Raw genomic sequence first — 144,179 nt, forward strand, 5'->3', positions numbered from 1 at the left:
TCTAACTTGAGAAATATGTATCCAAATGAAGCATTTGTTAGCTCCAATACAAGCTTTTGATGTCTAGCATTATCAAGCCCAATTGTTTGTTTGTCGTTAGAATGATGCTACTAATTTTTGTAGCAATTTTTCCAAATATGTCCCTATTTGGACTATGCCCTGTTGCAAATGTTTTTGGTACTTCTTATCCAATTTGAGCTAATATCCAATACCAAGTCACTTCAATGAGTAGGAGGGAGTTGTAGAATGTTAAAGTAGGTAGAAACATCCCCTATTGTCCATAAGAATGCCAATGAACATTTATGTTGTGTCAACCCCACTGCATTACATATGCCCATTCATTTATGTGCCATGATACATACATTTGCACTAGTATCCAAAGTCATATACGTGGCTCAACATTCCATAAGCATACATGTGACCAATATGCTATAGCCAAGATTATACATTGCCTTCCATCTGCATTGTCAAGTACCCATGTAACATTTTCTTCAAGAAACATGTGCATTACTTATTCAAGTCATCCGAGTCATAAACCAAGTCAATAGATCATATTTTCATGATCCCCAATCATATTCCAAGCCATATATGATTCCCATAACCTAAACCTGCTTTGATGACAAGTTTCACACAAGATTATTTCCAATCTATCATGAGATGCAATGGATAGGAATTGGAAAGCTTTACATGAAGTGCATTGTTGAAAAGGGTGAATAATATGAAAGAGGAATGGGATAGGGCAATACTCGCAGCAGTAACTCACTGCTCATTACTCATTCCTTGCCATTCTTTCTATATTTTTTAGCTCTGGGAACATAGCAATGCCAAAATCCAAGGTTAGGCAAGTAAGAATGAAGCATTGCAATGGATTTAGATGATTAGAATTGAAAGATAATACTCAATTGAAACAGGGGAAGCTCCAGGTATTAAAGATAGGCTTCAAGATCAGTGAATTAGGATTGAAATACACTCTTCCTTCTCCATTTCATCATGATAGTATGGCTCAGCAAAAGGTAATCAATAGGAGACCAAGAATGATCAAGAAGTACCTTGAATGGTTGATGAAGAGGAGAAGAGCATTGGTGGATGCTTCAAACCTTTCACATAGACTTGTGGAATGTGTCTTCAGTTTGCAGAGGTCCAAGAATCTTAAAATTTAGCTCTCCAATGATAATGTCCAACTTCTTGATCAAGATTCTTGTGCTCCCATGAACCATTGGATTCAAGAATTGATGAAGAAGGCTTCAATAGGGATGCCACTTGAGTTGAGGATGTTGTTTAGCCTTAAAAATGTGAAATAGTCTCCAAGAAGTGTTCAAATTTTGTAGAAGAGTCCAATAATTGCTCTTCTTCAAGTGGCAATGGCTGCCCCTTCCATAATGCCTTCAAGAATCCACTCTTGTTGGTGAGTAGGCTCAGTCAATGTTGTTGGACTTCAAAGTGTCAACTTCTTCATCTAGAAGTGTGATTCAAGTGATTGGAAGATATGCCACTATAGTAGAAGTTGCAATTCCTACAACTGGCATAGTCTCTCAACTGGTCTTCTCTCAGTCTTTGGAGTGCTAAATGGAAGGCTTGCCAATGTGACATCTTCAGGGGTGCTCTCTCAAATGGTTTATACCCTTAATGTTGATGTAGCAAGAGAGGACCTTGAAAAAAATGCTTAATAAATTGGATTCTCCAATCCTTCTGAAGATTTTGGAGTGCATTAAGGAGCTTTTAACAGAACCATATACATTGGAACACCTTCTGCCGAGCAGATGTGATGAAGCACCTAGTTCCATTCCTAGAGTGGCGTGAAGGACCTATTGTATCACAAATGCAAAATGAAGTTCTGATCGCACTTTACAATATTTGTAAAATTAATAAAAGGCACCAAGGGAGGGTTGCTGAAAGTGGAATCATTCCACATCTAATGCACTTCATCAAAACTAGGTCTCCCTTGAAGCAGTTTGCTCTTCCTTTACTCTATGACATGGCACATGCTTCTCTTTACACAAGGGAGCAACTTCGAGCGAATAAAGGAAGAGAGGTTTACCTCATTTTGCTAGATGATGAAGCAGTATTCTTAGCTTTGGACAATGAACAAAAGAAGGGAGAACAGGTGCAGTTCATGCTGCTATCTTGAACGTGATGAAGAGAGTAATATGAAGGCTAATAGAGCCAAATCACTATTCTATAGATTGCTCAAGAGGTCAAGAAGCAAGTTACGAACTCCATTGTGGTTGGAAGAGTCATAGTTGGAAGATTTTGGCAAGAGATTGGCTATGGAGTATGAAGTGAGCTTAAGACAGGAGAGAGAAAGACCGAGTCTAGAAGCAAACCCTTCCTTCTCAAAAGTAACCATGGTTTAAGTGTCCTACAGCCATGTTTGACCCTCTTTTGGTCCATATGCTTTCAAAATGGAGTAAAATTTGATGATGACCTATCAAAGTAGTTATGAAACTCCATCTTGCCCCCATATCTCTGTCAAGAAGCACGAAAATAACCACAGTTTGAAGTAGTATAACCTGTGTAGTCACTGTCAAGAAGAAACCAAACCATATATTATTGTGTCTTCAACTCTAGTTACACAAAAATGATGCATGTAACTAGATCTTCCATGAAAATGATCTCCCCATCCAGATCATAATCATGAAAATGATGGAATTAAAGCCTGTCTCTTGGATCAAAGCAAGGCTCTGATACCAATGTAATATACTAGTTCTCACACCAAGTCAAATAACTGGAAATTTATGAAATACACCATACTTGCAAAGAAATACAAGAAATACACCATGTTTGCAAGGAAGCCATAGCCAAGGTAGCTAGGCATGAAATAGTATTGCCATGGAAGATTGAGAATCATAGATGTAAGCTGCAACATGAATACTCACCTCATGTCAAGGTGGGACATGGTATGCACCCCATATCTTGGTGGCTAAGAGCATGCACCCTCTTAGTTGGTGGGAGGAAGAAACCTCAAAGCACGTATTGCTTGAAATGGAAAAAAGATCAAAGATGATTTACATTGGCACCCTCTTGCCTTTTATACTCCAGTCCAAACTAGGCTAATTTCCTAATTAAAGCAACATGAAAATTGCTTTATTACAATCATCCCACCTCAAATATGGGGCAGATTCCAATCGGTAGCAGATCTTTGCTTATGCCAAGTTATACAGACTGGTTGTGATGGAATGGGGCAAGGCTCATCCCCAAAAGAATAGATCAAAAAGAAAGAAAACCTGTAGAAGGGGATGGCACCCTATCTAAACCCTCATAGGTGTTGGCCAAGGCTTCCCATGGTGGCAATGAGGGTTGCATGCCCTCCACCTAGAGAGGCAAAAAAGGTCACCTAGAGAGGCAAAAAAGGTCACAACTTCTAGACACGTGGTGAGGGGAGGACCTGAGGAGCTCAACCTGTCAAACCCAAACTTTTCTTCCTTCCCTTGACTATCATTACTTGTGTGTGTTGGTATTATTTATACACAGTCACAAAACTCATTATTTATTATGTACAACTTATGCATCCATGTCACTTCGTGAGGATAAAAACCATTTGTAAAACTCAAGATTGTACTAGAGTGTGGCACATGCATCCAATACTCGTGATAGCTAACTCAATAACAACATATATTTTGCAACATTGAGTAGCATGGTACATTGTCCGAGTTTACTTGCAACATGTAGCTCCTCCTCAATGAGAATCTTATCAACCAGAGAGTTTTCTTTGCTAGTTCCAGCTAAGTCCATACCTCGAATGGTAGTCAGTACTCAAAAGGAAGTTGGCAGCACATAGGTTGGGTCTCTTTGAGACCGCCATTTGGCCAATCACTCCTCTAAGACTATCATAAGCTGGGCTCCAAGTTTGGCCATTGTAGCATGGATTTCAAACCAACATTTTTCAAACTGACTTTAACCTTCTAATTTTCGCTTTAGTTGCTCTATCTCTAAGAGATTTGGTTGGCAAAGCACATCATTGAATGTCACAATTAAGAATAGGTCATCGGCTTCCTCGTCAGAGATGTTGCATACACTTATGTATGAGCTTGTCATAGTGCTCATCAAGATATTCTTGCTCTTCCCAAGATAGAGGATATGGCAAGTATTCCTCAAGCTTCTCCCTAGGTAATTTGCCCATGTCTACAAGGACATAAACACGTGCGAATATTTTGAGTTTAGTATCCAACTCGATCAAGCACTCTGTGACACTTCTATGTTCTATGAAGGCTTGCTCGATTGCTACCTCATGCAAGGTTCTGGGGCTTTCCCTAAGCTTTAGCATAGCCGGGGGCTCAAGCTTGGATGAGCAAGATTGGTCAATGCTAGGATTGCTTATGTCCTCGGGGTTTTCAAGTTTCTCATGAGGCTTTGTTGCTATTGCGTCATGGTTCTCTTCGGATATGTGACTAGTATATTTTGTCACCCTATTGTGACAGTGTTGTATCCACTCTTGATTGGTCAATGCAAGTTCTATTTTTGGTGGATTGAGTGTTGCAAGCAATCGTTGATGCTAATGGTTGCTTTGACTTATCAGAACACATGGATGCATCTGAGGTTTCACTGTTGTTAGGAGAGATGGCAATGGATTCATTGGTGGATGGAATCGATGTTTTATTCCTCGGCTCTTTAGTGCTCTTGGTCTCGATCCTCTTGGCATCTACCGCCACTTGCAACTATCATTGTTTTCGTTTTTTTCTCATCTTTTTCTTGGGCAATTGAGGGGTATCCTTTAAATACTTAGGACAATGAACTAGGTTAGTCGTTTATGTGCTTCGATTGGCCTCAACATTCTCTTTTTCTGGTGTGTCCTCATGGGACATAGCCACGGCCTACTGGACATCCTCGCTAGGTTGTGAGAGTAAAGCTGTCTCTCTTTTTGGAGAGTCTAGCTCTTCAGCTAATTCTCTTGCATTTAGCCCCTCATCCAACTGCACTGGTGTTTGCTCCTGGTCAGGTGTTTACTTTAGACTCTTGTCCTTACCCATTGGAATATGCCTCCATTGCTTCTTATTAGAGTGAGTGTTGTGTTAAGAGTTGTTTTCCTCTTGCTCGGGGGGTTCGGGTGAACCTAGCGTAGAACCAGGAGACGGTTTAGGGTCCCTACCATATAGGCTTGGACAAAATCAACTGAAGAAGTCACAATTATATTGATGGGAAGCATAGAGATCTTGGATTGCAGGATCTTGAGTGAGGCAGAAGACATGTGCGTTAACATCAAGAACCATGCTCCCTACTTCTAGCCTACTAGCCATGTGTAGATCTTCTTCTAGAAGTAGTTTATCATACAAGGGATGTTTTGAGACAGTTGGCAGAAAGCTGGACCTCATGGACCATTGCCAACACTCTTAATTAGGTTGGGGCAATATACGTGGGATCATGTATTGATGTCCAAAGGGCTTTCCTTTACTCTGAGAGTGTCATTATTCGGTGGCCGATTTTGACTGCCAAACTTTGATTGGAGTACCATTTCTGTACAAAGTTGCCTTGTCCTTTCCCTTTTCATTTGATTGCTTCAAGCTCTTCCTTGTTTGTCACACGTTGAGCAGTATAGAGTGAGGGTATCAAGAGCAATTCTCTAGCCGTGGCCTTTGGGATGCCCTCTATGACTTCCTCAGCAAAACAGCTACATAGCAGGAGCAAACATGTTGTTGCTCGGCCCAAGTCAGAGGTTTGGCTATGAGCTTTGTGTGCTCTGGTGTTGGCCTTCCAATGTCTCCATGGAGTACGCACGTGTGATGGCTGTCAACTTGTGATCAAGCTTCATCAAGCACTTCATCACTGGTTCATTATTCTCCTTGGCCAAATCTTCAAGAGATTTCTCCTAAATACTAGGCTTTAGGTGCTTCGGTAGTGTTGGAGGTGTCAAGGATGTTGGTTGCGACACCTCTTCCACATCTGAATTTCTAAGGACACATTCCGCAAGAGGCATCGTCACGGCCAAAGGCTGTGACTACTGTGATTCCTAATTAGAAGGAGTAGCCGCTAGTTTAGTGGACTAGCTAATATTGGTAGACGTCGGTGTCAAGTCCTTAGGCAGATCAAAAATGGTCATGTCTTTTGTTTCCATTTGAGCATTCACTTGTGCAAATCGAGCATCAGTTGAGCTAGCCACGGTGGATTGCACAAGCATATCCCTAGGTCCAGAATTAGGGGTGCTGTCATGTCCCACACCTTGGACATTTGGAAGCTCAGATGGAGATAGAGATTGGGACTGAGCAATTGCACTTGACGACTACTCCTATGCTTCTTGTATCCATCTAGGGAAACAAGGTGTAGGAGATTTGGAACACCTAGGTGGACTTGCCACTGGCTGGAAGATTTGCTCATGGCTGCTAGACGATTCTAGCATTTGCTTTGTTGAGCAATCAACCTTATCATGAGCAGCACTGTGCATGTGGTTCTCCTTATCCTCTTGGGGAGTCAAAGGCTCCTTGGGCACTAGTGGTCTTTGTGCACACTCGACGGTTATACCCCACATCCGCTTGTTAGAAATGCTAGGCCAAGGATCTACCTTTCAAATAGTCATGTTTGGGTTCTTGCCTCGAGACTTGGTTTTTCATTTAGATTTCCTCCTACGCTTCTTCACTTTTGATAAGGTCTAGTCTTCAGCCTGATAGAGGTGGTTTAGCAGGGGATTTTGGTACCCAAATCCATTTGTTACCTGCATAATACCCTTGAGCAAGTAGTAACACTTTGGATATCCATCGCAACGTTGTGCTGGCTCTCCGTCGATACCTTCATTTATAAGGTTTGAGCTTCTTTTGTGGTCTTCTACGATATTTGTAAGTCCAAAGCCTATCCTTGGCATTGTCTCGTGACCTTGTTTCAAGCATGGCCTTGCTCATTAGTTCTCTCTGTTCAACATGCGCTTGTATCAACTCTTTCAACAAGTCCTTGCTCTCGTTACTAGGCTTCCATGGTGTGTCAGAATGTTCCTTGTCTTTCCCTCGAGGTTTGATGAGGTCACCCTTGCTAAAGGTTCTGATTATCCTCACACCTAGTTGTGTCAAGTATATCCTCTGCTGCACATAATCAGCCTCACACTTCATCGTCTTTTTGAAGGGTCTTCCTAGGAGGGTTTCCTTTCCACAATTTGCATTATTTGGAGGAACATGAATAGGATAGGAAAGCTTTTAGTTTCAATAGCTACAAGGATTTTACACTTCCCTATAAGTGCTTGTGGGTGTCCCCCGTAAGGACTAAGAGTTGCATTAGTTGGTGTGAACTCTAGTTGGCCTAGTAGGGTCCACGCAAGATATTAAAATCTACTCCTTCATCGATGAGAGCATCAACACTATGCTTTCTTTTTTAGGCAAGTTTGACCCTAAGATAAGCAAGCAATACTACGTCTTCATCTTCCGGGTCTTGGCTCGTAAATTCAAGCCTTCTGATACATGCCTTTGAGTTCCCAATTGCACAACCAAATATGGATTCTCTATTGATGTCTTGGGTCGTCTGTGCAGTGTCATTCAAGATGCATCTATCATCAGGACTCATGTCTAGTCATTCTCACAGTTGTAGCTTGATGTTGTTCCATTCCGCTTTTAACTAGATGCAGTCTGAATGCAACATATACATGTTTTTGTGGTATGGCCTTTTTTCCCTTGTTGGCTAAATTGGCCCATTGAGATTCTAGGGTCTCTGTTTGTCTTTGTTCGGATATGGGTTTTTGGTTGTTGTTTTGCAAGTGAGAATCTATGCTTGTGCAGAGCCCTAACTACACTAGGATCTAATTTGGAGGACCTGTCATGGCGCATGTTTTCTCTCCAACCTACTTGGGGGAGGTGCAGAGGGGGCAGAGTCCCCCTCTGCGGGGGTCCGAGGGGAGGTAGTCCCCCCCGGCCCGTAGGGCTATTACGCTAAACATTATGCACGGTTTGAAGGACCATTTGTAGCCAAGTTTTAAACTACTTGCTCTAGATTTCAACTTAGTGATAGATCTATGATGTGTCTTCGGCTCTATATGGTCTCTGAATCTGCACTTTCTTGTTCTGGTATGTTGGTCTGATTCCTAGAATAAGACTTCTGGGTGGTCCGAATCTCAAAGCCAGATGGTCCGACTGGGCTGGTCCGATTCCGAAGGGTGGTCCAATTGGAAGTTGGGTCACGATCCTATGGTTGTTCCGACTATAGAGTGATCCAATCATTGTGTGCATCCGATTGGACAAATGGGGTATCCGACTGGATGGTTGGGTATCCAATTGGACAGTTGGTCTGATTATCGTGCGTCTGATTCTGGGAATCGGACATCCGATTTGACAAGTATCCAATTCTGGAATGGTCCGATTTTGAAAATTGGAACGGGTATGTCCGATCGGATAAGGCTATTGGTCCTAGTGTCGCGATTGGATGGGTCGCATGTGATCGGACGGGTTCTATGTCCAATTATGGGTTGTTTGATTTTCAAAATCAAATAGGGTGTCCGATCAGACCAAGTAGGGTTGTTCGAGTAGTTTGACTCTAGGAGTCAGACAGGTCGCCCAATCCGATTCTGCGAATCAGACACTTTGGGGGGCATCCGATTCTGCTAGCTCTGCTAAAAGGAGTATCGATCAATTATTTGCCCAAAGAATCTAGGATAGATGTCGCTAGTGGCTAGAGAACTTCCAGGAATCAAAGAGGGGTGTGGGCCAAGGGCATTCCATACCTGAAGCTCATTAGAAGTCCTGATACACTCCGATCAAAATAATGTAGGCCTAGACCTACAAGCTCTCTCTCTCTCTCTCTCTCTCTCTCTCTCTCTCTCTCTCTCTAGCTCTCCTTAACCTTTCAAATGCAAACTGAGGTCTTCCTTGCCACTCCTGGCCTCTTATTACCCTGCTCAGGTCTACACTCACCTTAGTCTTGCTCCTCTTACTAGCATTAGTTTCCAAAATTTCATTTTTTGCCCTTCTTTTCCATATTTCAACCTGTTATACAGCAACAGAAACCATGTTGTGTGCTCACACTGTTTTGCTCCTACCTTACCTAAATGTAAACAAAAATCATAAAGAAGACACTCCAACCTACTTTTCCAAATCCAAAAAACCAAAAACCTACTTGCTAAGGAGATCAAATACCTCTTCAAACTCCCTTGCTTCCTACCTATCTACCTCAAGCACCAGTTTGGGGAAAACCCTACTTCAATGCTCGATTTGAAGCGCGCAAGCGCTCAAGGCTTGAATCCATGGTCCCGACACTAACCAAAATGTAGAGATGATCAACCACCAAGACCCACTGACCACTTATTTTTTCAAGTGTTCCAAGCAGAGCAGTAATGGCTACCTTTCACATAGCCGATGTGCTATCTATCTCCCAGTGTAGTGAGCTTACCTCCACACCCGATTGAGTTGCCTCCTCTCCTAAGCACTCCGGTAGCTCCATGATCCAAGTGCAAGCTTCAAGCAAGCTCCATGCTCCAAGCTCCATCGCCACGAGCAAGACAAGACAAGATAAGAGAAGAGGAGAAGATAAAGAGCTTCTCCACCACGGTCCCTCACCCTCACACTCTCACACTCCCTCTCTCAAGCACAAGCTCAAGCAAGCAAGAACAAGAACAAGAACAAGAAAAAGAGAGCTACTTTGGCCACACACAAGAATGAGCTTCTCATTCACTTTTCAACTTTATATACAAAACCCTAAATCCCTTTTGGGCGGTCATTCCCTTATCCCCTTTTTTGCATGGTTGGCTAGGCCCTTTTTCCCATTGTCCTCCTATCTTCCTAGCTTCCTTCCTACCACCCGTCTACCTTTACAAATTGCATGGGTGAGAGTCCGACCCTCTTAAAATAATTCATGGTGCGCCTTGTGCTCTTTTGCAAAAGTATTGACTTGTGCTTCTTCTTGTGCGCCTTTTTAGGACTATTTTGCACTTCTTGTGTCTCCAGATTCTTCTTTGGCGCACCTTCGCCTTCCATTTCACTTTGGCCTCAGCCTTGTCTTCTACTTTAGATTTTCCAGAGTTTCCACCTTGTTCATTTGAGGGTTAACACGACACTAAGTACCAAGCCATCTTGGGTGCCTTTTTCTTTGCTCCATTTGGTCGAGATAGTCATAGTCTTCTAAGCTTATTTTTGCTATCATGTCAGATCGTGATGGCCCCAATATTTGTATCTAGTCGGCAAGTATTGATGAATGCCCAACAAGAAATATCAATACATTTTCCATGCATCTCTCTTGCAGATAGCTTCAAACCAACTACTCCACTGTTCTCTTTATTGAGGTACTATGCTAAATGACCTTGTCAATATTGTATATGAGTTTGAACCTTAGGTTTGTAGAAAACCAAAGTTGTGATGTCCCTATTACACAAATTTTTACTAATGAAAAGAGGTGAAAGTTCTAAATAATTGAATTATAGTGTAAGAGACACCAAACAAGTGTTTAATATTTGTACATTTTCACATTGTTTAACATGAGCTATGGTAGAATTGAATCTACAAATTTAAAATATGAAAAGTTCAAAATTTTAAAACAATATGTTTAACATCAAAATCAAGTGAAACCGCCTGCATACATGCATTTGTCTCAAAAATTCAATCACTCTACAATTTTAATCACCTTAATCTGATATTGAGAGTGCATTAGACTAAAGCCACAAGAAACAAATGAGAATATATTTTTCATGAAATATAATATTGGGTGGAATAGGATTAAAAAAGTGGGACAATACAAATTCAATTTCTCTTTTGGAGAAATAAAAAGGGGTGAATAAGCCATGGAGAGTGCATGACTAACTCTCTTTTAGAGAAATAAAGGAGTGAAAAAGCCATGGAGAGTGCATGACTAACAAAGCAAAAAACAAGTTAGCTTTTCCTTTTTGGAAGAAAGAGTATAAAAAAGGAAAGAAAGCATGTCATGCTCCCCCCCCCCAAATTAACTTCCCTCTTTGGAAAAAATCCCCCCACACACCCATCCTTCAAATCAAGACATCCATGTAGCCATACAATCTCAAGCCAAAGAGAAACTCAATGGTGCACTCTAATCCACGCCTCATGACAATTCTTGGAGTCAACATCCTTTGGCATCAAAAAAATTTGTGCCCAATTTTTTGTTAATTCTATTCTCCTCTCCCACAAACATTTATTATCACTTCTATTTTAAATTTTTAACACCAAAACTCTTCTACCCACTTACTATAAGCCTTGTTTTTGCTAAGAGGGCAACTAGAGGACAAAGAAAACCAAACAATGTAAAATTGAGCAATAAAAACTTGAGCTATTAGATCCCTACTTTTCCCTAGAACATTCATGTGTGCTTATTAGATTTGAAAGAGGTACAAATCTTATCATCGATCTCATCGTTTTTGGTCAAACAAATACTTTCATCAAGGGAGCCATTGAGGCTTAGTTTAGATGTTGTTGTAGTCCGATTTTGAAGTGTTTAGACAGCCAATAGCAGTTCAATTCAAGAAAATTCAAGTGGTATCGAATCGAATTGCTTAGGAAGAGGTTTTCATTCATGTGTTTGATGTATGCTTGCGGCCCCAAGGGCAACTTGTTTTCAAGAAGCAAGGGGTTAGGTTATATGATAAGCAATGTGCTTGCTTGCTGGATTAAATAGGGACCTACTTGAGCTCAACACCTACTTGTGTCTAACAACTACAAAGAGAGAAGAGAAAGAGATGATTTGGTTGGCTTACTAACTAGCCCTTCGTGCCTCAAATCCAAGCGTGTGATATTAAAGTATGTTCTCTTAGATCAACTACAAAAATCCATGCTATGGACCCACATTGATTTTTATCGTTTAAAAATGGTCATGGGTTGCACAATTAGCGAATAATCATTTTCTTTAAACCCTTAATCTTTAACTCTAAGACTTAAAGACCTTAGATATTTAACTCTCACATTGTGGAAATTTCAAACTAGTTTGGCTTATCTCTATTCACATTGGAACTCTGAAGCTAAACATTTGGAGCCTTGTTCATACTTGGACTCTAAGAACTAATGTAATTAGTTTTCACTCTTGATGCATTAGGATTGGTTCAATTTGAAGTACTTGTTGTTAAAAGTTGTATCCACATTCGAGTCACTAAAGCCCGTTATTATGTAAGCCACTTACCATTAACTATTTTTACACTTTGAAGACCTAAACTAGTTATTTTCTAAGCATTATAGTTATTTATTGTTCACACTTCAGTATAGATATTTATTATTCACATTTTTGTTGCTTTGGAAGACACAAAAGACTCTCTTTATGCATTGCAAGGGGTGTTTTGTGCTTGGAAAATTACCAAATTAGCATGGAGTACTAATGAGTTATTGGACACTATTTTGGCATCAAATACTATTTTGGCATTGCATTAGCCATTTTTTGGCCATTGCAATGGGACTCAAGTTACAACTATGTTTGTCTTCTCATGCTTCTTGCTTATGCAATTGATACTATCTTGGTTGCTTGTTGGTTTGCACATATATAATGGTTATGGATTTTTCTTTTGCTTCAAACAATGCACTTGTTAATATTGAGAAGTTGGATGGCACGAACTCCTCACAATGGACCGGATGGATATACAATATCTCGGTGCAAAGAAGCAAGTTAAGCCCAAAGGTGTAAAGCTCGAAGGCCTGGACAAACATGCACAAGATGACATGGATGAGCTTGCATGCTCTACCATCATGTTCAATCTCTCAAACTCAATTTACTTTAATGTAAAGGATATAGATGGTGGCATATATGAAGTGTTGCATCATAGGTTTACTAGTTAAGATGAGTTCAACATTATCTTTAGCCAATGATCTACTCGAAAAATTGATTTTGAGGATTCAATCAAGGATTTTTTTTTGCTTATGACCTTGCCTTAAGTTGGGATAGTTTTAGGATTGCAAGTAGTAGCTTAGCACCTACTGGTGGACTCACTAGTACTAACATGGAAACTAGCTTGATTGCAAAAGAGGTGCATAAAGAATGATGCACCTAATAAGGGCTCCAATGTGCTTACAGTAGAGGAAGGTCAAATGCAACAAGGAAATCGTGTGATAGAGGAAACTCAAGAAGCAAGTCTCACACAATGAAAGTTGTGAATGCTTTTATCGCAACAAGAAAATTTACATTAAAAATGGCTACTTTAAGTAAAAGAGCAAGAAAAAATACAAGCAAAGAGTAATGAAGATATCAAAAAGAAGAAAAAAAACAAAGGCAAAGATAGAGGAAATAAACACCCTATGCACCAACAGTGACAACGGTGATGTATTGTATGTCTCTAATTTTGGTGATGTATTCCTTGTTACTACGGATGACAATATGTTAGACTTGATTTAGGGATATCATTTCATATTGCTCCTCTTAAGGTTGGTTTGCCACTTAGGATGCAAGAAGAAAAGTATGTGTCCATCTAGACAATGCCTTTGCATGTAGCATTGTTGTTGGAGTGGAAGATGTACATTTATCGATTACTAATGGTTCATTATTTATGCTTAAGAGTATACATTGTGTAGTAGATCTAAAGAAAATCTAAATTGGCACTAGATAACTTGATGATTGTGATTACTTATTATATTTGATAGTCACTCTTCAAAGATATAAAAATGATAACTTATTACCAATAGAGGGCTAAAGTCTAGTAGTTTCTACTCTTTGCATGTGTCTAGTGTGAAGGATCACATTGTAGACATGATTTTATAGCCATTTGTCTCTTTGGCATTGTTATTAGGGTCATAGGTTAGTGACTAGAATTAAAGTTTTTTGTCACTTGTAGTATCTTCTTTCTTTCAATATTTATGGTTTTAAGATGTGTGAGCATTGTATGTATAAAAAGCAAACTAAAAAGTCACACAAAAGTCATTGTACGAAGAAATTCAAACTATTAGAATTAGTATATAGTGATTGGTGTGGACCTATTGGAATTAATATAGAGTGATTTGTGTGCATAATAAAATCCAAAATAAAGGAATTAGTGCATAGTGATTTGTAAGGATATGTGCTTACAATTATATTGGAAGGAGTATCTTATTGTGTTACATTAATCCATGATGTTACTAGGAAGATATAGGCTTATCCTATTCACAAGAAAAGTAATACATTTTATGCTTTTCAAAAGTTCTTGGCTTATGCCAAAAATCAATTAGGTAAGAAGCTTAGATGCTTGAGGACTAGTAATGGTGGTGAGTATATCTCTCATGTATTCTAGAACTTTTGTGAGATGCATGGTAACAAAAGGGAGTAAATTGATCCTAAAATGATGGCTCAAAATGAAATAGCAAAAAGTGAATAAGACCATGCAAGAGAGAGTTTGGGCTATGTTATGACGTGCTAGTCCCACTGGGTTTTGGATTGAGGTTGTTAAGACAACTATTCACTTTATTAATAGATCTCCTAGCAAGCCATTGGATGGCAAGATTGCAAGAAAAAAATCATTAGGGCAATAGGTTCAAACATTTACTAGCAATATAAGAAACCCACATCGTTTCAATGGACCACCAATCCTTTCCAAGTGTGCTGCCCTACCAGATTGCTTGTGTGTATTTTATGAGTTTGTCCTACCTAAGGATGTAACTTATTTGGTGTATGCCATGAGACTCCTTGACACATCAATGAGCTAACATTGGGACTTGTCTAGAAACTTGTTTCTTCACCTCTTCAACTCCAACCAAGTGTTTCCAATCTTTTGGTGCTCTTTTTGAGTCATCTAAATACTCCAAGATTGGATATCCATGATGAAATTAGTTCAATGCCTTAGAATGGAATTTTTGCTCCTTGCCTACTTATGAAATGTGTTCAACATGTATGTCCTTTTAGAGACATTATATGCTAATGACACTCATCCAATGCTATTTATTCAGATAACTGTTGTTTTGGAAGGGTATACATGTATATAGCTCGTGAGAGGGTAAGTCTAATGGATTGCACATTTGCATTAATGTTTTCGTGGTATACAAACACTGGTTAAATTACAATTACAGAACCTCTGCAGTTATGAGCCTGAGATATTAAAATTGTTACCAGTTCGTGTTTGTGATCAGCATTCGAATTTTGCACTAGAAGAAACTTCCACTTCTCTAATTGTGACAAATTTTGTATACCTATTTGCTGGAAACCGTTTGCCAAGCCATATCCAAACTAACTTGCAAAATGCTAGTCAAAGAAGCTATTGAGTTAAAGATCCTAGATTAAGTATTAGAGGTTTTAATCATCAGAACACTTACATTGTTCCCCATTTTGAGAAATTGAGTAGTCATGAGAGATAATTGACTCCTAGAACCAAACTCAAATGATTTTTTGGAAAAGTTAACGTAGGAGTACCATTAGGTTACATTGTTAGGTGGATTAAAGAGTGTAAGCATCTTTGAAAATCAAACTCTTGAGTAGGTACAATTCTTAAGGTTGATTAAGTAAGCATCTGCCAAAATAACAAAGCCTCATGAGAGGCTAGTCCAAATACAGTTTGAACACATAGAAACATATTCAATTTCTGACATTTGCAGACTTTTGAGTTTAGAAGAGATGCATGCAAGAACCCATCCCATCAGTTAATAGGGGATTTATTATTAGAGACCTACCATGGAATTTTCACATTCGTAGACGTAGGGAGGCAGGGCCAGGGATGTGAAATTTGTAGCATCAATAAGATCACAAAACACCACATATCAATTAGGTCAAAGTACAATATTTTATGAAGTAAAGTTGAAGAGCTTTTATGAACTCTTCAAATACAAGAAACCAATAGAATGCTCCTTGAGTTGACAACCAACTCCCTACATTATTACGATCTGCTCTTCTAAGGCATGCTACTTGGCGACAATAGCCTGTACCATGCTCATCTGAGTAAAGAATTTGTACTACCTAGCTCGCAGTAGTATACCTTGCAGCAGGCTGGCCCACTGCTTTGATCACCAGGGCCAAGCACTGTAACTGATTGGAGTTACAGGAAAACTTTCGGCCCATCTACTGTTACACAAGTTGCAAAAATACATGTATATACAAAATAAGCAATAGGCTGCAAACTTGACCACCTCAGTTCTCTGGAGACAAGATTGCAGCAGACTCTGCATCTTTTGATGTTCTCAAAGTACTATGTAGCCCCAAGTGTGATCCTCACAAATAAGCCCATAATGGCTGCATATCAGTGTATTAATGCACCAGCTTCAAAAACTCAACTGGCACATGCCATTGCAGATTCCAGAAAGCTTCATTAAAATTCTTGCTCAGAAGAGCATAATTTGCACATTTGCTTCGGACCTGCCTTTCAAAACTTTGATTGGTCTAAGCAGCTAGTGTTGCTTGTTTCTGATTCCTTCAGGAATCAATCTCATCAGCTTCATGACGAGCACATAGCAACCAGCTGGCATGGGTACAACAGATGAGATCTGTACAGAATTTCACTCCTTCACAATTTCCATATCATGATAATCAGAATGGTTCGCACCTGGGAAAGTAAGGCTAGCCTCAACTATGGTCACAGGACCAGCCAACTCTGTATCACTCTCACTGAAGCTATCTGAACTGTCAGAAACCCACCAGCTAGAGGGGTACCGTTGCTGCAATAAGTGCTTTAGAGTCTTGGAATCCACTACTTCATCTCTTATGTCAACAACTGGCAGATTCCATGTGCCATGTGCCTTGGACTCTTTGGGCACCAACCTTTCCAAAAGCTTTACAACCTCACCACCTTTTCTTTTGTCAGTACTCATGACTGCCAAGCACTCAGCAGCCCGTTGCTGCAAAGTTGTGTCCGTACTATTGAGAATTAAGGTGGCCAGCTTTGAGACAATGCCAAGCTTCAGAGAAACCTCCACAGCTGTGCTGCTGAGACGGGCCAGGCGCAGTATCAGCATTAAGCTGCAAAGTCGAGGATCAGTCCCTGCAAAACTGGCTACTGACACTGGAACATTTAGGTCTAGTAAAGATGACAATGTCTGCAGCAAATCTTCAGAACTCATGCAATCTGCAATATCTGAATGAGTTGCGATACAATGAAACAAAAGAATTGCAACTTGTGTTAGACCACGTCGTGCTCTGCTGCTCCCCCCACTGATAAAATCAAAAACAGGGAAAAATATATCAAAGTTTGAAGTCCGTTGAAGTAGCAAAGGACGTAGCTTGAAAAGCAGAAGTAAAGACAATAGCAGCCTTCTACGATTGTCAAAGTCAAAGTCCTCAGCACTCAATCTGCCTGTTCGTGCTCCAACAACTACTGCCTTGCGAACCTCCCTCAGAAACCGCTCCTCCAGCTGGATGCCAAAGTCAAATTCTGGGTTTCTCAGAAATTGATCTATAAAGAAACCTCCAAGGTATAGCTCTTGAGCATAGTCAACATCTTCAGCATCCTTGTAAAGCGGCTTGACATCATTATCCACCACTGTAGCCAATGTCCAGCGTAGAAAGACCGGCTGACCTCCTTTAATCACCCATGATGGAACGATGGACAATCCTTCATTTCTGAATTTATCATGCAGCTCAATCATTTCCTCTTCAATCCTTGTGGTCAAACGTAATCGGCTTCCTTCATCCCACACAAGACGCGGTGACCACTGGTGTCCTCCATATAAATCACAAGCTTTAGAGGGTTCGCGTGCAAGCAGAGTCAAAAAGTCCACTGGAAAGAGAAGAAGCATTGTCTTCAAAACTAGGGGATCTGTCTTCTCTTCCAAACTTTGTTCGACTATATTTAAAAGCTCATACATGTCAGTTGCTTCCTGAATACCCTCCTCCACAGGACTAGTATGGCGACTATCCCTTGAAGTTGACCCTGTGCTCCAAAATGTAAGGTCCTTGACAAGTTTGGTTCTTCGGCTTATACCACTTCCAGCCAGTAATAGCTGACCCAGTATCTGTGCAGCCAATAGTTGAGCAGTCTGAGGTACCTTGTTTGCAATAGTAGCTTTCTCCCCAGGCAACTGGTTTTGCATGAGGCTTGGTGTATTTATTTTGGAAAAAAGAGCAAGGAGCGGAAGCAGCAAGCCACATGATGAAAACAAGGCAACTGGTTTTGCATGAGGCTTGGTGTATTTATTTTGGAAAAAAGAGCAAGGAGCGGAAGCAGCAAGCCACATGATGAAAACAAGTTTGTAGCTTTGACAGTCGCTGGGATACTTTCGCTCACAAGCAAAACAGCCTCTAAGGTAGACATCATTACCTGATTGTTTTGATCCCCTATATCTTGTGAAGCGGAATGCCATAATTGGAAAGTCAGAGAATTCATAAGCATTGAGCTAAAGAGTAGGTTTTGACCAGTTTGACATTCTGCAAGCGCCATGACAATTGCTGAGGCTTCTATCTGTACTTCTGGAATGCTGTACCCAGACAAAATGACATCTGACACTATAGAATGTCTAAATCGTTTGATGATATCTTCTCTGCCCTCCCTTGCAGCATGCCTGAGGCATTCCCGTAAGGCCGCTAATGTACAAAGACATCCTTCAACTTGTTTAGCAGAGGATCGAGCCTTCTTGACTGTACTTTCCACTACAAAGGAATCAGATACTGCTTCTTTTGCCTCCAGTATTTCATCCTCACCTTTCTCATCAAAAGCAAGGTCTACTGCTTGTTCTATTCCCTCAGTAGTTGGAAGATCTATTGTTTGTTCTATTCCCTCAGTACTTGGCACTAAGAGATTATCCTTGCGCTGCTCAAGAAAATCTTGCATGAAATCAATATATGAATGGCCAGGAGGAAGTTTGAAACCTTCCCATGAGCTACTGCTTAGTCCTCTTATAAACAGACCATCAGCAAGAACTTCCTCATGCAAGCATTCAAATTTGAAATGTTGAATCAATTCCAGATCATCACCAATGGACATATTTCCTGATGTTAGTGCATTGGTATGTTGATGCAGACGATCAGAAATCCACTGAAAAAGCTCTGTTCGCATGGCAGCTGTCCAAAGTCCTTCTGGGTGCATAACTTCTGAAGACGATGAAGTAATGAATTTTTCTGTGCCATCAGATTGCATCAAACATGACAAAAGGGGCCTTGGGATGAGCTTCTCCATGACTTCAGATGGTGATTGCTGCCCAGATACATCCTGGAAGCCCCTAACTTGCTGCAGCGTGCACACGAGAGTCCTCAGCACATCCACCGAAGAATATAGTAGTGCCGATATTGAATCATGCGCTTTCAAGGCTGAATCTGCAGCAGGAATGGCCAACAGAAGCAAAGCAAGGTACCATCCCTACACCACAATGCATACAAAGAACCCTCAAGTAAGAAACATCTACACCTAACATTTAGCAGTGATTCATCAGAAAACAACCTAGTTAATAGCAGTAGTGAAATACAACAAAATAATCCATAAATTAAGAACCTGCTTGAAGATCCGGTCACAATAGATCACATCTTCTGCATAGCATTTGAGGCAACTTAAGGCAGCAAAAGAAATTGGACTTGGCCCTCTTGGTGGTCTTGCCGTTGCATCTCCTGCAGCTGATATAAGAGCCCACCAGAACCCTTTCCTCCATCTAACATCATCTCGGGCAAGATCCTTCCCAGCTCTGAAATCATCACCATGTAAAACATTCACAAGTGTTCAACTTTAAAATGTTGTAATATATCAACAAGCTTGATAGTCTCGTGATGAAGGTTCTCCAACCAACCTTGATGATAGGATATTGACCAAAACTAGGAGTGCACCTCCAATAGCAGACTCAAAGCTAGTATTTTCATCCATTTCTGGAAACCCTCCATTGTCATCAAAATTTGTTGCTATGGAAAGGACACTCAATGCAAAGTTCAAGGAAGTCTGAGGTGCTTCCGAGTACCTACAGCATAGATTCAACATCCATCAGATAGATATCACAAACCAGCATAGTTAGATAAAACCAACCAAACAGATAGCAGATAAAAAGGATGAGAGGTGGTATGAAGAGTTGTTGACTTGAGATGCCCCTACATGGTGATGAACCTGCAGTAATGCCTGAGGATTGTGCTAGCTTGCAGCAAAATATCAATTTCAACAGATGGAGATTCTTCTTTCTGAGCCAGACAAGTTCGAAGAGCAGGAGTTGCCAAAGTGATAACCATAGACTCCACCTCACTTGCCAATATTAAGTCAGGAAAACGACGAACTAGATAGGCCTGTTAGATAAATCTGATGTACTTAGCAAATACAGATTTATTCAGTAACATCAAGAGACTATGAACAAGCTCACTTCACAATTCTGAAAGCTAAAGGCATCTCCCATAGCCAACCTGAGCCCTAAGAAGAAGATGAATATGTGAAATCTCTTTTCTCCAAAATGGACTTGATGCTGTTGGAGATCCTGAACTTGTAAGACCAGCTGTACACATCTTCAAGTCCTGTCAAATACAGACACACATCTTTTGATTTTGCATCTGTAGAATTATGTCAAATGTTGACCTCAAACACTCAAAGCAGAATTAGAGCAGGTGTGCACACATAATGCAACAAGGAACTAAAAAACAAAAAAACTGGGGGGGGTGTGTGCGCGCGCACGCACACGCAAAAGAAAAAAAAAGCACTGCTTATTATCCCTTCGATTAAGAAGTGTTTTGATCGCTTGTCAATACAGAAAGGAAATCCCAACAAAGGAGCGAGTACAAACCTGTGTAAGACTGTTCAAAAATGTCACCGGATCATTGATTTGGTAATTTGGGAAACGTTCAGTGTCAAGTAGGTTTTCCAAATAGAAAGGTGCTGAAAAGACTGATGCTGCATACCATAACCAGCATTACATGGGTAAGAGTTCATACAGGCTTTGTACAGAACGTGACTTTTTAAAAACCCTAGCATTAAACAAAACCCAAAAGCAAATTGTAACTCATAAAGCAACATAAGCCCTTATAACAATCACAAGCACTCATGTTGAGGAGAAATAGACTAGCGCTTATGAAACAGACCAAACTGTGAAGAACAGGTTCCTCAATTCTATGCATTAGTCATACACAACAGTATTCACTGTGTCATCTACACGTGTGCCTCACACCCTGGCTCTTTATACAGGGACGTAACAATTCCACGTATTTTTAAATCGTAGAAAACTGTCAATGCAACACCAGGAAAGCATAAGAAATTGACTCCTAGCCATAACTCACTCAACAGCAAAGCATAAAGACAACATAACTGCCATAGGCCTGACCAAGTCCTCAGGCAACTGATAGTACTTAGCAAGTTCTCTCCATATATAGACAGAAACCAATCCAATCTAGTATCACAACCCCTTATTTACATCTGGTTGACTCGGCCAAAAACTCGATAGTGACCCCTGCTATAGGATAATGAATACCCATGTGAAAACTATATATCTCTTTTTGATGTGAGAATGACAAATTTCTTTTGTTTGAACCACACGTCACCCAAATGTTTAGGGTGTACTTAGGAGGAATGTTAATTTGACATAAGATATGTAACCTGAGGGGTTGATGGTGACTTTTGAGATCTTGGTAGAAGTTGAAATGACGTTTTGATGTTAAGATATAGAGGGGTACTTGTGCTTGTGCACAATATGGATGTAGACGGGTGTTATTGGATGTAAGCGGATGTAAGAAACAGAACTGGGTTTTGGCAATGAAGTCGTCAGGCGGTTTGTCAATTTGTCTGATGGTATTTCATGCTCTAAAGCTTTAGCATGTTATGCTCACCATGTTCGGTTTATGAAGGATGTTTTCGCTATTGAGTACTCTGTGCAAATGTTGTTCATCTTTGTTTATTGAGAGAGAATGTGGAAGTCAGAGAGTTGTCAGAACAAGAGTCAGAATGGTTGTCATCTTGTAAATCTGCTTAGGACATACACTAGTTTACACCAAACTCTACTAAATGCTTTACCATGCATTACATGTAAGGATACTAGAGAAGTGACACTAGCAAAGTCTAGACTGCATTACAAATTGCAAGGTTCCTTTGTGACAATATCCATCAATACAATAGTGCACAAGAGAAATTATAATGTTCTGTTGTGATCACATAAATATAATGATAATGCACAAGACAAATCAAAATGTTTGTAGCATATCAATACATTGTGTGCAAGAAAGTAGAATTCTTTTGTGACCATCCTGATATTATGGTGGAACATTCCAAAAACAGGCATCACATAATAACGAGAGAGCACTGCAAATGAGGACGAGATATACACAGACCTGTAAGCTCAGGGTAATCTAAAGGAGCCTTTGGAACATGAATATACAGTGCAAGGGGGTCAGAGGCTCGAAACTTCACAAAAGAATCCAGTTCGGCCTTAAGATAATCCAGTAACCGCTCTCTCATTGAAGGATTCCAGATAACCTCAGGATTATCTACGTCAGAATTTAGCAGTGACAGGAAAGATTCTGCACCCTATTGTATGTAAGAAATGTCAGTAAATAACTTCTGTCTAAGATTTTGCAAGAACTTTCTTGGCAACCAAAACATAAAGATAGAATATGATATACCTCAGAAATAAGCTTCAAAATCAAACCCTCGGGCAAGAAAAGACGGAGAATGCTACTATGCCAAGGAAACTGTTCTTCAGCTTTAAGAAAGTCTGGCCCATTGAAAACTGAATCCGGATCCTGCAAAAAATCAAGAAAACAGTTGGTCACGATCGAGGAAGGGCAAAAAGCACGATTTGCAAGAACATTGAATAATCGCAGTACTATACTTGAAGCAAGTGACTTTGCCGTATGAATGTCACAATGTAAATTTTGTCTGTTTCTAGTAAGTCGCCAGCCAGTAGTTTCCAAAGCAGAATCTCAAAAGCCCCAAGCTTGTACAGATGATTCATAGCAATCTTATTCACTCTTACCACATATGACAATATGTCCAAAATTCTGAAAGTTACAGACAACAAAAAATGTTAGCTTTTTCTCATTAAAAAAGGTCCATCCTCCATTCCTCCCCTCCCATGAATATACAAATCCTATGCAGCCCAGATTCTGATATCAAAGAATAGCATTCAATGACCAAAACCAGAGCTAGCCAAATAACAGAAATGCAAGATACTAATTGCATGATTCTCACCACGACACATCTTCACCTGTCATTTTAGGGACATCGACATTGCCTGAATTCAATGCCTAAACAAATATTCTTAGGATATAACATCACCTGAAAATTGTGTGGGATATAGACATTGTCTCAATCTACAGCCTGTGACACCTATATCTAACCCTATATGAATGTTCTTTTTGAGACATAGACATTGCCTGCCAAGGGGATTCTGCAATCACCTACATAAAATAGAGACATGGATATAATCCAAATGTAATCTCTGCTGAAGTCTAGGGTTTCTAGGGACACAGATTAAGCCCTAACAAGTGTGCTATCTATGGCATGGTCCTTTTCCATTGCATAAGCCAAAGGTGGCTAAGACGCGTGAACGTTTTTCTGGTATAGATATAACAATCAAGTTCCACCACAGGAAGCAGTGACGTCATAACAAAACAATACAGAAGTTACAGTTGCATATTTTTTAAACGATGTTTAAAAAAGGAAGGGCTAAATGCACAATATTTCAAAACTGGAGTGCAAAATCTCAGCACCAGCAATAGGAGGGCGAAATGGACAATGTTTAAGAAGAAGAGTTCCTAATTCATTTCACTTTGGATGAATTTACACTCTCCAAAACTTCAAGCAATTTGTTTCAAAAAACTGACAAGGATGAAACACACTTAGTCAGGGAAAATCACTGAATAAACCTTAGAAATCTAGTTAAAACCTCCTAACTAGGCAATAGCTTTCCTATTAATCTGTTTCTCAAAACTGGCACCCTGCAAAGAAACACTTTTCCATGTGAATTTCATTCTCAACACTCCAGCTTCATTCATTTACCTTCTAAACACTGGACCCTTTGCCCACAGTAGGATCTGCACAAGATGGCAAAGAAGCTCCTCTTTTGAGAGGTGATTGCAGGCTGCAGATGGCGGAAACTCCTCAACACTGCTGTCAATCCCAGAGAACCTATCCAAGATTTGAAGCCATCAGCAATAAAATAAGAACCTCCTGTTTATAGCCTCCAATCCAGAGATAAAAGATTACCTACAATCCACTATTTGATGAACACAAGTAGAAATGATCACTCACACCTTCACTAGTGGATGTATACAATCCAAACAATGTGAACCATTTCTAGATCCAAAACTTGTCAAATGAAGAAAAAAATCATAGTGAATGTGTGCCAATCAGGCAGCAAAGTAGGGGTAAACCTTAAAACAGACTCCAGAAGGTCTAACGCCAAGCCAAGCTGCAGTTTATCGTGAACAGTATCATCTTGCCAATGAACACCTTCTTTGGCATCCAAGCTTCCATCCTGTACAGCTTTGTCCAATAGCTCATAAAATCTTCCAGAAGGGACTCGCACTGTCTTCACTTGCCCATTGGTGTGCTTGACCAGTACAGTTTCATGAGAGCGAGAAAACCTCTGGTCTTTCATATCCCATGCATCACATTCAAATGCATGCTTGTCTTTACAGCACTGCATTTCAACAAGAAGCTGATTACAGCACTGAAGATGTCAAAGTACCATGTTACTTTAAGGTAGCACTTCTTACCCTTCCTATAGACAATACTATAAGGGGAACTAGAACTGTTGCACCTCCAGCTCTCAAAAAGCAGAGCGCATTATCCTTCCCCCCAATCTCGACCGTGGCAAGTAAGAATACCACCAGCTTGAACACAAAAACTTGAAGTTCGGTCCCAATAACTTCCCGAAGCATCCCCACAATGATCTTTTGCATCATAAGTTCAAACAAATCTCAATGTCACTACTTATGAAAACAAGAATCATCAAAAGAGGAAGTTCTGATCATCTACTTAGAGGTTCAATACAGCATATCTAAAATAAGGAGCTTAAGACACAAAGAACAGACCTTGTGATCCTAGCACCAATAAGAAAATCAAAACATTGAAATAGAGCTAGTAAGTGCTTACTGTGGAGAAAGAAGCAAATGTTAAGAAAAGAATACCTCAATAACGTGTAGCTTTTCTAAGCAATACTGCACTTCTTTATGCCGCTCATATATCCAGACAAGTACATGGGCCGCCAAACGCAAATCAACCTCAGGTATATTGTTTGTTCCAATGAAGGGAGTAAAGACTAGCACCATAGATTGGAAAACAGCTTGGAATGTGGACAAGGGATCCCTTAACTGCACGTAGGAAAGTCTTATTAGCTGTTGTTCATTTTGAACAGCTTATATTTGAAGCTTCTACTCAAATCAAAGTGCCAAATAAACTTCTAGGAGGCCAAGGAAGAAAGTAAACTTCGTTGTAAGCAGTTACCTTCCAAAACTGTAGCTTTGGATCATTTGCTGCAGGATGCTTATCTACGAGCAGCTCAAGATGTATACCATCTATAACTGCATCAAGTAAAGTAGTACTTATCAGAGACAAGAAGATAAGGATGCATATTGAACCATATGCTGAGTCATAAGGTTATACCTGCTCCCTCACTTGCAGATGAATAAACAAGACATACTTCAGAGCTGTTAAATACAAGGTCTTTGTTATTGTCCGCAACAGCATAGAAGGCTTCCGCCTCATCTGTCAAAAACTAATTCAACCAAAAAATTAATGTAACTAAGTATTTCCAAGACTATTTCTCGTCTTTCCATGTCTGGAGTTGTAAAACGTCACAGTTAGTATACACGATCCTGTAACTAAACATTTATAGAAAAATTCAAAAAAGTAGCAAACAGTTTGCTCAAAGCTCTTACACAAGTGGAAATGCCTATCTGATATTTACAAACTAGAATGCTGAACTGCAGTATCCCTGTCATGCAGTATCACGTACACAAATGTTGCAATGTACTACTCTATTTTTTCAATCAATTTCACTTTCTACATAAAACTCCCTAGTCTGATGTAACTCCTCATGCTATAATATTACAATACCTGCAATTTGAGTGTTATTTCCAAAAAGCCATAATATAGACTATCAAATAGGTAGAGGAGGAAAAAGAAGAGTCATTTGTTTAAATAACAAACACACCTTCTTCAGCTCCATCCTTTTTGCATCATTCCAAACCAGAATTGGTGTCTCAAAGCTGTCCTTCCGTAGAATCTCCAAAATTTCGATCCAAATAGTGAATCGACTAGAGGATTTTTCCTGCAATTCACAATGTTATATAGGGGCACTTCCAATCCTCCAGAATTATGCACATATGCATTTTCTCCTCAGCATGTAGCTCACCTTTTCACGGGAGCTCACCTCAGCAACTCTTCTAGCATACAGATACAAGATACCCTGTAAAGCATCCATGAAATGTTAAGTCTCAGCTCCAAACTCATGGCTTTGACTTGTGTAGAAGGCATTGACATATGTTACGTAAGTTGTCTAATGATGTCATCTATGATGTAAACCTATTGATCTCACCTATGATATAATCCTTATTGAGGATATACCTTCTGTATCAGCCTATATACATCAGAATATTTGCATGAACAAAGTTGTCTTGTGTTCTTTCTCAATGATGGGTCTTATTAGGTGGCATCTGCCTTAGACCAAGAGGAAAGATCCATGAATGAATCAAATCCTGTGCCGCAAGCAATGATCATGCGCACACATACCTCTGGGAGTAAAGCTTTTAACAACTTCTTGGATCCTTTGTTCCCTTCAACCATCAGGTAGACAAGATTTCCACTCACGGACCGTGTTTCCTCCTCGGTAGCAAATATTGCATCCTTCAAATGTATCAGCATGACAGCTCGATCTAAACATGCTTTCTGTGACAGAGATAAAACCATGTGTCATTTCACGCATGAGCAATTGACCATTTCAAACTTAGAAAGCTTTTTGGATGATGTCAGTTTGTGACCATGATCCATACTTGCAGGTAATTTGCCACAGCAGGGGATGCCTGAGTCAAAACTGCCTTTAACAACAGTGAATTGCTGCAAAAGTAAACAGTCAATTCATTTGCTTCTTGCAACAGATAATTGCTGGGCATTCATCTGCATCTGGGATTCATACCTGTGGTAGATAACAGCACTTGGAACCCTGAAAATTTTACATACAACTCCTGCTGCTCCAGTGATGCAAGCCTCAAAAGCCTGATCATTGAAAGAAAACAGAGCTAGGGTCTCTCAAAATTCATTCTCAATAAAACTAGTAAAAACTAAGGATATATCTGCAAGGACACATACTATGGTACCTTTAACCATCCCCTTCCAGCCTCAGTCTCATGACATACTGAGCCCATTGCAAGCAAAAACGTCTGCAAGATTCCATAAATCTGCAATCAAGGGAATAAATGAAGTTGATAAAAACAGTTAGATAGCATTAAGTCTATTGGCTGGAGTGATTGTGATAGTAGAAATGACCGGTCGATTTTTTTAACCTGCAGAGGAGCCCCTGTTGACATTGTGAAGGTATGTAATAAGGAAGACAGCAATTGCAAACTGTCCATAGTTAAGAGAACTGATTTATTTGCTGATTCAGCCTGCAATAAGTAACATTGAAACACTTTACAACCCATCATTACATCAAACATAATGTGGTAAGATTAACCCAGCTCTAGTTGCCTGCAGAAATTATGCACCTTTGAAATAACATTGTTCTCCATAGTGCCAGATTCATTTGTAAATTTTATTGCCGCCCGTATCGTGACAGTAGCCAAAAAACACAGCACCGCATTCTCCGACCGCAAACACTATGATAGACATAGGAATCAAGAAATTGCAAAATAAACCACTCAAAAATCTGAACAAACATGACAGCAAGTCGACATCATTTCTAGACAGCAAGTAAACAGAAAAGAATATTTGTAAGAACAATGAAATCAATCATGTATGGATGGACAAAGACCTTCCCAAACCTTGCTGTCAGCCTGTCAGCATCAATGGCCAATGTATTACAAAACAGAAATTTCGAAATGCAATCCAGATAGCTAATAATGCAGTGACAGTGGATTCTGTCCAGTTTTACATCAGTAGGGCCATCCTCAACCTCCAGACTCACAATCCTAGGTTGAGCTACCTACAGTGTGATCAAGAATTTCTGCTGATGGCGTATGCCTGACCAAGTGCTGATCGTGAAAGCACTTGCTAAGATCGAGATAGAGTACAATGCAGACCGAGCGCAGAAAGAAGAGTGAGTTGAAGGCGTGAGTGCACAACACAATCAATACTTGGTACAATGATGGGTGTACCACTTTAGGTTTAGATAATATATAAAGTACAAGAGTGTAAGGGTGTGTTCACACCCGAACACCATAAAAGGCACGGTGAGCCTTTATTCTCAATAACCTCCCACCTAAAGGCAACGTGCCAAAAGGTAGAGAAAAGAATCAGCTAAGTCTATGTATATACAAAGCTGAAATACACACATACTATCCAACCCCCATCATCTAGCGGCAATGAGCAAACCGCCCTGCTGGAAGACCCTTCGTGAGAAGGTCTACAGGGTTATCATCTATATGTACCTTGACAAGCTCAATGCTCTTACTATCAAGCACATCCCTGATAGAATGATACTTCACCTATATGTACTCTGTCTTTGCGTTAAAGACACGATTCCGTGCTAGCATGATAGCACTCTAACTGTTATATTGGAGGATAGGAACCTTTGTAATACCAAGCTCTCACACAAGACATGAAAGCCATAAAGCCTCTTTGCATGCCTCAATGGCAGCCACATACTCTGTGAACCCAACCTTCCTCCTCGGATAGGGTGGTCAATAACCTGATTAAGCACTATTTACAGCAATTAACAAATTCACAAAACTGAAATGCACACTTTACCATATAATCTTTGACATTGGACACCCTGTTGGCCCCAAAACTTGTGCCCCTTTTAATATTTATTTAACTTAATTAAAGAAGAAGTTAATGTACAGTGGGATTCTCCCAATCCCTTTCGGTATTCCAACTCCCCTTGCTGTCCAAAATGACCAGCAAGTCTTCAATCTAATTTGCCCCTTCATTCGGGCAATCAATTGGCCTTCACCCGCTTTGATGGAGATGGAAAATGCCCCAAATTCAATTATTTCTGGTCTCTCCACTTGAATAGGCTAAAAATTGCTTGAGCCCTATTGAATCCAAGTCTTGGAGCTTCCAATTTCTGGCACGCTTCCCGAGGTTTCTGCTAAACCCTAATTTCTATTGCGGATTAGGGTTTACAGCAAAGAAATCTGAAATTTCTCAACCTCTGGTGATCTCAATGCTGCAAGGGCTGTAGAAAAGCTGGGAGATGAGAGAGAATGCTAAGAAGAGAAAATTGACTTTCTGCACGAAGAACTGAAGAAAATCTGTCATTTACTGCTACTGCCCTGTCTCAACAACTTGTAGATGCAAAGAACTAAAGAAAATCAGTCATTTATTGCTGCTACCCTCTCTCAACAACTTGTAGATGTTGTCATCTGCTATTGATTGGTCTTCACCTACCCCTGGCTGCCTCAGAAGGTCCTCCAATGGCTGCAAATCAAACCAGTAATATCTCCTCCCTCTCTCTTGCAAGCTGAATACCTAAAAATGCATCTCTCTAGCCTCTAAAGACGTTTTTCAGTCTTGCATGGGCATTTTTGACGAGTGTCAACCTTTTCAAATGGTTTTTCCAGCATTATCCATAATTAAATATTAATTTTCAGTCTTTAAATATTAAAAATTGATCTAATAATTATTTCAGTGCCCTGAAAAATAATCTAGCTAGCCAATAATTAAATTGGCTAGGCAACTTCCATTCTCGAGTGTCTCTGCGCTGTCTTTGACTATCAGATTGGCATTAGGTACCATTAAATGCCGCTTCTCTAGTGTCACCAATTGATGCTTATGACCAAATGAATGACACAGGCCAACAACTGGCACTAGATACCACCAAGTACCTATGCAGCATAACTTATAGCAACTTTTGCCTTTTGATATCCCATGATTTCCTCAGGTCCTAGGCTCGTAAATTTACTCGAAACCCAGTTACACCTCACATGTGCAACATTTACTTAACCATATGATTAAAAATTAATCAACATGTTAAGTGAGGTTTCAAAAATACAAGTCCTCATGACACTCTGCCTTTGTAGTAGACAATGCAACACACTTTTGCAGCTTGGATATCCAAGAGATTGCTCCACCGTGAACATGAACATATATCCTGAAGTAGACTTCCTGCAATCAAGATGACCAACATAGTTTGCATCTGTGAAGCCAACAACAGATGACTTCCACTTACCAAAACAGATACACAAATCCTTTGTGCCCTCAAGGTAGATCACGATACCCTTCACTCCTTCCCAATGCTTTTCGCCAGGATATGCCATAAATCTGCTGACCACTCCTGCCGCAAATGCAATGTTAGGACATATAGCAACCATAGCATACATCAATCTACCAACAGCTGAAGCATAAGGTAACTTGGCAATTTCACATTTCCACCATTAGATGTAGGACTGTCATCTGCACTAAGTTTTACATATGAAGGCAATAGTACACCAATGGCTTTCCTCCCCTCCATATTGGAACGCTACAAAACCTTAGTGACATACTCCTACTATGACAGATAAAGAAGACCCTTCGATCTATCGTTGAGTATATGCATGCCAAGAATATGATTTGTCCTCACCAAGATCCTTCATATCAAAGCTATTGTGTAAACTCTGCTTTAAGGAATCCAAGGCATGAACATCCCTACTTGCAATCAACATGTCATCCACATACAAAACCAAGAGAATAAGGTTGCCACTTACTACCTTCTTGGTGTATAAGCAATGATCAACTTGAGAGCAATGAAATCCCTGAGATTGCATAAATGTATCAAATTTATAATACCATTCTTGTAGTGCCTATTTCAGCCCATACAAACTCTTGTTAAGTTTACATACCATGTGCTCTTTCCCCTTTGCAGTAAAACCCTCAGCTCTTGCATATGGATCTCCTCATACAGATCACCATGTAAGAAAGCGGTTTTCATATCCATCTGTATGAACTCCATATCTTCACATGCAACTAAGCCCAAGATGGTTCACAACGTAGTCATTTTGACTATAAGAGAAAAGATTTTATCAAAATCAATTCCATGTTCTTGCTTGTACCCTTTAGGAACCAACCATGCCTTGTACTTTGATAAAGAACCAGAAGCAACTTTCATTTTGTAAACCCATTCGCATGGTGGCACTTTCTACCCTTTAGGCAAATGCACCAAATCCCCAATGCTATTTTTCATGAGAGATTCCATCTCTAACAGCATTGCCTTATGCCATTTCTTGCTATCTTTTCTATCCATTCCTTTCTGGAAGCATGACGGCTCACCACAATTTGTCAACATGACATAATCAGCCACATAGTTAACACCAAGAACGAATCTATTTTCCTGTCTTTGCATTCTGGTCAACCTCCGGACGCAATGGTCAAGATTTGTTGGCTATTCAGCTTGCAAATCTGCATTAACAGCTTCTTGTTCTGCAAGTTCAGCATGTTGTATAGCTGGTTCTAGTTGTTCCAAAAGCATTGTTTCTTGCTGAATTTGTGGTACATCATGGGAAAGATCTTGCGGATCATTTTCAGCATCATTCCCTACATTTTCAAGGACATTTACAACATATATTTGCTGCTATCTGACGGATATTCTTTGTTGTCTTATCGGTACATCCTCCCCGAATCCAACCCTTCTGACCTCCTTAGTCTTTTCAGGTTGTTTGTGCATACAATCTTCCTAGAAGATAACATCATTGTTGCATACTACTTTTCTTTTCTCGGGATCCCATAATCGATACCCCATCTCACCTTCATCACCATATCCTAGAAAAATACATTTACAGGACTTTGGATCAAGTTTGTTGTGTTCTTTCTTGCGAATGTGTACAAAAGCCTCATAGCAAAACACTCGCAAGTGAGCATACGAAGGTGGCTTGCCCAACCATGCTTCTTCAGGGACTCTCCCCTCCCGGAAAGACCTATTGGGCGATCAATTAATCGAGTGTACAACTGTCATAACAGCGTCTTCCCAAAATCCATGAGATAAAGCAATATGTGACAACATTGTACGGACCTTGTCTTGAATGGTCCTATTCATACGCTCTGCAACACCATTTTGGGGTGGATTATGAGGAGCGGTGAGTTCCCTTTTAATCCCTTTGCTATCACAAAAGTCCTGAAAGACTTTGGACACGTATTCCCCACCATTGTCAAAGTGAAGGCACTTTAATGTCTTAGTGGTATGATTTTCAGCAAGTGCCATGAATTTTTAAAATTTGTCCAAGGCCTCGTCTTTGCGACGGATTGGATAAACCCATACTTTGCATGTGGCATCATCAACAAAAATAACGAAATACTTCTTTTCCCCTAGAGATAATCCTGGCATTTAACATACATCTGAATGTACGGACGCTAAGGGTGAAGACTTGAGAAAAAGAGATTTCTTATGTGACGTTTGAGCATGTTTACCATAAATACAATGATCACACTGTTCAAAATCAGCATACCTCAAAGATCGCAAATAACCCAAACGAGAAAGCACTTTCATTCCAATTTGACTCATATGTTCCAACCGGCTACGCCACAAAGAAACACTTGGCTCCTCACTTATGGCAACTAATGGTCACGTACACTAGATACATGCAAAAGATACAAAGTATCACTTTTGGAGCCCTTGGCAACAATGCGAGAGCCCTTATAAATTTTCCATTTGCTATCTCCAAAGGTGGTGTGATAGCCTCCATCATCTAGCTGCCCTGTGCTTATCAAGCTCTTCTTGAGCTGAGATAAATGTCTCACATTATGCAAAACAAACACGAAACCATGCTAAAATTCAAGTTTCACACTGCCAATGCCTGCAATTTTACATGCATAGTTATCCCCCAAATGAACAACACCACGTGCATCACCATTATAGTTAGAAAACCACTCATAATGTGGTGTGACATGAAAGGATGCACCTGAATCAAGTATCCAAGTGTGCATGTCATCCTCAAAATCTATAATCAATGCATGTGCACTCAAAGAAAAAGCAAGAAGTACAACACCTTCATCGTCATTCTCATGAGTGACTACATTGACCTCTTTTAGTTTTACACTGCTCTTCTTTGCAAGCTAGTTGTCCTTTTTCTCAACCTTGTTATCTTTAGTGTTTTTGTTTTTGCATGTCTCTTTCTTCAACTGAAAACAGTCCCGTTTATAGTGCCCTTTTTTGCCACAATGATGGCACTCCACATTTTTTCCGCGAGACTTACTTGCTCTATTTTCAAAACTGTCCTTTTGCTAAAATCTACCTCTAGTGTGCAATGTATTAGAAGACTTGTTTGTTGAATTATTTTGCTCATTGGCTTTTTCCATCAGCAAAGAACTCTCCACATCTGAATATAACAGCTGAGCATTCGAGTTACTCAACGCTGTCCTAAAAGTATCCCAACTTTCAGGTAAAGTGCATAGCAAGAAAGTAGCATTGAACTCATAATCAATATGGAAATCAAAAGCAATTAGCTGACTGAAAATTGAGTTGAATTCATTCAAATGTACAGACATGGCTGTACCTTCTTTCATGCAAAAGTTCATTAGCTTTTTTAGCCAATAAACCTTGCTGGCTGCACTTTCTGAGCATACAACTCTTCAAGCCTTTGCCACATTGCATATGTTGAATTCAGCTTCTCAATGTTAAAGAGCAAGTTGTCTGACACTGAGAGTTCAATGGTAGAGCATGCTAGCTCATCCAAGTCATCTCACTTGTCTTGTTCCATGTCTTCTGGTTTTATTCCCTTTGTTTTGATGGGCTTCACCTGTTTTTTCTGCACCAAGACATTATGGCACTGTTTTTGCCATATTGCAAAATTATATGCACCCCCAAGCTTCTTGATGTGCAAAAGATTGTTGTTGTCACTGTTTCCAGCCATAATTTGCACTACTAAATTAACTCAAGTCACCAAATGCAAGCCCAAATGTCACACAAGTAACCACGGTACCTTGCAAGTACCAACCAGCAATGAAAATCCGGAGATTGCAAAAAATTTAGATCTGCAAATAGATTTTCAGAATTAGAGTGTTTGTTGCTGCACTCCTCAAGCAATTACTAACACATTTAGAGGCCAAGGCACCAATTACATGTGAAATCCCCAAAAATTACCTGCAATTTCTGCTCCAAAAGCATTCTCGAGCACAAATTTGACAATTTTGGTCAAAAGCCCCAGATTTTCAAAAGGAAATCCGTCCAAATTGCATCAATACATGTGCCCAAGTGCATGTACTAGAAAATTGTTACACAAATTGAAGGAACTTTGCAAAAGCCCCAATTTTCTTGGGTCCGGTGTGCACAAATTTCAGTGAAATTGAAGAAATTTCACTAAAATGTGAAAAGCCCCAAAATTTCTTAGGCAAATGTACACCAAATGTGCAATTTCTGAGTCAAATTGTCTTGTCTTGCATTGAAGTTCCCAAATCTGAGAAAAGCTCAAATTTTCTTGGTCAAAATTGCACACTGTGCTTGTGCATATGAATGCCCAACAAAGGGGAGAAGGGAAAATTTGCAGAAATTAAAGAAAAATGAGGGAAAAGAAAACGGGCATGTCTTGGCATTGATTAGGACCTGTCTCCCAACAATCGACCTTGCATATGTGTCGCCCGCCTGACCAACCGACTAGGTTCATCTCCCGCGGTCCTACACGTTGCGTGTCAACCTGTCACCTATGCCCAACCAGCCGACCAGGTTTGTATCCCACCGGTCCTGCACGCTAAGTATCGACCTGTCGCCTGTGCTCTCCATCTGGCTTGTGTGCTGCGTGTCAACCTATCGCATGTGAATGATGCCCTTCCGTCTAACCTGCGCAACCCATCAGCTACTCGCCTGTCTACTCGCGCAACCCGTCACTTGCTCACCTGCACCCCGCTCTAATACCAGTTTGAAAATGTATTTCTCCTCAATCCGAGTCCCTTAGAGAATGAGCTCAATTACAGTCAACCTCATAGTGAGAAGTATTCTCACTCTCACAAGCTCACACATGCATCACATGCATAACCCAACTGATTTCTTTCCAAGCTGAGAGTAGGAAGGGGGCAAAGGCAGCACTTCTTCATTGTTAATCAGCAACACATCGATATGGCTTTCTTCTTGTTCTTAAAATGGAAAAAGAGCACGAGAAGGAGGTATTGTAATGAATTTATAGGCCTACTGTCCTATAAAACAACACCCAAAGAAAAGGAAACATTGAGGTATTTGATAATGATAAGAGTAGAGAATGATGATGGAAATGGCTAGGACCAACTTTGGGCTATCTTCAACTATTATATATAGAAAGAAAAACCAATGTAGAATGAGAGAAAATGAGCTCTTTCTATAGAAGAAAGGGAGACTTAGTGCAAAGATGAAAAGTACAATAGCACAAGACAAGTGTCCAAACCACATGTCATGAGACGTCACAAGTGGTGAGACACTTGAAAGCTTATGCGACAAGTGCCTTGAAACGTGTCTCTTCTTTTTAGCCTTCCTTTTCAAGCTAAGAACTGTCAAGAACAAAAACAACCAAATTTAATAAGCACTGCCAAAACACAAACTTTTTATTTTTAGAATGTCATTTCTATTTTTTAGGACTAGCATTTTTAGGCCAATCCGAGGCTCCTTAGGAACCTCCTAAAATTTAGGGATCCCCCCAACATGGGTATCATGTGAAAGCTATGTCCCATTATATTACAAAAACAATATTGAAGTGAGTTTTCTATACAAAGATATGTGTCTCAAACTTTCAACCTACATATGCGCATTATACAAACTTTTCATGATCATGTCATCTCGTTGAGTATGACTCTCTATTTTGGCAAATCTAGCCTACACTTCAAGACATTATCCTTTTTGTGTGCAAGATAGAGAACTCAAGAGTATACAACAAACACAATGAATAGTAAAACTCAAGATGAAGATACCTTAGAAAGATGAATGCATGTATAAATCAAACTCTATATTGAATATGATACAATGGGTCTCAAACCTCCGTGTCTTGAGGAATTGGGGATGCAGTGAGCTAAAGAAGGAGTCCAAGATACCAATGTCAGCTCCAATGAGTGTGTCATACTCTAAACAGACCCCAAAAAAAGTAGCAACAGTCTAAATTTGTTTGATGCTATCTAAGTGAGTTGGCAACAATGTGGGTAGTTTTCATGCTAAATAGATGTATGATGAAGTCAACAAACCAAAGATCCTCCAAAAAGCATACATCAACAAGGCAGCCTATTTTGGCAACAAAGATAATCTTCATCAATGAAAACCTAGGTCTAGAGTGAATGCAATAGTAGAAGAGCCTCCGGAAGCACTAGGTAGCTTGCTCCAAGTAGTAAGCAAAAGGGTTGTACATAACGATGGTAGAAGGCAAGCCATGAACAACTAGGTGACAACAAATATGAAAATGCGGGTGTGTAGACTGTTGAATAGAGCTATAGGACAGTAGTATGCAATTGGGCAAGATGGAGAAGATGATGTTAATAGCAAACAAAGCTCTCAAAACCAGGTCGCTAGCTATAGAGACCCTGCAGGCAACAAGGGCAGCACACAAAGAAGCTCCATGTATTGAGCCACTAATATTAGGGTTTGCAATGAGTCATAACTAGTTTTTTATAGTAGTGGCATTTTCCCTTTTCCTTTCTGTGTCTTGGGCAGTCTTGTTAGATGGCTGTCCCAGATCAGCTTGGGCTGATTTTTCACATACTACTTTGCTTTACCCTTGCCTTTGTACTTAAAGAGTATGGCTACATCACCTGAACACACATCAATATTTTTCTGAGTCTATTTCTCTTGTAACAAGAGACCCTCCCAACTCCACGAATGTAAGGGACAAATTCAATGAGGCATGGAACCCAAGACAAGACTATAGAAGTGAATTAAGAGTGATATTCACCATCTCTACACCCAAAATAACCTCATCAATATTCAGCAGGTGCTCACGTAAATACTACAAGTGTGTAAGATGCTCGATCATGTTGTGACCCTTGTCCATATGCGCATTAGCCAATTCTCTTTGCAAATAAGAGATTCAAGCTTCATTCCAAGCTGCAAACATGCTTTCCAAGACATCCCACGCTGCTCTAGAGGTCTTGCATGACTGAATATGAGGTATGATTGCTCTCCTGGCTAACAAGGCAATCAATGATAACACTTGTACATCCTTCAAGTCCCACGTCCTCTAATATGTTGTGGGAGGAGTAGGGGCAGCTAGCTGTACTCTAGCACCACGCTAAGATATTTGACATGCAAGCTCTTCTGGTCTCTTCAAATTACCAATGACATAGTCCTGAACATCCTTCACAACAAGTAGATCGTGCACCATAAAACTCCACAGGAAATAGTTGGTGCCATGTAACTTATCCTCCTAAGTGAGGGCTTCCAAAATGTTATTGTGATCCATGGTGTCGTGATTTACCATTGTTGCAATAGACTTACAACCTAAAATTCGATGAAATGTCACCTTGGGATGCACACAAACAATAAGCAAGAATTTCAATGCTCCTCTAGATGCATGTTGGATCGTCGGAAAAGCCTCAAATTTCTTGCACGAATGTTCGAAGAAATTGCATAGCGTTAGCAATCTCAGTGAAGATTCACACACAAGAGCTCGAATTGAGCAAAAGCCCCAAATTTCCTCAAAGAAATTTTAGACATTGGGCAAGTCAGTTGAAAACCCTTAAATTTCTTAGCACCAAGTGTGAGAAATTGTAATTTTATTTGAAATTGAGAATGAGACAAGAAAGATGGATGGGAAAATTGCTCAACTTTTCGAAACCCCCAAATTCAAAAATTAAGATTTCTGTATTTTTTTTCAGATCTACAAAAAATTGCAAACAGGGCCAAGAAAATTGTAGGCAAGGTTGAGAATATCACAAGCAAGTTGAGAGAGGCTGCATAGCGTAGGGCTATATGTAAGGATGCGTATGTAACTACGTATAGGCTGAAAACAACATCAGCTCCTCCTCCAAAACAGCTGCTTCTCTTCCAAAACAACAACTCCTCTTTCTTAGTTGACTAGTGAGCTTTGCATGGATGGCACCAGCTGAGCATGGCGAGACAAAACCCAAATGTCTAGCTCTATTACCAACTATAGGAAAAATGGAGGGGAAGAGAGAGAGAGAGAGAGAGAGAGAGAGAGAATGTGTGTGTGTGTGTGTGTGTGTGTGTGTGTGTGTGTGTGTGTGTGTGTGAACACAAGACAGTGAACAAGAGTGGGCAGTGACCTCACCCTCAAAAGATGCATGTACTAAAATGACAGAATGAAAGTTCAATAGGTCTTAAGTAAGTTAGACCTATACCTAACTCAACTAGAGTTTATTTAACTCTAAAGTCTAGTGTCACTACTTTTAAATCCTAGACACACTATACTTCGACACTTTAATAGTGTCCACACCACACAAATTACATTGGGCACTGCCCATAATTGACCAATTTTAACAGCCGCGCCCAATGAATCAAACCTCTCCTGCTATTTCTTGTTTTGATGTGAAAGATCCCGATGTTTTTAATCAATGAGACTCTAGACACAGATACACATCTACAAGTATACCTAGAACTCTATCTTCTATTTCTTCTTAGCAAGGAGTTGGCACTCCTCTTTCACACTTCCCTCATATCCCACCCTCATTTCCAAAATCTCTTTCTCTTGCATTCAATAATTTAGAATTGCACTCCACCTCTACATCCAACAAACAAGGAGTTGGGCTTTCCATCTCTACTATTAGTTCCTTCTCTCTCTACACCCCATGTCACATATCCTTAGGTGAATGCCGCTTTGCACCTTGGTACATTGTTAGAGCGAATGCCATCTTTTTAACAGTGTGCCTTCCACATATCCCTAAGTGTGCACATCCTTTTACCAAGGCACAGTTGCAATGGGTATCCCCCTCACTACCCCCGAACACTCACTTCCATCGATCTCTTAGACACAAGGATTTCCTTCCTCTGCTCATGGTGTGTCATCACACTAAAACCAGCCTTCCTTCCATCAAGGGTAGCAATAACCCGATTATAACTTAATTACAGCAAGCAATAATTAATGAAATTCTGAAACACAACCATTTACCAATCAATCTTGAACATTGGACACCCTATTGGCTCCAAAACTAACACCCCTTTCAGTATTTCTTTATCTTTAGTTGCAATTGAATTCGAATACAATGGGATTCTTTCAATCCCCTTCGCAATCCAAAAGCCCCTTGCTGTCAATAATGACCCGCAAGTCTTCAAATGGATTTGCCCCTTGATTTGCTCAGGCAATTGGCATTCAAGAACTCCTTGGGGAATGAAATCTTCCCCAAATTCAAATATTGGTCGGTCCCTCACTTGAATCTTGCTGAGAATTAATTCTCAGCTCTGAAAATTCAAGCCTTGAGGCTTCAATCTCCTAGCACACTTTCCGAGGTTGCTATCAAACCCTAATTTCTGCTGTAAATTAGGGTTTGCAATAAAGAAAAATACAATCTCTCAACCTCCACGGATTACAATGCTGAAATCTTTGAAGCAAGGCTGGGAAATGGCTGGAGAATGTGAGAGAATGCTGAGGAGAGAAAATTCAGAAATTCTTCACAAGAAGTTGCTTGATTTCAGCCAAAAACTGTTACTGCTCTATCTTGACGACCACAAGAACTGTCACTAGCAATCAAAGAAGTCCAAAATGGCTGTTATGTGGTGTCCCAGGCTGTCTCCAATTGAGAGGACCTTGGTTGCAGCCGCCTGCACCAAAGTTACTTATGACTAGCTGAAAATGGCCAAAATCTTCTGGCAACCTGCTCCTACAACCTCTCCATAACTGAATTCCAGCAAGAATGATCTCTCTCTCTCTCTCTCTCTCTCTCTCTCTCTCTCTCTCTCTCCGTAAAAGGTAATTGTATTAATTACGAAAAAGTACAAGTTTACATGATTACAAGATACACGATGGCTCTACCCCATCGTGTGCAAAGAACACACTGTCTCTCTACAATAACCAGGCGACCTAAGAGTTACAAAGTCATGGCAAAGACGCAGAGGAAATTGCCATATGCCAGGGACGTAAGTCCTCCCGAGAGAGCATGTCAGAGTGCCGGAGAAGATCCATCTGCCAATATAAGAGACCCTTAAGCCTAGCAATATGCTGCTGAACATTATAGGCGGAATCAAAAAGAAAAGCATTCCGAATGGTCCAATTATGCCAACAGCCCCAATATCGAAGAAAGTGAAACACGATCTTCATATATGGCTGTGTCGGTGTGGGGTATTTGGGCTGCACAAAAACCCAATCAAACGGGCATAGCGAGAAACTAGCCACCGCTCGCCAAACGGCTGACAAGAATGACCAGATTTTCTTAGCGATGGGGCAAGAAATCGGTGACGTGCAGATTCCACACTGGTGGTGCAAAAGAAACAGTTGCCGTTGGAGATTCGACGCTTGGAAAGAGCTGAAGCAAGCGGAAGACCACCAATCATCACCCTCCAAAGAAAGGCCTTATATTTGAAGGGTGTCTTGTTCAACCAACCCTCCATCATAGTTGTCCTCTCTCTCTCTCTCTCTCTCTCTCTCTCTCTCTCTCTCTCTCTCTTTTCGTAAAGGATGTTATATTTATAAAGTACTAAACGACAAAAGAGTTACAAAAGTCATGGCAAAGACGCAAAGGAAATTTCCATATGCCAGGGAAGTAAGTCCTCCCGAGGGAGTAAGTCAGAGCGCCGAATGAGATCTATCTGCCAATGCAAGAGACCTTTAAGCCTAGCAATATGTCCCTGAACATTAGAGGCTAAATCAAAAAGAAAATCATTCCGAATGGTCCAATTGTGCCAACATCCCCAATATCTAAGAAAGTGAAACAAGATCTTCCTATGCGACTGTGCCGGTGTGGGGTATTTGGGCCGCACAAAAACCCAATCAAAAGATCTTAGCGAGAAACCAAGCACTGCTCGCCAAACCACTGACAAGAGTGACCAGATTTTCTTAGCGAGAGGGCAAGAAATAAATCAATGACGGGCCAATTCCACACTGGTGGTGCAAAAGAAACAATTGCCGTTGGAGATTCGACGCTTGGAAAGGGCTAAAGCAAGAGGAAGACCACCAATCATCACCCTCCAAAGAAAGACCTTGCATTTGAAAGGTGTCTTGTTCAACCAGCCCTCCATCATAGTTACCTTCTACCATGACTGAGATTTACGCAATCCCCATACAGTATTAGCTTTAGTAACCAGCCATTGATGATCTTTAATCAGAAGATGATACACCTGGTTAGCTGAGGCCTTTTCCAAATTCAGCCGGCCTACAAGGTCCCAGTCTTGCCAGGGACGATCCGAAGCAAGGGCAGGAAAGGGTTGTCTGCTCTGGAGCACCATCAAAAGCTATCCCCATAAATCACGATATCCACGAGGGATCCTGAAAAGCCTCCTAGCTGTACGAAACAATATCAACACATTGCGACTGGCAAGGGTGACATCTGCAACTGAAGTCAAGCCCAAACGTGCCATGCGGTTAAATTTTGGTCTCAACTCATGTTTGCCTTCCCAAGAAAGTAATCGCAAGGCTGCCAACAATTCCAGTTGAAAAGAGTTAGTAGCTAAGCGGTCCTCTGCTGGATGCCACTGAGTCGTCTGGAGAACCAATTTCCAAGAACATACCAAATGAGCAAGCAGGGATAATGAAGGACTAGAAAACCGAGCATTTGCATTAAGAACATCACACCAGGAACTCCAAATTTGGGTATTATCATGCACAAGCCCGTAATCCTTAAGAAAATAACGGGCTATAAAGACCCACGGGTGATGATCCAAGCACATGGCACGAAAAAGAGACCAATAGAGTGCCAGCATATGAGTTTCGGCATCCAAAATAGCCCCACCACCCATGCATTTGGGGGTACATGCATGCGACCAAGAAATCCATGAAATACTTGTATGCAAGGAGTCCTTCCATAACATGAAACGAATGTACTAAGTAAGAGCATTCAATGTAGTAGTAGTCCAATGCAGCAATGGCAAGAAATATGTGAGCATTGGCAACATAATTGTTTGAGCCGCTTTGAGGCAAACATGGAAGGGCCAAGTGTGTGACTTCCAATACAGAAACTTAGCTGCCAGTTTCTGTGAAATCCACTCTATTAGTTGCTTTGGCCGAACATCAACACCCAAAGGGTACCCAAGATGCCTGACAATGGAACCACGGGGAACAACCATTCCCTACCAGTCCAATGACTACAAATCTGACTCCGTGCAATTGAGAATGGTTGATTTCAAAGCATTGATACGAAGACCAGAAGCATGACCAAAGAGAGTCCAAACATCTAATGCTTTGCGAAGATTATCCTTGTCCGCACGCAAAATCATAAAGCTGTCATCAGCCAAGGATTGACTAATGAAGTGATGTCCAAAAGGAAGAGACAATCCAGCCAACTGAATAGAAGCTGCCATATGAGATAACATCGAAAAAACTGGATGAGTCCCAAGGGCAAAAAAGAGAGGACTCAAAGGGCAACACTATCTCACAGAGCGTGCAAGGACAAATGGCTCGGTAACACCACCATTCAGCATAACTCGCGAAGAAGCCGCAGCACTAATGGTGTAGATCAAACGAGACATCGGAGTACCAAAGCCCATAGTAGACATAAGTTCTGCAATGAAAGACCAGTCTAAATAATCAAAAGCCTTTTCCAGGTCCAATTAAATCAATACCACCTCCTGATTAGAGTGCCTTGCATAGTCAATAGCCATTTGCACATGTAAGACATTATGCAAAATGTTTCGGCCCTTAATGAAACCATATTGAAGAGGATGCACAATGGCAGAAAGATGCTTATGGAGCCGATTCGCCATCACTTAGGAAAAGATTTTATACATAGAACCCATCAAAGAAATTGGTCGCCAATGTTTCAACATAGACGGCGAAGGAACTTTTGGAAGCAGTTTGATAAGTCTTTCTTTCCATAAGGCATGAACCCCGTTTCCCAAACCTGCTGAAACATAGTCATCAATGGTTTCACCAGTCGAGTAGCAAAAACCTCAAAGAATTCATTGGTGAGACCATCCCAACCAGGACTTTTATCTTTGGGCAAGTGTAACAAAACATCCATAACCTCCGCCTCACGAATATCTCTCTCCAAAGTAGTTTGCACGTCATGTGGAACCTGATTGCGGACCAAATCATAGAAAACTAAGCGGGCATGAGTAATTTGGTCAGAAGGTGAAGGAGTAGAACCAAGAAGGTCTAGAAAATAACTGCTACACATATTCACAATAGCCTGAGGATCAATGACCATTTGACCTTCTGCATCCTGAAGTCTAGTCATATTCTCTCGAGCAGGAGATGCATGGAGAGCTCGAAAGAACTTATGAGTCTGACAAGCACTATCTTGCAAATTCTCAGTCAAATTTTGCAACTTGGCCTGCTGATAAGATTTCAACCGAAACTCTTTAATAAGATCAGCCAAACGCATAGCCAATGGCAGCAGAAATACATCATCCGGAGTCTCCACCAGTAGAGAACGAACCAAAGCCAGTAATTCCTCCGCTGCTTGTCGACGCCGCCAACAAAGAGAGGCATGATGGATCCCATACTGCCGAACAACCCGCTGCACATTAGAGAGCAATCGTTCAAAAGAAGCATTGCCCTCAGAAGAGAAGTCCAATAAAAATCTATCAATCAATTGCTGCATATAACCCTGAAAGATCGAATGCTTCAAATAAGACGAGTTGAAACGCAAAGAGAGTCTATCCAGAAATTGCTTAAAAGGTGCAATGGGTTGTACAAGCATCTCAAGCTGTAGAGAAAAATGGTCCGACAAGGCATATTGATGCAACACTTTCATTTCCAGCATCTCAGGAAGAAAAGCATCATCCTGCATGATGTACATGCGGTCCAACCGCGACCATGTAGCTGTATACTGCGCAGAATGAAAAGTAAACCCTGTAGAAGAAGGGTGTAGCCATGACCAGAGATCTTGCTTAAGTACGGCAAGAGCAAACGCATTCCACACACGGCTTTCTAGGGCGTCCATCACCAAATGCTCTGATGTGAACTGTGAAGAATCAACACACACATTAAAATCCCCCATCAAAAACCCCCGTCTGCCAAGTGACAAGGAGGTCTGTAAAGTATTCCAAAGACCCCGGCAGAATAAAGGGTCATTTGGAGCATAGAGCCCAAGTAACCATAAGATCTCTCCTTCAAATAAAACTTCAATCACCACAAAACGACCATGTACATCATTTTTAATAAGAACAGGCTGATATTTCTCATGTACAATCATAAGCACACCAGAATAATGCATGGCATGTGTCCCTACATAAAACAAGCGAAACCCATGGCAATTCACAACTTTTCCTGCTTCACCGCGACTCTTGTGCTCAACAGCACACAAGATATGCCACTGATTCTCATGCAATAAACTCCACATGTTACTTATTGCGAGAACAAATGCCTCACACATTCCATGTGGCTATCTTCATGTGTATTCAAAAAAGTAAAATCAGGAACGAGGCAAAGCTTGCCTCGATTCAACCTATTCTGCTAAAATGTCAAGGACTCCCTCATCCAAAAAATCAGCTAACATGGCAAAAGAGTTCTGACGGCCAGATTTAGAGGTAGACGGTGTATCCACTGTCTTGGGGATGGAACGAGGATAACGACGATCCCATGGGGTAATCATGTTACCTCTAGCATCAAAAGCCAACTTAGCAGGTGGGCCCTTCGAACCATCCGTATATACTTTCCTAGTGGGCTGATTGCTAGGAGTAGAAGAAACCATAGCATGAGTAGTGCGCTCTGAAGACAACATGTCTTTCCTGCGCATTTAAATACGCAAGGAATCTTGTGAAGCATTAGGCACAGTATCCGCCATGCCAGCATCAAACCTTTTACCTTTTTTGGCACGTACATCTACCTAGTCATTGTCACGGGAAACCAAACCCGAAACATGTTTGCCTTTATCCAAAACTTTAGGTGGTTGGGTCGCATCCTGCAACAGAGCATCAAGCACCATATCTTCCATGGGAGGCAAAACATGCTCAGCATCTAAAGCCTGTTGATTCGATGGACATTCGGCCATAAAATGCCCCAATTTTCCACACGAAAAACAATGCCCTGCAAAGTTACCCCATTTCAAACAAAAGTGCAAAGGATGCATGCCAGAGCAATTAAGACGTAACCAAGCAGGCCTTTTCCGAGCAGTGTCCCATAACATACACAAACGGTTATGATTCGTGGCCCTTAGGCTCGCAGGAACCAAAACAGTGCCCACAACGGCCATGGCATCCTTTAACAGTGGCCAATAGACAACCGGACAGTTTTCCACTTCAACCCATACCGGGCATTCGCGTTGAAGCAAGTGCTGAAAATCCGCCACTAGGCGCCATGGCACAACATGGACCAAACGGCGATCAAAGAACACTGACAGTTTAGTCAGCAGATTGGCACGATGCTTCTCGGATTTCAACAGCACCTCATAAAAGCCTCGGGGCCCAACAAAAATCTCTTCAATACACTCCCCTTGTAGTAGACTTTGCAGCCACCCACTGGCGAATATAGGAAAGCATTGGGATCCTACCAATGAAGAAGAGTATAACAGCACGTCATAAAACACTGAGAATGAGCGCAAAACATTTTTAGGATCCATAGCGGCTTCCAGAACATCTTCAGTTTCAGAGTTAGAGAACGCTTCATGATTATGTTGAATATAATCACCAAGCAGAGTGTCGGCAAACTCCAACAAATGCTCCCAATCAACATCCTGAGAATCCACAAAATGAGAACCAACCTAAGCATAAGAACGTTCCTGATGATCCATTGTATCTTCCGAAGTATACTTGGCGCGTTTGCTCGCAGGCTGGAAGTCAGGACCAGATGGCATCTCCTCTGTGCAAGGAACCATATCCGCTGGTTTGTCTATTTCAAAATCCGGACCAAGGGCTGCCACTGTTTGGTCAATAAAGGCCATGTCCAGAGCAGCCATGTTGTATCACCACTTTAACAAGAGATCTAAAGCTATTTACAGGGCGCTCTCTCTCTCTCTCTGCTGCCATAGTGTGCCTGCTGACCTGTGCAGGGTCACAGTCATGCGCTCCCAGATCCTAACAGTTCTATGGTACGCCGGCTCCTCTATGTGTGTGTGTGTGTGTGTGTGTGTGTGTGTGTGTGTGTGTGAATCGCAGAGTAGGGCTCCCCAGGAAGGATTGTCGCACGTCAGTTTGCAAGATAGGTCAATCAGTTGTTCACAGGTAGGTGAGGGCAAGGCTCGAACAGGGCAGAACGGACCCTGCACTGGTCTGACGGAAGAGCTCAGGCAGCGCACGAGGCAGGTACGCACGTCCGCTGGTCAAGGGAAGCACGTCCGCAGGCAGGTAAGCACGTCCCCCCCCCTCTCTCTCTCTCTCTCTCTCTCTCTCTCTCTCTCTCTCTCTCTGTGGCTGTCTCAGCCTGCGTGCAGAAGCAGGGCAGAATTGCGCAGGCGCAGGCCCGATAGAGCCAGCACAAGAGGTCAGGTCGCTGCAGTATAAGGGTCATGACAGGTCTCTCTCTCTCTCTCTCTCTCTCTCTCTCTCTCTCTCTCTCTCTCTCTCTCTCTTTTTTCGTAAAAGGTAATTGTATTAATTACGAAAAAAGGTACAAGATCACATGATTACATGATTACAAGAGACACGAGGGCCCTAGGCCAACGTGTGGGAAATCCCCGTACTAATGCACTAAAAAGGTTACACCAATCATGGCAACGACCCAGAGGTAATTGCCATATGCCAAGGATGCAAATCCTCCCGAGGGAGCAAGTCGGAGTGTCGAATGAGATCTAGCTGCCAATGCAAGAGCCCTTTAAGCTTGGCAATATGTCTCGGTACATTAGAGGCCGAATCAAAGAGAAAAGCATTACGCGTTGTCCAGATGTGCCAGCATCCCCAGTATCTGAAAAAGTGAAATAAGATCTGCATATGTAACTGTGGCGGTGTGGGGTACTTTGGGCGCACAAAAACCCAATCGAAAGGAGTCAGTGAGGACCCCACCACCGCGCGCCAGATTTGTGACAAGAGTAACCAGATATTCTTGGCGAGCGGGCAAGAAAGAAAACGATGTCGGGCCGATTCCGCAGTAGTGGTACAAAAGAAACAATTGCCATTCGAGATTCGACGCTTGGAAAGGGCCGAGGCAAGAGGAAGACCACCAATCATTACCCGCCAAAGAAAGACTTTGCATTTGAAAGGTGCCTTATTCCGCCAGCCCTCCATCAGCGTCGCCTGCCACCATGACATCGATTTCCGCAGTCCCCAAACAGTATTAGCTTTCACACCCAGCCAATGGTGATCTTGAATGAGAAGATGATACACCTGATTAGTAGAGGCCTTTTCCAGACTCAACCGGCCTGCAAGGTCCCAGTCCTGCCAAGGACGATCCACAACCAGGGCAGGAAAGGGTTGCCTACCCTGAAGCTCCAACACAAGCTTTTCCCATAAACCACGGTATCCGCACGGGATCCTGAAGAGTCTCCTAGCAGTCTGAAACGATGCGAGGACATTGCGAGTGGCAAGGGTAGCATCCGCAATCGACGTCACACCTAAACGAGCCATGCGGTTAAATCTCGGTCTGAGCTGATGTTTGTCTTCCCATGAAAGTAATCTGGATACTGCCAACAATTCCAGCTGAAAGGAGTTAGTCTGCAAGCGGTCCCCTACTGGATGCCAACGGGCCTTTTGGAGCACCACTTTCCAAGAGCCGACCAAGTGCAGTAACAAAGAAGAAGAGGGACTGGAAAATCGAGAGTCAGCATTAAGGACATGCCACCAGGAGGCCCGAAGCTGCGTGTTACCATGGCATAGCCCGCTATCCTCAAGAAAATAACGGGCTATGATGGTCCACGGGTGATGATCCACACACATGGCACGAAAAAGAGACCAACGAAGAGCCAACATATGAGTTTCTGCATCCAAAATAGCGCCACCACCCATGCGTTTAGGGGTGCATGTATGTGACCATGAAATCCATGAAATGCCTACCTGCAGGGAATCCTTCTTCCATAGCATGAAACGAATGGGATGAGTGAGAGCCTTCAAAGTAGTGGGCGTCCACGGCAGCAATGGCAGGAAATAAGTTAACATTGGTAGCATAATTGTCTGAGCCACTTTAAGGCGCACATGGAAAGGCCCCGCTTGCGACTTCCAATACATAAACTTCGCCGCCAGTCTTTGTGAAATCCACTCCAGTAGGTCCTTTGGCCGTACATCCACTCCCAACGGGTATCCAAGATGCCTAACAATGGATCCACGGGAAACCACCTGGCCCTGCCAACCTAATGACTGTAAATCAGGCTCCGTGCAACTGAGAATGGCCGACTTAAAGGCATTGATGCGAAGACCAGAGGCCGTGTCATCAGCCAAAGATTGGCTAATGAAGTGCTGCCCCAAAGGAAGAGACAATCCTACCAGCTGAGCAGAAGCCGCCATTGAGGATAACATTGAAAGGACCAGGTGAGTCGCCAGGGCAAAGAAGAGAGGACTCAAAGGGCAACCTTGTTTGACCGAGCGTGCAAGGAGAAATGGCTCTGTAACCCCACCATTGAGCATAACTCTTGAAGAAGCCATAGCACTAATGGTGTAGATCAATCGGGACATCCGGGTACCAAAGCCCATAGCAGACATGAGATCTGCAATGAAAGACTAGTCCACATAGTCAAACGCCTTTGCCAAGTCCAATTGAATCAATACCACTTCCTGACTGGAGTGCCGCGCATAATCAATAGCCATTTGCACATTCAAGATATTATGCAGAATGTTGCGGCCCTTGATAAAACCGTATTGGAGAGGATGCACAATAGCTGGAAGGTGCTTGTGAAGCCGATTCGCCAGCACTTTGGAGAAGATTTTATACATCGAGCCCATCAAAGAAATTGGTCTCCAATGCTACAGCTTTGACGGCGAAGGGACCTTGGGAATCAGTTTGATAAGGCCTTGTTTCCATGAGGAAGGCATGACCCCTGTTTCCCAAACCTGCTGACACATGACCACCAATGGCTTCACCAACTGCGTGGCCAAGTTCTCAAAGAATTCATTAGTGAGACCATCCCAACCAGGACTTTTATCCTTCGGCAGGTGCAACAAAACATCCATAACCTCCTCCTCGCAAATATCCGCCTCCAAAGTGGCTTGCATATCAAGTGGAACCTGCTGGCGGACCAGATGATAGAAGACCGAGCGGGCATGCGTAACCTGGCTAGAAGGCGAGGGAGAAGAAACCAAGAAGTTCCATAAAATAATTTATGCACATAGTGACAATGGTCTGCGGATCAGTGACCATGCGACCTTCCGAATCCTGGAGTCGAGTCATATTTTCGCGAGCCGGAGAAGCATGCAAGGCGCGAAAGAACTTATGAGACTGGCAGGCACTATCTTACAATGTGTCAGTCAAGTTATGCAGCTTGGCCTACTGATAAGATTTCAACTGAAAGACTTGAATAAGATGGGCCAAACGCCTTTCCAGTGACAGCAGAAAACCATCATCTGGGGAATCCACGAGCAAGGAACGGACCAAAGCCAATAAGTCCTCTGTTGCATGTCGACGTCGCCGGCAAAGAGAGGCATGATGAATCCCATACTGGCGAGCAATCCGCTGCACATTAGAGAGCAGCCGGGCAAATGCAGCCAGGCCGTCAGAGGCGAAGTCCAATAAGAACCTCTCAATCAATTGCTGCATATAGCCCTGGAAAATGGAATGCTTTAAATAAGAGGAGTTGAAACGTAAAGGAAGCCTATCCAGCAACTGCATAAAAGGTGCAATAGATTGTGCCCGCATCTCATGCTGGAGGGGGAAATGGTCCGACAACGCATATTGCTGCAAGACCTTCATTTCCAGCATCTCGGGCAGAAAATCATCCCCTTGCATGATATACATTCGGTCCAACCGCGACCAAGTAGTTGCATATTGTGCGGAATGAAAAGTAAAGCCGGAAAAAGAAGGGTGAAGCCACGACCAAAGATCTTGCTTAAGCACGCGCAAAGCAAAAGAATTCCACACCCGGCTTTCCAGCGTATCCATTACCGAATGTCCTAAAGTGGACTAAGAAGAGTCAACACACATATAGAAATCTCCCATCAAAAACCCCCTTCGGCCAAGTGACATGGAGCCCTGCAAAGTCGACCAAAGATCCCGTCGGGATGCGGGATCATTCGAAGCATAGAGGCCCAGCAACCATAAAATTTCTCCTTCAAATAAGACTTCGATGACCAGAAAGCGGCCCTGCACATCATTTTTGACAAGAACAGGCTGGTATTTCTCATGGACAATCATCAGCACGCCCGAATAGTGCGTAGCATGTGTCCCTGCATAAAACAGACGGAAGCCATAACAATCCACAATTTTCCCTGCTTCAGCGTGACTTTTGTGCTCAACTGCACACAATACATCCCACTGGTTCTCATGCAAGACAGTCCACATAGCATGTTGCTTATGGCGAGAGCAAATGCCTCGCACATTCCACGTGGCTATCTTCATATATCTTCAAACAAGGGAGTCAAGAACGAGGTGCCTGTTGCCTCGCTTTCACCTTTTCCGCGAGAGCATCTAGGACGCCCTCATCCAGAAAATCAACCAAGACAGCAAACGAATTCTGGCGACCTGCTTTAGAGGTAGAAGGAACATCCACTGCCTTGGGAGTGGAGAGGGGATAACGCCGATCCCAGGGTGTAATCACATTACCTTTTGTATCAAACGCCAACTTAGCAGGTGGGCCCTTGGGGCCATCTGTATAGGCTTTCCTTGTAGACTGATTACGGGGGCCAGACGGGGCCATAGTACGCGCAGCCGGCTGTGAAGTGAACATTTCTTTCCTGCGCATATACGTGCGCACGGAATCCTGTGAAGTATTAGGCCCAGGATCCGCCAGGCCTGCATCCAACTTTTTTCTTTTTTTTTTACGTGCCTCAATCCAATCAGTGCTACGAGAATCCAAACCCAGGACCTGTTGTTTGCCTTTATCCACGACATTTGGTGGCTGAAGGGCCTCCTGTGTCGAGGCATCAAGCACCATGTCATCCTTAGGCAGCACAACCTGCGCATCCTCGGAAGACGGTTGGCTTTCAGGGCATTCGGCCATGAAATGCCCCAATTTACCACATGAAAAGCAGTGGCCTGCAAAGTTGCCCCATTTTAAGCGAAAATGCAAAGGATGCATGCCAGAACAATTGAGGCGAAGCCACGCAGGCCTTTTCCTGGCTGTGTCCCATAACATGCATAAACGATTTCGATTCATAGCCCTGAGGCTTGGGGGCACCAGCATTGTTCCCACAACGGCCATTGCATCCTTCAACAATGGCCAATAAGCCGCCGGACAATTTTCCACTTCCACCCATACCGGGCATTCTCGTTGAAGCAGACGCTGGAAATCGCCCATAGGGCGCCAGGGTACAACATGGACCAAGCGGTGATCAAAGAATAATGGCAGCTTGGACAGGAGCTCAGCTCGATGTGTTTCCGATTTCAACAGCACCTCATAAAAGCCGCGAGGTCCAAGGAAGATCTCCTCAACACACTCCCCTTGCAATAAATGGTGCATCCACTGGCGAATATGTGAAAGCATTGGGATCCTGCCAGTGAAGAAAAGTATAACTGCACGGTCATAAAACACCGAGAAGGACTGCAAGACTGATTTCGGGTCCACCGTGGCTTCCAGCACATCATCAGCGCCTGCATCAGAAAAAGTTTCCAAGCAGAGTATTGGCAAAGTCCAGCAAATGCTCCCAGTCAATCTCCGGCGAATCCACCGGATCAGAGGCAACCTACGCATAGGAACGTTCCTGAGGACCCATTGGCTCGTCAGAAGTATGCTTGGAGCGTTTGCCCGCAGGCGGCAGTTTAGAACCCGGAGGCATCTCTTCCGTGCAGGGCACCATATCCTCCGGCTCCTCTGTATCGAAATCAGGGCCGAGGGCTGCCACCGTCCGGTCTAGAAAATCCATATCCAGGCCAGCCATACTGCTTCCTTAGCGCTGCCTGCGGACGAAAAGCAGGGGACTACAGGCGAACAGGCGTGCACTCGTCAGGCGTCGCTCTCTCTCTCTCTCTCTCTCCCTCTGTGTACAGATCAGGGGGTGCACCACCCGGCTGCAGCAACAGGACTACAACGGAGAACCGGGCAGACACGCGCAGATGACCCGGGGTGTCGGGTAACAGGAGAAACACGGGGGAGGCATAAATATGGCTGCGGCAGCCCCGTACGCTGACACAGAGAAGTCGACCACAGGCGGAGCAGATGTCAGGCAGGGCGGACGACAGGCGGGGCAGGCGTCAGGCGGGGCAGCGGTCGTCAGGCAGGGCAGACGTCAGGCGGGGCAGCGTTCGACAGGAGGGGCAGACGCCAGACGTCGAGAAAGGCGAAGTTGCAGCAGGTGTGCAGCGAGCAGGCACGAGGCGCAGACGGCGGTGGCAGCTGCGACAAGCGTGGCCACGCGAGGGACTGACGGGCGCAGCAACGGCACGCTCTGACGGGGTTCGCGGCTGCTGTACAGAAGGCCAGGGTCGTTGGGCAGGGAAAATGGCGCCGATTCGCCCTCGCTGGCTCGCGGTTCAGCTACACGCAGGGTCAGGGCGATCCTGCGCAGCCCTGGGGAAAGGGTTTCAGGCGACGCACAGGGCAGGGAGGCGCAGGGCAGGGAGGCGCGCATGGCAAGGATCCGCCATCATTCCGTCGGCCGAGTTCCTCTCTCTCTCTCTCTCTCTCTCTCTCTCTCTCTTTCGTAAAAGGTAATTGTATTAATTACGAAAATTTTCATGATTACAAGATACACGATGGCTCTACCCCATCGTGTGTACAAACTGACTGTTTACAAGAACCAAAGTGCCAAATAGTTACAAAATCATGGCAAAGACGCAGAGGAAATTGCCATGTGCCAGGGGCATAAGTCCTCCCGAGAGAGGATGTCAGAGTGCCGGAGAAGATCTATCTGCCAATACAAGAAACCTTTAAGCCTAGCAATATCCCACTGAACATTATAAGTAGAATCAAAAAGGAAAGCATTCCGAATGGTCCAGTTGTGCCAACAGCCCCAATATCGAAGAAAGTGAAACAAGATCTTCATATGTGGCTCTGTCGGTGTGGGATATTTGGGCTGCGCGAAAACCCAATCAAACGGGCGAAGCGAGAAACCAACCACCGCTCGCCAGATGGCTGACAAGAATGACCAGATTTTTTTAGCAAGGGGGCAAGAAATAAAACGATGACGGGCAGATTCCACAGTGGTGGTGCAAAAGAAACAGTTGCCATTGGAGATTCGGCGCTTTGAAAGAGCTGAAGCAAGCGGAAGACCACCAATCATCACCCTCCAAAGAAAGACCTTATATTTGAATGGTGTCTTATTTAACCAGCCCTCCATCACAGTTACCCTCCACCATGACCAGGATTTATGCAATCCCCATAAAATAATAGCTTTAGTAACCAGCCATTGATGATCTTTAATCAAAAGATGATACACCTGGTTAGCTGAAGCCTTTTCTAAATGCAGCCGGCCTGCAAAGTCCCAATCCTGCCAAGGACGATCCGTAGCAAGGGCGGGAAAGGATTGTTTGCTCTGAAGCACCCTCAAAAGCTGTTCCCATAAAAACCTGTATCCACGAGGGATCCTGAAAAGCCTCCTGGCTGTACGAAATGACATGAACACATTGCGACTGGCAAGAGTAGCATCCGCGACCGAAGTTAAGCCCAAACATGCCATACGGTTGAATTGTGGTCGAAGCTCATGTTTATCGTCCCACGAAATTAACCGCAAGACTGCCAACAGTTCCAATTGAAACGAATTAGTGGCCAAACGATCCTCCGCTGGATGCCACTGAGACTTCCGGAGGACCAGTTTCCAAGAACACACCAAATGGGCAAGCAGCGATGAGGAAGAACTGGAGAACCGAGAATCTGCATTAAGAACATGCCACCACGAACTGCGGATGTGGGTATTGCCATGCAGAAGCCTGTGATCCTCAAGAAAGTAACGGGCTATGACGACCCAAGGATGACAATCCGAGCACATGGCGCGAAAAAGAGACCAGCGGAGTGCCAGCATATGAGTGTGGGGATCCAAAACAGCCCCTCCACCCATGCGTTTTGGGGTGCATGCATGCGACCAAGGAAACCAAGAAATACCCGCAGGCAAGGAATCCTTCTTCCATAACATGAAACGAATAGACTTCGTAAGATCATTCAGTGTCGTAGTAGTCCAGGGTAGCAATGGCAAGAAATATGTAAGCATTGGCAACATTATTGTCTGGGCTACTTTGAGGCGAACATGGAAGGGCCAGGTTTGAGACTTCCAATACAGAAACTTAGCCGCCAGTTTCTGTGAAATCCACTGTAATAGCTGCTTTGGGGGAACATCAACCCCCAAAGGGTACCCAAGATGCCTGGCAATGGAGCCACGGGGGACAACCATGCCCTGCCATTCTAGTGACTGCAAATCCGACTCCGTGCAGCTGAGAATGGCCGATTTCAAGGCGTTAATGCGCAGACCAGAAGCCTGACCAAAGAGACCCCAAACATCTAATGCTTTGTGAAGATTATCTTTGTCCGCACGCAGAATCATAAAACTGTCATCAGCCAAGGATTGATCAATGAAGTGTTGTCCAGAGGGAAGCAACAATCCAGCCAATTGAGTAGAAGCTGCCATATGAGATAGCATCGAAAGAACCGGATGAGTCGCAAGGGCAAAGAAGAGAGGACTCAAAGGGCACCCCTGTCTGACAGAGCGGGCAAGGACAATTGGCTTGGTAACTCCTCCATTCAACATGACCCGCGAAGATGCTGCAACACTAATAGTATAGATCAGACGAGACATCCGGGCACCAAAGCCCATAGCAGACATAAGTTCTGCAATGAAAGACCAGTCCAGATAATCAAAAGCCTTTTCCAGGTCCAATTGAACCAGTACAACCTCCTGATTTGAATGCCTTGCATAATCAATTGCCAGTTGCGCATTTAAGACATTGTGCAAAATGTTTCTGCCCTTAATAAAACCATATTGGAGAGGATGCACAATGACAGGAAGATGCTTATGGAGGCGATTCGCCATAACCTTTGAAAAGATTTTATACATAGAACCCATCAAAGAAATTGGGCGCCACTGTTTCAACATGGATGGCGAAGGAACTTTTGGAAGCAGTTTAATAAGACCATCTTTCCAAGAGGAAGGCATAATCCCCGTTTCCCATACCCGCTGAAACAAAGCCGTCAAAGGTTTCGCGAGCTGGGTGGCAAAAAACTCAAAGAACTCATTGGTAAGACCATCCCAGCTAGGACTTTTATCCTTAGGCAAGTGTAACAGAACATCCATGACCTCCGACTCACAAATATCTACCTCCAGAGTAGATTGCATGTCCTGAGGAACCTGCTTGCAGACCATATCATAAAAAACTGAACGGGCATGAGTAATTTGGCCTGAAGGTGGAGAAGTAGAACCAAGAAGGTCGAGGAAATACTTTCTACACATATTCACAATCATCTGCGGATCAAGAACCATTTGACCTGCTTCATCCTGGAGCCTCGTCATATTCTCTTGCGCAGGCGAGGCATGGAGAGCTCGAAAAAACTTATGGGTCTGACAAGCACTGTCTTGCAGAGTGTCCGTCGGATGTTGCAATTTGACCTGCTAATAGGATTTCAACTGAAACTCTTTAATAAGATCAGCCAGACGCGTTGCCAGTGATAGCAGAAATGCATCATCGGGAGTGTCCACCAGCAAAGAACGAACCAAAGCCAGCAGTTCCTCGCCTGCTTGTCGGCGCCGCTGACAAAGGGAGGCATGATGGATCCCATACTGGCGAGCAACCCGCTGCACATTGGAGAGCAAGCGTTGAAAGGAAGCAGTGCCCTGAGATGAGAAATCCAATAAGAACCGATCAATCAATTGCTGCATATAGCCCTGGAAGATTGCATGCTTCAAATAAGACGAGTTGAAATGCAGCGGGAGTCTATCCAGAAATTGCTTGAAAGGTGCAATTGGTTGTGCAAGGAGCTCAAGCTGCAGAGGGAAATGATCCGACAATGCATATTGTTGTAACACTTTCATTTCGAGCATCTCCGGAAGGAAATCATCATCCTGCATGATGTATATGCGGTCTAACCGCGACCATGTTGTGGCATACTGGGCAGAATGGAAGGTAAACCCTGTAGAAGAAGGATACAACTAAGACCAGAGATCTTGCTTAAGAACGGCAAAATCCAATTGCTAATACGTACGTCTTTCCGGCGCATCCATTATCGAATGTTCTGATGTGGACTGTAAAGAATCAACACACATATTAAAATCCCCCATAAAAAAACCCCGTCTGCCAAGGGACAAGGAACTCTGCAAGGTATGCCAAAGCTCCCGACGAGATAGAGGATCATTCGGAGCATAGAGGCCAAGTAACCATAAGATCTCTCCTTCGAATAAAATTTCAATCACCACAAAGCGGCCATGTACATCATTCTTGATAAGAACCGGCTGATATTTTTCATGTACAATCATAAGCACACCAGAATACTGCCTAGCATGTGTCCCCGCATAGAACAAACGAAAACCATGGCAATCCACAACTTTACCTGCTTCACTATGACTCTTGTGTTCAACAGCACACAAGACATCCCACTGATTCTCATGCAATATTGTCCACATGGCATGTTGCTTGTGGCGAGAACAAATTCCTCGCACATTCCACGTAGCTATCTTCATGTGGATTCAAAAGAGGATCAGGTACGAGGCACAGCTTGTCTCGATGAGACCTTTTCGACAAGAATGTCTAGTACATCCTCATCCAAGAAATCAGCTAACACGGCAAAAGAGTTCTGACGACCAGATTTGGAAGTGGATGGCATATCCGCTGACTTGGGGATGGAGCGGGGATAACGACGATTCCATGGGGTAATGACATTACCTCGAGTATCAAAAGCCAGCTTAGCGGGTGGACCCTTAGGACCATCTGAAGACACTCTCCTAGCTGTCTGTTGACGGGGAGCAGAGGAAACCATAGCAGGAGCAGAGTGCTCTGAAGACATCATTTCTTTCCTGCGCATATACGTACGCATGGAATCTGGTGAGGCAACAGGCACAGTATCCATCATGCCAACAGCATGCTTGTTGCCTTTTTTCGCGCGTACATCTACCCAGTCATTGCCACCAGAATCCAAACCCGAAACCTGTTGTTTACCTTTATTCAAAACTTTAGGTGGCTGGGTGGCATCTTGCGATGGCGCGTCACACATCATATCTTCCATGGGTTGCGCAACATGCTCGACATCTGAAGTGTGGTGCTTCTCTGGGCATTCAACCATAAAATGCCCCAATTTTCCACATGAAAAGCAATGTCCTACAAAGTTGCCCCATTTCAAACGAAAATGTAAAGGATGCATGCCAGAGCAGTTAATGCGTAACCAAGCAGGCCTTTTTCGAGCAGTATCCCATAACATACACAGGCAGTTGCGATTCATGGCCCTTAGGCTTGGGGGGACTAGAACAGTGCCCACAACAGCCATGGCGTCTTTTAGCAGTGGCCAATAAACAGCCGGACAGTTTTCCACTTCAACCCACACAGGGCATTCACGTTGCAGCACACGTTGAAAATCTGCCATGGGGCGCCATGGCACCACATGGACCAGACGGCGATCAACGAACAGTGGCAGTTTAGACAGGAGAGCAGCACGGTGTGTCTCTGATTTCAACAGCACCTCAAAAAAACCCCGGGGACCAACAAAAATCTCTTCAACACATTCCTCTTGTAGCAAACTGTGCAGCCACTGGCGAATACGGGAAAGCAGCGGGATCCTACCAGTGAAAAAAAGTATCACATCACGTTCATAGAATACTGAAAAGGAACGCAAGACATGTTTCGGATCCACAGTGGCTTCCAAAACATCTTCCGTTGCAGAGTCTGAAAAGACTTCCTGATTATGTTGAACATAATCGCCCAGCAAAGTGTTAGCAAACTCCAACAGGTGCTCCCAATCAACATCCTGGGAGTCCACAGAATCAGAAGCAACCTGAGCATAGGAACGATCCTGATGATCCATTATCCCTGCCGAGGTATGCTTGGTGCATTTGCCCGCTGGCTGGAGGTCAGGAGCAGGGGACATCTCCTCTGTGCACGGAACCATGTCCTCTGGTTCCTCGGTGTCAGAATCCGGACCAAGAGTTGCCACCGTTTGGTCTATGAAAGCCAGATCCAGGCCTGCCATATTGTATCTGTTGTACGCTCTCTCTTTTTTCGTAAAAGGTAATTGTATTAATTACGAAAAAAGTACAAGTTTACTTGATTACAAGATACATGATGGCACTAAGCCATCATGTGAAACGGTTCTAGTTCTAAGAGTTACAAGGTCATGGCAAAGATGTAGAGGAAATTGCCATATGCCAGGGAGGCAAGTCCTCCCGGGAAAGTAAGTCAGAATGCTGAAGAAGATCTATCTGCCAATACAAGAGACCCTTAAGCCTAGCAATATGCCGCTGAACATTACAGGCGGAATCAAAAAGAAAAGCATTCCGAATGGTCCAGTTATGCCAACAGCCCCAATATCGAAGAAAGTGAAACACGAGCTTCATATGTGGCTGTGCCGGTGTTGGGTATTTGGGCTGCACAAAGACCCAATCAAAGGGCCTTAGCGAGAAACCAACCACCGCTCTCCAAACGGCTGACAAGAACGACCATATTTTCTTAGCGATAGGGCAAGAAATAAATCGGTGACGGGCAGATTCGACACTGGTGGTGCAAAAGAAACAATTGCCATTGGATATTCGTCGCTTGGAAAGAGCCGAAGCAAGCGGAAGACCCCCAATCATCACCCTCCAAAGAAAGACCTTATATTTGAAGGGTGTCTTGTTTAGCCACCCTTCCATCACAGTTGCCCTCCACCATGACCGGGATTTACGCAATCCCCATAGAGCATTAGCTTTAGTGACCAGCCAGTGATGATCTTTAATCAGAAGATGATAGACCTGGTTAGCGGAAGCTTTGCCTAAACTCAGCCGGCCTTCAAAGTCCCAATCCTGCCAAGGACGATCCGAAGCAAGGGCAGGAAAGGGTTGTCTGCTCTGGAGCACCATCAAAAGCTGTTCCCAAAAATGCCTGTATCCACGAGGGATCCTAAAGATCCTCCTGGCTATACGAAATGATATTAACACATTGCGACTGGCAAGGGTGGCATCTGCGACTGAAGTTAAGCCCAAACGTGCCATACGGTTGAATTGTGGTCGAAGCTCTTGTTTACCTTCCCGTGAAAGTAACCGCAAGACTGCCAGCAATTCCAATTGAAAAGAATTAGCATCTAAGCGATCCTCCGCCGGATGCCACTGAGCCTTTCGGAGGACCAGTTTCCAGGAACATACCAATTGGGCAAGCAGTGATGAAGAGGAACAAGAGAATCAGGAATCGGCATTAAGAACATGCCACCACGAACTCTGGATTTGGGTATTGCCATGCTGAAGGCCATGCTCCTCAAGGAAATAATGGGCTATAACGACCCACGGATGATGATCTGAGCACATGGCGCAGACAAGAGACCAACGGAGGGCCAGCATGTGAGTTTGGGCATCCAAAATAGCTCCTCCACCCATGCGTTTGGGGGTGCACGCATGCGACCAAGAAATCCAGGAAATGCCTGTATGCAAGGAATCTTTCTTCCATAACATAAAACGAATAAACTGAGTCAGAGCATTCAGAGTAGTAGTAGTCCAGGGCAGCAAGGGCAAGAAATATGTGAGCATCGGCAACATAATTGTCTGGGCTACTTTGAGGCGAACATGGAATGGCCAAGCCTGAGACTTCCAATACAGGAACTTAGCCGCCAGTTTCTGAGAAGTCCACTGTAGAAGCTGCTTTGGGGGAACATCAACGCCCAAGGGGTAGCCAAGTTGCCTGACAATGGAGCCACGAGGCACAACGATACCTTGCCAGTTCAATGACTACAAATCCAACTCCGTGCAGCTCAGAATGGCTGATTTCAACGCATTGATGCGAAGGCCGGAAGCCTGACCAAAGAGAGCCCAAACATCCAATGCTTTGCGAAGGTTATCCTTATCCGCCCGCAGAATCATAAAACTGTCATCGACCAAGGATTGACTAATGAAATGTTGTCCAGAAGGAAGCGACAATCCAGCCAACTAAGTGGAAGCTGCCATATGAGATAACATCGAAAGAACTGGATGAGTCGCAAGGGCAAAGAAAAGAGGGCTCAATGGGCACCCCTGTCTGAGAGAGCGGGCAAGGGCAAATGGCTCGGTAACGCCTCCATTCAACATGACTCGCGAAGAGGCCGCTGCACTGATGATGTGGATCAGTCGAGACATCCGATCACCAAAGCCCATAGCAGACATAAGCTCTGCAACAAAAGACCAGTCCAGATAGTCGAAAGCCTTTTCCAGGTCCAATTGAATCAGTACGACCTCCTGATTAGAATGCCTTGCATAATCAATCGCCAGTTGCGCATTTAATAAATTGTGCAGAATGTTTCGGCCCTTAATGAAACCATATTGAAGAGGATGCACAATGGCAGGGAGATGCTTGTGGAGCCGATTCGCCATTACTTTGGAAAAGATTTTGTACATAGAACCCATTAAAGAAATTGGGCACCAATGTTTCAACATAGACGGCGAAGGAACCTTTGGAAGCAATTTAATAAGTCCTTTCCATGAGGAAGGCATAATCCCCGTTTCCCACACCTGCTGAAACAAAGCCGTCAATGGTTTCGCCAATTGAGTAGCAAAAACCTCAAAGAACTCATTGGTAAGACCATCCCAGCTAGGACTTTTATCCTTGGGTAAGTGTAACAAAACATCCATAACCTCTGCCTCACAAATATCTGACTCCATAGTGGCTTGCATGTCCTGCGGAACCTGATTACGGACCAGGTCATAAAAAACTGAACGGGCCTGAGTAGTTTGGGCTGAATGTGGAGAAGTGGAACCAAGAAGGTCGATGAAATAATTCCTACACATATGCACAATAGTTTGCGGATCAAGGACTAGGTGCCCTTCTGCATCTAGGAGTCTAGTCATATTCTCTCTAGCAGGAGAGGCATGGAGGGCTCGAAAGAACTTATGAGTCTGACACGCATTATCTTGCAAAGTCTCCGTCAGATGCTGCAATTTGGCCTGCTGATACGATTTCAACTGAAACTCTTGAATAAGATGAGCGACACGCATTGCCAGTGCTAGAAGAAATGCATCATCTGGAGTGTCCACCAGCAGAGAACGGACCAAAACCAGCAAGTCCTCCGCTGCTTGCCAACGCTGTCGACAAAGAGAGACATGATGGATTCCACACTGCCGAGCAACCCGCTGCACATTAGAGAGCAATCGTTCAAATGAAGCAGTGCCCAGAGAGAAGTCCAGTAAGAATCTATCAATCAATTGCTGCATATAACCCTGAAAGATTGCATGCTTCAAATAAGACGAGTTAAAACGCAAAGGGAGCCTCTCCAAAAATCGCTTAAAAGGTGCAATGGGTTGTGCGAGCATCTCAAGCTGCAGAGGAAAATGGTCCGACAATGCATATTGCTACAACACTTTCATTTCAAGCATCTCAGGGAGGAAATCATCATTCTGCATGATGTATATGCGGTCCAGCCGCGACCATGTTGTTGCATACTGGGCAGAATGGAAAGTAAACCCTGTAGAAGACGGGTGCAGCCAGGACCAGAGATCTTGCTTAAGAACAGCAAGAGCCAACTCATGCCACCTACGGCTTTCCGGCACGTCCATTACCGAATGCTCCGATGTGGACTGCGAAGAATCAACACACATATTGAAATCCCCCATGAAGAGGCCCGTCTGCCAAGTGACAAAGAAGTCTGCAAAGTATGCCAAAGCTCCCGGCGCGATAAAGGATCATTCGGAGCATAGAGACCAAGTAACCATAAGATTTCTCCATCGAATAAAATTTCAATCACCACAAAGCGGCCATGCACATCATTTTTTATAAGAAGAGGTTGATATTTTTCGTGTACAATCATGAGCACACCAAAATAACGCATGGCCTGAGTCCCTGCATAGAACAAACGAAAGCCATGGCAATCCACAACTTTTCCAGCTTCACCGTGACTCTTGTGTTCAACAGCACACAAGACACCCCACTGATTCTCATGCAATACAGTCCACATGGCATGTTGCTTATGGCGGGAACAGATTCCTCGCACATTCCACGTGGCTATTTTCATGTGTGCAGCCACTAGCGAATACGGGAAAGCTGGGGGATTCTACCAGTGAAGAAGAGTATCACCGCGCGATCATAGAATACTGAAAAGGAGCGCAAGACAGATTTGGGGTCAACAATGGCTTCCAAAACATCTTCCGGTGCAGAGTCAGAAAAGACTTCCTAATTATGTTGAACATAATCGCCAAGTAGAGTGTTGGCAAACTCTAGCAAATGCTCCCAGTCAACATCCTGAGAGTCTGCAGAGTCCGAAGCAACCTGAGCATAGGAACGATCCTGATGATCCATTGACTCCGCCGAAGTGTGCTTGGTGCGTTTGCCAGCAGGCTGAAAGTCAGGAGCAGTGGGCATCTCTTCATTGCACGGAACCATATCGTCGGGTTCCTCGGTATCAGAGTCCGGACCAAGCATTGCCACCGTTTGGTCTATAAAATCCAGGTCCAGGCCAGCCATGGTGTATCACTGCGTATACCGGTCAGAGGCTGAACGAAGATCTCACGGGAGGCAGGAATGCACAGGCCGCTCTCCCTCTTTCTCAGGCCAAACGGACCCGACACTGGACTGACGAAGAAGCTTGGGAAGCGCGTGCGCAGAAACAGACGGCCGTTGTGCAGAGAAGGCACGTCCGCAGGCAGAGAAGGGCTCGTTCCCTTTGCTGGCTCATGCTGTCGCGCGCTCTGTGTGGCAACCTGGGTGTGATTGGCTGCTAGCCCTTGGTGGCAAAACGGGCAGATCAGGGTGGGGAGCAGGTAGGGGGCGACGGAACATCCAAGCAGAGGGCGAGCTCTCTCTCTCGCTCTCTCCCTCCCTCCCTCCCTCCCTCCCTCCCCCTCTCTCTCTCTCTCTCTCTCTCTCTCTCTCTCTCTCTCTCTCTCTCTCTCTCTCTCTCTCTCTCTCTCTCTCTCTCTCTATATATATATATATATATATATATATATATACGGTGCGCACTGTAGGGCGACCAGCTGTTCGCAGACAGGCAAGGGCAGGAGTTGAGCCACAGGGTCGAACAGACCCCACGCTGGTCCAAGGGGAGAACGCAGGTAGCGCGTGAGGCAGAGGAGCACGTCTGCGGGTCTGGAGAGGCGCGTCAGATCCTCTCGCTCTCTCTCTTTGACGGGCACGGACGACGGCGACGACGACTAACGCGCATGGGCACGGGCACAGGCGGACGAGCACAGCGACTGACGAGCACAGGTGGACGAGCACGAAAGACGGCGACTGACGGGCACGGACGAGCACGCAGACAGGCGACGGCGTGTCAGGCGACGGACAAGACGACGGGTCGATGCCAGGGTTTCGGTCTCGCTCCCGCCATCGATCGCGTCGTTTTTCTAGAACTCTCTCTCTCTCTCTCTCTCTCTCTCTCTCTCTCTCTCTCTCTCTCTCTCTCTCAAGAACTCCCTCTCTCTCTCTCGCTCTCTCTCTGCCAATCACTACAGGAACAGGCGACAGACAGCTAAGATGCAAACGGGTGGCTCACAGGTCGCAGTCCCACAAGGGCACAGCGTTACGTACACACGCCTTCGTCGCACGAGTAGCACACGTGTAGGCGCAGGCTCTCACTTTCTCTCTGTTGCTCACGAACCAGGGCGACCCCAGAAGGAACGTCACAGCCAGTAAGGAACAGGGGTCAATGGGGTAGTCACAGAACGACCAGCGCGCGGAATACTGTGGCGAATGGGCCGAACGGACCCGACAAACGCCTGAGTGGAGAACACAGGCAGGGTGTAGCTCTGTCTGACAGGCGACGGCAGGGTTAGGGGGGCGACGGCAAGGTTAGGGTTAACAGGCGACGCAGGGCGGATCGGCGAACAGGCGACGGCCCACAGGGCCCAGATCTGATGACGGTAGGGACCCTGACACGCAGGGCTGACGGGCGACGACCACCAACAGAACGCGCAGGTCAGACGGCCGGCAGCAGGGCGAAATCCACCATCGCGTCTCCCTCCATCGTTCTCTCTCTGGTTCTCCCTCTCTCTCTCTCTCTCTCTCTCTCTCTCTCTCTCACAAAATAGCCTCCAGCAACTTGCATTGGCAAGTGTGCCAAGTGGCAGCCCTTCCCCTTGAAATCCTTGCAATTGCCCCCGATGGCACTGTCAGATGCATCAAAAGCAAAGTACTGCACTATTTAAAATCCACCACATCTAGAGCTGTCCATCATTGAGAAGTGTAGGTGCTAGCTCCCTCGTGAGCATCGAGCAAAGTCGACTCTAACTAGAAAGCATCAAAGTAAAGCTGCAATAACTAAGGATGGTTTGACAAGTGGTGGGACACTTTGGAGTGTAACAAGTATCTCTCCCTATGCATAGCCTTCCTTTCTGGATTGAAAATTGCCAAGAATAGAAATAATCAAATTTAGTAAGCCTTGACAAAGCACAAATTTACTCTTCTTAAAACGTCATCCCTATATTCTAGGACAAGTATTTTTAGACCGATCTGAGGCTCCTAATGTTTAGGAACACTTCCAATATCGGTATCATGTGGGTATCATGTGAAAGCTATTTTTGAGTATATTAGAAAAACAATGTTGGAATCTTTATATGAGTTTTCTATGCAAAGAGATGTGCATTTTAAGCTTTCAACCTACATATGCACATTGTACAAACTTTTCATGATCATGCCATCTTGGTAATTGTAACCGTCTATTCTGGCAGATCTAGCCTACACTTCAAGGCATTAACCCTTATTGTGTGCAAGTATGACCTTAATATGCTTAAAATCTGGTCTCACATGCCCCAATTGTGCCATATAGGTGAAAATGTATACCATCTTTCTTCTAACACACTTCGTGGGTCCATTGTAACCTATGACCAATCATCAATGGCCAGTCTAATACATTTTTCTGGATATCTAGTAAAGAAAACAAATTCAATAGATAACTAATTGTGTAAATTAAAATGATAAAAAAGATACAAGTTCTTTTTTTGTTGTATTATTACAATTCGCAATAGATTTTTAGAAACTTTCTTCTAAAATCCCCAAATATCCTCTGAATGTATTGAGAAACAGAGAGCTACAACTCTGTTGACCCATTACTCTAGGAATCCCATCCTCAGCATTGAGCCTTCAAGAACTCTCAATCAACATTGCCATATGCCTTCTCAAAGTGAAGAAGCACAAGAAGATCCTAGTTCTTGGAAAGAGTAAGAGTGGTGGACTCCCAAAAGGTGGAGATGTGGTCCAAGATGCTACACTCTCAAACAAAACATGTCTGAGTGGGGTGGATGATGTCTAGCATCAAGGGACCAGTGACCAATCTCAAACTGATCGCCTTCACAAGCATCTTGTAGGTCATTTAGAACAAAGTGATCGATCTCCACTTATGATCTCCCGGTATCTCGTTTCCCTTGGAAATGAGGTAAATCAATTCCTTGAAAAGCGTCTCAAGCATATCCCCTAATACCATGATCTCTTGGAAAGTTGAGGTGAGGCACACGCTAATAAATCACAATAGTTCGAGGACTCATCCAGTCCATCTTCTCCTAGACACTTACCTGAGCGCAGTGCCAAAAGTGCCTTCTCTAGCTTCGCCTTTGTAAAAAGACCCATTAGATGTGCTCATCATGTCGATGACCACCCTCCTAGTGCTCTGCCATAATGCTTCTCATAATACAAGGGTCCAGTCATGAATCCTACTAAAGCTATATAGTTCTCTGTAGCCACCTACCCCGCCTCGACATGGTCCTATGCAATGGATCCATGAAGTCTCCTTAGTCTCCATACACCCTATCTAGAGAGTTTTGGGCTTGCAATATAAAGAAATCTCTACTAAACCTTTCTCCAAACTGAGTCTAGAAGGAAGCTCTCGCATGAAACCTCTACTATGAACTGGCTTCCTTCATGGCATCAATCTTTGGTTTGGCAATATGCATCCTCCTAACCACCCATCTACAACCTGGATGTCTCTCCTCTTCCCTCTTAAATGCAGCCAATAAAGCTCTAGTGATCCTCTCCCTCTCTAGAAGGCCTTATCTCCTCCTTATGGCCTCCTCCCTGAAGAAGAAACCAATCTCCTACAAACTCTCATCCAAGTCTCTAGCTGCCCGTCCAACTAGTATAAATGTGAATCTCTGAATCCATGCAACCGAATCTCTAAGATCATCATCATGGAACAAATGCTCATGAATCTTGATGTTCAAGTGGGGTCCTCTGACTCTTTCAAAAACAACTAGCTAAACTGATGAATGATCCAAGATGGTCATGCCAAGTATGATACCTACTAGGCTGCCTTTGTCACAAGCCCAGTCATCCACAAAGAATCGATCGATCTTGGAGAAAGTTCTAGCTCTTGTTGCCCTATCTTTCCTCCTAGAGAGCTAAAGTGAGCCAGTAGATCTGCCAAACTCTGATATGAACCGTGGTTCTTGTCCTCTGATTTGAAATAAGAGCTCCTCCCTCCTACCTCCTATAATGATCTCTATGTATTTGCCTCTCTTATCCTCCAAGGCCTCCAGCATATCTAAGTGGCCCCCTACTATCCAATGATCAACCTTGACTTGCTGGCACACAGCAGCCATTTCAAGCATCTGCAAGAGATATTTGGCAAAAGAGTTCCTTTCTAACTCCAAAAATGTGGAAACGGCTTCTAAAGAGGCTTGTGATGATAAATGTGCAACATCCTAGTAAAAACACTAAGATCCATAAAGAGTACTACCACAGGACTCAAGTCAATATAAATTTCAAACAAGCTGAATAGCTGCTGGGAAGAACTATGCAATGAGCTTCATCAACACAAACTGCTTGAATACAGAAAAATCTAAAAGTGGCAGCAAACCTGGATCAAAGCCAAAGGAACCTCCGGCATGCTTTTTACTGCTTCAAAACAGGGCCGAGATGACAATAGCCTTTGTAGAACCAAGCAGCAACAACTGGCAAGCACATGGTTTCCTGTTCACATTAAAGAAAACGTAACGAGACCTATCCATACCCTCTTCAAAGTTAAAGAGAGTCAGCAAAAATTAGCATAATTGTGAAAGTAGAAATGCACCTTTACTCATGCTAGTTCTCAACACTTCAACAACCCTTCGAATCACTTTTGAATCCGCACATAGAGAATCCCCAACCTGGAAAATCAGAACATGAACATATAATGGAAGTTTCTAGCAGAGAGAATCAAAGTAATGCTGGAAAGGTCGGATAATTACATTGACATTGCATGCATACTCTCTTAGCAGCGTGTGCATATTCACTTGATCATGTGGATCACTAGCAGCCAAGAGTTGACTTATGTAGTAAGATTCATAATCATTCTGTGAAACGCGTGACTCATTAGAAAAGATTGCCCATTGTCAGCAGACTTAAAATTAGCACACATGTAAGCATCTATCAAGGTTTTATAGAAACATCTTGCCTTACCTGATACACTTGATGTGGTTTTTCTGGGAATGTATACGGCAGAAAGGCTTCTAGTTGAACTCGAAAACTGTAGATCCTCAACGAATCCATAACATCAGCAATACTTGCCACAAAATCACCCCTCTCTTCGATCATGTATTGTGCAGGCCTTGAATATTTCAATTCGAGGATTATTTCCTTTGGGCTGTCCTCCCTTATAATAACCCCTAAAATGTCTTTCAAACTGCAACGACCACACATGGATTGTCAAGACTTCAAGAATCAAAAGTCCAAACGCAATTCCAAGATTGGACTTCAATGAAATTCGCAACTAGGCCAAGACTCCCATGGAAGAACACATAACATGATAATAAAACCAGGTAATGATTTTATCAATGAATCTAAACAAAAAAAAAAGTATGCAAGGATATTTTTTAATTGTCAAATACAACAAAACAAGTAACCTGGATATCTTTTGTAATAATTGGTGAAAGAAAACCAAGTGACCTTCAATTTCTTCAATTTCAATCAAATAGCATAATCAAGAAGAGACCTCTGTGACCTTTTTCATGCACAGTCTATCTACTGGCTTTAATAATTAAACTTGATGTTACTGTTGTTCTTTTTTTAATAACATACTATCAAAGTTCTTTCACCTGTACAAAGCTGTGACCTCGTCCCCAGATCTCTCTATCAGATGACTCCTGGTTATTGAAATGCTCCGATGCCGCTCCTCCTTTTTTGTTTCCAATCGTTTTAATACTTGAAAACCGTAAAGAATTGGATTACCACCTTGCTGTCAAATCATCAAGCATGTCTGAACTGGTGATTTCCTCAGCAATTTACAGAACTACAGATTTTACATTAATCCCCATAAGAAACAAACAGCTAGGCTGGCTGGAATGATTAAAAAGTGAGAGCAGACTCACTGTTTTCCTGACAAAGGCTGATATGTTGTCAACCATTTCTGAAGATGTTATTCTAGATATCTCTATGTCCCGGTTCAAAAATTTCTGCACCAGACAAAGGCAGCAACAGCTAAAAATTAATTATTACTAAAGGTACTTCAGAAGCACTGACTCTTTAAGATAGATGCCCATTTTAGAAGCTCCGTTCTGATTTCAACTGAGACAGCCTTGTAGTCCCAAGGCCCTCAAGAATGATAACGAACAAAAGCCAACTCGTTCCTAAAACTATTGATGATTTTAAATTTTGTATTCAACAAGAACAACTCTAAACCTTACACATCCAGCTAAGAATAAAACTTGTACTACCTCACCTTCATGTTCTGTTGTAACAGCTGCAAAAATGGTACAGTATCTTTCAAAGACAACCTCATTATCCTGGCCTTGAAGTACAGCAGTACTACATGTTCATCATCACTAAGCACCTCCATTTTCAAAACGTCCATTAAATTCAACTTTTTTGCTGGATTTATCTGCAGATTCCATTACCAATTTGTCAAAAAAGGAAAGGGATTTGCAACAAACAGAAAATATTTACATCACTGGAATGTGGCATAGCCTCTCAAATTTTCTTCCACTAAATGTTTACTGCAATAGGAACTCTTAATAAGCATCTAATCATGCAGCATATTGAAATTACAGACAGACTTTCAGAAAAGTAGATTGTTAGCCTTTCATGTTTAGTACACAACCCACCTGACTAAAGTTTGCAATTTATCTCATCAGCCTAGGCAATTAAAAACATGGGTGGGACAGCCGGAACCAACTATCTCAAAGCTTCTTGTGTGTATACTAGTTATTTGCAATAGTGATGCAATAATCTAGGCACGCGCCCAGCCTATAGAAAAGCCTGTAAGTGTGTGCATGTTTAGTGATTGCATTGGTGCAGCTCATAGAAAACAAATGGCTTATATGCACCTAACACCAGCTCTGGCTGAGATGACGATGGATTGCAAGTCATCCCAAAAGTTGTGTCATCACTATTGCGCTAAAAATGCATTATATGCTGATTAGCCATATTAAAATGCCCCAAAACAAGCTTTATTAATCCCATAGTTTTTCCATGTGTTTCCATACCGCGTATGCATACGGGTACAGAAGTATGATTGGAGTGCGGTTCAGCCCCAGGGGCTGAACCATACATGGCCCTAATTTCATCTTTAAAAACATTAAAAATACAAGATTATACACATTACTCATTATTCAAACTTCAAACTTCACATGTTTCATGAAAACGCACAGTCTCAACATTCAAAAAGTAATAATGAATCAAGACTCAATACCTGCCAATAACAAGCCTCAAGAGTTGAGGCAAAAGTAGATAGACCATAGCAAGTACTACATCAAAATGACAATCAGTGATCCCTCCATTAATACGAGCCACTACCCCCTGACCAATAATATCCACAAGAGAAACCATATGTGGACCAAAACCCATGGTGAACATTAGCTGCCTCAAAAAAGACCAGCTTACATGATCAAATGCCTTTTCAATATCAAGCTAAAGCATGACCACTACTGGCCTGAAGCTTTTGCAAAGTCAATTCCCAATTGAACATTCAAAATGTTGTGCATTATATTCCGACCCTTAATGAAACCATATTGACGTGGATGAACCAAATGCGGAAATACTTTCTGCAATCTGTTGGCAATGATTTTTGAGAAGATTTTGTATAAAGAGCCCATAACAGAAATGGGTCTCCATTGTTTCAAAGAGGTAGGAGAGGGAACCTTAGGCAATAACCAATGACTACAATCTTCCAGTCTAAAGGCATGACACCAGAATTCCAAACTTGTTGACACATGCAAGTCAACGGATCCTTAAGCTCCTCAACATTGGCTAAAAACAACTCATTAGGAAGTCCATCCCAACCAGGGCTTTTCCTTTTAGGCAAATAGGACAGGACCTCTTCCACTTCATCCTTCGAAATATCAGCCTCCATTAAGGCTACCCATTCTGGCTAAACATGATTACTAACCACATCACAAATGTATCTGCGAGCTAAGTGTACAGCATCAGAAAGAATCTCTTGAGGACCCAACAATGATTTATAAAAATCTACATACATCTGAATGATGGATGCAGGATCTGTCACCATAGCACCTTGCTCATTCTTCAAACGCACAATATTTTCCCAAGCATATTTCTGATATAATCGAGCAAAGAATTGATGAGATCGACAATTATTGTAGTGCAAAGCTTCCGCTCTGGATAGCAATTTGTATTTAGCATATTCCTCTTCTTGTAAAGATTGAACTTGGCCTTTCAACCATTCAATGCATGTAAGCAAGTCATCAGTGGTATCCCCTAACTACCATAGAGACAACAAATGGGCCAACAAAGATTGCACATGCAGCAATTTAGTGCGTGAAAGGGAAGCATGTTGAATACCATACTGTCAGGATAACATACACGCATTATCCCTAAAAACAGCCCATGCTTCCATCCCTTTTGATAGGACCCTAGAACGAAAGGAATCAATTATTTGCTGAATACATTCTAGAAACTGATTTTACAGGAGAAAGGATTGATTGAAACAAAGAGGCAAACGATCCACGAGAGCCTTATAGGCATGAACAGGTCAATGTGTCATTTCCAAGATCAAAGGATAGTGATCAAACAAGACACGTTGTCGCTCTATCCACATATCAATGATTGCAAAGAGAAAAGAATCACACTGATAAATATAGATCCTATCCAATCTAGCCCATGTGTTTGGATGTTGAAGAGAACGATAAGTATATCCTGACTGAGAGGGATGCATCCAAGACCACATGTCATGTTTCAAAGACACAACTGCTAGAGCATCCCAAGCCTGTCGTTCAAGACCATCCATAACTGAGTGCTGTGAAGTCGTCTGATCCAGAGATGTACAGGCATTAAAATCACCCATTACAAAGCCTTGACGAGCCATGGCAAGGCAATGCAAGTCATCCCAAAGATAACGACGTTCACGAGCAGTAGAAGGAGCATACACATCTACTAGCCATAAAACCTCTCCCTCATATAGGATTTCCAAAATCATAAATCTGCCTCGATGGTCCCGAGAAATCAAAGATGGTTGCAATGAAGATCTAACAGCCAACATTACTCCAGATATATATGGAATACGACCACTAAAAAATATAGAATAATCCTTATATACATAAGATGATCCTGCCAAAGCATGTTGTTTATGCTCCACAGCACAAAAAACATCCCAATAGCCAGCTAACACAATTTTCCACAACCAATACTGCTTATTGCCCGAAGAAATACCTTTCACATTCCATAAAGAAATTCTCATGATGGATCACAAAAAAGGAAACTATTGAACCCGCACTTTTCCTTTCCCTTTAACATCAAGTGCGGCTGCCTAAAATCTTTCCATCTCCCTTCGAATCACATCTACTAGATTTGGCCTTTGCAAACTAGCAATCGAAGTACGAGAAGGAAGCTGCTGCTACTGGCATAGAAAACTTCCCGAGGAGGCACCAACCTCCCTCGCGAATCAAAGTGCAAAGCAGTATCAAAAACCCTTTTTTCATTCGCACCAGCTGCGTGTTGAGGTTTCATATAAAACCCCCTACCTCAGCGTTGAAAAGTCTGAGTGATAGTCTGTGGAGCTAGGTAAACAGGAGTTGACCGAGGCTCCTGTCTAGCATTACGACAAACCACCGTAACCCAAGAATTATCCTAAGGATACAAGTTCTCACCAACCGAAAGTGATGCACGCTGAGTACCAGCTTGTGAAGCAACCTTCTTTCCATCTACTTGTCCCTATTGGACAATCGGCTCAAGAACAGCTTCAGGCTACTGAACCATCTGCTGGGGAAGATGGTCATGCATATCCAAATCAGGATCCATAGACCACTATATTACCTCCTGGCTTCTATCACATTCTGAAATGAAATGTCCCAATTGTCCACATCTGAAACAATGTCCAGCGAATGTGCCCCATTTCAGCTCATAAACCAAAGTTTGCAAACCCGGAACCTCAAAACGAACTTTGGTCGAGCGAGGTTTCCTTATATCCTAAAGCATACAAGGTCTATTCCTATTACGGAAGGCCAACCCAACAGGCTCCACCAACACCTCACAAAGAGATCTCAAAACCAAGGGAAGAAGTCGCCAAAGATGTGTAGGAAAATCAACCACCTCGACCCAAATTGGACATGCCTGCCTAAGTACCTCCTAAAACTCCGACATAAGCCTCCATGGAACCATATGCACTAATTGACCATCTATGAACAACAAGATACATTGCATAATATGAGCACGCACTTCCGTGGAGCGGAAGAGGACCTCAAAAAAACCCCTTGATCCATCATAAATCTCCTTCATAAGGGGAGCTTGTCCTTGCCCTGAAGCATCATCCTGACACATCTCCACATTGGCAAGTATAGATTGCAACCATGCACGGTAACTAGTGATTAAAGGAGTCCTTCCAATGAAGTAAAAGATGGCTGCCCTCTCATGGAAGGCAACAATCTGCTGTAGAACCAGATCCGCACCCAAAACAACGACCACATGTTCCCCTTCTAGCAAAGAACTCGCTTTACCCTCATTAGCTTGAGCCTATTCCGACATCAGATGATTGACAATGGCCAGCATAAACTGAAAAGACTCATTAGTCTGAGAACACAAAGCATGTACATTTTGTGGAGTCAAATTCAGAGCACACAAGTCTGGTCTTCGACCAACATCTTGCGACGTTTACCTATCGCATCCCCTTCCATTAACTGCCCAGAATCTACAGCTGACGAATCGCCTTCGATTTCGCCAAGTCTTTATCGTCCCCATTTCCAATATGCTGGTCTAAAAAGGCCATATCAATACCATTAGATTCCTCCAAATTCGTCATTTTCAAGGTTTATGCTTATTACACAGATTATTCCAACCCTGCCTATCTATCACATAACAAAACTGAATCTCTCCTTCTGTATGCCATTGTACCTCTAGTCCTCTGCACCAATCTATACTTTGCTATTCTGTTTATACAAACCTTTTACAATCTCTCTCACTCACAGTCTGTCTTACCCGGGATTAGAGCAAGTCGTCAGATCCAGACAGTTGTGCTGGGACAGAGCACAAGCAAGGCACAAGATGGACCTCTAGAAGGCAAGGGCAAGAGGCAAAGTGTCAGGCAAGGCAAAACAGGACCGTGCACTGGTCAGAGGCAAAAAATCAGACGGCCCGCAAGGCAAGAAAACAGTGTCACAGGGCAAGGAGTCACATCCGTCCGCAGGCAGGTAGGCGCTCAGGAACAAGGCACGCGATGGTTCAGGTCGGTGTGGGACAGTCTCTCTCTCTCTCTCTCTCTCTCTCTCTCTCTCTCTCTCACATGAGCATAGACAATGTTGGTATGCACACATGAGCACGTGGCTGAATTTGCAAGGCATGAATACAAATAGACTACCACTGTTTGATTATAGCCTCAACTACCCTACTTTAAGCCTTAGTCGTGCAGAGCTAAATAGTGTGATCAGGGCAAACATCACTAAAGAAAGGACTTGGTCCAAGCCCCCTTTCCCATTAGGCACGAAAACAGCACAATACCAAAGTCACTTCTTGTAGCTTTCTCATAACGGTTTCATAGTGAGGCCTAGATATATGGATGCTCAACTGTCCCGCGGACTCTGAGTTGCTATTGGTTAGATCCGCACCTCATCGCATCAGCTGATGATTGAGACAGGTCGATGGAGCCATATCGCAACCTATGAGAGGATGTGCCAGCTTTGTGGATGGGAGCCAGAGACGGAGGAGCACTACATTTGTAGATGTATTGTATACTCAATCGGAGGTAGCTTGCAGAGTCTTGGTGGATTCCATAGACTAAGGGAGAGATACCCTACACTCTTGATCTTTTTAAACTTAGATCTTTTTCCAACTTTTTCAGTTTTTTCAGTTTCCATACATCTCATTCCAATATACCATGTAAACTTACACATAAATTTTCTCTCTTCTTATCTGATGAGAGATGATGATACCAATTGTATTGGTTATGGTCTCATAGGCCACTCTAGCCTTTTAGAGACATTAATAGACCTCTCTCTCTCTCTCTCTCTCTCTCTCTCTCTCTCTCTCTCTCATGAGGACATGTATTTTTGAAACCTCACTTAACATGTGGATTAATTTTTAATCACATGATTAAGTAAATGTTGCACATGTGAGGTATAACTGGGGTTAGAGTAAATTTACGAGCTCGGGACCCAAGAAAATCATAGGATGTCAAAGGCAAAAGTTCCTATAAGTTATGTCGCAAAGACACTTGGTGGTATCTAGTGTCAATTGTTGGCCTAGGTCATTCATTTGGCCATAAGAGTTAGTTGGTGATACTAGAAAAGTGGTGTTTAATGGTACCTAACGCCAATTTGATGGTCAAAGATGGCGCAGAGACACTTGGGAATGAAAGATGCCTAGCCAATTTAATTATTGTCCAGTCTGATTAATTTTCAAGGCACCAAAATAATTATTAGATTAATTTTCTGTATTTAAAGACTGAAAAATAATATTTAATTATGGATAATGCTGAAAAAACCATTTGAAAAGTTTGCCACTTGTCAAAAATGCCCATGCAAGACTGAAAAACGTCTTTAGCCGCTAGAGAGAGACAATTTTAGGTATTCAACCTACAAAAGAGAGAGAGGAGATGCTATTGGTCTAATTTTGCAGTCATTGGAGGACCTTCTGAGGCAACCAAGGGCAAGAGAAAACCAATCAACAGCAAGTGACAGCATCTACAGGATGCTGAAACAGGGCAGCAACAATAAATGACTCATTCTTCAGTTCTTTGCATCTACGAGCTATTGTGGTAAGGCAGCAATTACATTTGATTGATTTTCGGTCATTCTTTGCGACAAACCTCTGAATTTTCTCTCTACAGCTTTCTCTCTCATCTCCCAATCATTTCACAGCCTTGCTCCAAAGATCTCATTATTTGGACCCTTGGAAGCTGAGAAATTACAAATTTATCTACTATAAACCCTAATTTACAGCAGAAATTAGGGTTTAGCAGCAGACTTGGGTTTTTTAGGACTAAAGGTGAATTTCAACTAAATTCAGGTAGAGTACTAGCCAACCATTGAATTTGGGACATTTCCATCATCTATGAAGTGGGTGAAAACCAATTAAGTGACCGAATCAAGGGGCAAATCTGATTGAAGACTTGCTAGTCACTTTGGACAACAAGGGGAGCTTGGATTGCGAAGGGGATCGGGAGAATCCCATTGTAAATCAACTTCTTCTTCAATAAAGCTAAAGAAATACCAAAAGGGGTGCCAATTTTGGGGCCAATCGGATATGCATTGTCCAAGATTAGTAGATAAATTTGTATTTTCAGATTTGCATTAATTGTTTGCTGTTGTAACTACGTTAAAATCAAGGATTTACCACCCATCCACGGAAGTAAGATTGGTTGCACACCACGGGCTCTCTCTCTCTCTCTCTCTCTCTCTCTCTCTCTCTCTCTCTCTCTCTCTCTGTGTGTGTGTGCTCCATGGAGTTCCATCCACCATAGTCTGGTATTCGTGCACTCAAGCTCCATACCCAACAATGGCACCACTCACTCTTTCTCTAACTAGAGCAACCGAAATGTCCTCCTCCCTCAATGATCTCCAGCAAAGAAAGGAGTCTCTCATCATCTTTCTCCTTGTTGATCATCTTCAAAGTCACTTCCATCTTTTCAATTCCTCTTTTTTGAACTTAGATATGAGTCGTAAATTAGTATGAATGTATGTTAATTTCTTCATGTTCTTAAGCAGCAATTTGTTCCTTCCTTTTAAGTGGATGAGAGAGAATGTTCTCTAATTCCTCTCACGAGAAGTACACATGCCTTGTGAAAGCACTCAAACAGCACAACTCAGCAAATTTAGTGTGTGAGCTCTAAAAGTTTCCACCATTTGACTCCTTGGATGCATTATCTTCTCATCTTTTACAAGAGGACGAGCAAATGTATTTGACATTAGATTTGTATACATGCAACTCATCACATAAAAGTCCTTGCTTTTCAATATAATGCTTAGTAGCATGCTCTATTATATCCATCCATCCATCATGCACCTCTTTATTATTTTATGGATGTTTCTCTCTCCAAATGGAGTGAAGCCCAAAACTTGTATGCAATGGAGAGAAAATCATGTTCCATCTATCCACACATATACCTTTGATATCTACTAGCTTTAAAGGATCAATCCCATCCATACTCTCTATTTTCTCCACCATTCAATCAATAAGCTTGTACGCAAGCCCCACAATGGCCCCTTTGCTATCAACTAGGTGAAAAATATTCAAAATCCTAATTTGGGTGTCCCAAACTTTCTATAAATAGGCATGCAATCCATCACTCTCCCTCAATCTCGTTTTTGCAGGTTTCAAGAGCCATATTTCTATTGCCTACCACCCATTTGCAGATCATGGTCAAAGTCTTCCATCGCAGTCTACATCTATTTGGCGCCTGATTCCAACCTCTTCCACCTATCCTCTACCTCCTGGAGCTATCACCATCATCAAGAAACTTCCGTTTGTTGTTGTCAGGGACTTCACTCATTGTCGCCATCATCTGCATCCAATCGCTATCAGTAGGAGCTATTGCCATCATCATCCTATTTGCGTTTGCAATCAATCTCTCTCCTCCAACTATCGTCATCAGCATCTGCATTGTCGCCATCAATTTCCACCTATTGTCCATCAACAGCCAACTTGTGTTTGGCTGCTCTGCATAATCACTAGGTTCACTCTCTTCTCTGCAATTTTTGTTTACTGCATATTCTCTCTCCTATTGCATGTCTACATCAAATCCAATCTTCTATGTCTGTGTTTGCTAGTATTCAACACACAGAGGAAACCTTGCTACATTGCGGAATCCATTCGGAGCACAACATACTCTCCATCTCATAACCTCTACCTTGATTCCAGAGATATGAGAGTTCGAGATTCAATATTCTCTGCATAGTGTGTTTGCTACATGAGCACTACATATTTAGTAGTCACTCACTTCATTATTCATTGTGTTCACTATCTCTAAGTTACCCTAACCCTAACTGTGTTCTATGTCATCAATTTGTGCTTTGTCATACGATCAGTTTAGTGTTTTTTGCATTTAGAGTATTTCTTCATAGAATGTCCTCTACAGAGAAAAGTCAAGGGAGAGCAATGTATGCCTCACGCCATACCTGTGACTCCAATGCCTTAGCTAAGGCTCCCTTGAAAAGCTTTTATTCTTTTACAAAGGCTCAAGTGAAGACTCAATTTGAGCACCACTTTGCGATAGGCCAACATTAGTTACCCCCAAATCTGCCACCTGTACATCAACTTCTTCAACAAAGTTCTTTGCATTCCCCTTTGCATGCAGTCTTCAAATGGCATTTTTTATACTTTGAGGTGCATTTTCACATTTATCCACACTATAGCCCTTGAGTCCAAGGATATGAGCTCTGATATGAGTCGGTCCTCCATCCCAATTATGAGGACAATATTTACATCTACATGTGTATTGTCCTTTTTCCAAGGACTTGACTCTGTCTACAAAATCCCGTTCTCCTCCAACCTTTCTTTCCATCTACACAATATTAAGCAAATAATAGGAAGAGACTTCATCAACAAAAAAAAGATATTGCAGATCTTCACTTGCTTTTTAGCAATAAGCTGAAGTAAATGACAAATCAACACTTCAAGAGTAAATATTTACTTCTGTTGAAGTTTGAACTGCAATTCACAGCAGTAAACAGGGTAATTTGGGGAAGAGAGAGAGAGAGAGAGAGAGAGAGAGAGAGAGAGAGAAAGAGACTTTTTTTATTTAAGAAAAAAAAAAGAAAGAGACTTTTATATTATGGGGCCTGAATTGATGACTTTTGGGGGGGAAGGGGGGAAGTCAAGTATGATATCCCCAGGATTTTTCCACTCCTGTTTTGTCCATACCCGGAATCTGCTAAATTTTCTCCACTACACCTCTTTAATTTAAAAAGTCAATTATGTTAATTTTTTCCATATTCTATGTCTTGAACGGCTTTTCCCACGTGGAAAATTTGCATACCCACCAGTGGGAATCCATCTATGATTAATCCAATTACCAAACTTTCATTGAAAGAAATGCATTCCTAGGGAGTGTCTGTGTCCCATAAGCCAAAACCTAATTTGAGATGACCTAGCCATCTATAAATAGACAGGATGCCCACCACTCAGCCTCAATCTTGTTTTTGCAAATTGCAAGTGCCTAAACTTTGTTGTCCACACCCTGCACGGAGGATATCTCAATTCGAGTTGCTGTCCACAATTGTTTGCTGTCAGCGTGTGCTATCCAGCCCTCTAGATCAGCTGGTGACCTGATTCAGTGTGCTATTACTGCTGTACAACCTTCCATTGCCCATGCTGTCCGAAACCTGCCTCTTGTGCCTTGCCTGCCACGTGGATTGCTCATCAGCATTTTGCTGTTCCAGCTGTCACTTGTGATGTTTTGTCGCATATAATATCATCCTGCATTTTGCAATTTGCGGCCACTGGCAGGCTGCCACATCATCATATCAGGCTGTGTTTTGCTGTCTACTGCATTACTTGCCCGTGTCAATGATCCAACTATCATAGAGCTATGTTTGCTGCTGCCATACATTTCCAAAGGCTGTGTACTGCGTTTTGGGAACCATTGCGTACAACACTCTCTTTTGCTCATACTCTTTCCCCCAGTCCCTAAGACATGCGAGTTCGAGGTTCAACATTCACGTTGCATAGTGTGTTTTCTGCATTGAGCATTGTATTTATTCATTATTCAGATTTCGCTCATCCCCCATGTTCATTGTCTCTATGTTACCCTAACCCTAACTATCAAAAGTGATGCAACAATGGAAGCATAGACAAGTGCTGAAACAAACTGCTGAGCACAAGACAAAAGAACAAAAGAACATTGCAAAGGAAGAAAACTCAAAGATGTGCTCAAGAAATGGAATCCATATACCAAACACGAGAATAATGCGTACAATAGTGAGTCATTGGCTGCATGGGCACCGGCACTGGCTCCTCTTTCCAACAAGGTGGCCACCTGAAGAATGATGATGACTGAATGAGAGGAGGCGGAACCACTGAATACATAGGCCCAAAATATACCACATATAGCAGCTGGTCAGCCAGCAATAAATGCATAAATAATCACTAAGATGACCACCATATAATGCCTACAATACCCAGTAATGTCAAGCATAGCCCAAACTCACACATGAACTGACTAGACTGCTCACATCCTCTCTCAAACCGTGGGTGATCTGATCTCATACAATACAATAATAATCATATACAACAAAGAACTACAAAAGTAGAACCATGGATACCCAAGTAGTGGGTAATGAAGCCACCACCAAGGTGCCTCGAAGAGAGCTTGAGGTCAATGTCGATTGTACCAGCCCCTGAAAATTGAGAAGAGTCATAACAGATCTCTGTGCTTGTCAACAATGTCTCACACCAACATATAAGACCATCGTCTCAAAAATAGAATACCTCAGAACATATGTAACAATGGATTCTCCGCCTTTGGTCAAGACCGCCAAAGTGTCCCCTCATGTGAGCTCAAGACTAAGAGCCAATCTCACTCGGTGTCAAAGAACAACCCAACATGAACCTGGATGTCAATCCCAGCTACAGAATTTGAATCTGCCAAATGTGCATCAAGAATGTCCCTCTTTGGGACCTGTACACCTGTATACATGTATAGATGAGGCTCGGCTGCCCCATCTCACCACCCTCTCACACTCCCCTCTCTGGCGCCCAAGAGTTATGCGGGATGACCAAATCACCTGGACTAAAAAGCAACAGAGGAAGGGATAATCAAGACCTTCCCATGATCTGAAGAAGTAGATCCTTTTGTACCATGGACTTCTCATTGGTCAGAGGATCGGAGTCGAAGTTTGAGGAAGAGAATGATATATCAGAGGAGTCCGCATCCCCATATTCTACTCCTCCTTTCATGAGGCTACTAACTCCTTGCAGTCCTTCTACAAGTGACCCTTCTTACCACGGTGATAACACTGGGCCTTCAACTTCTTCTTCCTATCACCCCTCTCTGAAGCTGTAAAGACCTCACTGGAACCTCAATAATGAGATGAGAGCCTCTCTGTAAACGCAAAGAAGTCTCATGCTCAAGTAGCATCGAGGATATATGTGTAAAGCTCACAGGTGTAGAAGATGTCTACACCCTCAAAGCATTCGCCACTCCATTAAACTCTAGGTGGAGCTTATAGAGTACCGTACCCACTAGATGTGCCTCTGGAAGGGCAGACTGCACGTGTCGAAGCTAGTCCTCTACCTATGTAACACAGGTGTCCTTGGACTCAAACTTCATCCGTTGAAGCTGTCCATGAAGGTTCACAGCACACATGGGGAAAGGTGCCTTGTAAAACATCTGAAGCCTCAACCATATTTTTAGGGATATCCTACAGGAGGTAACCGCCAATAGAACTTCTTTAGAAATATACCAAAGCAGTGCAAAATACGCACAAGCATCGATCAAATCCCATGTAAGCACAACTTCCTCATTGAAAGATGACGACGAAAACCAGAAGAAAAACAGTCCTAATCTGTGAGCACGAGTGATTCTTTTTTCCTCCCAGCCTTGCCTAGTATGTTGCTAGCCAGACCATCGTGATCCGATTGCCAGCCGTCAAACCTTGGGGAGTCCTACTATTCTTGGACTCTCTTAATTACTAGGCACCCCTTAACCCCGTTCGGGCGCCCAAGAGCCCGAACGGTCATCCTCGTGCGTGTTTCCCTTGATTCACCTTAATGTCACATTAAATGTCACTTTAATGTCACATTCAATGTTTGTGACCTTAATGTTACATTAAATATCACTTTAATGTCACATTAATGTCACATTTCCTTCCCCTTAAGAATCGGTTTCGTCCTCGAAAACGATACTTGGAAGGTCTAACTGTAAATCGGGAAACCTTTTCTTTAAAGTACTTACTCGCTCCCATGTTGAGCTTTCTTCTAAACAATCTTTCCACTTAACCAAACATTCTTGATAAATAGTATTCCTTGTTCGTCTATTACGAACATTTAATATTCTTTCTGGTTCATGTGGATTAGATTGGTCATTGAACAGCTCCTCAATGTCATCATTTAAGATTAGATTCTCCAAATCACCCAGCTTCTTCCTTAATTTACTTACATGAAAAACTGGATGTATTTTACTACCAGCAGGTAGTTGGAGCTTGTAAGCCAATTCTCCCACCTTTTTAAGTATTATGAAAGGACCAGAATACCTTGGTGAAAGCTTTGGACATTGTCCCTTTTTCATAGTTTTAGTTTGTTCAGGCACCTTAAGATAGACCAATTCTCCTTCTTCAAAGGAGATGTCTCTTCGGTGAGGATCTGCATATGCTCTAGCTCGATTTTGAGCCTTTTTAATATTTTCTTGAGCAAATTTTAACATACTATTCATATCCTCCAAAAAGTCTTTAGCTGCCTGAACCTTTTCCTTATGCAGTCCTACTGCAAAAGGAGCTCTGGGCTGAAACCCATACATTAACATAAATGGACTATATCCAGTGGAAGAGTGCTTGGCACTGTTATATGCAAACTCTGCTATCGGTAAATACTCTTCCCAATTAGTTTGCCTTTTACTAACATATGTCCTAAGCATATCTTCAAGAATTTGGTTAATCCTTTCAGTTTGCCCATCTGTTTGCGGATGATCCGCCGTACTCATGCTAAGTTTAGTATCCAATTTCCTAAATACCGCACGCCAAAAATGGCTATCAAATTTTCTATCCCTATCAGAAACTATATTTGCCGGAAGGCCATACAATCGGTATATGTTCTCCACGAACAATCTAGCCAATTCTGGTGTTTTAACATCAGTTGAAGTTGGAATAAACCTAGCCATTTTGGTTAACCTATCCACAATCACCCACAGAGAGTCGTGCCCCCTCTGTGTTCTAGGTAAAGGAACAATAAAGTCCATGGAGATACTCTCCCATTTTCTCAAAGGAATTTCTAGTGGATGGAGAAGTCCTCCCATTTTCAATCTTTCAGCTTTATTAACCTGGCATTTACTACATTTGACCACATAGTCAAGGACGTCCTTATTCATTCCAGGCCAATAGAACTGCATTTTAATAAGACTATAAGTCTTATTAACTCTTGGATGTCCCGCACTAGGGGTATCATGACACTCAAAGAGTATCTGGCGCCTTATTTCTGTATCTTTCGGGACACATACCCTACCCTTGTAGATTAAATAACCATTATCAATGGTAAAATTTTTCCACTTGAATCCAGTTTGAGCAACCCCTGATGCTCCATTTTCTTGTTGAACATCGTCAGATATTCCTTTCTCAGTAGAAGCACTTACATTTGGATCCCCATTTTTTATTGCTTCCCATATGTTGGAATATGCCGGATCAACCTGGCATTTCCCTTTTAAAGATTCAAGCAAGTTGGAAGTGAACTGGGTAAAACTCAATTCATTAATGATGGGCATTCTGCTGAGTGCATCAGCTACTATATTATACTTTCCTTTTCTATATCTTATCTCATAGTCGAACTCTTGGAGGAGTTCGGCCCATCTGGCTTTACGCCCGTGTAAATCCGGTTGATCATTAAGCCACTTAATGCTTTCATGATCCGATAAAATCAAAAGTTTGGCACCGTACAGATAGTGCCTCCATTTCTTCATTGCATTTACTATTGCATACAGCTCCCTCTCATAAACAGAATAATTCTGTTTTGCACGGTCTAATTTCTTGCTTTCAAAAGCAACTGGTTGACCTTTTTGTAATAAGACCGCGCCTATTACCTTATCACTGGCATCAGCTTCAACCACAAATGGTTTATTGGGATCCACTATTAATAATACTGGAGCTGTAGCGATAGCTACCTTAAGTTTTTGAAAACTTTTATTTTGGTCTGTTCCCCAATTAAAACTTTTTCCTTTCCCTTTAAGTTGGTCTGTCATTGGAACAGCTATTTTGGCATAATCTCGAATGAATCTACGATAAAATCCAGATAAACCTAGGAAGATCTGCAGCTCTTCCAGGTTCCTTGGAGGTGGCCATTCAATAATTATCCTTACTTTTTCTGGATCCATGTTGATTCCCTCTTTCGAGATAATATGCCCCAAATATTTGACCTCTTGTGCAAAGAATTCACATTTAGTTTTCTTCGCATAAAGGGAATGTGTTCTTAACAGTTGGAATACTAATTGTAAGTGTTCCAAATGTTCTTCTCTTGATTTACTAAAGATCAAGATATCATCCAAGAAGACTACTACAAAATGTCCTAGATAGGGCCGTAAAACACTATTCATCAGCTTCATAAAGGTAGTTGGTGCATTAGTGAGGCCAAAAGGCATCACTAAAAAATCATAATGCCCATATCTAGTACGAAATGCTGTCTTAGAAACATCTTGTGCCTTAATTCTTACTTGGTGATAACCTGATTTTAAATCTATCTTTGTGAAGAATTTTGCCCCTTGTAATTGATCAAAAAGATCTTCCATTTTGGGCATAGGAAATTTATTATTCACCGTTATTTTATTAAGTGCTCTATAGTCAACACAAAGTCGCATAGAACCATCTTTTTTCTTTACCAATAAAATTGGTGAAGCCCAAGGTGAATTACTGGGTTGAATAAACCCTTTATCAAGGTAATCCTTAATTTGTCTTTCAACTTCTTGGTGTTGTGTTTCACTTAACCTATACGGTGGTTTAGAAATAGGGTGTGTATCCTTATTTATATCAATTGGGTGATTTATATCACCCCTATCTGGTGGAAGCCCACTTGGTAAATCAAAAGGAAACACATCTTTAAAATCATCTAACAAACTACTTAATTCATTATTAACATTCAACTCACAAGCATAAGAAAATTGTTGCTTTATATTACAGAAAGTAAAAGTGTTCTGTACAGAAAGAGACCATAACATATATACCTCACAAACGTCCTTCTTTATCAGCTTCTGAACTTCAGTAGAACACAGCAAAGGATTATCAGATACTTCATGTTCACCTTGAATGACAAAAGTCTTACCATCCCTTTCAAATTCCAGTGTATTATGGTGATAACTACATTTTAAGGATGGTTCCAATCCCCATAGCCACTCCCTCCCTAGAGCAATATCAGCTCTTTCCATGTTCATTATTTGAAAATCAAGTTTATCTTTATATCCTTGAATCTCAATTTCCAAATTGGTTACCATTGTATCCCATATTTTATTATCTTGGCCTTGCATCATACGAACAACATATTGATGCCCACTCTTTTGTTGGGGAAGTTTCAATTTTTTAACAAGTGCATAATTAATAAAATTATGTGTAGTAGAGTCATCAATCATGACTCTAACCCTCTTTCCGGCTATCAATCCATGTACTCTAAGTAAATCATGTGGCCCAAAAGTAGGTTGCCACATAGAAGTTGACATACAACACTTATGTTGTACATCCTTGTGCAAGACCTCTAAAGATTTGTACTTTTCATGCCCCTTTAATTCTAAGGTCTGCACTACATGAATTTGTTTTTCTTTTCCCTTGCCCTTGTCCTTATCCTTTCCTTTATCTTCCCCCTTTTTCTTTTGAGGGCAATTCCAAGCAGCATGGTTAGGGGATAGGCAATTGAAACACAATTTTTCTTTTTTGGCCTTATCAAAGTCATCAGGACTTAACTTTGGCCTCACATATGGTTTCTTTTCAAAAGGTTGTTTTTTACCCTTAAAGAATGGCATTTTCCTTTTAAATTTGCCCACAAATTTTGAGGTTTCCAATTCCTTAGACTTGGGCTCCGTATCAGTGAGACTAGTGAGTGTACCTGGACGCATACTATCTTCATGAATTAATGCAAATTTAATTGCCTTTTCCAGCGTCTTAGGTGAACTCCTTTTTACAGGCTTTGTCTAGTCCCCTAATGAATCCTCTTGTTTTTTGGAATTCATCTATTCCTTCCAATTTGAGGATTATCTCACGATATTCCTTCAAATATGTCAGCAGGGGTCTTCCCTTTTGTCTGACATAATCCCAATCTTCCCAATTTCTTTCCATTTCATTTTCAGGAAGGAATTCTTTCAAAAAGATGGATTCAAATTGAGCCAAAGTTTCAGGTATTTTATTTGCCTCCTTTAAAGTTCGCCACCACTTATATGCTTTGGATCCCAAAGTTAAACTAGCCTCCAGTGCTTGGAGATGTGGTGGGGTATTTTTTAGTTTATGTAAATCTTCCCATTTTTGGAGGAAATTAAAGATTGTGTCTTTATTCCTATCTTTTTCCTCCCCGTGAAATTTAGGTGGTTTCATAACCTTTAGAACTGGATTATCCCTCAATTTATGGTAGGGTTGGGATTCCTTAGGATCTCCCATAGTCACATCTAAATCTTTCGATGCAGATGGGAGGTTTCTATCTTATTTTTATCTCTTTCTAACAATAAAGTTAATTGAGATTTTATTTCAGTAATGTTTGGGTTAAAAATTCCATTTGAACCCCTTGAGCTTGCACACGAGCAGTAAGATCATCAAATTGCTCTCGTGTAGCAAAAAATTCTTCCCACTGTTCTTCTTGCATGTCTGGTTCCTGGGGATCTACCATAGGGTAGTCCCCAGAACTAGAACCTTCCATTACTCTCTCTTTCTCTTTTTCTGCCATTAATACACTGGAATTGGAAAGCAAAGATAAGAAATTTACATACAAAATAAAGTACTTCCCTGGTTTTAATGGCAAGGTAGCTGCTGTTGGATTTATTAGTAAGACCGAAGAGTGAGGAACAATCCTTATTTTCCGGACTAGACCAGTCACTTGGACCACCAATATGTCTTTTATATGTGTGATAAATCTGACTGATTTCAATTCGTCGGTGGCGATTCAAATGCTGGTACTTATCCTCACAACTACAACAGTCGTCTTTATGTTTCGCCGCGTAGCTTCTTCATATCTCGCCTCACGGCTGACGCAGCTGACGCCTCGCCTTTCGTTGACCAGAAACGGAGTCTTTTTTGTCTCACGCTGGTTCGTTCTGCAGGCGTTGACCAGAGACGAATCCCCTTTTCGCCTCATGCCAGTCGTTTCACAAAATGTCACTTACGTGACGTGGCACACCACATATAACTTCTTCGAAATGGTTTTCGTCGATTTATGAATGGCGGGTGAGCCTCACGCGACTGGCATCCTGGCCGGCAACTCGTCGACTGAAACGCTGGCGGGCGAGCCTCAGCTTGATTAGTGAATGGCAGGCGGGCAACTCGTCGACTGAAACAAACCACGAGACCATCGATGAAGAAATCCACAAATCCACACGACACTACATGTCGGCTCTGATACCAATGAAAGATGACGACGAAAACCAGAAGAAAAACAGTCCTAATCTGTGAGCACGAGTGATTCTTTTTTTCTCCCAGCCTTGCCTAGTATGTTGCTGGCCAGACCATCGTGATCCGATTGCCAGCCGTCAAACCTTGGTGAGTCCTACTATTCTTGGACTCTCTTAATTACTAGGCACCCCTTAACCCCGTTCGGGCGCCCAAGAGCCCGGACGGTCATCCTCGTGCGTGTTTCCCTTGATTCACCTTAATGTCACATTAAATGTCACTTTAATGTCACATTCAATGTTTGTGACCTTAATGTTACATTAAATATCAGTTTAATGTCACATTAATGTCACACTCATGGTTCTCCTCATCAAAATCTTTAAGAAGAGGAAAAGGACGCTAAGGCCGAGGAATAGTTCCACATACAATGTACCAAATCCGCTTCTACACAAACTAAGCTTTCATCACAACACTCCATGTAAGATAGTTAGATCCATGTAACTTATCATCTCTAAAAGTGCACAAAGGAGACATCTAGAGAGGAGGAGAAGAGAAGATAGAAGTTAGAGGATATATGAAGAGGGAATACACCCAAACCAATAACAAAGGCTTCACAAAATGAGAGTTCACATGCAATGTAACCAAAAATCTCATCAAAAACAAAGACCAACTGCTGCAAAATGAAGAAAAACCAGTCAAAACTTGCCAAAAACAGTAAAAATGGTCTGTACAAACAATTGCCCAGCCACGGTTTAGGGGCAAAAAGCCAAAAGCGCAAGCTAGTGGAGCATTAAATGCAGCAAACTGACGATTACAGGCTGGAATCGAGGCGCAGGCTGAAAACGCAAGTTCCTGGTTTGAAAAACGCAGGCCTAATCATCAAAAGGGGGAAAAAAGACCTGTATTCAGGAGAAAAAATCGCAGCAACAACCGAGATCCTGCAATTTGATGCCATGTCAAAAGTGGTGCAACAAACTGTTGAACACAAGACAAAAGAACAAAAGAACACTGCAAAGGAAGAGAACTCGAAGATGTGCTCGGGAAATGGAATCCATATACCAAACACGAGAATAACATGTACAGCAGTGAGTCACTGGCTGCGTGGGCACCGGTACTGGCTCCTCTCTCCAATAGGAAGACCACGAAGAATGATGATTGAATGAGAGGAAATAGGCCCAAAATATGCCAAATATGGCAGTTGGTCGGCCAGCAATAAATGCCTAAATAATCACAAAGATGACCACCATAAAATGCCTAAAATACCCAGTAATGTCAAGCATAGCCCAAACACACACATGACCTAACTAGACTGTTAACACTAACTATGTTTCTTTATCAGTCTGTGTGTTTGTTCCACAAGCACCTTTGGGAGCTCAAACATGAGGATTTCCATCCCACATGTATCAAGCCCCAAATATCACCCAAGTGGCCATACAATTTGAGTACATGCCAATGCCCAAAATCTTTGCATTGCATGTGGCATCGGACCAACCATTTGCCTACCCATATCCACCCAATTACTCAATATCTCACTCTTCTCCCGATTCATCCACTACGGCCAAGAATGTGTCTAGTTATAAGACTCGCTTGAACAAGTCGAATTACACAGCATGTGCCCATCCAAGGATGAAACTCCTTGCACTATGTGAACATGTCTCCCTCCTTTTACCTCATCAAAGGTGTGGTTGACGTGGATCCACCATTTTCACAACACATCATCATTGTGGCAGTCTACTATGGCAAGTATAGATAACAACTGTTACCGCAACTATGCGTCTTCATCCTAGCCTTGCCTAACACTAATTTTGTTTATGGAGGATATTGATTTTCCCCTCTTCGTATCATCAATCGCCATCGAAAAGAAAAGTAAAGACCTTTAAATAAGGCTTTAAAAGTAAGATCTACAAATAAGGCTTTGAAAGAATATATCTATTATCTCTATGGTCTTGATAGGTAAACAAGTTTCACTCTTAGTCATGAATATGGTGCATTAACCTCTAATTAACTCTCCTTAAAACGACCCCAAAAGCAATTAATGCAAAATCATCAAAAATGAATGGCTTATCTTTTATAGTAGGAAAAATGCACCCCCAATTCTCTGTAAACAGAAGTCTTGTGATTGTGCATCCTCACTCCCCACCCTCCAACCAATTAGCCGCTGCACTCTATCTATCCACTTCTATCCACAGCCATCCTAGAGGACATCTCAATTCATGGATCATATCTTACACACAAACGACTTGGTTTGTATAGCATCCACTCATTTAGCATCATCATTATTACCTTTTGCAACCTTCTACCACTTTACTACACCCTAGCAACCTGCATTTTGTTGTTGTCCAGGCCATCCAGCACTAGTGACATACACAAGCTGGTATGCAGCCGCCAATAGTAGGCAACAGCTCTTGGCTAGTGTGGGCAAGCTGGAATGCGAGGAATAGCAAGTGATGGCTGAACAGCACATGCCAGTGATGGATGATAATGACCAACAGCCCCAACTCAGATATCCTACATGAACAGGGTGTGGATAGTAGAGCTTCAACACTTGCAAACTACAAAAACGAGATTGGCTAAATGGAGGGCAGTATGTCTATTTAAAGAAAGTTGGGATCTTGAATCCTCGCAAATTAGGGTTTACATGTGGAACATAAAAACTCTCTAGGATCGCATTTTTTCAAATAAAGTTTGCTAATATTCATTGATTAAGCATGTTTTGGGTTTTGAGCTAAATTTGCATTTTCCGCAACATGTGATCTCACTAGGTGATCCACACTCCGAAATGCTTGAGAGGGTGTCCCCTATGGGGGATATCCCCAAATTGTGTGCAATGGAGGTCTAGTTTTCCCCAAATGTGCATTCACACAACCCAAATGTGGAAAGGAAGAGGTCTAGCCTCCCCCAAATGTGCATGCAAGGGATATCCCAAAACTATGTGTAATGGAGGTCTAGCCTCTGTCAAATGTGCATTTGCACCACCCAAATGTGGAAAGGAAGAGGTCCTAAAGGATATACCTATGTTTTGGGAACCCCTGAATGTAGTGTGGAATGGATATGTAGTGGCTGAAATGAAGAACTAAATGATGGAAATGGAGATGCAACGGAAGAAGAGAGTGCAATGGGTAGAAATGAGAATTGTGGTGTGAAAGTAGTGGTGAATGTGTTAAAATGAGATGAAGAAGCACCAATTCAAATTGATCTTGTGAAACAGTAAATGAATTTGAAGGAAAACATTATGAAGGAACACTTACAATATATTCTTTCATCTTTTTCTTGTCTTGTCACTAGTTCATGCAAAAGTATATGTCTTCTTCAGGACTCATAAACCAAAAGATACTATGGAGATGTCCTTCATCAAGAGTATCTCCCATACCATGTTCGAAAGAGGAATCAATTTCAATAGATTGAGAGGTAGAAAAGAGATATGAAGGAAGAGGTGTACTTTGTGCCAATTTCCACATGGGGATGGCCAGTCCTTAGTGGAGATTCCATTACATACTCAGTAGACCAGTATACCAAATCTAAAGGGAAAAATCCAAGCTTACCTTTAGTCTTTTGTTGAGCTCTATGCATCAAAATAAAGTCGTACTCAACCTTAGTAATCTCACAAGGTCTTTGGACTCCATGGTAGTCCAATGTCTCTCCTCCCATGCCAGAACTTTACGAGCAAGTTGAGAGACCAACTTCTGCTCATTTCTCAATATGCTCCATTTGGAAGACTAAAGTGGTGGTATTGTGTTCGAAGTCATCTTTCCTTCTATTGTTCTTACTTTTGAGAAGAGCTTTCAAATACAAGGCCAAGGTTTCTTCAAAGAGTACCTAGCTCTAATACCATGTAAAGAAATGCCTTAATATAGAAAGTCAAATACAATTGTACGACAAAGCACAAACCGATAATAGAACACAATTAGGGTTAGGGTAACATAGAGACAATGAACATAGTGGATCATGAAAAGAATTGATCTCAATAGAATACGATACTCGACACAGTAAACACACTATGCAATGATGAATACCGAACCTTGAACTCTGGTCTCTCAAGGACCGAGGTCAAGATAATGAGTTGGAGAGTGTGTCATACTCTAACAAATCCTAAATCACAGCAAGGCAACCTCTAAAGGTGTCTGGCAACAGGAAATGCAGCAGTATCACGCTAGATCAATGTCAAACGGGCATAAAGGAGGCTAAAAACAGCAAATACAGTCCCAAATGATGACATGGCAGCAAAACACACCTATAGAGGGATCATATGACAGAAAATGGTCAAAACACATTAGTTTGAGTCATGTATGAGTCTAGGTGGAAATTGGCTAGTGTAGACGCATGCTGGTATGCAGCCACCAACAATGGGCGACAACTCCTAGCTGGTATGGGTAGGCTCGCACATGAAGAATAGCAAGTGATGGCTAAACAGCAAGCGCCAAATGATGGATGACGATGACTAACAGCTCCCTGAGATATCTATTAAAAGTGGATGCAACAATTGAAGCATATACATATGCTGAAATAGACTGTTGAACACAAGACAGAGAGAAAAGAAGAACACTGCAAAAGAAGAGAACTCAGAAGAATGCTCAGGAAATGCAATCCAATACCAAGACATGAAACAATACAAATCAATGTGAGTCACTGATTGTGAAGGCACTAGCACCAGTTCCTCTCTCCACCAAGTCTGCTCGACGTGGTGATAGATGAATGATAATTGTGGAGGAGGAGTGCCTGACTAATATAGGGCAAAAGAATGCCCAAAAATATGACAAGTTGGCCGACTGGCTGCAACAAATACCAATACACATCAAATCAAGCAAAATTAAATGCCTAGATAATCTAAGAAATAAACGGGTGCCCTGGCCCAATGAATCATATGCACAAACTCAACCATGAACTGACATATTTGTTGACAATATCCTCCACGAACGAGGTGTGGACAGCAAAGCTTCAACACTTGTAAGCTACAAAAACAAGATTGGTGGAATGAAGGGTAGCCTATTTATTTATAGAAAGTTTGTGTCCTCCCAAATTAAGGTTTACATATGGGATACATACACTCTCTAGGATCACATTTCTTTTAATAGAGTTTGGTAAAACTCATTAATTAATAATGTTTTGGGATGATTTTAAAGAAGTTAATGCAATTTTAGCTCAACACGCCCCATGTCAAGAAAATAAATTGTCTCTAATCAAGATATTAGCATGTTGAACAAGATGTTGCTACTGAAGATCTCTCTCTTTTTCAAACGAAAGTGTAACGGATGCATGCCAGAGCAATTGAGGCGTAACCAAGCAGGCCTTTTCCTTGCAGTGTCCCATAACATACACAAGCGGTTGCGATTCACAGCCCTGAGATTGGGAGGGACCAGAACAGTGCCCACAGCAGCCATAGCATCCTTCAATAGTGGCCAATAAACAGCCGGACAATTTTCCACTTCTACCCACACAGGGCATTCACGTTGCAGCAGACGCTGAAAATCTGCCATTGGGCGCCATGGAACCACATGAACCAACTGGCGATCAAAAAACAAAGGCAGTTTAGACAGGAGAGCAGCACGGTGCGTCTCAGATTTCAACAGGACCTCAAAAAAACCTCGGGACCCAACAAAAATCTCTTCAACACATTCCCCTTGCAGCAGACTGTGCAGCCACTGGCGGATACGGGAAAGCAGCGGGATTCGACCAGTGAAGAAGAGTATCACAGCACGATCATAAAACACCGAAAAGGAGCATAGGACAGTTTTTGGGTCCACGGTGACTTCCAGAACATCGTCAGGTGCAGAGTCAGAAAAGACTTCCTGATTATGTTGAACATAATCGCCAAGCAGAGTGTTGGCAAATTCCAACAAATGCTCTCAGTCAACATCCTGAGAGTCCACAGAATCCGAAGCAACCTGAGCATAGGAACGATCCTGATGAACACCTATCTCTTCCGAAGTATGCTTGATACGTTTTCCCGCAGGCTGGATGTCAGGACCAGGGGGCATCTCTTCGGTGCACGGAACCATATCCTCAGGTTCCTCAGTATCAGAATCCGGGCCAAGTGCTGCCACCGTTTGGTCTATGAAATCCAGATCCAAACCAGCCATCATGTATCACGATCTGATCTCGAAGGAGGACTGACGCACGGTGGATAGCGGGAAACGCAACCTTGTCCTCCACAGTCGCGACATGTCCCAGGAGGGCGCACGGCAGGGCACAACCCTAACAGTGCAGGGGCAGGAGGGTGGAGCACAGGGCGGGCAGGCGATGAGAGAGAGGGACAGTCAGAGTCGCAAGGCAGGGGCCAGGCGGCAGCCGAAACCCTAACGCACAGGGCGAAAGGACGAAGCGCAGGCGAAACGCAGGCGCAGAGCTTCAGAGACCGGCGACAGTGCAGGCGGCGAGGCAGGCGACGGGGCAGGCGACGTGACAGGCGAAGGGCGTCACAAGCAGGCGACGGGTAGGCGAGGGACGTCAGGAGTAGGCGGGACGGCAGACGGGCAGGCGACGTGCAGGCGAGACTGCAGACGAGTAGGCGACGGGCAAACGAGGCGTCAGGAGCAGACGACGAGCAGGCGACCAACATCACGATTCCGCCTCTCTCTCTCTCTCTCTCTCTCTCTCTCTCTCTGTGTGTGTGTGTGTGTGTGTGTGTGTGTGTGTGTAATAGGTGATTGTATTAATTAGGAGAAAAAAGAGGCCACCCTAGACCAAATGCAATAGATTCAGCAAATATGAAAGAACAAAAGTGCAAGAGACACACCTGAGCTAGATGGGCCGCTTCAAAAGGAATCAAGAGTTTTGATGAGATTTCGTTGCATGAGCTTGGGCCTTTGCTGCCAATGCCTCCAATACTATATCTTCAAAGAAGTCTCCCAATACCACAAAAAGATTGGGTCTGTGATATTCAACTCAGGAGAAAGAAGGCACGTCTATAGGCTGGAGAGTAGAACCTAGATACTAGCTCACAAGAAAATGGGTTGCTTATTGAGGAGAAAATCCCATGCCAAAGTTGAAAGGAGCACAACCTCATAGAATCCACACGAACCAACAATGGAAAAGACTTTTATTTAAGTACTCCAAATCTATGTTTATGGGATACTCGTGATCTTGAGACAGGTTTTTCTAGGATCAAAACTAGTTTATCACAATAGTCTAAGTCTTCATTATTAAAAAGTTCTATTAACTTAATGAGAACCTTGGATAGATCAAAACACATACAAGGAGTTATCTTAAGGGCTACAAGGTGTCGTGACCTAAAAATACCCCAAAAAAAAAAACAGTGTTTTACTAAAAGTGGCATTTTTGGCTATTTTGAGTGGATTTTCACAATTATATCTACATTTGGCTTGCAGAGGTGGTCTGTTCCATTCAATTCGAGTACCCAAACATCCATATTTAGAGTTTGGATAAGAAAGTTTGAGAAAAAACATTTTGCAACCAAGCTTGGGACAGGATGGTTGTCCCCAGGGTTTTGATCATATTCCATTGCTTACAAGGTTTCTTACTTAAGGCATCTACTTGCCTACTATTGGTGGACACTTTATCAAAGGGGCATTCTTTCTTATTGTACTACTATAGTAGAACTCTTTTGAGTTACATAGAGTGTCCAAGCTATCATCTTGAAAGATTTTAGTCTGAGCAATTGACTTAGACACAATGTGTAACCCGAGGGTGTGGCTATAGTTGTACAGATTCATTCAAGAGTAATACACAAAGTCTATTGAAATCTTTCAATCTTCAATCTCTCTTGATTCTTTTCCTAAAACCCTATGGTTTGTGGCTTGACACATATCCCCTCAACATTTGGTGAACCCAACGTGAAAGGCCACACCTGAACTTGATAAAATGGGAGATCATATTCATGCAGATGATGATGTTGTTAAACCCAAAGACTTCATGAATTTCATGAGAACTTATGAGATGTTCAAACAAGAAGAAGTTGTGACTAATGCTTTAAAGAAGGACATAGTAAAAGTTAAGAAATTCGACAAATGAAATATTTTACCAAATTTCTCCTTGTTTATGTAAAAAAGCTTAAGATGGCCAAGATACCAACCGAAGAGATGCCAAGGTATTTTAATTGAGTTGTAGTGTCGCAAGGACTTCAAATTTTAAGATGCTTTAATCTTGCCGATAACATTTAACTAAGTTATTAATCAAATGTGTAAGGTTGTTTAGCACATATGATACACATGGCAATTATTTCATGGTAACAGGCCAAGGACCCCCATGATGCATTGGGTGTCAAAAGCAAAAGTTGTGATAAGTTATTCCAACTAGGCTTGAGGAATCAATCATAGTGTCAGTTTTAACCCTAGCACACTTGTTAAGTGTCAATGGTGACACTAGGAATTAGCATTAATTAATTCGTTAATGCTACTCTGAGGCTCAATAGAGGTTGGGGACCACTCTAAGTTCCAAATGGCCTAAGACAATTTAATTATGGATGGGCACATTTAATTTTGGGCAAGGTTAAAAAGGCTGAAATTAATTTTCAAGATGATTTAATTTTGAAAATTAATTAAATGGTTGAATAATGCTGAAAAATGGGTTTAGAAGATTGCCACTTGGCAAAAATGCCCATGCAAATTGAGAAAACGTTTTTGGGGGCTAGGTCTCAATCATTCGGTTAGTTTTATAGCCTAGGAGAGAAGGAGGAGCTGTTGGTCCATTTTTCTATCAAAGAACAGCAATTTGCTGCAAAAGACAGTCATCTGGGGGCCTCAACAAGCAAGGGACAGCAAGGAGACACCTTCCAAGGATTGGTAACAACATTGCTAATCAGGTGATAGCATTTTGGACATGTCTAGCAATAGGTGACTACATTAAATATAGGTTGGAGCAGACAACAAGCAAATTTCAAAGTTTTCTTGCAAAGAAAATCGGATTTCTCTCTCACCTTCTCTAGTAATTTCTCAAAATATCTCGGTAATTTGGAGCAAATCCCAGTCATATTTGGTAGACAACATGAGGATTTCTATTGTAAACCCTAAATTTTCACAAAGATTAGGATTTGACAGCCACCTGAATTCAGCACATGAAATTTGTGTAATTGTCAAGGAATTCAAATGCCAGCCCATACATTGTAAATTGGGGCAGCATTTGGCGAGTTTGTGGTTCCAATTGTGCAAGTCTTAGGTGAAAAGTCAAGGAACAAATGGCCCCAATTGCTTCCTGATTGTTATTACAGCAAGGGGCTTTTTGGAACAGCAAAGAAGATTATGGAATCTCAGCTTGTACTCATTCCATTAGCAATCAAAGTTAAAGAAGAATCCGAAGGGGCGTCGTTTTTGGGGCCAACAAGGTGTCTAATGTCAAAGATTATTAAGTTAAATTGTGCATTTTAATTTATGTTTATTTGTTGATTATTGTAATTAAGTGCTTAATCAGGGAATTACCATCCTCACCAACAAGGAAGGCTGATTTCATGGTTCCATTGCCAAGACTCCACTCAATTCTTGATTTGGAAGGCCCAAGGATTTCGAAAATTAATTAAATGGTTGAATAATGGTGAAAATTGGGTTTAAAAGGTTACCACTTAGCAAAAATACCCATGCAAACTGAGAAAACGTTTTTGGGAGCTGGGTCTTGGTCATTCAATTAGTCTACAGTCTTGAAGGGAGAGAGGGAGTTGTTAGTCCATTTTCTATACAACATTTTGTTGCAAAAAACAGCCATTTGGCTCAACAAGCACGGAATAGCAGGGAGACACTTTCCAAGGGCTAGTAATAGCATTATTGATCAAGTGACAGCATTTTGAAGGTGCCAAGCAATAAGTGACTACATTAAATACATGTTGGAGCAAACAACATGCAAATTTCACGGTTTTCTTGCGAAGAAAATCAGATCTCTCTCATCTTGGCTTTCTCTCACCTTCTCCAATACTTTCTCAAAAGATCTCAATATTTCTCAGCCATTTGGAGCAAATCTCAGTCATATTTGGTGGACGGCAAGAGGATTTCTACTATAAACCCTAAATTTCTGCAAAAATTAGGGTTTGGCAGCCACCTCTAGACCCATGCCAATAGGAGAAGGTATCGTACATGCACCTGAAATTTGTGTAATTGTCAAAGAATTCAGATGCTAGCCTATTCATTGTAAATTGGAGTAGCATCTTTCTTGCAAAGTAGAAGCCACTTGAGCATACAAGTGAGGCAAAGAATCACCTAGACCATGGACCTCAAAAGCAGCAATAGATTCATCATGGAGATGCTTGCTGCGTATGACAGATGACTGAACATTAGGGGGAAGCGGAAACATGTCATTAGTACAAGGCACCATGTCTTCTTCCATTGCCTCTTCTTTCACGTCTATGTATTAATCCAAGGCTACAACAACCTGATCCATGTCATCCATATTCAATCAAGGAACAAGAGCAATCGATTGTTCATTCATTGTCTCTTGCTCTCTATCATGCCACCTTGCCCCTATGTGTAGTAGGCACACTAGGCATGGAATAGGTGGGCAACGGCCTTCAAGACAAACCAAACTATACCATGCATGATGCAAGGTTGCTTGTTTAAGCTACATAAGCATCACGAGAGGTGCACACTGTAAGGGAAGTAAGATCTGGCACGGTGCTACAAATTCGTGCAACAAAGATGACACGCAGGCACACAGGATACAAGGCAGCGCCTACCACAAGAACGGTCCTATGCCTCCAGCATAGACAAGGCCGCTCCCAACACAAGCAAGACAAGCACCCCAAGGAAAGGCACAATAGACATACAAGGCTTAGCAAGTTAGTGACGAGGAATCGCAATCCTGAGGCGGGGTGCAAAGCATCTCTCTCTCTTTTTCGTGAATAAGTGTACATTAATGTATGGAAATATTTACATCAGGCCTTCAAGCCAACTAAACAGGAAGGAAACAACTGCAATGAAGCCATCAAGCTATCAAAACAACCTTCTACATGAGTAACACAAAGAGATCACACAGAAAGGACAGCAGGAGTAGAGCGAACAATAGCCAACCAGGGAGCAACAATATCAAGAAGAACCACGTCAGCTGACATCATAGAAGAGATCAGCCATAGCATTAAACCACGAATACGGGCCACATGACCATGGATGCCCGATACTAAATCAAAAATAAAGGCATTCCGAGTATGCCAAATAGGCCACAGGGCTGTCCATCTAAGGAAATGGAAAAGGCATAAATAATCTGAATGCAAAGAAGACATAGAGGGCATGTTTCCCATAATCCATGAACAAGCAAGTTTCCGGTGTTGAGTCGCCGAGGACCACACGCGGGAAATAAAACTCCAAATCTGTCGAGCAACAAGGCAAGACACAAAGAGATGAAGCAATGTCTCATCACATGTAGTGCAGAATACACAACGACTAGCAGAAATCTTTCGGGCACGCAACACATCCCCAGTTGAAAGACCCCCAATAAGCAACCTCCACGTGAACACTTTACCCTGATACGGAACCTTAAACTTCCAAAGCTGGATAAATCCTTCCTACCATTTCTTTTTACTATCCCAAATATGCCATAATTTATTAACCTTCCCAGTGGCCCATTTCTTGGCCTCCACCATCTGATGATATATCTAATTAGCTGACCTCTTCTCGAAATCATCAAGAAGCACAAGCATCCAATCACGCCATGGATGCAATGGTTGTAACGCAAGCAAAGGAGTGAACCTCCGAAGTCTATCCTATATGGATAACCAAATGTCACTATATCCGTGAGGCACCGGGAGTACTAACGAATACACCTAAAAGAATAAAGCGGGGCTGCCTAGGAATAACACCATCAAGGGCTATCTGCAACCCCAAACGAGTCATCCGATTAAACTTGTCTCTCTGCAAATCTTTATCCGGCTAGTCCAACAACTTGGAGGAGACCAGTATTTCTCCTTGCAGCGAATTCTCCTCCTTATGAATATTAGGAGGTCGCCAAACTGCAAAACATAGCATCTCTGCCAGGATGCAATCAAATGAGAAAGGAGAAAAGACTGGGAGACCTTAATAGGCCTCATGGAATTAAGCACATGCTACCAGGAAGCATGAATAACCCTGCTACCATGAGATATGCCATTCTTTTCTATGAAAAATTTGGCAATATTTGACCAAGGATGACTTTGTACACATAGGGCTCGCAAAACGGTTAACCTCAAAGCAACCATATGCAAGTTAACATCCAACAAAGCTGCACCCCCCATCCTTTTCGGAGTAGTCACATGCTACCACGAAATCCACACCTATCCCAAACGATTACCTTTCTTTTTCCACAACATGAATCTAATAGGTTGAACCAATTTCAAAAGGGACTTCTTAGTTCAAGGCAGCAATGGCAGAAAAAAAGAAATCATACTAATCATAATGCACTGAGCATGTCTGACATGTAGAGGCCAGCCTTGGGATTTTGAGTACATGAACCTATCATGAATCCGAGAGCCTTGGGATTTCAAGTCTGGCATGTAGAGGCCAGCCTTGGGATTTCGAGTACATGAACCTATCATGAATCCGAGAGCCCATCCAAACCAACAAGGCATGATCATTCTCCGTGCGGGAGAGTAGAGTAGATTTCTGAGTATTAATATGAAGACCCAATGCCAAAGAAAAAAGATTCCATGCCACCATTGCTTGATTAACATTAGTGCGATCAGCCTTGAGGAACATAAAAGAATTGTCTGCCAAAGATTGACCCACAAGTTGGGTACCACAAGGAAGAGACAAGCCAACTATCTCACTTTGATCAGCCAACTTATCCAACAATGAGAGCATGGAGTGAGTGACTAAAGCAAACAACAAAGGGCTTAGAGGGCAACCTTGCCGAAGAGACCAAGATAAGGCAATTTCCTTTGTGATCCCTCCATTAAGTGCAATACAAGCCACAGCACCCTAAATAATGGTATTTACCAAGGAAATCATGCGAGGACCGAATCCCATTGTAAACATTAATTGTCACAAAAAAGACCAGCTAACATTCTCAAATGCCTTCTCAATATCAAGCTGAAGCATAACAACCTGTTGACCTGAAGCTTTGGCATAGTCAATTCCCAGTTGAACATTCAAAATGTTGTGCATTATATTCCAACCTTTAATGAAACTATATTGACGTGGATGAACCAGGTGCAGAAATACCTTCTACAATGTATTGGCAATGATTTTGGAGAAGATTTTATATAAAGAGACCATAATAGAAATGGGTCTCCATTGTTTCAAAGAGGTTAGAGAAGAAACCTTAGGCAACAACCTAATGACAGTAATCTTCCAGTCTGAAGGCATCATACTAGAATTCCACACTTACTGACACACGTGAGTTAATGGGTCCTTAAGTTGCTCCACATGGGCTGAAAACAGCTCATTAGGCAGCCCATCCTAGCCAGGACTTTTCCTTCGAGGCAAATGGGACAGCACTTCTTCCACTTCATCTTCTGAAATATCAGCCTCCATTAAATCCACCCATTCAGATTTGACCTGATTACTAACCAACTCACAAATATATCGGCGAGCAGAGTGAATAGCATCGAAAAGAATCTCTTGCGGACCCAATAAGGATCTATAAAAGTCAACACTCGTTCGAACGATGGAAGCAAAATCACTCACCTTAACACCTTGCCTATCCATTAAACACAATATATTTTCCCGGGCATATATCTGGTGCAGACGATCAAAAAATTAATGGGATTGACAATTATTGTCGTGTAAAGCTTCAGCTCTGGCCAGCAATTTGTATTTTGCATATTCCTCTTCCTGAAGAGATTGAACCCTACCTTTCAATCATTCAATGCATGTGAGCAAGTCATCATTGGAATCTCCTAACTAGCATAGAAACAATGAATGAGCCAATAAAGATTGAGCATGCTGCAATTCAGCTCGTAAAGAGGAAGCATGCTAAGTACCATATTGTCTGGAAAACGCTCAGGCATTTTTCCTAAAAACAGCCCATGCATTCATCCCTCCAAATAGGACCCTCAAGCTAAAAGAAGCGATCAGTTGCTGAACACCATCCGAAAACTGGTTTTGTTGCAGAAAAGATTAGTTAAAACGAAGAGGCAAACAAGCAAGGAGAGCCTTATGAATATGTCTGCGGCTCATTTCCAAGACCAAAGGGTAATGATCTAACAAGACATGATGTCTTTCCACCCACATATCAATGACTGCAGGAAGAAAAGAATCACTCTGGCAAATGTAGATCCTATCCAGTCTGACCCGAGTATTTGGATGCTGAAAAGAACGATAAGTATATCCTCGTTGTGATGGATACATCTAGGACCACATGTCCTATTTCAAAGACACAGCTACTAGAGCATCCCAAGCCAATCGCTCAGGACCATCCATGACTAAATGCGGGGAAGTCGCCTGATCCCTAGATACACATGCATTAAAATCACCCATGGCAAAGCCTTGATAAGCCATGGCAAGGTAGTGCAAGTCATCCCAAAGCTAACGATGTTCCCTTGCAGTAGAAGGAGCATACACGCCCACTAGCCACAAAACCTCTCCCTCATAAAGTATTTCCAAAATCAAAAATCAGCCGCGAGGGTCCTGAGAAACCAACGATGGTTGCAAGGAAGATTTGACAGCCAACATAACTCCAGATTTATGTGGAGCTCGACCACTAAAAAAGATTGCATAATCCTTGTAAACATAAGAGGATCCAGCCAAAGCGTGCTATTTATGCTCCACAGCACAAAAAACATCCCAATTTTCAGCTAACACAAGTTTCCACAACCAAATTTTGTTTGGGCAAGGTTTCCTTATATCCCAAAGCATACATGCCCTATTCCTATTGCGAGAAGCCAGTCGAGGTTCCACCAAAACCTTACCAAGGGTTCTCAATACCAGAGGGAGGAGTCTCCAAAGATGTGAAGGAAAATCAACCACCTCCACCCAAATTGGATATGCATGCCTCAGCACCTCCTGAAACTCAGCCATAGGCCTCCAAGGGACCATATGAACTAGCTGCCCATCCATAAACAAAGGAATGCGTTGCATAATGAGAGCCACACTTCCGAGGAATGAAAAAGAACCTCAAAGAACCCCCTTGGTCCACCATAAATCTCTTCAACAAGAGGGGCCTACATATGACCTAAAGCATCATCATGGCACTGTTCAATACTAACTAGCATGGACTGCAGCCAAGCACGAATTATGGTGATCAAGGGAGTCCTTCCTATAAAGTAAAAGATGGCTGCCCTCTCATGGAAAGTAGCAATCTGTTGTAAGACCAGTCAGTTCCCATGACTGCAACTACATGATCCCCGTCCGGTAAAGAGTTACCTTTACCCTCATTAGCATGGACATAATCCAACATAAGATGATTGGCAGTGACCATGAACTGAAGAGACCCTTCAGTCTGTAAGCAAGAAACATGGACCTCTGGCTAAAGCAAATTTGGGGGGCTTATGGCTGGTTCTTCAACCAACATCCTACGACGTTTATCTCATCCCCATCCATCAACGGCCCGGGGTCTTCAGCCGATGAATCACCATCCGAACCCTCCAGATCTTGGTCATTCCCTTGCCCTATATCTTGATCGAGGAAGGCCATATCGATACCATTTGATACCTGCAGATTCACCATAGCAGAACTAGATGCTGATCACAAACGTCTTTCTGAACCCTAACTGACTAAGTCCAACCAGATCTGAGCTGGAACTGACTCCTTCAAGACCTACGTGAAAACTCTCTGCACAGGTGCAGTAACTGTGAACAATCTGTTCTGCACGCAAGCAGACTGTCACCTATTGCAGATTGGCAAACCAGAGGCCAACTCGATCTCTCACCTTCTCACTCTCTATGTCATTCAGTCAGACGCCACAGGAAGGAAGGAGGACAATTAGCAGATCGACCAGTATATTCAGAGACTGCAGGGGCAGGTCACGTTTTACAGGCAGGGCAGGCGTGACCCCCTGCAAGACTCAAAGGAGGAAGGAAGACTGTGCGCGACCCTCCTCAGGCCCTGTCACTCTTGATCTGTGACTGCCACAGCCCCTGCAAAAACAGGGCATGCTGCACACAGAACAACTGACTGCTGCTCGTCGGTCGTTTGCTTGCTATTTTCTTAGCTCTGCTCATTGGTCAGTCTACACAGTTCCTTGTGCGCCTATCTGAAGTGCAGACGTAGGCCTGGTTGCACCAAGATGACTCCTTGAGCACACAGACTCCTATGCAAGCAAGACACGAGAACAACAGTTACTGCACTGCAGAGGAAGGGCCCCATCAAGTCGCCATCATCAGCTCTCTCTCTCTCTCTTTTTTTTCGTAAAAGGTAATTGTATTAATTACGAAAAAAGGTACAAGTTTGCATGATTACAAGATACACGATGGCTCTACCCCATCATGTGTACACACTAACTCTCTACAAGAACCAAAGAACCAAAGAGTTACAAAGTCATGGCAAAGACACAGAGGAAATTGCCATATGCCAGGGACGTAAGTCCTCCCGAGGGAGCATGTCAGAGTGCCGGAGAAGATCTATCTGCCAATACAAGAGACCTTTAAGCCGCGCAATATGCCGGTGAACATTAAAGGCGGAATCTCTCTCTCTCTCTCTCTCTCTCTCTCTCTCTCTCTCTCTCTCTCTCTCTCTCATGTTCAACACATTCAGTCAATTCAAGCACACACTTACACAATGCACCACTCTAACATGGTATGAGAGCAGGTTAGGGTCCTCAAGTATGGACAGGACACAAGGACACCAATCACCGCACTGCAGAGGAAGGGCCCCATCAGGTCACCATCATCAACTCTCTCTCTCTCTCTCTCTCTCTCTCTCTCTCTCTCTCTCATGTTCAACACATTCAGTCAATTCAAGCACACACTTCCACAATGTAGCACTCTAACATGGTATGAGAGCAGGTTAGGGTCCGATCAAGTATGGACAGACTTGAAGAGGAGGATTTGCAGGGACACAGGTGGCATTTCTAGCATATAGGTGCAAGCAAGAGGGCTACACATTAAGAGGCTTATTAGCTATTCGTTTGTGCAAGAAAAACTAACAAAGTGTGAAGAAGCTACATCTTGAGCCTTTCCAAGCAAATATGAGTTTTTATCGCCTCTAGCGATAAAGTTCTTCTGTGAGGAAATCTCATATGGCTGGCTTTTCCAAGCCAAAGGGTGGCTGCCCTACACACAGAAACTTATTCAAAGGCAAACAAGATGCCTTCTCACGCTTGCATGGAGTTCCATGCCCTTATAGAATACAAGGTCCCAATTTTATCGCCTCTTCCCCAAGATCAGAAACTCAATTGAGAAAACTATGTCTAGCAAGTGCTGATGGAGGCTATCTTGGAGTCGTGTGATCTAACGAAGCCCAAGACCAAAGCCATTGACCGTGCGATGGTCAAGGAGTCTTCAACCCTTTCTCAAACTAGGAAATTGTAGTTGGAGAGGAGAATTCCCACCAAGACAAGCTGAATGTTCGCATTTGCTCTTTTCTCATCCTATCATGTACACCTATTGTCATTGCTCACATCAAGCATCTGAGCAGGGCCAAACAAATGTGGCTGCATCTTGATCAGATGTATTGCAAAGAACTGAAGAAAATCAGCCATTTGTTGCAGCTGCCCTGTCTCAACAGCCTGTAGATGCTGTCACCTGCTATTGTTTGATCTTCTCCTACCCCTAGCTGCCTCAGAAGATCCTCCAATGGCTACAAATCAAACCAGTAGCATCTCCTCCCTCTCTCTTGCAGGCTGAATACACTAAAAATGCCTCTCCAGTCTCTAAAGACATTTTTCAGTCTTGCATGGGCATTTTTGACAAGTGGCAGCCTTCCCAAATGGTTTTTCCGGCATTAGCCATAATTAAATATTAATTTTCAGTCTTTAAATATTAAAAATTAATTTAATAATTATTTTGATGCCCTAAAAAATAATCTAACTGATCACTAATTAAATTGGCTAGGCAACTTCCATTCCCGAGTGTCTCTACGCCATCTTTGACCATCAAATGAGTGTTAGGTAAACGCCACTTCTCTAATGTCGCCAACTGACACTTATGGCCAAATGAACGACCTAGGCCAACAACTAGCACCAGATACCACCAAGTACCTGTGCGGCATAACTTATAGCAACTTTTGCCTTTGACATCCCATGATTTCCTTGAGTCTCGAGCTCATAAATTTACTTTAACCCCCGTTGCACCTCACATGTGTAACATTTACTTAATCATGTGATTAAAAATTAATCCACATCTTAAGTGAGGTTTCACAAATACATGTCCTCATGACAGTTTTCTTTTCTATTATTTTGTGTTCTTGCAAACTATTACAACAATGTCTCTTTGCTTCCATTGCTGCTCAATATTCTAACATGATCGTCGTTTTTACAAAGGGTGGAGTATTAATTGTTGATGACATGGCAGTTATTAAAACATAAGTCAATTGTTTCAATTAATGAAGTGACAAACGAAAGGTGTCGGGCTGATGATTGGTGTCAACATCCGTTTGCCAAAAGCAATTAAAGCAACAAGATGATCATGGTGGTGATCATCAAGGAGGATCAAGCAATCGCATCATCTTCTCTTGTATTCATGCCAAATTGCAAGGAGCAACAAAGCAAGATTGAGGCCAACTGGAGAGTTTGTGGCTTGATAAGTTGAAGACTATTCGAGGAAGATCAAGACTCAAGAGTAAGTGAAAGGTAGTCCTATATAGGACAATTAGGCAACTTCTTGGATAGACTTTGTACTATTGGTTCAAGCTTGAGCTATCAGAGTTGATACTCGTACAAATCTCTATTTAAATGCTGTAATTTAAGATTTGACTATCTCTTCCGCCTTTCTTGGGTTCTCTCAAGTCTCATCTTCTCTTGAGATCTGCATGAGAACTACGAGCCTTACACCTTCTTGGGCCTGACAACAGGCACTAAGCCATCCAAATTAAGGCATGCATTCACACAAAATTATTGTTCATTATGCCTGGTTTTCACCATTCAGAACAACCTCAAAAAGTAATTATCATTTGAAAAGCTTTATTTTGGATAGTAGGGCAGAGGTTTGGAAACGCCCCGTATAAAAGGACATGTTTTGGGCATCCATTTCTATTCCAACAAAAAGCTTTTGGACAATAGGACAAATGCCCAAAAAACCCCATATAAAAGGACACCTTGTGGATATCCATCTCTCTTCCAACAACCTTGCATTTGCCAATCATCCATGCACACCAACCAACCATCATCCACAAACTCCTCCACCTGCCCTGCCTTTTCAAAGAGCCGCCACACCTGTTGTAACAATCATCGCCATCATGTCAAGAGCTGTTGTCCTACCTACGAGGTCATCACTGGCTGCCCGGAGGACTGAGGTTCACAACCCTGCTTGTTGCTGAGTTTTGCTGCTGCCAGACTGTCTACTGCTCTACCTAGCCTTCTAGAGATCCACCCAGCATGCCCACCAGCACTGCATACTTTCAAGAGTTGCTGCCCAACCATTTGACATCATCACCTGCTATCTAGGACAGCCACTAGCTTATGCCATGTTATCTTCAACTGCCGAAGATTGACTCTCTCTCCTTCATCCTGAACTTCACCTACCCAAAGGCAAGCTTGTTGTCGTCATTTCCCTCATCATCAACTATACTTGGAGCTGCGAGCCTACATCTATGTTTTGCAGCCCAAAGTCCCTCAAAGACATCCTACTAAGTACACTGCTGCCCACAAGAGCTGCCACCCAGCCATCTAACATCATCGCCTGCTGTCTAGGACAGCCATCAGCTGCTGCCACATCATTTTCGACAGCTGGTGACTATGATCGAACCTGCATTTCAGCCCTGAACCACCAGCATTTTGCTGTCCAGAGGGCCTTAGAGAGATCCTGCTAATTGGTCGACTGCATTCCACTCCCTCCAACACTAACAATTGCTTAAAGGTCATTTGACAGATTCGGCTGCTGCTGCTATGTTTTGGGATCCATCAAAATTACAATGCACTCTCAAAACTCATATCGGCATCTCTAACACCACTCTCACTTCTACCCTGGTCCTTGAGAAACAGTTCGAGGCACCATTGTACACATTCATGCTGCTAAATCATTCATTTCATTGAGCATTCTACAGGCTGTGTTTTGGGATCCATCACAATTACAACACACTCTCAGAACTGATCTTGGCATCTCTAACAACACTCTCAGCTCACCTCTACACTGGTCCTTGAGACACAAAGGTTTGAGGCATCTTTGTGCACATTCATGCTCCTATATCATTCATTTCATTGAGCATTTCTAGTATTGCCAATGGAGGCAACACTAGATCTAGCTTTGGAGATTTGGCACAAAGGCCACCCCGTCCACAAGGCCCTCAATCACAACCAAGATGCCATAGCAAGATTCAAGAAAGCCATTATTACTCCCAGACACCTTACTCTAGCTAATACCAAGGTAGCATGCATCTCTTTTTGTTGTACCCTGAGATAGTCATGCCAAACACCATGCCACCTAGTCATGGACACTTTACTCTCATTTAATATTGAAGTATCATGCAGATTGTTTGTTGTTCCCCTAAGATAGTCATAGGCATTTTCTTTCAATTTTCATTTTCATTTCATATTACTTGAGGCAAATATCCTTCACAAGCCATGATGGATATGATGTTTTGGACCTCATAGGTATGGCATAGTCACAGAGCATCGACCATCCATCCTTCCTCCCTCCAAAAGGTGTAATATAGTTTTGACTGCAGAAGATTAGAACCCTACAGTACTGCAAAAACAAGTCTTCAGTTTTCAAGCTAACTTCTCAATGCTTAAACCTCTCACATAGTACTCTCACCAAAAGCTACATGCAAAACACATATCAATATATTACAATGTCTGGTGTGACAGATGGTAAGACTAGGCATGCTCATGGCAGAGATAAGGCCCAGGCATGCCTTGTGGCTAGCCCAACAAAAAGAAAACTAAGACATTAACTTGCATTTGAGCTATTACATAGCTATAAATACAGTGACTCATGTCTAAGCATTTCCTTTAGGCAGACATCATCTCTAATCATAAGAATTAACAACATCAAGCAGAAAGAATGATGGTAGATCTGCTCAAAACTGCAAGAACAGGTGTTTCACACGATTGTCTGCAAAAGAATTATCTATGTACTGTGAAAACCTTTCGGCGCTCTTGTCGAACTCCTGTTATCACCATCTTTACAATTGAAGCACTGCGAACACGTAATACAGCATCCACCAATCCTCCACGCTGGTGACTATGCTTTTTGAGAGGAAAATCAATTCCTGTGGAGAGAGGAGGATGTTTAAATGCACAGGCTCAAATAAACAATAACTCAAACAGTTATAGCTATTAAAGTTCCATCTCTGCACCTAATAGTTATGAAACTCAATGTATACAACTAATGATAAAATACATGAGAGAACCTTTCACAATTGCAGGGATGAAAGTTTCTTAATAAACACAGAGGGCATGCTAATTTACATCCTGTAAGAAATGACAATCAGATATCTAGATCCAGAAATAAGTTTGAAATAGTATTTGTAAGAAGCTAACGAGTGTTCATCTCTCTTTTTGCTAAGAAGGCCATGGAAGAGATAAAGAGACAAGCATGCACAGCTGTACAACTGCAGGCATGGACATGCACAAACGTGCATGCACAGCTGGAAGGGGGTGTAAGAGATATGAGAGTAAGAGAGAAGCACACACATGCACACATGAACAAGTACAGGCAAGGGCATGCATAGACCACATGCACACATGCACATAATGCGCACGTGTGCACACTTGGTGCAGTGCTTTGTTTTCAACATAAAGGTTCGTCCTCGTTTTCCTGTAGAATGCTCGCAGCACCCCCCCCCCCATACACACATATACACGAACAAATTTACCAAACTTGACAGGGATCGTCTTTTTTTTAGAGTGTCAGCCAATAATATGTGGGTTTCACAAATACCATCCCCAAGGGGGGGGAAAACAGAGAGGATTAATGGGATCTCTTTCAACCACCTAAAATTTTCTGCAAAAACGCATTTTAGGACTCTTTCTTACCTGAGCTCTCTGCGTCGTCTAATTTGTTGAGAAGGGCAGTGAGGAGAGCTGATCTGCAATCACAGCTAAACCTCAGCGTATCTCTTCTACCACTGCTGTTTAGAACGTCTAACTTGAGCTCCAATTCATCGTCCAGGGATGGTAGTACATTGGAAATGCGCTCAAATGAGTATTCTACAGAGCTACCGCTAAGCGAGGGGAGGACAGGTGAGAGCGAAATGCCATGCTCAAGAACTCGGAGAATCCTCGTAACACCTTTCGTAGGGCGACCTCCGAATGAACTGCCGGGGGACCTTACAAGAAACACCCGATAATCCATCTTCTGCTGCGATCAACGACGTGATCGATGCAAGACTATGGAAACCTGTACTCTTCTGTGAACAGATTGGCGTGTGTTTGACTCATGCCTGTGATCTGGGGCTAGTACTTGTTCACAAGAAAAGCCTGTAAATCACAATGCCAGCCCTGCTGGATACCACTCTGTTCCGTACTCGTTTCACAAGATAGCCTGTAAACCACAATGCTACAGCGGCGTGATACCTCTCTGTTTGTTGCTTGTTCACAAGATTAGCCTGTAAATCACAATGCTAGCCCGTGCTTGGTACCACTCTGTTCCCTGATAGACAAATTTTGCAGCCCAATGCTTCGATGGTCGATGCAGGTGAACCCAAAACTGCCGTCGATATTCAAAGGAATGTCCAATCCGGAGCAAATCTGGGGAGGGGGGAGAACAGAAGGAAAAGATCGATGGATGAAAACCCGGGATTTCAAGGCGAAGAAAACCCAAAAAATAATAATGATTCAAGAGGGGAGAGAGTCTTTCACTTGTCCGGGTCAAGAGGAAGGAAAGGAGAGAGAATGAGTAGGAATAACGCGTCAATCCAATGGGGAGAGTGTTGTGTGTAAGAAGTGAAGCGCGGAACAGGGGAGGGAGCGAGAAGAATTAAAGGACTGATGGGCGGTGGAGGCGTGGGCACCATACGAGACCAGACTGGCTCTTTTCCATGTGGGCGACTGAGGCTTTAACAGATCCCCAAGTGGCGAGCTTAAAAAAAGTGCGCTTTTTTCCCGTGTGGGTGATCACCCCCCGATGTTCTTTTCTTACTTTTTTAATGTGAGCGACTTGCGCTTTTCTTTTTATGTGCGGGCGACCAGAGCCAGATATGCTGTAGTTGTAGACATTTAATGCATAGACGGTGATTTGGGTACATCTGCGTCTGATGTGGGCAGGCAGGGATTGAAGGGCTTTTATCACAGACACAGAGAGAACAGAGTATGGTTTTATCACTCAAGTCTCACACACAAAGAAGTTAGAACAGATAGAATGTAAAATGTGTATGCATGTAGCTGACAGGTGCTAGCCACTGCAAGAATATTACATTGATACACAGTAGCACAGAGAGAGAGAGACAGAGACAGACAGATCAAGTGGGAGACATGGTCACCATGATATGGAGTCTGGACTCTGGACAATGCAAAGTCCAGCCCTTCTCATAGTAGCCCACCACTCTAACAGTCAACCTTGCGGAATATTATGGGTAAGATGTATGCGCAATTGTCAAGAATTCATCATTCACATGATTGCACATCATCATATGAGAGGAGTTAATGTGAATCGCACTTAGATTTTTGAAATTTGTGAAAGCTGATTTTGTGCCTTGACAAGTAATTAAGCAAAAAGAATCTGAGATGGGGTCGGATGACAAAAGCGTGTCACCCATATTGAGAGAGAGAGAGAGAGAGAGAGAGACACGCACACACATACAAGCTACACTACATAGACAGAGAGAGACAGAGACAGAAAGAGTCGAAAGGGAGAGAAAAGTCTGTGCCCTAAAAATGAGCCAAAGCTTTTGGGAGGAGAAAGAGAGAGACGGTGAGAGAGAGAGAGAGAGAGAGGCTCTGAGGCACGATTGGGGGCCGAGGCCATCCGAGAAGATGATCTCTAATTTGAGAGGTCAACGACCACACCATGGCCACTACACCATCACAATCAGATGTGGGAACTCTTTTATTTGGGTGCACGGTGCACCTCTCCCCCCCTCTCTCTCTCTCTCTCTCCGCCCCACTGTCAGGCCACACCACCTTTGCATACATCCAACGCTTTTCTCCTTCGGTGGAGCGCACCCACCTCATGTTCTTGCTTCTAGCTCTCATCATACCCATTAAAGCCATGATCATTGTTCCACTTCAAGCATTCCATTCGGTCCCTCGTTCCATCGTGCTAGTCACACAGCTTCAAAGTAGTCATTTTAGACTACCCATCTTCAAACGAATTCTAACAATATGGCATTATCAAAATACCATCATATTTTGAATATTCACTCTTACCGATGGTTTTGCATACTAGAGTGGAGGCATGAAAGGTGTGAGAACTTCCCATGGTTTGGCTTGGCATTATGAACTGTGAACCCTTGAATCGTTTTGCCTAGTAGTCAAGGCATTACAAAGTGTGAAAAACGGATTCCTATTCTACTATAATATGTGGGGATGAATGGATCAAGGACCCCAATCATTCCTTATAGTGAATGATAGCTCATTTCATTACCATGTATGTTACCAATGGTTCATCATGTACCTATCTGGAGAAAGGGTAAGGCCTTCAACTCTTTCATTTTTTTAACTCCCCTTGTCATTTTTTAAAGTCCCCCCTTTGCTCTTCATTTTTTTAACCACTCTTTGATCTTCAGTTTTAAACTCGGTTTACCCCTCTAAGAATGACTTGTTGTTTTTTAAACTTGCTTAATGAGGTGTAACACATCACATCTATATAAGATCAACAATATTTTCTATACAAAAAGCTCTAATAACATTAATAATCTCGACAATCTATAATTGAAAAACATTGAAGACTTGAAGTGATATATGGATTCTTAATTCCTAGTTTTAAGGTTGCCCAACTCATAGGTACATTGATAACATTGATGACCTTGACAAGCTAGAATTATTGTCTTAAAAACTTTGAAGAGTTGAAGTGGTCTATGGATCCTTTATTCCTAGATTTAAGGTCGGCCAACTCATAGGTGCATCGATAGCATTGATGATCTTGACAAGCTAGAATCATTGTCTTAAAAACATTGGAGACTTGAAGTATCTATGAGTCATGTATTCCTAGTTCTAAAGGTAGTCGGCTCACAAGTACATTAGGACCACAAACAAGAGGTACATTGGGACTACAAATACTAGGTGCTTAGGAAGCTCTACTATCTCCTTTAAAGCTCCCTTAGACAATGCTTTTATGAGTGAATGTGTTACTCAAAGGAGTTGATTTATCTTATGAGGATAACTCTTCTATTTTTGTAAGCTTTACACCTAGAAACAAGCATACAATAATACTTGCCCAATTCTATCCTACATTATTTGTGGTGAAGAAAATCATATGCTAGAATTGATGTAAGATATAACCCATTAGGAAAAAGATAGAGGCAAGTTCCTCACTTTGAATCCATCTTATCGTACTACTATATTATTTTCGTTGTAGGTTCAAAAAGCCTCAAACCTCCAAAGGGCTACCCGAACTTACCCTCTTTTTCAAACCTCCATTTTTTAATTAAAACCCCCTCCCCTCCCCTCTCTCTCACGTGTAATCTCTCATTTTTCTCTTTTGCCTCCCCTTTTTAATTAAAAGCCCCTCCCCCCCTCCCCCCTTCTTCTCTCTCTCATTATAGGGCCTAGGCTCTCTCTCTCTCTCTCTCTCTCTCTCTCATATTAAACTTTTTTATTAAATATTTTTAAAAGTTTTTTTGACAGTTTTTCACACACTTTAAGAGGGAGATAGACTGAAGAAGAAGAAGGATAAGAATAAAAAGAAGAAGAAGAAGAAGAAGAAAGAGAAAAATACGAAGAGAGGAGGGAGAGAAAAGAGAATAGTATTATTTTTAATTAACCTTTTTTATATAGTTTTTGACTTAGAGAGAGAGACATAGAGGAAATATATAATTTGAAAGAGAGAGAAAGGGGGGAGAGAAAGGGAAAGACAAAAAAGAGAAAAATAGAGAGAGAAAAGAGGGCGAGAAAAAACTTGAAAGAGAGAGAGGAAAAGAAAAATAGGGGGAGAGAGAGAGAGAGAGAGAGAAGGCAAAAGAGGGAAACTAAGAGAAATATACAAAGAGTGCAAAAAATAAAGAAGAGGAGAGAGAAAAAAATAGAAAATTTAAGAGAAAGTGTGTGTGCGTGGAAAAGAAAAAAGGAAAAGAGAGGAGAGAGGGGGAGAAGAAAAGGAGAGAGAGAAAAGAAGAAAAAGAATAAGAAGAGAGAAATTGAACACAGAGAGAAGATTATAACAAGAGGAAAGATAAAATGAAAAAGAGAAAACAAAAAATTTAAAGAGAGAATGAGAAGAGAGAAGAATTTAAAAAGAGGAGAGAGAAGGAAAAGAGAGGAGAGAGAGGGAGAGCGAGAAGAAAAGCGGAGAGAGAGAAGAAGAAGAAGAAAGAAGAAAAGAGGAAGAGAGATGGGAAAAAAGAGAAAAGAGAAGCATTTTTTAAATTAAAAATTTTCTTAGAGAGGGGGGAAGAGAGAGATATATATAATATAAAATTTAAAAGAGAGAGAGAGAGAGAGGGAGAGAAGAAAAAAAAGAAATTTAGGAGAAATGGGAGGAGAATAAAAGGGGGCACATAGAGAGAGAGAGAGGAGAAAAAGAGAGAGAATATGAACATGAAGAGAGAATTATATATAGAAAAAATATAAAATTCACATACTTTAAGAGAGACTGGGGAAATAAAGTGAAAGAATAAGAGGAGAGAGAGAGAGAGAACGTGGAGAGAGAATTATAAAGAGAAGAAATATAAATTTTCAAAGAGAGAGAGAGAGAGAGGGGGAGAGAAGAAAAAAAGGAAAATTAGGAGAAAGGGGAGAGAAGAAAAGGGGACGGAGACATTATAGAGAGGAAAGAGAAAATTTTAAAAATAGAGAGAGAATAAAAAATAGAGGAGAGAGAGAGAGAAAGAGAGAAGAAAAGGAGAGAGAGGAGGAAGAAGAAGAGATAATATAGACAAAGAGAGAGAGAATAATAGAGAGAGAAAATATAAAATTTAAGAGAGAGTGAGAGTGAGAAAAGAAAAAATTTAAAAAGAGAATGAAGAGAGAGAGAAGAAGAAAAAGAAAGGTAGAAAGAGGAGAGGGAGAGAGAATGAAAAGAGAGGAGAGAAGGGGGAGAATAAAAGGGGAGAGAGAGAGAGAGAGAGAGAGACACACACACACACAAAAAACTAGGAGAGGATAAAAAATAAACTAAAATAAAAGGTAGAGAAAGAGAGAGAGCGAGAATTGGACATAGGGAATTGGGGGAGGACAGAGAGAGGGAGAGGATAAAGAAAAAAAATTAGAAACAGAGAGGGAAAAGAGGAGAAAGAAAGATGAGAAATGGATTGTTAAGTGAAATTCGCACAACAACTTCGCTTGCCACTTCGGGGCAATGAAGTTGCTGTGTGATAGCTGCCATGGAGCTGCCTAAGTGAGAAATTATGGAAATAACTGAAACATATAGCTTCAAACAAGTTTACTTTCAATATAGAAGCACTCATTGGTTTCTTCTTCAAGTAATGTGAATAAGCTTGACAAACTAGAAATTTTGTCTTTAAAGAGTTGAAGATTTGATGTGGCTTTATGGGTTCTCAATTCTTGCCTTTGATATTACCCAACTCATAGGTACATTCAAACCACAAACAAGAGGTGCACTGGGACTACAGACTAGAAGTGCTTTAGGAAGCTCTACTATCCCCTTCAAACCTAACTTGGACAAGCATAAATGGATGAAACAATTGATCGAATGAGATGATTTCTTTGATAAGGAAAATGTTTTTTTAATTTAAGCTTTACACCTAGAGTTCTAATACTTGCTTTTAGAAACAAGTATATCATAATAGTTGCCCATTCTATCTTGCATTATTTTATTTATAGTGAAATGCATTTTTTGTGAGAATGGATATAGGACGTTACTAATTAGGAAAAGGATGGAGGTAGGTTCTTCACTTTAAATCCCATATAAATTGTGGTAATAATTGAAGCATATAAACTTGGGATGGACCAAATTGTTAGTTATTGTGCTTCATAAATGTCTAAGTGATTTAAGGCCTTGACAAATTTTTATTTTGTACACCACAAAATAGTTTTATGGGGTATCTTCAATAAATGTGTCCTTTTTGGCATCTATTATTTTGTTCTTAATGTATATATTGCTGAGAAGTGCTCATCTCTAATCTTTCATCTTCATTGATTCCATCCCTTATACAACAAACGGCATGACAAACTAGTCAATTACCTCAATAAGTAGCAGTTGTCATGGTAGATTTCATGTTCTTGTAATGTCTTGATATTATTTTGTTTGTTGGAGCACGAGAGAGAGAGAGAGAGAGAGAGAGAGAGAGAGAGAGAGAGAGAGAGAGAGAGAGAGAGAGAGAGAGAGAGAGAGAGAGAGAGAGAGAGAGAGAGAGAAAGAAATGATATATTAACTTCTACAAAAGGCCAAAATGACCTATGAGACCATGAGTTACAATCATGTGTATGACGGTACAGCTGTCTGGGCAAAACATGTACCATAAAGCAAAATAAGAAAGGAAACTAACTATGGTTATGTGTAAAACGTAGAGTTCTATCCAGTAGCAATGAGCTCTAGTGATACAATCTCATGTGGGCATGGAGGGCCTAGATGTGCGTGCGTGCATGTATGTGTGTGTGTGGGAAACACAAGATAATATAATACTAGCTCACACAATGATAGATACAAGATTTGGGCCTTTGATCCATATATTAAATTCATAAAGGTGGAAGGAGTATTTAGAGTTCAAGTATCAAATTGGCTCAAGGTGTGAATCCTTGGCTTTTCTGTGCTTAAGGTTATGGAGCCAAACCAAGCCTAGGTTATCATTTTGTGAATCTCTCATGATACCATAGTAGAGGTGGGCTTCAAGACTAACTTTACCCATGAACACATCGTTATCTTGTGCTCTCCCAATTTGCAATTTCTCAATAATCTTATGCTTAATATTTTCCTTTGGCTACATTGACCCAATGATAATTGTGTGAGTTCCTCCTCTTGTGCTACCGAATAGCTATGCTCCATCTTAAAGCCTATCTATGTATAAACTTCATGTGTATAAATAGTAGCTTGTACTCTACCTAAATTGGTTGTCCATGTTTCATAGTTTGATGCCACTCCTATATTCAAGTCCTAGTCCTAAAGTAAATTTGTACCTTGGATTTTTGGGATGCTAATTGAGTTGGCATGGAGTTTGTCCATAACCATTTAAGTCCAATGTAAGAATGTGCATCTCAATATCCACAATTGTCTAAGCTTGATAGCTAGTTGTACTTTGCCATGGAAAGGTGTATTCTGACTGCTTGTGTACATTATAGTTTCTCACTAGAAGTACTTCCCAATGAAATCCTCGTGATGTCCTCATATCTATGGTATGTTTAGTGAATCATCACAAAGCACTTCCCTATGAAATCCTCATGATGTCCTCATGTTTATGGTATCTTTAGTGAATCCTCTTGTGATAGACATCATTAGGATTTTGAAGGGAAATAACAAATTGCAAGCCTCCACACTATTATGTAACACATTAGCATTGTTATGTAACACATTAGCAAGCAAGTGTATCTCAAGAAAGTGCACCTCATGATGTCCTCAAATTATGCTATCCTTAGTGTGTCCTCTGTTGAAAAACACAAATCTAGAGCATGGCAGGAGCTATGGAGGATGGAAGATGAAGACACTACTCGTGAGATGATATAGACTTAGATAGACTAATTGTTACACAAGTGAATTAAGTCCAAGATGGAAGCTTAGACTTGTAAAGACATTCTTGTGTAAGATGGACATTGACACTAACAATGACTCAAACTGATAGTTCCATTACTTCAAATGAGTGTCAACAAGTACATGCCTTTATAGCTTTTGGATAGTACCACTGTACCTCACTGTGCTTATGGGATTCAGGACATCTCTTCCTAGAGCATACATCATATGTCTATCTTCTATACAAAGCCACTTATGGGCAAGCCTCTATGGGCATAGATATCATGCATCATTTGTTATTCTCAACATCCTCTTAGCATGTGCACATTACCCATATCCTATTTATACTTTTTAGATAGCATCACTATAATTATCCATGGCTATTTATGATAAATGAATGTTCTTGAAACAACTTGCATTTAGCCTAAGCAATCCATTATTAAATCAAGGTAATTATTCTCAAAAATTTTCATTGTCTTTGACATGCAATGATATACTTTGAGGTCTTTGCCAAGTGGATGTGCTAGTCCTACGCAAGTTGTAGATGAATGTTATCCAATGCCTCCACTTATCTAATCTTGTGATGTTCCAGTCTTAAATTGTTGCCTTCTCTTTGTAATGTTTCATTTCATTAATCATGTACTTCAATTCCACGCTTAATTACTAGACTAATCTTCCATTTTTATGTCATTTTTGCACGTGGACCCTATGGTGTGCATGGAGACTTTGTGGCAAAGTCGAAACATCTTTCTATGTACCTTGGAGTCCAAGTTGGTTTCTAATGCCATATTGTATGATTTCCTAATTTTTGTTTCTATTACTTGGCTACCAAGCCAATGGAGTTAAATGAAGAAAAGACCACATGTCTTGATGTCCTAGAAGTTGAAGCTGTATTCATTGGAGGGGGGATATTAGCTAATGAACACCCCCTTTTGCTAGGAGAGTGCAAACCTAGAGAAAATCCTAAAAATCTTAAAGATCCTAATATCTAAAAGGATATATGTGTTGGAAAGAAAGTCATATAGACGAGTCCCTTGTAGAGAGGCTATTCTCCTCCCTTCAAAAAGTACATCATAATTCAAGCTTTGATAATGCCAAGAAAATGTTCAATGCTCCATTCAATTTATAGGATATCATTTGTTCCAACATGGATTTCATCCAAGATGAGTTAAACACCTCCAAAGACCTTGTGAAGCACAGAAAGTTGTTGAAGATTCCACATTCTTCATACACTATCCACACTAGGGAAATAAGTCTAATTCTAAGAGAATTGTAAGGAAACAGCTCCAACAGTTTCTCGAAGATTGCAAGAAAACATTATACTAGTCATTCCATAAAAAGTATTGTGAGTTATATGAATTCTACTCTTGTTTCTTATGCGTCCTAGCTTCACAAGAAGAGCTTGCTAACCCAACAAGGCTTCATGAGACTATATCCTCCTACAAGAGAATCATAGGCATTGAAGAAGCCGAATGGATATGGAGGAGATTTTGCCTATTGAGCAAGAGGGAAAAATGTCAAATGAGATTGACATAGTCAATTTGAAAGCGGGTAACCTTGTGGAAGAGGAGCAAAAAGGCATACCATGAATCCCTCACTCTTGCCAATCTCCCCTCAATTCCCATACTTGGGAATGAGTTCACATTACTTTTAGTGATATAAAAAATTCACAAGGCTCAGGGATGACTTTTGCATTGGAGTGATTAATGAGGCCTTTGAGGCTGATCATGACCTTATTGATGATTCCAATGAGAAATTCTATGTCCTAGATAGTAACACCACAAATTTTGTTGAGGCAAACGATGCTCATTTTTTATGCCTACAAAAGGCTCTTGAGCACTCAAAGACACTTCCAACTAAAGAAGAGTTTCTGGAGACTCAAATACAAGTTGATATTGAGCATATGGGTAGGGAGGTGGAGAAGAAGGACAAAGTATAGTGACAAGCCATTTATACCAATGATTGCTTTGAATACTTTATTCAAATATCTAGGTTATTCCCACATACCTATCAATAAAGACAATATCATACTTATTGAGAAGTATGCTACAATAAGGTTTTTTGGCTATGCTCTTGGATGCAAAGGCTCAAGGAGTATAAGGGAGCATCCTCTTGCTTCCTTACCAAACGGTGTTGAGATGATATTGGTAGCGTGTTGCGCCATCTTCAAATTGCCCGTTCCTTTGTAAATCTTTCTCAATCTAAAACATCTTCTCACTTTCATTCTCAAAACTCTCTCACTCTCTTTTCTTGCAATCGTGTTATGTCGTGACGTGCCGTGTCGTGCCGTGCCGTGCCGTGTCGTGCCGCGCCGTGTCGTGCTATGACGTGTTGTGACGTGACGTGTTATGTTGTGCCAAAGTCAACTTGGGGATATTTACCTTATGCACTCCTAGTGTGTAACACTTGGTATCAGAGCCTCTCCTCACAGGCAGGACCTTCAACGGGCGTGGGAGTGATCATAGTGGAAAGCTAGTTGTGTGTCATCAAAAATGGGTGGACGCAACAAAAATAAAAGTGTAGCTAGAGAGGAACGAGATGAAATCTCGGTAGCCCTCGGAATTGGGGCTAGTAAACCCCAAATGAAGGTTGGGGAAGAGTACCCAACGGAACATGAGGATGATTTGGATGCAGCATTGAAGGAAAGAGTGGCGTTTCGTAGGGAGCCCAACTCTATTGAGGCCATGCGGGGTATGATGCAAGATCTTTTGGCCACAATGTTGCCCAAAGCTATGGGAAAAATTCAGGCTGAAACAGATAATGAAGTTGAACCACATAGAAGATGCAGAAAGAAAGACAGAAGAGATCGGGATGATTCGTCTTCGGATGAAATGGGAAAATTTAAACCGCAACCAGCGAACAAATACAAAGGAGAAAGAGACTCCGTCAGCTTAAATAGATGGATCTGTGAGGTGGACGGGTACCTGAAATTAATGAAAATTTCAAGCCGCCGCAAAGGTCTCGCAGCAGCTCAGTTATTAGATGGAGACGCGGCTAAGTGGCTTATGTTTGAGGAGGAACAACAGGGGGGCAAACTTTCTTGGGAGGATCTACAGAAAGAGATGATAGATTATTTTGTTCCCAAGAATGAGCCCTTCAAAGTCAGAGACGAATGGCGTTTCCTCAAGCAGTATGCTGGAAGAATGAGGGATTACATTCAAAAATACCGATCTCTTATGCTTCAGCTTCACGACATGGATCCGACGACAAAACTACATGGTTTTCTATATGGTCTGCAACACTGGGCTCGTCAAGAAATAGAAAAATAGGAGCCAGCTACAGTTGCAGATGCTATGAATATGGCTGAAAGGCTCATGGATTTTGAAGGTAGGCAAGTCGGATCCATGCGCAATACGTCTTCTGGTGGCACATCATGGGCTCCAAGAACAAGTCAAGGGTTCAATCAAACCAATGCTAGTGCAGAAACGGGATGGTCAAGTCAACAACCCCTTCGAATTGAGTATACTGAAGGCACAAGGACCGACTCAAGCCCTGCCAGTACATCTACAACTTTTAGATCTACAGGTGCAGGAGTTGGTCGAAGTAATTTTTCGTCGCAGGGGGGTTATGCTAGTGGATATAGAGGAAGAGGAGGCCCCATAGCATGTAATTTATGTGGAGGGCCTCACTTCGCTCGAGATTGTTCCAAAGGGGCAACGGCATCAACAAGTGGATCTAGGGCAGCTTATGTTCAAGCTAGTACTGCGTTGCCCCCATCCTCAGTTCACATTACAGAAATTGAAGAAGACAGTAAGGATTGGGATCATCAAGCTAGAGTGGGCGCTGTCGGGGCTAACACCCCTCCTACTATGCCTGCTTTTATTCCTCGCATCAACAATATGTATGTGCAGGCAGCAGTGGAAGACGTCTCGCAAAATTTAATGGTGGACACAGGTGCCACACATAATTTTCTTTCACCGCAGGTAGCAGCGCGCCTGGGCGTCAGCCCCTCGAAGGCAACAGGGGTTGAAGTTTCATTCGTGCAGGGAAACTATAAAGCTTGTGAAATGGCAAAGGATGTTTTAGTGCAAATAGGGCAGTGGCGAGCAAAGTTAAACTTCATTGTTGTACCCATGGATGGGTTTGAGGGCATTTTAGGAATGGATTGGGTAGATCATCATGTGATGCAAATTTTGGGGATGCAAAGAAACAAGATTTATCTTCAAACCCCAACCATAGTGGTGTGGGTTCCATACTTTCGCAGCAGGTCTCAGGATCATGCTGTATCTTCATCGCCAATTCCAGTGACTACTCACCTCGACAATAAGCGGGTGAGTCACTCAATTTCTACTATTCATACTAACTACACACAGAAATGGGTTCCCAAACAGTCACCTCAAAGGCACACACCAGTTAAGCAAGTTTCATCAAGAGTTCTTCACGCAACAGTGCAGCTAACAGATAGTAAAGTCAACACAGTTTCTCAACAACATCAGGAATCGACCTCTCCACCCCAACCCGTTCCCATCCCAATCTTCACAGGGGATGCATGTGCTCACCATCAGCATCATCAGGATCACAATCAAGTCTCACCTATGTCAGAAATTACGGCTAAGCAGCTAGAAAAAGAATTGAAACATGGGGGGCAGTTACGTCTTTGCATTACACGCGTAATTGAAGAAGAGCCAATGATTCAGTAGATCATCTGGACCATAGGTAACGACAAGGTGCAAGAGCTCCTTAATCAGTTTCAAGATGTCATGCCTGACCATTTGCTCGATGGGTTGCCGCCTCGTAGAAGTGTCGATCATAAGATTAATCTTGTGCCAGGAGTTCAACCCCCAGCTGGGCTGATTTACAGGATGACAGGCACGGAATTGGTGGAGCTCAAGAAGCAGACTGGTCAAATGGAAGCCTCTGGGCACATGCGGCCAAGTAGATCCCCCTATGGAGCTCCAGTACTCTTTGTTAAGAAGAAGGACGGCTCACTCCGGTTATGTACAGATTACCGGGCTCTCAACAAATTCACAGTCAGAAATCGATATCCCGTGCCTGTCGTTGATGATTTATTGGATCGGCTTCAAGGTGCCAGGTTCTTCATGCGTCTCGACTTGAGGTCGGGATATCATCAGATTCGAATAGCAGAAGGCGACGAAGAAAAGACAGCTTTTAGGAGCCGTTATGGCAGTTATGAATGGCTGGTGATGCCTGAGGGACTCACAAATGCCCCAGCAACCTTTTGTGAACTAATGGATAAAGTTTTTATTGATTTCCTAGATGATTTTGTAATCATCTATATTGATGATGTCTTAATTTACAGCAAAACTCTGGAGGAGCATTTGGAGCACTTGCACAAAGTCTTCTCCCGGCTCCGCCACCATCAGCTATATGTTAAGCCGGAGAAGTGCGAGTTTGCAGTTGAGCATATAGACTTTTTGGGCTTTTTGATCAAGCCGAATGGTATTGCAATTGACCCTAACAAGGTGCAGGCGGTCACGAAGTGGCAACCCCCTACTAAGCTTGCACAACTCAGAGAATTTTTGGGGTTTACAGTGTTCTGTCGCCATTTTATTCAAGACTACAGCAAGCTTACAGCACCATTAACAGATTTGACATCCCCCACAACTACTTTTCAGTGGACAGATAAGCAACAACAGGCTTTTGACCAACTCAAGCAAATGATGATACATGCACCAATACTTAAGATGGCAGATTTTTCCCGCCCATTCGAAGTCCATACCGATGCCTCAGCATACGCCATTGGGGGCGTCCTTATGCAAGATGGATACCCAGTTTGTTATGAATCTAAGAAATTAGATGCTACAGAAAGGAGGTGGGCAACGCATGAGCAAGAGATGTTCGCAGTGGTTTATTTCTTAAGGAAGTGGCGACACTATGTTCAAGACAAGCCCACAAAGGTCTATACAGATAATATCTCTCTTAAATATTTCCAAACCCAACCGAAGCTCTCTCCCAAGCAAGCTAGATGGCAGGATTTTCTAGCAGAGTTTGATATAGAAATTTTACACAAGCCTGGGTCTTCGAACAAAATGCCAGATGCCCTCAGCAGAAGAGTTGAGTTACAAGCTATCACAGTGGCTGAAAGTAGATTTGGTGCTCAAGTCAGAGAGCACATGCAGGGAAATGATGAAGCTGAGCAGTTAATCAAAGATATAGAGTTGGGCAAAACACCATGGGGTATGTATGAAATCAAAGATGGGCTCATTCATTATCAGTCAGCACTATATGTTCCGAAGGTGGCAGCTCTCCGCAACCAAATACTCTGGGAGTGTCACGACAGCCCTATTGGTGGCCATTCCAGTCAGATCCGAACCTTTGATCGGCTTAAAAGATTTTTCTACTGGCCAAAGATGCGCGATGATGTTACACAATATGTTCACACATGTCCTACCTGTCAGATGGTCAAAGCACAGCACATGAAGCCACAAGGAGAGCTGCAAGAGATGCCCGTACCTTCCCGTCCATGGGATGTGGTCAGTATGGACTTCATTACAGAGCTTCCAAAGTCTCATGGCTGTACAACGATCTTTGTGGTAGTTGATTATTTTTCAAAGCAAGCCCATTTCATTCCAACCGAACCTCCCATTACAGCTCCCAAGGTGGCAAAATTGTTCTTTTCAAGGGTTTTTAAATATCATGGCCTACCTTTGGCTATCATCTCAGATCGGGATCCCCGATTTCTAAGTAACATGTGGAGGGAGTTATTCAAGTTATTGGATACTCAATTAAGGTTTTCTTTAGCATATCATCCGCAAACAGATGGGCAGACAAAGAGGCTCAATCAGGGCATTCAAGACTACATTCGATGTTATGTTCGAGCAGATCAGAAGGATTGGGCTCAATTTCTTGATATCCTTGAATTTCATTACAACGCCACACTCCACAGTTCTACCGGGTTTACTCCTTTTGAGGTGGCGACTGGTAAAGAAGTCATCACTCCCATGGCCTTAGCAGCAGGAAAGCAATTTATATCAGATCCAGATGCTGAAGAGTTTATGCTCAATTGGAAACAACGCATGCAAGTCGCTCAAGATACTCTTCGTCAAAACAAGATTCTGGTAGCCAAGAGATACAACATCAATCGCCGCAAACATGTACAGTTCTTTCCAGGTGATTTGGTGTTGGTCAGTTCCAAAAACATAGATCTGCCCAAAAACCTAATTCTGAAGTTCAACAACAGATATTATGGCCCTTACAAGGTGGTGACCAGTATTAATGATGTGACTTACAAACTACAGTTGCCACCCAATGTTTTAATTCATGATGCCTTTCATGTACAACTACTTCGGAGGTTCCATGCCGATACCTGATTCGGTCGCCAACGTCCTTTGCCAGATCAACTTCAACATCTACCCTTCGAACCTAAAATCATTCTGGCAACTCGCTTCACCGGCAAACATCCAGAATTCCACATTAAATGGAAGAATCGCCCAATCAAAGAAGCTTCATGGGTGATTGAACCCTTAGTCATCGAACATGCCCGTGACTTACTCCTTCAGTTCTACAATGAAAGAGAAAATCTTGATCTTTATCATCCATCTTTACCTCCTGAGTGATTTTGTCTCACAAATTGTACAGTGAGAAGTGGGCAGACCCAAACTACTTCATCTTTTTGGCAAAGTCCTTTGTTCCACAAGTGTAATTGAGTCAGTGGGCAAGGCATACTACTTCCATCCTTCAACTATCTGTCTTATCTCACACTTGTATATTTCCGTGGATAAGACGTGGTTTGTACATACACCTATTGTAAATAGCGGGCTAAGACACTGATTTGCTCTCTAGGAGTGGATTAAGACCCCCGATCTTTTTGAGTCAAAAATCCAGTCCCTCTCTTGCCCAATGAGGACATTGAGCTTTCTCGTGGGGGGGAGTGTATAAGGGAGCATCCTCTTGCTTCCTTACCAAACGGTGTTGAGACGATATTGGTAGCGTGTTGCGCCATCTTCGAATTGCCCGTTCCTTTGTAAATCTTTCTCAATCTAAAACATCTTCTCACTTTCATTCTCAAAACTCTCTCACTCTCTTTTCTTGCAATCGTGTTATGTCGTGACGTGCCGCGCCGTGCCGCGTCGTGTCGTGCTGTGACGTGTTGTGACGTGACGTGTTATGTTGTGCCAAAGTCAACTTGGGGATATTTACCTTACGCACTCCTAGTGTGTAACAAGGAGCAGATACTTCTTATGCTACTACACTTATGCCATGGTTGTCAATCCCTTAAGGAATCCCCTTTTGCAAGGGTATAGGATGTAAAGATACCTCTCGCATAGCAAAAGTAGTGCATTTTTGCTAATAGATAAAGAGGAACACCAGGAAGCAGAAAGCAATAAAAGAAGATGGCATTATGTACAAACTCTCATTGAGCTAATGAGAAACTTGTTTCTACTTTTCAAATCGATCATATGTGGTTTCGTTAGTTTCTTATTTTATACGTCGAAATTATTTCTTATAAAAAAGTATTTAGATTTTTGCACAATGACTTTGCTTTTAGCCCACCACCACATCTTATGGTTTTGAAGTGGAATGTTCTTGCTTGATAGTGAGACTTCACCATGCCTTGTGTATTCCATATGGTCAATGGACTATAGTTGTCAACAAAGTAAGTTCCATACTTTAGTAAAATGTGTTGCACAAAAAAGGAACATATCATGTCCACAAAAAAACGAAGTTCTAAGATAAAGTTTCCTTGTATACTTACTAAGTAAAATGTGATGTCTTTCTTTGCCCAAGCTTTAACTATTGCTTCCACCAAACTTTTTATAGCCTCTTGCTGTAATGTTCTTTCTTCGTTGCAAAAGTCTTATGAAGTTATGAGCTCCATTTAGACCTTCATATGATCATTTGCTATAGTGGGTTACTAGCCACATTGGTTGTACATTCGCACATTTTTTTCTAACATTTCCATATAGATTTTTTTAAGACATTATCAAAGTTGAAGAGAAATCTTCTAGTCTTTGTCTCTCCCATTGATACAAGGGCTAAGTGATGCCAAGAGGCATATTCCACAGTGGATTTCGTGAGGTTTTGCGGTGGATTCTGTAAAATTATATTTATTTGTTGGGGCTTGTACACAAGGTGGATTCCTTGTGCGAAAAGTTGATAGGGACGCTTGTCCTCCTCGAGCGTCTCGTTAATTTAATGTGCAAGTGGGTGATTCCATATCGGGTGATTCCGCAAAATACATATTTAAATTAATGGATGTTTATGAGTTTAGAGTGCGCACTCGTATTAAAATAAGGTTAGGACAAAGTTCTAATCTATTTATTTATTTTGTAGTTGAAGAATATAAGGTATTCACTTTTGTCGATTTAATTTTATTATTCTCTAACAATTGTGAATGCTTCAGTTGATGTGTAGAGCAGACTGCGGTGGCGCTGGGAAGCACTGGGCGATAGAGTGTATTCAAGTTATTTAGAAGAAATTATCATTTTTTGATGGGCGCGTGTCTTAGGCGTGGCGCCAATATTTATTTTGACGCGCTTATTTATTAAAGCACTTGACATATATTTATTATTTTGTACGCGCATGGACACATGATTTAAATATTCATTATTGGTCATTGTATTTGGGCACAGTACGACACTTGGGGACGTCCAACCGCTTTATTCTTTATTTGGACAAAAGTAAACACAAAAGCTAAAGCGTGCTAATTGTAAATTTGGGCTATTTTTGAGCTTGGAGATGAATAATATATTAAATACATACTTTGCGAAGAGCTCATACAAGGCATAGGGGGAGATTGTACCCAATTGGTCTTCTTGCTTCATGTCGTGCAAGTCTTCTCTCTTGGTTTTTGAGCAAAAAGTAGAGTTCTTTGTTCTTGGGGACCTTCCGGTGCTTGCTATTTACGCATACGACATCCGATTTGCGCACCATATATCGACGCTTGCTACATATGCATACGACATCTGATTTGTGCACCACGCTACGTATGCATACGGCACCCGATTTGCGTACTAGTGGTCCGGTATCTGGTGTGCAAATCGGATGTCGTATGCATACGTAGCGAGCGCCAGATGGTCCCCAAGAACAAATAACTCTACTTTTTGCTCAAAAACCAAGAGAGAAGACTTGCATGACATGAAGCAAGAAGACCAATTGGGTACAATCTCCCCCCATGCCTTGTGTGAGTGCTCCATAAAGCATATATTTAATATATTATTCATCTCCAAGCTCAAAAATAGCCCAAATTTACAATTAGCATGCTTTTACTTTTGTGTTTACTTTTGTCCAAATAAAGAATAAAGCGGTTGGGCGCCCCCAAGTGTTGGACTATGCCCAAATACAATGACCAATAATTAATATTTAAATCGTGTATCTATGTGCGTACAAAATAATAAATATATGTCAAGTGCTTTAATAAATAAGCTCATAAAAATAAATATTGGCGCCACGCCTAAGACACGCGCCCATCAAAAAATGATAATTTCTTCTAAATAACTTGAATACACGCCATCGCCTAGTGCTTTCCAGCGCCACCGCCGTCTGCTCTACACATCAACTGAAGCATTCGCAATTGTTAGAGAATAATAAAATTAAACCGACAAAAGTGAATATCTAACAGTCTTCAGCTACAGAATAAATAAATAGGTTCTAACCTTATTTTAATGCGAGTGCGCACTTTAAACTCATAAACGTCCATTAATTTTAATATGTATTTTGTGGAATCACTAGATATGGAATCACCCACTGGCACATTAAATTAACGAGACGCCCGAAAAGGATAGGCGTCCCTATCAACTTTTCGCACAAGAAATCCACCTTGTGTACGAGCCCCTGCAAATAAATATAATTTTACGGAATCCACCACAAAACCTCACGGAATCCACTGTGGAATATGCCTCCTAGCATCATACCCCTGGGGTGGGATAGCAATTGTCCTCAATTGCTATTAGCTCAACGTGGAGCGAGCAGTGAAGGGTAAGCACTTAGGTCACGAGTGTGTATCCATTGGGCCTCTTCAACATGATGATTTTTTAATTTCACCAAATATCTAGAATATCTACGGCTAGTTCTAGTGGTCATAAAGTCGGTATCTAGATTAGTCTCAGGTTCAAGGATTTCAGTTTCTTCTTCTAACAAAGGAGGATTTTTATAAACAAGGTGGACATGTAATTGGCCTTTGAAAGGTCATAACAAACTGATATGAAAAGTGTTGTGGATTTTTCAATGTTGGGGTAGTTCTAATTTAAAGGCATTGTCATTGATTTTGTGAATGATTTTGAAAGGTCCATAAAATCTAGGAGCTAACTTTACAATAGGGTGTTTCTCAACACTTTGTAGTCTTCGCTTTTCAATTCGTAACCAAACATAATCATCAACTGTAAAATTCATAGCTTTTCTTTTATTGTTTGCTTGTTTAGTATATGATTGCTGGGCTTTCGCAATCATATCTTTAACTTCATCGAAAATAGTAGCATGCAGGTGGGCAATATTATCAGCAGCTTTAACTTTGTTTGACCATGAAGTAAGAGATGTAGGCAATCTATATCCATAAATGATTTCAAAAGGTGCTTTTCGTGTAGTTGTATGTGGTGTGTTATTGTATGCAAAGTGAAGTAAATACATGTGTGTATCCCAGGTTTGTGGTTTTGAAATTGTGTATGCACGTAAAAGATCCAAGATTGTGCTATTTGTAGCTTTTGTTTGTCCATTTTTTTCAGGATGAAATGTAGATGAAAAATCAACATTTGTTCCTAAGTTAGCAAACAAAGTAGTCCAAAAATTATTGCAGAATCTAAAATCACGATAAAAAATAATAACATTTGGTAAACCATGGTTAGTGAAAATAGTTTTCATAAACAATTGAGCAGCTTGAGATGTAGTTTATGTTTTCTCGCATGAAATGAATATGCATGTTTGCTAAATCGATCTACAATAGTCCAAATCATATCGTGATTAGCTTGAGTGTTAGGCAAACCAGTAATAAAATCCATTGAAATATACTCCCATAGTCTTTCAGGGATTGGTAAAGGCATTAACAAACCATACTGCTTACCATGGTATCGCTTAACTCTTTGACAAATTAAACACTCAGATACAAAGTCAGAAACATCGGATTCCATCTGTGGCCAATAAAAATCTTCAATCAAAGTATGTAAAGTGAAAATAATACCTCTATGACCTTGATATGGAGGACAATGAATTTCATGCAACACAAATGATCTAAAGGGAACAGTTACACATAACCTTTTCTTATAAAACATAAATCCATCAGCATAAGACAATGAATCAATTGGAATCCAGTTATTATTAATTAATTTATTCCAATTAGCTTGAAAACTGGGGTCTTGGTCATATGTATATTTCATAGGGATAAGAGAATCAAAAGATATCACAGAGATATTATGAATAGTTGGTCTTCTACTCAAGGCATCGGCAACAACATTTTCTTTTTCAGGTTGATATTGGATAAGTGGATGAAAAATTTGAATAAAAGCAGCCCATTTAATGTGTAATATCATTAGATTGCAGAGGCACAACTAAGAAATTTCTACGCTCAACATGCTCACCGATTTTAATTTCTAAGTTATGCACTTCATGTGTTCCATTGTATCTAGTGCCTAAGAATGCAGCCTTGATGCAATAATGAGTGAAAATAGTATGTAAATTCAATTTTTTGACCAATTTTGCAGAAATAAAATCGTGTGTACTCCCATCATCATGTAAAACAGTCTTTTCTTTACCATGCACAAGACATTTCATCGTTAATAAAGAATGAGGATTTGGTATACCCAGTAAAGTATATGAAGTACTGTCGTTATCGTCATCGTCTTCCATAAAATCTGGCATTTCTTCATGGTCTTCATCTTCAGTTGCTCCCAAATAGTTGATGTGAACAGTTGGATTTTTGGATTGACAATTTGCGCTAGATGTCCAGGTTGATGGCATTTATAGCAGACTATGGATTTGGCTTTAGACACATTATTGGTAATAGCAGGAAGTTTAGGAATGTTGGGATTTCGCTAAAGAGATAGCTTAGGATTTAGATTTATATTTGATGGCAAAGCAGGGGGTTGTGTCCAAGATTTACAGAATGAAGATGGAAGAAAGTGGTTTTGATTGAATCTTCAAAAATTAGAATTGAATTGTTTTGTACCGAAGTTACCATTGTTTGAGAAGTGTTGTGGACGCTTCTCTCGTCCTCGAATTTTGTCTTCAGCATCATGGGCCAAGGAAATTGCATCTTTGAGAGTCGTTGGCTTGAACATGTTCACTTCCGCATAGAAGTGACTAAGCAAACCAGACATAAACTTGCACTTATGGGTTGCCTCAGGTACATCTTCAAGCATTCGAAGTTGTAATAAAGCATTCCAGAAACGCTCGGTATATTGGGAAATAGGCTCTCTTTATTGCAGAAGATCCCATTGTTAGATTGCTTTTTTGTGGAATTGGGGTGGAAGAAAATTTTGCAAAAATTTCTATTGGAAAATTTCCCAAGTAGTAGGACAATCAATGCTTTTGCGGACAATAGTCCACCATAGGGATGCTCTGTCCCCTAAATGATTAGTGACACACTTAATTTTGTCTTTTTCGGCATACTGTTCTTCATGGAAATAATCATCAAATTGACTAATAAAAGCAAGTACAGTCCTTCCATCGCGTGACCCATTGAAAGTACGAAATTTGAAATTTCTTTTACTTATCTTGGTTTCTTTCCGAATAGATTGTGCTTCAAGTGTCGCATCAATCGTATATCGTATAATATCTTCAGATTGCGGTCCATCTTGATCTGCAGTAGTTCGTTGAAGATTGGTCAATTGAGCTTGCAATATTTGACGTGCTTTTCGCTCCTCTTGAAGTTGCATCATAATTAGGTCCAATTTTTGTTCCATCGTTGGTTCGGTAAACCACCTTCGGCCATAAAATCTTCCATATTTTGATCGGTCATCTTGCAAAATTTTAAACAACCTCACACACTCGAAATCTTGTTAATGGGATGAGCATAGCTCAAGTTCGGAATTACAAGGCTTGCTTTTTTAATTAAAGAAAGTGGCTTTTTATGATCTCTTTTCTTCACGGCTATGGAATTTGATGTCGGCCTTCTTCCAAGCGGATACTTCATCCGTGTAGACTGCGTATAGCAATCTGTTTGCTCGAATTTGGCTCTGTCAGAGCACATGTGCAAACAAGGGCTTGCAGGGAAGTTAAAATCCGGCTCAGGAGTTGTTGTGTGTGAACTCCTACTATGGGAGAGTTTGGAACTTTAGGAATTTAAACTTTAAAGCTTAGAAAGCTGTAAGCTTTAGCTCCTTAAGCTTTAAGTAAAACGTCTTTTGACTGAATCGAAATGACCAGGACATCGACATGCGTTTGTTGACGTCGGTAGTAATCAGTTCGTCCTTTCGCCACAGACGATTAAAAGTGATAGTTTAAGCCTTTTATAAAGCTTATTAAGCTTTATAATGAAATTAATTGAAAACTACTTATCTGTCCTTCTCAGAAAAAAAATGACTTGATGAAGGAGCTTGGGAGGTGGTCATCCACCATCAAAGACTAGTCCTTTGCGCTCCAACTGCGTAGAAGAGGGTTCTTCACCGCCACGAATGCTCTAGTATTGACGGATTGCCGCAAGATTGATTGTAGAGCTTGATTGTTCCAAGAGATTCGCCTTTGTGTGAGATGGTAAGCGATTGGAAGCCCTTGATCTCAGCTTCGCTCTGATACCACTGTGCGCAAATCGGATGCCGTATGCATACGTAGCGAGCGCCGAAAGGTCCCCAAGAACAAAGAACTCTACTTTTTGCTCAAAAACCAAGAGAGAAGACTTGCAAGACATGAAGCAAGAAGACCAATTGGGCAAAATCTCCCCCCATGCCTTGTGTGAGCACTCCACAAAGCGTGTATTTAATATATTATTCATCTCCAAGCTAAAAAATAGCCCCAATTTACAATTAGCATACTTTAGTTTTTTTGTTTGCTTTTGTCCAAATAAAGAATAAAGCGATTGGGTGCCCCCAAGTGTCGGGTTGTGCCCAAATACAATGACCAATAATGAATATTTAAATCGTGCACCCATGCGCTTACAAAATAATAAACATATGACAAGCACTTTAATAAACAAGCGCGTCAAAATAAATATTGGCGCCACGCCTAAGACGCATGCCCATAAAAAAATGATCATTTCTTCTAAACAACTTGAATACACGCTATAGCCGATTGCTTCCCAGCACCCCCGCTGCTTGCTCTACACATCAATTGAAGCATTCACAATTGTTAGAAAATAATAAAATTAAACCAACAAAAGTGAATACCTAGCTAGGTTGGAACTTTGTCCTAACCTTAATTTAATGCGAGTGCGCACTCTAAACTCATAAACGTCCATTAATTTAAATATGCATTTTGCGAAATCACCCGGTATGGAATCACCCACTTGCACATTAAATTAACGAGACACCTGAAAAGGACAGGCGTCCCTATCAACTTTTCACACAAGGAATCCACCTTGTGTACGAGCCCTGGCAAATAAATATAATTTTATGAAATCCACCGCAAAACCTCACGGAATCCACCATGAGATATGCCTCCTAGCATCACTAAGACATTGCACGATTTTTCAAATTGTTGTTTATCCTTTTGAAGTTGCACATGGCCCCCATGAAATCTCATTCTTGAAAGGATTTCTTCACATTTCTTGATGTAGGCATCTGAAAGTGATATAGGCTTGATAGAGTATGCATAATCTAAATGCAACCTTAGAAGCTTATCAAGAATACGGATCTCTACATGGAATGTACAAATATGCATTCTTTCTAATAGATTTTTGAAGGATGGCCTCCCAAATTCTATCTTCTTGGAGGGCACTGCTTTGTAAACACCTTCCTACACTATTCAAAGTCCCATATGAGTCTATCCTTTGTATTCTCTAAAGTCATAATATAGGCATGTACCATTACAACTTACATGCTCTTTAGATCCACCCATATATTGTTGAATTTGCTATACTGAAAAACTAACATGTCTTTTTTATTTCCATTTGTAAAATGTATTGAATCTTTAATATCCTTGTACACACCTAGGGGCCTTGTGATTGCCAAGTTTTTCCTTGTCTCTCTTCTACAAGTGAAGATGGTTTGGGAAAAACTAGACCACTTTGATGATGTTGATCACTTTGTTAATCTCTCTATAACCAACGTTAACGAGGATTTCAATTTTGCTACTTGATCCTTTTATAAATTATTTTCCTCCTTGATCTTCTTCATTTCCTCCTTCATTGTTTTTAACTCTATATCTACTTCAACCAATCTATTCACTTGTTCTCTATACTTTGCCTCCCATGAAGAATGGTTGTTATAAAGTAATTGCCTCAAATTGTGAATCTTGCTTGCTTGTTGAGATACCAAAAGATTACAATAGCCCAACAAGCTATCTTTTCCATCTCCAATAAACGTGAGTGTGTCATGAAGAGTCTTAAATCTAGGTGGTTGACATGTTAATGGATCTATTGGATATAAACCTCCATGTTCCTTGAAAGCAAAAGAGAGTAAAAGGCCTGCAACATTGAAAGATATGGTTATGAGTGACTTTTTAAACCAATGTAAATGTGAATGCAAATAGAAATTGCTTTAGTATTGCAATTATCTTAACAAATTTATTACTTCATCTAATCCAATTGGCATGCTAAGCCTTTTCCAATAGAGAATAAAAATACAAAGTGTTCTCACAATGAAAAAGACTTCTTAATCCCTGATATAGAGTATGCCAATACACTAAAAAAGCAAGAGCAACAATAAGAAAGATTGAAGGTAAGGAGAAAGGTCTATCACCATAAAAATGTTGAGAAATATGCAATCACACCCATGTGACAACCTCTTTGTATGGAGCAATAGGGCAAGACACAAGAAGTTTGCTAGAAAGGATGCTTGAAATACAAGATGCATGAATCCCATAAGCACAGTGGAGAAAAAGGGAACCATCATGAGCCTATAAAGTGATGTACCTTCTTATCATTCAATGATGGGATATTATTGTACTTTTTTCCTTTCAGTCATAGTCTGTGTCATACTCAAGATTGTGTTTATGAGTCCAAGCTTCCATCTTGGAACCTAATTCACTTGAGTAATAGTTGGTCTCTTTGGTCTATGTCATCATGAACATTGTGTTTGTGTTCCATCCGCTATAGCCATGCTCTAGATCCATTCATTTTCAACATAGTATCAGTGCGCAACTGAGCATGGCTTAGCATGTCTCAGGTCTCCTCTCTACTCTTTAGCCTCCTCTTCATCTCTGGACAACTCAGGATTAGTGTATGACTCTATTTCCAACTTCATCTACACTCCCTATCCCTTGTTTGCCATAGCTAGACCAGGACATGATGTGATTGAAGCTTTCATATCTCCCAAATCAGAGCATATCTCCTCAAGGTTTCATCTATGGATATGTTCAATGACCCGAGGAAAAACTTCCCATGACCTCAGAGCTCAACATTGCTTACCACATAGCTCAACATTGTCATTTTTTCCCAACCTTTGGTTTGTGTGCCTGCCATGGCTAGGATGACCTAGCCAACTTTGAGCACCTAAATCTCCACCTACAAGCCATAACTCAACAAGATTTCTTATAGGGGATTCTTTCTAGGCCAGGGCGCAACTCTCCATCAAGTCAGAGCTCGACATTAGTTACTCATTGCCTTAGCATTCCCAAAATTGTGTCACGTTGTTAGAAATAAGCGCAGTCTTGTTCGGGCCGATTTCTCTCCTAGCACATGTAGCGATTTGACCAAGAATCATAGAGCTTTGGAAGCTCATGAGATAAGCTTTCTATTCATAAAAAAAGTTTTGAAAATGATCAAGTATGCACTACACATAGAGTGAAAAACCAGGCTGCCCCCGGAAACCCTAATGCAGACTCCATAGCCAAAACTCAAAAGCTTCCTCTCTCCTTCATTTTCTCGCTCCTCTTGGTACATTGAAGTTCTTGCCACTATGATTCACTGGACTACTTATTCTCAAGCAAGATCTAATTAGCAAAGAGAGGAAGTTCTTGAAGTTTTTGAAGTCTTGAGGACCTCAAGAATCAACACCATAGCCATTAACATTCAAGCTTCATTTCCCATGGCCCAATCTTGGTAAACTCAAGTCTTTATTAGTGAGAATTGCTTAGTTTTCAGCAAACACAACCGGTGCACGGGGGGGGGGATGGATGGGGAAGGGCTAAAAGGGGGGTAGGTATGCATGTGTGTTTTGGGATTGGTTTTGTTTGTTAAAAAAAAAGTATTATTATGTCTGTGTGTTTTTTTTTGGGTTTGTGTGGTGTGGTTTTTTTAAATTTCTCTCTCTTTTTTTTGGGGGGTTTGTTTTTGAAATTTAGAATGAAACAACTGTGGGCACCCTCGTCTCGCGCGTGTGTGTAGGGCAAGGGTAAAAAAATTTGTGTTTCAGGGATCAAGAGATCATGCACAAACACGCATGGAGGGAGGACGGCAAGAGAAACACATCGACACCCTTGAAAAATCGGAAGTGGAAATGTGCATGCAATTGCACATAATTTTAGAACATAAAATCATAAAAATTTTCATTCTGAAAATTTTTTATCATCGTAATGAAATGCAAAAACAAGGAATAGCTGGTAGAATAACGTGTCGGACAGTCCTGTCAAATGAGAACGCCATTCCGACAACGTGTCGGATGTGTTCATATGGAAAAAATCGTAAAACCTGAAACTAGAAAGAATAATTAACACGAAAGAATTCGCCAGTCAAAATCCGACAAGGTGAACACAAAAAATGTATGTAAGAAGGGGTCGTACAGGATGGGTAAGGTCAAATGCAGTTCCGGGGATGGTATAATGCTTTTGCATGGAAAAAACTGTAAAAATACCAATAAAAACAGAGTCGAAAATTAAAATGAAAAAATATGTGCATTGAAATGAAGGGCAAGAAAAAGGAAAAATGTCAGGGGAAGCTAGTGGGACAAGTTCATCAGGTCAAAATACAGTTTTGATGGCATTAGGGGGAGTTTGCATGGAAAAAATAGGAAAAACAAGCACAAAAATTCACAAAAAATTCAATAAAATAAAATTGATAGACCGCATCAGGTTGGGGGAAAAAGGAAAATCGTGCAGGGGACCAATCGGATAGGGCTATGCAATCAAAATGAAATCGCAAGGGAATGAAAGCAGGTTCATGTGGAAAACATACAAAAACACACACAAGAATTCTCAAAAAGACGCAAAAATTAATAACGAACAAACCGTACATCGGAATGATGGGTAGTAAAAAGAAAAAATGTCTAGAGGAAGCTGTAGGTTAATACTGTCATATTACATTGTTGTTCTGAAGTGAAAAAGGTGCCTTCGCATAGAAACACTTTAAATGGGTAGAAAATTCTTCAAAAATCAATAACTCATGAACTGTGGCTTGGAAAAAGGGGTTGTAAAAAGGAAAAGTGGCAAGTTCAAAGGGACAAACAGGTTTGTAAGGTTAGATTATAATTTTGGTGAACATATGATATGTTCTCATGAAAAAGCAACAAAACAAATGAAAAAGACAAATGATCAAGGAGCAACTCCAAAATGGGTTGTGGGGAAGGGACCCCATTAGGGCAAGACTAGGACTTGGTAGGCTCAAATTGTCTGATAGGGATGTGTCCATAAGGGATATGCAAAGCAGACGCACAAGGATGTGTCCCCACACTGAAGACCTTAATAGATAAGATTGACGAGGCAATAGGGTCCTAACACAAGATCATAACCCATACACGTACATCCCCACACTTAAAACATGACAGACCCTTGAAATCAAAAGGAGTAAGATTAGAAAAACTTGGCTCGATTTGCATATGGTCGAAGTGAAACCATTGATGTCGCATGAAGGATTGTAGTTGTCGGCAGGAGGTACCAGGGCTTGCCATAGCACACTCATCTAGCATGGCAGGGACCATGCAACAGCACCCAAGAAGGTAGCTTATTGTGTGAAACATTGGTTAGGTTGTTGATGGCGAGGTATACGACACTCAATCTTGATGGTCACTCATTTGGAAATGATAGGTCAGTTACTCACCCCATGGTTTACATCACTTGAAGAAGAATGAGTGAAACCCATAGCTCACATCCACTTTAGAAATCGACAAAGGAAATTGTTCAAAGGGAGTATGCCAATGTGCACAGTTGATGGTGCATTTGTGCGTCCCAACCCATTTGGCATAGGTGCAAGAAGGAAGGCCAGGGAGCCTTATTGTGCAGTGTGCCAAAGAGAATGAGGTGTAGAGTGATAGCAAAGGAGGCATGTCCTGTGTGTGCATAAGGAAATGAGAAGATGCATGTCTCCAAGTGTCAGAATGTCACTCAATCTTCACCTCTCTCAGTTGATGAAGGAAAAGCAATCACGCTCAAGCCCCCCTCTGTCTCACACTCTATTGATGATTATAGGAGGGTAACCAAGTTCCTCACATCCCATTGATCAAATCCTCACTAACACTTGTACGAAGGTTGTATACTTTGTGCGCAATTAATGGTACAATAGTGCATCCTGCCTTGTGTTGGCATACAGTGTGAGAAGGGAAGGCTAGGGAGCCTTATAGTGCCATGCACAGGAACAATTTTGTGCCTTGTGCATTGAGAGGCCCATCCCATGCATGCAACTCTCCATTCACACATCTCATCTCTCTGTTGGATATAAAGGGCAAAGGCTAGTCACTCACCCCACCCTCTATATCGTGCTGTGTTGATGAATATAGAGGGTAGCCTAGAGTCACACCCCATTTGGTTAGGATGAAAGCTCACATTACTCAAGGTTTGTCGATGAAGATTGGCTTTGTCTAGTTGATGATATCAACATGGATTGGTTTGATGAAGAGGTATACCTAGGAAGGTAGCCAACAAGTCCCGTACTTGGATTGCATATAGGAGAAACAATGCCTGTTGGAGGAGTCAGAAGCACTTGATGAGGTTACATGATTCAGCCTCGATTCAATGCACCAAGGGATGCGGCTTTGAAACTTCTACTGCAAGAGGCATGCTAGAGATTCAATTGTCCTAAACTGAGGGAGTGTTACCACCGTTTCCATAGCTAGCTTCCCGTCCCCAAGGGTGTTTGCCACCTTTTCTTGGAGTGAGGCTTACTATGACAAGGAATTGCTTCCTTTTCTCCCATAGCAATTTTTTTTTTCCTACTCTCGGGGTGTTGCCACATTTTCTCGAAGAATAGGTCAGCATGACAAGGACCGAAGTCCTTTTCTCCCATGATCTATACACACACACACACACACACACACACACACACACACACACACACACACACACACACACACACACTTGGAAGAGGAAAATGGCAGGAATGCCATATATCAAAATCATTCTCGCCACCTCTGTCGATTGAAAATGGGGGGTGAGAGAACATGAATGGGAGGTGGAGCTGAGGGGACAAATGGCTACATCCACCTCATCAGTAGTAGTAGAAGAATGGCTATTAGAAGTAGTATAATAAGAATTACATTGCAATGCCAAAAGGGGAGAGGGTCGATTGATTGTGATTGTCAGGATCTCCAAGGAGGAATGTACTTCTTCAGGCAATAGCCATTGATCAGGAAGGAATCATCAGAGGCATTGATTGTTTGGACTTGGACAGAGCCATTAGGGTTGACAAAAAGTACATTATAGGGTCCCATCTAGCGTTGTTGAAGCTTGCCTAGAAATTTTCCAAATCAGGAATCATAGGCTAGGACTAAGTCACCTTCCTTGAACTCCTTTTGCTTGATGAAGCTATCATGATAGGCCTTTCAATGAGCTTGTGTGGCTTCCATGCACTATAGGCCCATCCTATGAGTCTCATCTAGACATTCGAGGTGCAAGAGATGGTGTTGTAGAGACTTGTCATCTCCCAAGTATTCTTTGATAGCCACGCACAAAGAGGATAGCTCGAGTTCAACAGAAAAGATGATTTCTATTTCATACACCAGTTGGAAAGGGGTCTGTCCTGTAGCGACCTTATGGAGGTTGTGTATGCCCAAAGAGCCTCTGTAAGTTTATCATCCTAATCATGATCATGTGCAACAATCATTCTTGTCAGGATCGAGCAGAGGATGCGGTTGGTAGCTTTGACTTGGCTGTTGGCTCTTGGGTAATAGGGTGTGGACTTATGATGGTGGCAGATATTGTACAACTTTGTCAATTCTTCCATAATCTCGTTAAGAAAGTGAGTACATCTGTTACTTACAAGCTCTAGGGGACTACCAAAACATGCGATGATACTCTCGTATAGGAACAGGGCCACATTGTTGCCATCATTCCACTTCAGAGCTTTGGCTTCACACTACTTTGTCATATAGTCCATACAGACCATGATGTATATCTTTTGCTTCCTTATGGTTGGCAGATTAATAGGACCAATAAAATCAAATTTATTTCTCGAATGGCTTTAGGGAATGATGGGTTGTAGTGGCATGGCACTAGATTTGGTAGGCTTTTCCATTCTCTGACAAGCATCACAACGTTTGTAATAGTCGTAGGCATCCTTGTGGAGGGTCGACCACCAATAGTCTACAAGCAAGGCCTTTCTGGTTGTCGTTTCTCTTGTGAAGTGTCTGCCATAGGGCTCGTCATGGCCCTTTTGGCATAAGACTGCACCTAGGACTTTGACTGATGCATTAGTATGCACATGGAATTCTTTTATTCAATCAGGAGAGGCTGTAGTATAGGTGCCTCAATCAGGCACTATTTTAGGGTATTGAATGCCTCATCATAGTCAGTGGTCTAGGTAAACTTTGTATCTTTTCTCAGGAGCTTATGCAAGGGAGCTTCCTTTGTTGCAAAGTGCACAAAAAACTTTCTGTAATAGCCTACATGGCCACAGAATCCCTCAATTGTTTAAGGTTGGTTGGTGCTCTCAAGGCTGCAATCTTCTCAATCTTGTCAGGATCTATTGCTATCCCTTATTGTTGAGACTGGAAAAAGACTGAAATTTTGACTGATTTTTGTTGTTTTTGAGGTCTGAATGATTGATTTTTGATGGATTTAGAGTGATGTATGATTGTTAAGGGAAGTATTTGAGACTGTTTTGGATGATATTGATTATGTTTTGGAAGTTCATGATGATTTTCAGTGGAGATATGAGGTTCTGTGATGTTCTGATAGATTCTGTATACCTTCTGTATAGCTTCTATTTTATTCTGATTGTCTTCTGTATGAAGCATGGATTGATGATGGATGAAGATTGAGATCTTTTGAAAGCTTATTGAATAGTTTTTGATAGTTTGGAATGGTTTGAGTATGAGTTATGAGCTTTTGATGACCTTCTATGACGTTCAGTAGAGCCTCTGTCTTTGCTCTGTCTCGCTGCTCTGTCTCTGTACTGTAACTGTACTATAACTGTTTTGGTGTTGTACTGTGACTGTTTTGTAGACCTTCTGTAAGTGTTATGTAGAATGTATGTGTGACTTTGGGAAAGTTTTCTAACCTTTGGAAAGGATGAATCTAAGTTCAAAAGAGCTAAAACAAGTGGAAGAAACAGCTGCTGAAGATTGAAGAGAAGACTAAGTGACAGTGACAGTAGTGAGCTGTGAAAAGACACTATAGTAGCTCTGGTGACTCTTATATCAGACATACCTCTTGGGAGGTGCATCCATGAACTAAGAAGGATTATTGAGAGTTATTATGAGAGCATTGTAGTGAGGATATGATGTACTATTGATAGAGAGAGAGAGAGAGAGAGAGAGAGAGAGAGAGAGAGAGAGAGAGAGAGAGAGAGAGAGAGAGAGAGAGAGAGAGAGAGAGAGAGAGAGAGAGAGAGAGAGAGAGAAAGAGTTAGAGATAGCCAATTCTATATAAACAGTATAACTATATATGAGAGATTGAGAGAGAGAACTATGGAGACATTGAAGAAGAATAATATGTGATTGATTTCCATTCAAAGATGGTATATTCCTTTGTGTTCTTTGTTCTATTGAAGTATTATGTGAAGATATTGAAGATTATTGTTGATTCTATCAAATCCATGGGAGATATCTATTATGATGTTGCATGAAGAATTGCTGTTTTCTTTGTTTTGATGATTAGAAGAATGAAATAAAATCTTGTTGATATTACAAGATAGATTTTCTTGCAAGAGAATTCCCTTTTCCTTGGTGTTCCTCTTGGGGCTCCATGTTTTTGGTGTGCAGCCGGGGAAACTTGCCATCAACAAGCTCCAGAAGAGGCTGAAAATGAAGGAAATGGCATTGCCAAGAAGAGAAGAATTCAATGGATGTTTGTTAAGTTCCTTCTTCCACTGAAGAGTTGGAATTTCTCATAATCAAAGCCACTTTCCACAAGAAGTTCATCTCACAATGGCAGAAACATATCACCATCATGATGCATGCTCTATGTGGTGGATTGTTTCCTCTTCCTGTTGAAGCAGTAGAAACTTGCATCTTGGTGCCAAACTGTTTGGGAACAAACTGAAGAGTAGAAACAGAGAGAATGACCATCCATGGAAGATTTTGCATTCATTGAGAAGTTTCTAGACATCATCAAGTGGGAGATTGTGAAAAAGCTTCAGGAGTCTTGGTCTGTAGAGGTCACGAAAACAAGAAGGAAAAGAGTTGGAATTTGTTCGTGGATGCTCAACAGTAAGATACATGGGATGCTTGGTGCACTGATAATCTTCTGTTTGTCCAATTAGCAACCCATTGGAAGTTGGTAGACAGAGTGTTTTTCACAATATACACTGTTGAAACCCTCAGAAGCTCGCATTATTATAATAACACAACAACAATCCTAAGAAGAATGAGTTTTGATACTTTCAGAACAGAATATCTTCCCCTCTCTAGTGGTTTGAAAGCTGAATTTAGAGATGTTGAAAAGAAGGAAGTAGAAGAGATGTTGGCCAGAGAATCTATCAGAGACTGAAGCCCCCTCTGACACTATCCTGTTGAGTCCAGACCAACTGGTTGAAGTCAACCCCTTGATGAATGATGCAATAAAGAGGCAAGCGTTAGAACGAGTCCAGAGGTATGTGAGAAGAGAGAAGGCAAAAATCAAAGCTGAGAACGAGCTCGCAGCAGAAGCCTCCTTTGACGCCCTAAAAGCACTCTTTACAGAAGTCCCCATGGCGACTCAAGGTCCCCTTCCTTGTCAGATTCATCCTAGAAATATTGATAACAGGCTAGCAAATGTAGTCCCATTGCTAGTTTTTAAGGGAGAGGACAATGAAGACCCTGATCTTCATGTAGCAGAGTTTATGGTAGCATGTGTGGCTAATAATGCCAGAACCCCTGAGCATTGGTTAGCAATATTCCCCGCCACTTTCAAGGGCGCGGCGTTTCAGTGGTATGAGAGACAAGCAGCATGAACTTTTGGCACATGGGACTTTGGCCTTTCTCACTAAATTTAGGCGTGAAGGTTTTGAAGAGCGGATGCGAGAGGAGTTCATGAACCTAAGTCAATCCTCTGGAGAAAGAGTAGAAGCTTATGTCTCGCGAATGGAATCCATCCTGAAGAGATGGACTAACCATCATTTGGACGAAGGTATCCAAAAAGGAGTGTTTCTCAGGGGCCTACAACCAGAAGTTCGCAAGTTCATGGAATTGAGAAGACCAGTCAATCTGTAAGCTGCAGTTGAAGGTGCAAGATTGTATGACGAAGTTGAAGCAAGGCTATCAATGACTCCAGGAAGAGGAGTCTTACCCTCTCATATGCCTGGAATGGCATACCCACCAAATGCAGTCCCAGGGACAGTTCCCTATCCCTATTCCTAGATACAAACAGTACCGTAGTATAGTGCACCTAATCCAGTGTGGTCGCCGCAGATGACAGTGCCTCAAATGATGGTTCAACCACAACAATAGTGGCCTCAAACAGTTCCTCCAATGGCGAATCAACCACAGTGGAATCCTACCAACTGGAATCAACAACCCCAAGTCTCAACAGGAGCTCTGAATCAGAGTCAGAACAGAGGACCTTCTGGATCTACCCAACCAGTGTATGCAGTAATTACAAAAGCTTCCCAAAACCCTACAACAAGCACTTCAGGAGGTAAAAATCTGAAGGACTATTTATCCAACTCAGTTGCAAGTATCAAGAAAGAGCTTCTGGATGTGATTACAGAGCAGCTATAGATGCTGAAGGTGAATACCGCCAATATATCCACTCCTGTGGGAGTTGGAAGAGATGTGATGCGGTCTAATACATGGTGTGGAAAGTATCATCAAGCGGGACATTTAGCCATTGAATGTACTCGGAAACCAACCATTCCTGGAGTCTTCTGTTCCTATTGTTTGCGGAAGAACCATACAGAGGATATTTGCTCTCTGAAAGAGATGCATGAACGAAGACAGAAGGATGAAAATGCAAGATTCAACTTGCTAGAATCCAAAATGACAACACAAGATATTGGACCCAAGCCTAGAGAGTTTGGTCCTAATTTCGGTCCAAGGAGGTTTCCCTCTCAAAGTTACAGAGGACGACAGTCTGGCGGTGGTTAGAGATCAGAGGTGGAATGTTTAGGTGTGGAGAAAAGGGACATATCTCCCCAAATTATCCACGATCTATGGATTACAAGCCCTTATGCAGCTGATGCAAAGGAGAAGGCCACACTCCAAAGGACTGTCCCAGTCCAGTCCCTGTAAAGGCCAATGCCACTGATAGCCAACAGAAGGTATAAGAGCCTGCTTCCAATTTGGTAGAGTTTGCAGCACACTACTGTTACGCGTACCAGGAAGAAGGAACCAGTGGTACAGAATGAAAATGACTCTCCTGCCAAGACTATTAAGTTCAATCTACCTACAGAGGGATAGAGCAGTACAGAACATAACAGTACAGAATAGAACAGTACAGTACAGAGCACTACAGTGCCACAGAGGGATACAAAGACAGTGCCAGAGATAGGACCAGAGGCCCAGGAGATAGAAGATATAGAAGCACTTCTAGAAATAGAAGAAGTGCCGATGCAGCAATTGTTAGAAGAAAAAAAAAAGATGAAAATGGGTGTAGCCCCATTCCCTAGCTGGTTGGAGAAGCTTGTGGATCCTATTGAAGATTATGACTTGGTCAAGGACCTAGACACTTTTAAACCAAACTTAACATTCCGGCAGTTGCTAATGCTGTCTTCCAGCTGTCGAAAGAGATTCTGGTGCGCAGATCGGATGCTGTACGCTCGCGTAATGAATGCCGAAAGGTCCCCAAGAATAATAGAACTCTACTTTTTGCACAAATTACAAGGTAAAAAGCATGAACGACAAGAGCAAGAGACCAATTGGGTGCAATCTCCCCCCATGCCTTGTGTGAGCGCTCCACAAAGCATGTATTTTATGTATTATTCATCTTCAAGCTCAAAAAATAGCCCAAATTACAAAATAGCAAGCTTTTAGCTTTTGAGTTTGCTTTAACACAAAATAGGAATAAAGCTAATGGACAGTGCCCAAAGAGTCTGGCACGCCCAATACAATGTCCAAATAGAAATAACATAATCGTGCGCCCATGCGCATACAAAATAATAATAAATAACCGACGCCTCAATAAATAGGCGTGACAAAATATAGGCGCCATGCCTAAGGTATGCGCCCATCAAAATATAATCCATAAATCGAATACTCGCTATCCTCCAATGCTTTCCTCCGCCACCACTGCTGCTATCTCTAGACATCAACTGAAGCATTCACAATCGTTAGTAAAATAATACAATTAAACCGAAAAAAGTGAATACCTAGCAGTCTTCAGCTACATAAATAAATCAACTGGTTAGAAATAAATCCTAACCTTAATTTATTACGAGTGCGTACTCTAAACTCATAAATGTTTATTAATTTAATATGCATTTTGCAGAATCACCCGCTATGGAATCACCCATGTACACACTAAATTAATGAAACGCTCGAAAAGGACAGGCATCCCCATCAACTTTTCGCACAAAGAATCCACTTTGTGTATGAGCCCTGGTCATCAAAGTTTACGGAATCCACCGTAAAACCTCACGGAATCCACCGTGGCACGGAATCCACCGTGGCTCATCAGTAAACATAATGACGGATGTCACAATGAAGGACTTAGGGTTGCAAGGAATTCAACCTACACAGTGGCTTATTCGATTGGTAGATCAAAGTAGAGTCAAACCGTTGGGCATCCTCCCATATGTAAAAACAACCCTTGCAGGAAGAGACTATTGGATGACATATTTGGTGGTCAAACCAAATTATTATGGGACTTCATACCCTCTGCTA

At 41.9% G+C, this 144,179-nt stretch overlaps 1 protein-coding gene across 2 annotated transcripts; it reads right to left on the reverse strand.

Annotated features, from left to right (window-relative positions):
- Positions 1-15,545: 15,545 nt before the first annotated feature.
- LOC148011546 (uncharacterized) lies at positions 15,546-109,383 on the reverse strand. Of its 2 annotated transcripts, XM_087669930.1 has the most exons (33): positions 108,348-109,383; positions 107,457-107,581; positions 68,489-68,647; positions 68,139-68,222; positions 67,866-68,005; positions 67,231-67,453; positions 67,020-67,124; positions 66,863-66,938; positions 66,650-66,762; positions 27,370-27,480; positions 27,169-27,270; positions 26,983-27,063; positions 26,802-26,881; positions 26,659-26,722; positions 26,399-26,554; positions 26,022-26,075; positions 25,821-25,937; positions 25,271-25,382; positions 25,112-25,188; positions 24,796-24,978; positions 24,382-24,558; positions 24,037-24,305; positions 23,663-23,791; positions 22,494-22,662; positions 22,285-22,404; positions 21,994-22,189; positions 20,460-20,566; positions 20,086-20,193; positions 19,787-19,971; positions 19,491-19,655; positions 19,202-19,388; positions 17,878-19,069; positions 15,546-17,791 (listed from the first exon to the last, which is right to left on the reverse strand). In XM_087669930.1, exons 1-33 carry the CDS (start codon positions 108,664-108,666, stop codon positions 16,278-16,280), a joined length of 6,999 nt encoding a protein of 2,332 aa, XP_087526056.1. In that variant the 5' UTR covers positions 108,667-109,383; the 3' UTR covers positions 15,546-16,277. The 2 variants fall into 2 exon arrangements, with proteins under 2 accessions (XP_087526056.1, XP_087526057.1); XM_087669931.1 differs by lacking the exons at positions 107,457-107,581; positions 108,348-109,383 and adding an exon at positions 106,955-106,975.
- Between the last annotated feature and the right edge of the window lie 34,796 nt (positions 109,384-144,179).

Source organism: Lygodium microphyllum, chromosome 28, assembly GCF_053477565.2.
Source record: "Lygodium microphyllum isolate KBCC chromosome 28, Lygodium_microphyllum_v1.1.10, whole genome shotgun sequence".
NCBI classification, from domain to species: Eukaryota; Viridiplantae; Streptophyta; class Polypodiopsida; order Schizaeales; family Lygodiaceae; genus Lygodium; species Lygodium microphyllum.

Bases quoted from the DNA above. Each gene is read 5' to 3' on its own strand.
- LOC148011546 (XM_087669930.1), bottom strand. From the start codon at position 108,666: ATGGATTATCGGGTGTTTCTTGTAAGGTCCCCCGGCAGTTCATTCGGA. The intron at 27,271-27,369 runs GTGCATAATTTC...TACTTATTGCAG, and splicing joins AGAACAATGTTATTTCAAAG to GCTGAATCAGCAAATAAATC. The intron at 26,882-26,982 runs GTACCATAGTAT...TTCAATGATCAG, and splicing joins CTGGAAGGGGATGGTTAAAG to GCTTTTGAGGCTTGCATCAC.